General features: G+C 39.5%; 7 protein-coding genes and 2 long non-coding RNA genes across 12 annotated transcripts; 4 read left to right on the top strand and 5 right to left on the bottom strand.

The window, feature by feature from the left end:
- Nucleotides 1-7,437: 7,437 nt before the first annotated feature.
- On the bottom strand, nt 7,438-9,628 carry LOC141281073 (uncharacterized). The gene is made up of 3 exons (XR_012335495.1): nt 8,528-9,628; nt 8,395-8,433; nt 7,438-8,213 (listed from the first exon to the last, which is right to left on the bottom strand). It is a non-coding gene; the product is annotated as an uncharacterized lncRNA (long non-coding RNA).
- A 5,353-nt stretch (nt 9,629-14,981) lies between these two features.
- psmd3 (proteasome 26S subunit, non-ATPase 3) lies at nt 14,982-21,964 on the bottom strand. The gene is made up of 12 exons (XM_065294862.2): nt 21,670-21,964; nt 20,851-21,041; nt 20,360-20,497; nt 19,213-19,349; nt 18,939-19,129; nt 18,752-18,855; nt 18,557-18,671; nt 18,357-18,476; nt 17,875-17,978; nt 15,711-15,866; nt 15,549-15,599; nt 14,982-15,465 (listed from the first exon to the last, which is right to left on the bottom strand). Exons 1-12 carry the CDS (start codon nt 21,803-21,805, stop codon nt 15,388-15,390), a joined length of 1,521 nt encoding a protein of 506 aa, XP_065150934.2. The 5' UTR covers nt 21,806-21,964; the 3' UTR covers nt 14,982-15,387.
- Nucleotides 21,965-22,632: 668 nt separating this feature from the next.
- LOC135780009 (SH3 and cysteine-rich domain-containing protein 2-like) lies at nt 22,633-39,186 on the top strand. Its single transcript, XM_065290959.2, has 11 exons — nt 22,633-22,911; nt 24,092-24,356; nt 27,955-28,049; nt 29,759-29,831; nt 29,926-30,038; nt 31,704-31,779; nt 33,645-33,694; nt 33,793-33,872; nt 34,024-34,075; nt 34,276-34,413; nt 36,774-39,186. Exons 1-11 carry the CDS (start codon nt 22,846-22,848, stop codon nt 36,870-36,872), a joined length of 1,107 nt encoding a protein of 368 aa, XP_065147031.1. The 5' UTR covers nt 22,633-22,845; the 3' UTR covers nt 36,873-39,186.
- Nucleotides 39,187-41,282: 2,096 nt separating this feature from the next.
- 42sp43 (P43 5S RNA-binding protein) lies at nt 41,283-44,182 on the bottom strand. Its single transcript, XM_065291018.2, has 9 exons — nt 43,941-44,182; nt 43,652-43,752; nt 43,247-43,340; nt 43,082-43,167; nt 42,930-43,003; nt 42,365-42,445; nt 42,060-42,289; nt 41,895-41,948; nt 41,283-41,781 (listed from the first exon to the last, which is right to left on the bottom strand). The coding sequence occupies exons 1-9, from the start codon at nt 44,076-44,078 to the stop codon at nt 41,533-41,535; spliced, it is 1,107 nt and encodes a 368-aa protein (XP_065147090.1). The 5' UTR covers nt 44,079-44,182; the 3' UTR covers nt 41,283-41,532.
- A 2,582-nt stretch (nt 44,183-46,764) lies between these two features.
- LOC135780012 (cytosolic 5'-nucleotidase 3-like) lies at nt 46,765-56,719 on the top strand. Of its 2 annotated transcripts, none has more exons than XM_065290963.2 (9): nt 46,765-46,866; nt 47,325-47,423; nt 48,419-48,488; nt 48,728-48,774; nt 51,627-51,712; nt 52,206-52,295; nt 53,827-53,989; nt 56,089-56,289; nt 56,368-56,719. In XM_065290963.2, exons 1-9 carry the CDS (start codon nt 46,864-46,866, stop codon nt 56,476-56,478), a joined length of 870 nt encoding a protein of 289 aa, XP_065147035.1. In that variant the 5' UTR covers nt 46,765-46,863; the 3' UTR covers nt 56,479-56,719. The 2 variants fall into 2 exon arrangements, with proteins under 2 accessions (XP_065147035.1, XP_065147034.1); XM_065290962.2 differs by lacking the exon at nt 46,765-46,866 and adding an exon at nt 46,959-47,099.
- LOC135785401 (cytosolic 5'-nucleotidase 3-like) lies at nt 56,565-102,458 on the top strand. Of its 3 annotated transcripts, none has more exons than XM_073812662.1 (10): nt 56,565-56,657; nt 56,948-56,984; nt 68,019-68,117; nt 70,077-70,146; nt 70,688-70,734; nt 70,905-70,984; nt 82,144-82,233; nt 98,017-98,179; nt 101,900-102,100; nt 102,179-102,458. In XM_073812662.1, the coding sequence occupies exons 2-10, from the start codon at nt 56,952-56,954 to the stop codon at nt 102,287-102,289; spliced, it is 894 nt and encodes a 297-aa protein (XP_073668763.1). In that variant the 5' UTR covers nt 56,565-56,657; nt 56,948-56,951; the 3' UTR covers nt 102,290-102,458. The 3 variants fall into 3 exon arrangements, with proteins under 3 accessions (XP_073668763.1, XP_073668762.1, XP_073668764.1); XM_073812661.1 differs by having other exon boundaries at nt 70,899-70,984; XM_073812663.1 differs by lacking the exons at nt 56,565-56,657; nt 56,948-56,984 and adding an exon at nt 57,079-58,074 and having other exon boundaries at nt 70,899-70,984.
- Nucleotides 58,684-67,557, bottom strand: LOC135780010 (uncharacterized). The gene is made up of 7 exons (XR_010544929.1): nt 67,437-67,557; nt 66,809-66,851; nt 65,591-65,708; nt 64,959-65,038; nt 63,995-64,052; nt 62,514-62,626; nt 58,684-61,640 (listed from the first exon to the last, which is right to left on the bottom strand). It is a non-coding gene; the product is annotated as an uncharacterized lncRNA (long non-coding RNA).
- Nucleotides 102,459-102,581: 123 nt separating the features above from the next.
- On the bottom strand, nt 102,582-115,904 carry fkbp10a (FKBP prolyl isomerase 10a). Its single transcript, XM_065290960.2, has 10 exons — nt 115,505-115,904; nt 114,954-115,102; nt 112,010-112,199; nt 111,688-111,833; nt 110,183-110,372; nt 109,947-110,092; nt 109,205-109,394; nt 103,585-103,727; nt 103,123-103,286; nt 102,582-103,023 (listed from the first exon to the last, which is right to left on the bottom strand). The coding sequence occupies exons 1-10, from the start codon at nt 115,687-115,689 to the stop codon at nt 102,844-102,846; spliced, it is 1,683 nt and encodes a 560-aa protein (XP_065147032.1). The 5' UTR covers nt 115,690-115,904; the 3' UTR covers nt 102,582-102,843.
- Nucleotides 115,905-116,244: 340 nt separating this feature from the next.
- Nucleotides 116,245-122,091, top strand: p3h4 (prolyl 3-hydroxylase family member 4 (inactive)). The gene is made up of 7 exons (XM_065290965.2): nt 116,245-116,878; nt 118,530-118,679; nt 118,749-118,920; nt 119,055-119,183; nt 120,466-120,611; nt 120,775-120,858; nt 121,040-122,091. The coding sequence occupies exons 1-7, from the start codon at nt 116,405-116,407 to the stop codon at nt 121,187-121,189; spliced, it is 1,305 nt and encodes a 434-aa protein (XP_065147037.1). The 5' UTR covers nt 116,245-116,404; the 3' UTR covers nt 121,190-122,091.
- Nucleotides 122,092-124,518: the final 2,427 nt, after the last annotated feature.

The following is a 124,518-nucleotide window of genomic DNA, read 5'->3' as shown; positions in this document are numbered from 1 at the left end:
TAGGAAAACATTCCAGGAGTTTTCTAATTTTAATGGACTTTAATGGACCCCAACACTTTTATTGCAGTTATAAAATTGCAGTTTCAACAGAGTTTCAAAGGACTCTACACAATCTCAGATGAGGCAAAAGGGTCTTTTCTAGCGAAACGATTGTCATTTTTGACTAGAAAAAAAATATATATGCACTTTTAAACCATAACTTCTCGTCTATCTCTGGTCCTGTGAAGCGCCAGCGCGACCTCACGCAATTGTGTAATGCCGTGGAAAGGTCACGTGTTAGATATATGAAATGCACATTTGCGGATAATTTTAAATAATAAACTGACACAAAGACATTAATTAGTATCATTCCACATACAACAACATCGGAACTGTCCTCTTTCTCCACACTTGTAAGCACTGAGGCGTAGTTTCGATACATCATCCGTGGACGTGATGACGTATTACGTGAGGTCGTGCTGGCGCATCACAGGACCGGAGATAGACGAATAGTTATGGTTTAAAAGTGCATATTTTATTTTTCTTGCCAAAAATGACAATCGTTTCGCTAGATAAGACGCTTATGCCTCGTTTGGAGTCCTTTGAAACTGCAATTTTAAACTGCATTAAAGGTGACATAGAATGATTGAACAGGGTATTTATCCTTGTTCTGTGATGTAACATGTAGACAAAAATGTTTTTGTTTGGGTCTCTTAGAAGCTTCCTAAAAACCTCTCTCAGATAGCTCTATTAGGGTGGGGGATTTTAAACAAGTGGTTTTGCACCTATTTGGCTCCCCCTACTGGCTTAACTTGCAATCTCATTACTGATTGGCTGACTTTGCTGCCACTCAAAAAATGTAGCCAATTATTTTAAAGTGGAGGGGCAGTGAGATGCCTGTGATGTCATAAGCATCAGTTTTTCAGATTGAGCCATTTTCTAGCTGACATTTCTAAAAGAGGAATTTCTATGAGACTGAGATGTTTAACATGTTAAGCACTTTTAGTATGTTTGTGAATGTGGGTAGACTAAAAATGGTTTTTCATTCTCTGTCCCCTTTAAAACTGTTAAGTGTTGGGGTCCATTAAAGTTCATTCAAATGAGAAAATCCTGGAATGTTTTTCTCAAAAAACATAATTTCTTCTCGACTGAACAAAGACATAAAGATTTTGGATGACATGGTGGTGAGTAAATTATCTGGATTTTATCTGGACTAATCCTTTAAGTTTAAAAAAAAAATATTTAGGTAAGCACGCACACAAAGAGTTTTGTTACAAAACTAGATAACTTTTGCAAAAATCTGTTTTTTTATTGTGCAATCCAATTAATATCAATCAAACTGCAGTTGGTTTGTTTTGATTTCATAACTAAAAATAATAGTTATTTTTAACAGATTTTATTTGTGTTGCTGTTGTTTTTATTACATATAGCTGACTATGACCTTGTTAATATGTTACTGCAAACATATTTTTCCTTTATCTTTGCAAAAAATAATTACATTTTCATTTTTAATTTCAGTTTCATCAAATGTTTTAAAAGCGACCAGACAGTACAACTTGAAGTGTTGCAAATATTTTTTTAACAGTATAAACACGAAAATTTAAATGAAATGAAATGTGAATAATAAAAATGCTCAAAATAATGCAACAGTATTAGCAGCGGGACAAAAATAATAAGTGTTACTTTCGTCCCAATAGAAACTTGGTTTACTTTAATACTGAAAAACTCTGAGAAAGCAAACTTTAGGATGTGTTACAGCACTAAATATTAATAACCTGTAGACTGATCAGTAATGAAACGAGAAACACAATTTGTAAAAATGAAAGTCAATACACTCTTAAGAAAAATGGTTCTATATAGTACCAAATAAGGGTTCTTCAGCTTGTAACAATAGCAGAACCCTTTTTTAGATGGTTCTATATAGAACCTTGCCTTAAAAAGTGCTAGAACTACAGTGGTGCTACAAAGAACCCTTTCATTTATCAGCTGTCAGGAGGATTATTTTTGTTTATATATAGCACTTTATAAGGTTTAACAGTTTTAAAACAGAACTGCAAGACATCAGAAAAAATACTTTTATTTTCACTTTTTCATTACATGAGATATCATACAATAATAAATATGTGTATTCAAATCACAATCAAAATAAATATATGAATTATTATGCAAATATAACAAATCACTACTACATATGAGATATGGATGTTAAATAGCTGCTTTAAAATTAAATAAATTAACAATAAAATTTGGCAAAGACAATAACTCTAAATAGACAACAATTACATGAAATCATTAAAATCATGACATATGCCACATCAAAACATGCAAATGATCAATACTGAATATTAACATATTATGACATTACATTCAGTTGTAAACACTTTAGCACAAACAGATAGATGGCTTAGAATACAAATGAGTGGGATGTTAATAATACATTACTAACTGTAAAAAGATCTAACGAAAAAGTCCATATTTTGTTTGCTGGATGTTTGTACAGTACATGCTCCATCCAATGTTATGTGGCAATAAAGTTGAACATGTAAGATAAGAGATGGTCTGCTGTTGTCATGTTGATCTTGAGAGGCAGGCTGTGATTCCCATCACTTTGCAGTGGTCATCATTTGGTGGACTGTACAAGGTTGAGCATCAGGCCAAACAAGATTTGGGTCTGTCGGTCATGGGTAAAAGGATAAGACATAAAGACAAAACAAGTTAATATTAGCCTGGAGTTTGCTTACATACTGTATGTAAAACATGATTTGACAGAAGTTTTAATATGATTCTGCTCAAGGTACCTGTTTTGTTAGTAAATACGTGAATGGTTGGTGAAAGATTTATTCATAAACCACTGTTATCAAGCCAATGGCCAACCTGCAGCTATCCAACTTTTTAGAGCTATGTGTCATGACTGCTGAGTGATCGATGCTGTGTGATCTGTGTGTGTGTGTGTGTTGTTTACCTGTGGTGCCGGTTCCTCGTGTGTTCACTAACTCCGCCCCCTTGTTTCGGTAATTGTTCACCGGTGGTGTCTCGTTTACCTTTCCCTTTATATTGCACGTAGTCCTGTCCTTTGTTGCGCGCTCATTGTTTTATCACAGTCCTGCTGCCCTGCCTTGTCTTGTCAGTCGTTTTCTGTCTCTTCCTCTTGTTACCCCAGGGTTGGTTTTCGGCGTTCGGGGACTCGTTTTCGCCCGGACCGCTCGCTTGAGGATTCTGGATATCTTTGACTTTGATTGTCTCTCGGTACAGCTGGTTCGCTTTGTTTTTAGGCGGTATACCAGCTGTCTCTGTTTTCTCTCCGGCTTGCATCGGCACCCGTGAGTGGAGTACACCTTTTACACTTTCGTTCGAGGCTCTAGAGGAAGAGATGTTAAGATTGTTTGACCGCTCACTCAGGGGAGACATGGCAGCGGCTGAGTTGGTGAGATTACGGCAACGTAATGACTCTGTCACTGATTTTGCTATACGTTTTAAGACGCTCGCCATTTGCTGCAACTGGAACGACGCGGCATTAAGAGCACAATTCCTCGAGGGTCTTACACCGGGCATTCAGGACAAGATTGCACTGAGGGAGCCACCCACGTCCCTGGAAGCTGTCATCGATCTGGCTCTGAGGGTTGAGTCTCGCCATCGGCAGAGAGATCTGCGTCGCTCATTTCATCAGCGGATGTCGGAACCAGGGGAGATCGCTTCAGAAACGCCCTCCGAGGAGCCTTTGCAGCTGGGCAAGTTTCGTATATCTGCTGGGGAGAGAAATCGTCGGCTGTCTCATGGTCTCTGCTTATACTGTGGCAAGCCGGGGCATCTGGCAGCTACATGTCCGGTAAAAAGCTCACGCCCGCCGATGAACCTGGGAGTCTCGGTGGGCGCATCGTCATTTAAACCTCCCGTTAACAGCACTACTCTACCTGTCATTATTAACTCTTTCCCGTCACAGGCGTTGCTGGATTCCGGTGCGGAGGCGTGTCTTTTGGATGCTGGGTTGGCCAAATCCTGGGGTATTCCACTCATCCCTCTCTCCTCTCCTTTGTCTGCCTGGACATTGAAGGGCCAGCATATGGCTGTGATCACGCACCGCACACCCCCTGTGAGTTTGTTTGTTTCTGGCAATCATCGTGAGGAGATTGAATTTTACATCTTAGAGGATTCACAATCGCCAGTCATTTTAGGTCATGACTGGCTATCCAAACATAATCCTCACGTTGATTGGCAGAACAATGTTGTGTTATCTTGGAAGTCTTCGTGTTATGTTTCTTGTCTCGGTCCTGCTCCTTCTCTTGTTTCTTGTTCTGTCTCGCAGGTTCCAGCTATCGATCTCTCAGGAGTCTCGGCGGAGTACTCGGATCTGTATCAGGTTTTCAGTAAGTCCCGGGCCACTTCTCTGCCTCCTCATCGGTCGTATGATTGCGAGATCAAACTACTTCCCAACACTTCTCCGCCTAAGGGTCGTATATTTTCCCTAGCTAAACCAGAAAGAGAGGCTATGGATAAATACATTAATGACGCTCTTAAGGCCGGTCTCATTCGCCGCTCCTCGTCTCCAGCTGGTGCTGGATTTTTCTTTGTAAAAAAGAAAGACGGGTCTCTTCGTCCGTGCATTGATTATCGAGGGCTGAATGACATTACTGTTAAGAATAAGTACCCCTTGCCATTAATGTCTTCAGCATTCAAATTATTACAGGGAGCGCGCGTATTTACCAAGCTAGATCTGCGCAACGCTTATCACTTGGTACGTATTAGAGAGGGCGATGAGTGGAAGACAGCCTTTAACACACCCTCAGGACACTGGGAATATTCCGTTCTGCCGTTCGGTCTTTGTAACGCTCCAGCTGTCTTCCAGACCATGGTCAATGAAGTGCTGGGTGACATGATTAACAGATTTGTCTTTGTGTATCTCGATGACATTCTCATCTTTTCTCCCTCCATGCAGATACACACTCAGCACGTTCGCATGGTTTTACAACGGCTTTTAGAGAATCAGCTATTCGTTAAGGCGGAGAAGTGCGAGTTCCACAGGAAGTCGGTTTCGTTTCTGGGTTTTGTTATTGCCGAGGGGAAAATTCGTCCCGATCCCGCTAAGGTTAAGACGGTTGCCGATTGGCCAGTACCCGACACTCGGAAGGAGCTTCAGCGATTTCTGGGGTTCGCCAATTTTTATCGGCGTTTCATCAGAAATTTTGGTCAGATCGCTAAGCCTCTCACCGCTCTCACTTCACCTAATGTATGTTTCCGTTGGAGTAGAGAGGCTCAGGAGGCCTTTGATGTGTTAAAGTCCCGGTTCATCTCTGCGCCTGTCCTCTCTATTCCCGATCCGGCTAAACAATTTATAGTGGAAGTGGATGCATCTGATGTCGGGGTAGGCGCCGTTTTATCTCAGCGATCGTCTATTGATGGGAAAGTACATCCGTGTGCTTTTTTCTCTCACCGGTTAAACCCAGCAGAACGTAATTACGACATAGGGAATCGGGAGCTGTTGGCGGTTAGACTCGCTTTGGGTGAATGGCGTCACTGGTTGGAGGGAACCTCGGAGCCCTTTCTGGTCTGGACAGATCATAAGAATCTTGAATATATCCGTTCGGCCAGAAGACTAACATCTAGGCAGGCTCGTTGGGCACTCTTCTTTGATCGTTTTAACTTCACCCTCTCGTACCGGCCTGGCTCGAAAAATACCAAACCTGATGCTCTCTCCCGTCTGTTCGAGAAGTCCGATTCGGAGAGGGCGGAGACCATTCTCCCGGAGGGGGGGTGGTCGGCGCCCTCGTATGGGGAATCGAACAGCGGGTGAGAGAGGCCGGCCGGGAGGGGGAAGTTCCGGAGGGGTGTCCAGCGGGTCGCCTATGGGTTCCTGAGCGGTTACATTCCGATGTCATCCGGTGGGGTCACGAGTCCAAGTTTGTCGGCCATCCAGGTATTCGGAGAACGTTGGCTGCCGTCCGTCAGCGTTTTTGGTGGCCTTCTATGTCCACTGACGTCAGACAGTTTGTACTAGCCTGTTCGGTTTGTGCTCGTAATAAAGCATCTAATTTACCACCCGCTGGTCTGCTTAAGTCTTTGCCCGTGCCCTCCCGCCCCTGGTCTCATATAGCCCTTGATTTTGTCACTGGCTTACCGGCATCTAATGGTAACACTGTTGTTCTAACTGTGGTGGATCGTTTTTCGAAGGCGGTTCATTTCATTCCCCTGCCCAAGCTACCTTCTGCTAAAGAGATGGCTCAGGTTTTGATTAATCACGTCTTTCGGTTACATGGTATTCCGACTGACGTAGTGTCAGATAGGGGTCCTCAGTTCATCTCTCGTTTTTGGCAGGAGTTTTGTAGACAAATTGGCGCCACGGCCAGCTTGTCTTCTGGTTATCACCCCCAGACCAATGGGCAATGCGAACGGGCTAATCAGGATCTCAGTAGAACGCTCCGCTGTCTGTCGTCACAATATCCGAATTCCTGGTGCGATCAGCTCCCGTGGGTTGAGTATTCTCATAATTCTCTTCCCGTTACGTCTACCAATTTATCCCCGTTTGAACTTTCCATCGGTTATCAACCTCCCCTGTTTCCATCACAGGAGCCCGAGGCAGCGGTTCCGTCTGTGTTAGCTTTCGTACGCAGGTGCAGACGCACCTGGAGGAGAGCTAAGACCCTGTTATTATCTAATTCCAGACGAACCAAAGCTGCAGCTGATCGTCATCGGCGACCTCCACCCCGTTATGTTTGTGGTCAAAAGGTATGGCTTTCTACCAAGGATCTGTCTCTCCGTGAGCCTTCTCGTAAGCTGGCTCTGAGATTCATTGGGCCATACAGTATTTCTAAGGTCATTAATCCGGTGACGATAAAGCTTAAGTTACCCCTTTCTCTTGGTCGGGTTCACCCTGTTTTTCATGTATCCAAGGTTAAACCTGTGATGTTTGCTCGCTATAACCCTCCTGTCTCTGCCCCTAATCCCCCCGCCCCTCGTCTAGTGGATGGTGCCCCTGTCTACACTGTTAAGAGGTTACTAGACTCCCGCCGCAGGGGCAGAGGATTTCAGTATTTAGTGGATTGGGAAGGATACGGTCCTGATGAGAGGAGCTGGGTTCCGGGTCGGGATTTGCTGGATCCTGGGCTGATCGAGGACCTCCGTCGGCGACAGGGTGAGTCTCCCGGTCCGTCTGGTGCCGGTCGTGGAGGGGGGGCTACTGTCATGACTGCTGAGTGATCGATGCTGTGTGATCTGTGTGTGTGTGTGTGTTGTTTACCTGTGGTGCCGGTTCCTCGTGTGTTCACTAACTCCGCCCCCTTGTTTCGGTAATTGTTCACCGGTGATGTCTCGTTTACCTTTCCCTTTATATTGCACGTAGTCCTGTCCTTTGTTGCGCGCTCATTGTTTTATCACAGTCCTGCTGCCCTGCCTTGTCTTGTCAGTCGTTTTCTGTCTCTTCCTCTTGTTACCCCAGGGTTGGTTTTCGGCGTTCGGGGACTCGTTTTCGCCCGGACCGCTTGCTTGAGGATTCTGGATATCTTTGACTTTGATTGTCTCTCGGTACAGCTGGTTCGCTTTGTTTTTAGGCGGTATACCAGCTGTCTCTGTTTTCTCTCCGGCTTGCATCGGCACCCGTGAGTGGAGTACACCTTTTACCATTGTGGATTACATTAACCCTTACGACTGTTGTTTCTCGGGACCGCTGGTTCGCTTCGTTTTTAGGCGGTGACCAGTGGTTTCCGGGTGGCTCTTCTTCTTCAGGATTTCACAGTGGATTACCATCTGAGAACTTGGATTACCATCTCCCTTCTCCGCCTGTCATCCACCTTCAGGGCGGCGCGTATCATCCCTCTGTTGCGTGTGGTGACAGTGCTGGTGTTCTCAACGGAGTGCGTGGGTGGCTCTCTCTTTCCCTTCGGATCTGTACTGGATTATTGTGCGCCGTGTGTGGATCTACCAGTGACTTTGCTATCCATTTCTCTATATAACCTTTTCTAAATAAATTGTTAACTTGCACTTGACTCCTGAGTTCTTTTCCTGACACTATGATCCACCTACAACATAATAATACAAGTAATTCTGCTATTAAAAGTAAATGTGCCACAAGAACACACACACAATCTCCAAAATGTTTAAACAGTAAATAACTATTATTATTTTAATGTCAGCATTGAAAGAAACATGCATACGTCACCTTTAAAAACAGGATGTGTCTCTCACATCAAGCAGTCATATGCACTGCCTTCACTCCCAGCAAGATTACCTCACATGTAAAAACTCTGAAATATCAATAAAAAAAGCCTATACACATGTTGTACCACATTCTTTTCATAATTAGTTTAATAAACTTAATGTAAAATATACATGTATATGCTTTTTAACACTTTAACAAATCATTATCCTTAGTCATTGTTAAAGCAGAGTCCTCTAAATATATCATTAGAAAAAGTATGAAGTTACCTGTTATAAAGGGAATGAAGCTTACAGTATAAAGTTCACCTGTTATAAAATAAATAAATTACAATAAGAACACACAAAACTTCAATTTTCAAAATGTTTTTAACCGTAAATGATGAATATTTTACTCTCTTACCTTTTTGTGGCGTTAGTCTGCAGGCGGTTCAGCAGGACTGATGATTCAGGGCTTTTACAGGTGAAAATAATCAGGAGGAAGCTTGAAAATAACTGACTATATTTAAAATAAAAAAGGAGGGAATTAAAGAACCCTTTTGCCAAGACAAAGAACCATTTCGGCAAAAAAGGGGTTCTTCAGTAAGCTATGGTTCTATATAGAACTTTTACCATCGTTTCAGAACCTTTGAAGAATTATTTTTCTTAGGAATGTAGGATTGTGTCAATATTGGTCACAGGCTGTGATTACCACAGATTCCCATCACCTGGCTGTGTCAGGATGAATCAGAGTTGGCTTTCGTGGGTGAAAGGATAAGAAATGAAAACAAAACGTAAAAGTCAAAGTAAATATTAGTCTAGAGTTTGCTTACACATGTGCTGATTTGACAAGTTTGAGCATGATTCTGGTCCATCTACCTGTTTTGTCAGTTAATGCTTGATGAAAGATTAATTCATAAATTTTTATAACCATGAAAGTGTCTCTGAATTCACATGAACTATGTTAGCTGTTATAAACCACCTGACTACATTTGAACTTTAAGCTAAGACAGCAAGTAACTTGATAGGGCTGCCAAAAAAATTCTCTAGTTAGGTTGTTTAACAAAATCAAATGACGTGAACAATTTGGTTCAAGTTATTTATAAACAGATTGGTAAAATCAACACAGTAGGCGAAGCAAATAGTTTGTCCCAATTCATAGTATTAAAAAACAATAGGCGGACCACCTAATACTTCCAGCTAGATTTTAAAGTGTGCATTTGATGGATGTTCCTGGGAGAGGAGTCACCCAACGAAGAAGAAACTTGTCATAAATTCAAAAATGTCGGACAGCGGTAACACAGCTCTATTCAAATGTAAAAACATACAAAAAACTGTTGATCCTTGTGGTTAAATTGCACTTGTTTAACAGCATCCAGGTTAATGGCTCACCTGTTATGACAACATGGCGAATACGAGCAAATTTTATTAACACTGCTCATATTTATACTATAGAGCGTAGGGTCGATGTCTAATCATTAAGTACTTACATTGTATGCGATTTCAAACACAATGATGGTTTAGATTAGATCCAATATATCGGCCAATAATCTGTGATGGTTGATAAAAAGCAATTTTTAGCTGAGCATCCGATAGTTTAAAAACAGCCAATAGTCATGGCCGATATATCCTGTCAATCAAAAGAGAACTGTGAATTTTAACTCTGTGTATAGAAAATGTAAAGAAACATCACTCGTTTAATGTTCAATATTAATAATAATTATGAATAACATTTAGAAATTATTAAAAAAATTTAATAAATGCAAGTTAATATAACAACCAAACTATCATTATCGGCAGACATCAGTCTCAATAATTGTCTATCGTGGAAATATTTAATGTCGTTGCATCTCAAGATCAATAGACCATTTAGCAAGACATTAACAACACTGTGGCAGAATTACTTCCTGTTTCAGTTTAAGTTATTGTTTTATATTTAACACAAGGAAGTCTGACTATAATAATGCTCTTTCATGCATTCTGATTTAGTAACACAGTTTAAGAGTTGTTTCCTCATGCTAAACAAAGGCAAAGTGTCAACAAAGCAATGGGACGCGTGACAGAGTATTTTTGTGCCAGATGCACTTCACCAGGGTTCATACAAGTTTGGGAAGTTTTTTTCAACATGGGTACGTCTTACGTAACATGGGTAGACCTTACATATCCTTTCTTTTATGTGCACTTCCCACAGAAACGCACCGGAGAGCAAGAACCGAGGACGCTAGAAGTCACAGGCATCACTTCGAGCTTTGTTTTATATCAAGACTCTAAAATGGCACGAATGAAGAAGTGTGTTTTGGATGTAAGGAAGTAAGCCAACCTTATGGAAACAATGGATATAGTTTGTTTATCCAGGGTAGCGGCGGAGTGTTGGTTTAACGCTGGATTTCAGAAAAGTAGTGAATCATAAATTATCCAGTGTTGCTTGCTCGTGACTCGCTCCTCTGGCGGTACGCCCCAAGGTGGTTGGGTTTTCCGGAAACAATCGCTATAGAGCTTATCTGTCTTTTATAAATCTGATAAAACTAAAGACTTGAAGATATGAAGGACGTAATAGTACTCCAGATTAACATCAGATACACAGAAACAGCTTTAAAGATTCTCAACCTTTCTTACTTCCAGGCCCCCCTACTGCGCACAATATTTGAAGCCACTCACTTTCAATTTCTACCAAACTAAATATACTAGAGCTTCGCATAACTTGACAGATTGTTACAAAAATAACCAAACACTAAGAAATATTTTCATTCTTAAACATTTTAACTTATTTGAATGCTTATTTTGAATAATTTAAATAATCTTGAGTCCCCTATAGTCCCGGTCCCTTGGTTGAGAACCACTGGTCTCAGGGAAAACATAAAGTGAAACATTTTGGTTTTGTTTGCTAAATTTTTTTATTTTATTTCGTTTTCTTTTAAAAATCTCATTATGTTGTCGCTAATGTACATTTTGAAGTACAATCATACAATTGGGTAGTGAGTGATATTTGGCTTTCTCATGGGTCAGAACATTCAGCAGGTGTTTCTTGTTTGAAAAAATAATTTTGGGGTGAAGTTCTGCATTCAGGTTGATATAAAGATTGACATTTTCGGTTTTCAATTGTAAATTCAATAATGACCAGTTATTATTTCATTTGGAGAAAAGACTATACTCAGGCTGCATCTGAAACCGCATACTGTATAGTAGGTACTGAATAAAATGAAGTACCTACTTACTTGGCGTTAAAACAGTAGGTACTGTATAGTATGAATCCTGGTAGTATGAATGAGATTCGGACGTACTACATCTGCCATGTTGCTACATCACGTGACATACGTCGTCATCACGTCATGCATTTCAGCGCGAAAACAGCCGCGAGCCTCTTCTTCTTCGTTGGATAACTCCTCTCTCGGGGCATCATGGGAAAGTGAAGTGACCATCGTATGCACACTGCAAAATCTAACCGGAAGTAGTAGGTCATCCGGGTACTTTTCGCATACTGTTTTTCGAATACTATGCATTCGGACATACTACTCGCCTCGCCTACTGCATTTCGCGTACTATATTTTTATTTTATTTTACCTTTATTTAACCAGGTGAATCGGTTGAGAACAAGTTCTCATTTGCAACCGCGACCTGGCCAAGACAGGCACAAAGTACAAGGCGACATAAAACTACACATGACATACCGACATTCAAGAACAAAATCATATAAAACACACAGATACAATTAAATGATAATGCAATAAAATAAAATAATATCAACATGTACATCGGTCCGTCAGTAAATTTGAAAGCAAAACTTTAAAAGTGCTGATCGAAACCAAGGATTCTAATTTAAGAGACTTTTGTAAATTGTTCCAATCATTGACAGCAGAAAATTTGAAAGAAAAACGGCCAAAGGAAGTACGTACTTTTGTAGGGACCAAAAAGATGTATTTACTCGAGCGCAAGTTAATTCCCGGCACTGATATGGTTATTAAAGTACTTAGATAAGATGGTGTTTTGTTAAGTATGGATTTATAAATTAACTGATACCAGTGAGTTAGGCGTCGATTATATAACGAAGGCCATCCAACTAATGAGTAAAGAGTATAGTATGTAAAGAGTATAGTATATAGTATGAAGTAGGCGGTTTCGGACGCACCAAAAGTTTCTGGACTCCATTTAGCCCTTTCACAGACCCATGGCCATCCAAAGCACTTTACAAGTTGCCTCACATTCACCTGCCATTGAAAGTTACTAAGGGGATTATTTTGCGCTGCTGCGTAATATTATTGCGCCTGCTACACCCATGTTAGAGTGGCAAAGTCCTTGATTATTACGCCGGTTTGAGAGTATAGATCCTACACTCTCGGAAATAAAGGTACAAAACTGTACCTTTTCTGTCACTGGGGCTGTACCCTTTCAAAAAGTAGCTTTGCACCTAAGGATTTAATTTTAGTACCTTAGAGGTACACACTGGGACCTAAGGGGTTGTGTACACCAAAACTTTTAAACGCGGCTGAAAACGCCTTGAGGACGCCAAATGCCAGCTGTTTTTCAGCTGAGTGCCAGCTTTCTTCAGCTGAGCGCTTTGGTAGCTGTGATACTTCAGCTGCGAGCCGGTTGGTTGCTGTGGTAATGTCCCCCCCCTCCTCCACTGTGATTGGGCGGCCGTGTGAGAACTGACATTGACGAGCGGAGCTTTTCTCCCAAAGTTGAATCTCTTTCAACTTTCGACGCTCAGCTCCGAGCGCAGAAAAACCGCCGAGCGCCGGTTTTCAGCGCGGAAAAAACCCGCTTGCGGCTGGCTTATTTGAAAAATGCCGAGCTTCCATTGGAAACAATTGAAAACATGCGCCGGCCGCGGGCGTAAAAGTTTTGGTGTACACAACCCCTAAGAGAGCATATTAGTATACCTCAAAAATACATATTAGTATCTCAAAGGTTCATATTGGTACTAAATGTTTACATATCTGTACCTAATGGTCCGTACAATTACCTTCTTAAAGGGTGCTGCCCCACTGACAGCTAGGGTACATATTTTGACTTTTTTTTTAACAATGTAGGTCCTTAAGGTACGGTAATCTACCCAAAATTGTATTCTGTTTTGTAGTCCTGTAAAGGTATTAAACGGAAACTTAGGGTACAGCCCCAGTGACAGAAAAGGTAGAGTTTTATACCTTTATTTCTGACAATGTAGCCATATCTGCCTAAAAATTTTTAGCGTGATGCTAATGGTCCAATCAGATTCAATGGATTATGCTAAGCTATGCTAAAAGTGCTAGCACCAGACCCACAGATCAGCTGAATGGATTCCAAAATGATAAAAATCAAATGTTCAACTCTAGGGGGCTGGAAAATGAGCATATTTTCAAAAAAGTGGAGTGTCTCTTTAATACTCTTAAGAATAAGATTTAAGAATTTTGTTCAGGTTAATATTATGACAAGACTGACTCATCACATGGCTATTTCAATCAAACTTAACATCTCCCCAAATGCATATTGCAACAAGCATCACTCTTAATAGTATTTTTATATACAGGTACAATGTTTCCATTGTCCATCCAGCCAACACTTCTGGTAAAATTTGTTTTTTAATATAGAAAATAATAATAAAGCTAACGCGCTCTTCTTTTTTTAAAAGGAAATATGTAATATGGAGAGTACGGACAAAAAAGCTATGAAACTGTGCTTACATTTTGTGCTATAGAAGATCTTTCTCTAATTTAGTGCTTGTCACTTTTTGGATTGTACAAGTGTATATGCATATTAAATACCCTTGATCTGTTCTGTATTTGTTCTTTGTGCAATTTAAAAAATGGTGTGAGAGCTCCTCCAAAAAATCAGCAATTTATTTTTCATGAATTAATCTTTTGATCTGTAAAGATGCTTTTAACTTTTGCTTTAGATGGTTTTGTGGTTTTCATTAGAGCAAATAAATGGGCAATCTTTATAAGTGTAGAAATAATCATACAGAAATAATATATAAATAGTACATATCAATGATTTAATAAATATATAATTGTAGCGATTATAGTGTATATGTGAGGTTTAAGTTTTTTTTTCTTACAGCTAGAATACACTTACTTAGTACTAAAGTTTTTGTAAAAACATTGGTTCACACATTTCCCAGATCTGTAGGATCACACATTTAGGACATTGTTGAATGAATCCATCAAATGTTTCTCACAATCTTTACAGTTTATAATTTATTTAAAAAAAATTTTTTGCTGTAAAGCTGCTTTGCAACATGGCAAAATTGTGTTAAGTGCACACATTGGGTCTCATTCACGAAGCATGCGTATGCACAAATTTCTTCGTAAAATGTGCGTAAGGACGTTTTAACATACAAGTCATGATTCAACAAAAACTTTCGTACTAAAATTTATTTTAAATGTATGCAAAAACCTGTGAACAACTTTGATAACACATGCGCACTGATCATGAAAAAGAAACATATGATATATATCTGTGTTATATATTTTAACATGATTATTGCATACGCGTGGTCCAAGTTGTTCTTACGTTTTTGCATACAATTAAAATCAATTTTAGTATGAAAGTTTAAACGTCCATATGCACATTTTACAAACAAATTTGTGCGTGCGCATGCTTAGTTAATGAGACCCAATGTAAAAAAGACAGCAGGTAACTGTGTGACCCCATCTGTAAAATGATGATTTTAATGCAATAAAAATAAATCAAAAAAAGACTTTAGCTGGGTTTTCACAGGCATTAATAAACCAATCTGCAATATCTAGACATGTAAATGTAATGATTCTTGTCGATGTTGTTTTTAATGTCTGATGCTTCAAAAAGAGATGCAGGCTGTGGTTTTGCCCTGCTTCTCTTTCTGACGTTTCCCTGTTCACTATTTCAGCATCGTGTGCAATGCTGAAACCACACAAGTGAACTGAAGATTTGATCAGTTTTAATAGAAGAAACAATACAAGGGATCAAATGTAATTCGGTACCACAGACATTCCCAGAATATCCCACTGCATATCATCATAACCACGATCCAAACTCCTTCACATCAGAAACCAGCACATTGGATCTGTCTTCGATAAACTACAATTTATTATTTCGCAAACAAAACCAACCATTCAACACCATTGTTGTTATGAATGCACCTTTATAAAACATTGATGCATATACATGTTGTGGAAAGGACTGAAAAACCTCAGCTTCACAGCAAGGTCATTGATTTTGACTGAGCACAGCAGAGACTTACGTGTGAAACAGATGAGCTATTTGTTTTGTTGTGAGATAAAGAAAGAAACATATACATGAATAAAAGAGATATGAGGCACAGCACACTTAAGGAAAACTGTCATCATCGTCCTCTGCCATCTCTTTAGCGAACTCCAGGTCCTGCTGTTCCCTTTCTCTTCTCTCCTGTGGCCACACATGAACATCAGTTTCATCTCAAGTCACCAAACACTTCAATTCTGAGACACACACCACACTGAGACTCTTACCTCAGCAGACTCCAGGTCTTTGTTATAAGCTTTTGGTGGAAATCTCATCGCCTGCACAGACAAATAAGTGTTTCATCAGCAATACAGACCATAACATTTTAACGTATAGCAAATTTAAATGCCGCTGGACTCTGACATCAAAACAACCCATCAGCACATTACCTTGACAGACATGTTGTGGATGTCCAGACAGAAGGAGATGCGCTGATGAAAAGCGAGCTGAGGCTCACGGGTGCTGTAGATGTCCATGGTCTCTTTAGACTGAACGTAGCCTTTCTCATGGTTAATACTGGCCTCAATCACACCATCACGAATCGCCTGATGAGATGCGCAAGATTCATTTTAAATCAAGGATGTTCAAACAATTCTGTATCACAGCAATCTAATGGGGCGTACACACCAAATGAAGATTTAACAATTTAGGAAGTAGATTACATACAAAGTCAATGCAAAGATGCAAACTTGCGCAGGGTGATGCAAATGATGTAAATTCGACAGGGAAAACACATGCTATTCATATCAAATTCATCTTCACGCAAGTTAAAAATATTCAACTCAAGCGGGAAAATGTGCAAAAAAAACCAAACAAACACGTTAAATCCCGCAAGTAACCTAGAGCGAGCAATGTGATGCTTCATGTTTGGTGTTACGCAGCATAATTAGATGTACACACTAAACACAAATGTAACATTTTATGTGAGTAGATTACATACAAAGTCAATGCAATGACACAAATAGACGCGAACATACGCAGGGCGAAGCGAATAATGCAAATTGGGCAGCGGGACTGCAGTGAAAACACACTTGACACAAAAAATTATACTTTGCATGACACAAAGTCCTGCGAGTAATCTAGAGAAGAGATCACGATGTTTTGGGTTTCGTGTGAATGCAACATAACACCATGATTTCACTGTCAATACTCATAACTGATAGTAGAAAAAAAATACTATGGAAGTGAATGGTGCCCCATAATTTACATTTTTTTGTGAACTGTCCCTTTAATGTTGATTGAAGTTTGACTTGGGTCTGTGTTTAAATCCACTATACATCACTATTAAAAGGTACCTCTGTTATAAACCTACCCTATCTCATGGCAAGTTGTGTTATAGTCACAACATTTTTGATTATTTTATTTGTGCTATTGACATGACATGTTCACGGTTTCTTTCTGCATCGTGTCATTTTATATTTTTTCTCATTGTTTACCTATTTTTAAATCATTGTCGCTTGGGGTTAGTGTTAGATTCAGGGTTTGCGTTAGGATGTAATTTTATGTATTGGTTTCTACATGTTTTTCGTCCGCTTTTAAAACTCTTCTTGTTGGGGTTTGGGTTAGGATGCCCCAGAATCTAACCCCAACTGACAAGGTTTTTTCCTATTGTTTTTCCCATTGAGAAAACAAAATATTAAATTACAGAAAGTCATGCCACAGGCCCGAAGAAATTTCGAACAGTTTCTAGAAATTTGTGCTGTGTGCCACAAAAAAGAAATTCGTGCTCCACGAAAAACAGCAGAAAATCATGTTAATAGCACATATAAATGAATCAAAAATTTTGTGACTATAACACGAATTTCTGTGAGATTGGGTTGTTATAAACACATGTATGATTTAATAGATTAACACTGGGATTGGCTATATGAATGTGAAAAAAAAACAGTACAAATGTCAGTTTAAAAAAACTTGGAGGCTGCCATTTCGTTTTTCATCACTATACATGACGTCAAATGGTTTGATTAACACTACAGCGAGGTAAACGTGATAACCAAGTCTATAATCAGTAGATTATAAAAAAAAGATGAGATTTATAAACACACACAGACAGCAGGTGGCGAGATTTGATCCGAATTTCATTAAAAATACAGCATCAGGTCTTCTGTTCAGCCCTTTCACAGAGAGTAACATACATGCAAGATTATGTAAAAAAAAAAAAAAAACGAAGGAATAAAAGAAGATCACAATAAAGGCGATCTGATAGGTAAGAATGTGTGAGTGGGAAATAAAAATTTTTTACATGAAAAACTACAGAAGATACCATAGCATTTACTATAGTAATTTCACATTAACCATGGCATTAGTTTCAAAAGGCGAAACATAATGGCGGCCTCTAATGGTTAAAATGAGCATTACAAGTAGGGTTTTTGAAGTAATGAAAATATTTAATGTGTTTCTACCAATGAATTTCAGTATTTGAATGCAAATATAAAGTATTAAAGCATAGTCGGGGTACCTTTCACTCTGTTGATGTTGGATTATGTTCGTGGACATTTAGTAAGATCTTTGACAATAACAGATAAAGCCATCACATGTGTGCGTGATACTGACCTTGGCCACAATAAACTCGGCATCTTCAGGACTGTCCAGCTGAAGTTTTTGTGCAATGTCAGCCAAAGAAATGCGTGAATATGACAGACTGATCATTCTCACACCTACAGAGAAAACAAACACCAGTGTTAAAATCTTAAAGGCGGGGTGCACGATTTTTGAAAAACGCTTTGTAAAAGGGAGTCAGGCCAAGTACCAAAACACACTTGCAGCCAATCAACAGTAAGGGGCGTGTCTACTAACAGAAATCGTTGCCTGGGTTACGTATGTGTGGGGCGAGTCTATCAAAAGAAGGTCCAGATTCTATTGGGGTAGGGGCGTGCTTGTTCAGACGATTTCAAATGTCAACATTGGCTTTCAGAGATCGTGCACCCCGCCTTTAATCACAGATTCATCATTGCAATATCACCACCTACAAACATGTACTAAAAACCTGCAATATTATAAAAATATGCTCACGTCGGCAGATATAAGATACGCACCTGTTTTAATGACATTGTGTCGGAGGCGGATGATCAGTGTGTATGTGCCATCTGTCTGAAATTTCTCTCCGAACTGATCCAAGGCTTGATTAAATTTGGCAAGGTTTCCAGTTCTTACAGCTGATCAGGGCAAAAAAACACACATCAGAAATTGTTCAATCTACCGGCATATGAATTTGTGCATTTTGTAAAAGAGTTACCTTGAGTGAGCAGAAAGTACGGCATGAGAGATCTCTTGAGAGACGGCTGACGAAACTGCAGACGGTCGGGTATCTCACCCAGCAAAAGCTCAACTACGATCAACAGCTTGTGAACCTGACAGACACAAAGTCAACAGTCACACCACGACCACAACACGCACATGTGTAGTCTGTAGGTCACAGTGAAACACTTACGGTCTGTTTAAAGCCGACGGCAGTGTGCTGAGGTGCCTTCCTCAGGGCGTTGGTTAAAGTCCTCCTCGCTTCTGAATACTCCAGCTGAATGGCCTTTATCCGCCCTGAACCAGTCAACGATTGTCATTGTAAGAAAATCCTCATACACAATGTGCAAAAAACAAAACACTATTCAGTTTGCACTCACCGGTGTAGTAGAGATAGCGAGCCCATTCGTTGTTATTGGCCAGCTCGGGGAAAATGGACTTGGAGACGAGTTTCTCGGCCTGGTCGTATAAATTATACTGCAAGTAGTTTCGCAGCAGAAGGTTGAGAAGCGTGGCCTGACCGTCAGCGTCGTGACGCAGCGTAGCCGTCCTCAAACGCGTGTGCAGGAAACTGAGATCATTCGACAATAGATGTAAGCACAATACTTTATGTCCTATGTAAATAAATGGATCTAAAAAATGATTGATGTTAACCTGCGTAATGTGTCCAGCTGGTTTAAGAACTCGTACACTCGGGAATGGTAGTAGTAACACTTAGCGGCCACTAAATCCAAAGCGCGGCGGTTTTGAGAGCTGATCTTCTGTAGCAGGTCATCTGACACTTTCTGAGCCTGTGCAACATAAAAATTAGGAATCACTGAGTGTTACGTAAGGGATAATGTAGAGGCAGCCGGTAGTTATCAGGAAATAAGCCCCGACAGTGTGATCAGGACCCGACGCGAATAGCACGTAATCTATAGCACGTCAATGACCAACTAGGCCTAATTTAGGACAGAGGTCTAAAAAATTAACATTAGAAATGAAGTGTTAAAGGTGCAGTGTGTACTTTATAAAGGAACTCTTGACAGAAATGCAATATAATATATAATATACATAACTATGGTATCAGTGGTGTAAAAAGACTTTACATAACAAACTGCATTTACACCACGGGTCTCCTTACATGGAAGTCGCTGTCATGTTTCTACAGTAGCCCTAAATGGACAAACTGATCTACGAAGTGCATTTCATCACTATGGTGTATCAGACGAAGACGGGTTTGTCCTGTGCCGCCTACCGTAGCTTCTCTATGCGTTTTGAAAGGGAGGGTTGAGCCACTAGATGTCACTAACATCTACACAGTGGATCTTTTACAGACAAATAATAGTTTTCCACTAGGGCTGTGATGATTAATCATGCAAATGCGTGTTTTTTTTCAATGAATGAATTACGGTGAAATTGCGCCACATCCAAAAGCCAGAGGGCGCTCTTGTGTAGAAACGCCATTTGTGCCACTGAAGCAGTAGCATTACAAACGCTATTCCAGGAAATGTCTAAGGGATATTTATATCGCTGTTCTTCAAATTGTTTCAGGTATTTTCATGATAATAAAGAATATTTTGATTGATTGTGTTTGACGAGCGTTGCTTTTTTAAATTCACATTATAAACGACTCAAACTCATAGTGATTTTAGATTGATAAGGACTTCCTACTGATCACAGAGCCGTAGTACACGCACAAGCTGTGCATGAAACAGAATCGGAGCCTTGCGATTCAGAATCGATCGGGAACGCGATGTATCGTCACAGCCCTAGTCTCCACTGTGCATTTTTGCAATATTGAGCAAGTTTAACAGCTGACCTCGGTGTAGCGCTTCAGGTTGATGAGGTAGACCACCATCAGCAGCTGTAGATACGCCTCCACCTCAGGAATGAGTGGAGCAGCGGCCGCTTTCCCTGTGCGAGGTCTGAACTGCACATCTCCATCCTTATCCACCGGCTGAGGGACACAAACACACACAAACACCGTCAATGCTCCAGCCGACAGGAACACATTTGCTATCTATCACACTATTTAGAGAACACACAAACTGTTAAGTATTAGGCATGTATTTTAATGAAACAAATAATAAGTACTGTATTTTAGACTACTGTACTGTTTAGACATTTTTGCATTTGGCAGATGCTGTGCATTACAACTTACATTACAAAGTATACATTTTTAATCAGTATGTGTGTTCCCTGGGTTTGAACCCATGACCTTTTGTGGTTCCAAAACAATTTTCTACCACTGAGATATGTGAGAGCGTTACAACTGTACAGATGTGAATCTGAAGGTTATGTTTTGCATACCTGCTCGAGGAAGCCGAGCAGAAACTCTTTGCCAGCGGCGTTTGACGTGAAGAATCCGATCACGGCTTTGTAGAGAACGTTGGGATTGAGTCGACGGCTGGTGGAGGGAAGAGCGCGGAGGGCACGGAGAACAAAACGAGGCTCCTTCCCCTGCACGGCTTTCTCTATCTGCTTCACGTGCTCCTTAATGTCTGAAACAAAACAAGATCTGTATGAGAACTGCACTCAACCAATGATATTCAACACTTTTGATTGAAATACTGTTGCTTTTACAGTGGTGATGTAATTGCCATCATGAGTGACACTTGGGTGACATTATATCTCCTAATGCAAGGGTGCATTATAAAAGGGGCAGGCACGTGATTATGAATCATTATTGTGTTTTGACCCATATGCATTTGCAGACACTAACCAATACAGTTTATTATGACTGATCTTACTAGTTACAGAGATGGACCCCCGTCTCATCTCAATGATGCTCTATGTCATTGCGATCTGTGAGGGTCCATTACGTTTAAGATGAGCTTTATGACATGACGTTATAGGATGTGTCAGTCGTGCATTGATTAAATCACAAATCAGACATTAGCATAAGAGAAACAAACCTATTCTTATAGAAGTAAACCGGATATTTACATCACAACTACAGATATCACATGTTTATTTGGTATCATTACAGTGCATGACGTTTTTTTCTGTGGGCAGCGCCATGATGACAAGCTAAACGATTGCATTATCTTCTATCACATAAATCACACACATTGTTTAAAGCAACCGTTTCTGCCTGTAATATTAAAGAGGTGTGAGTGATGTTCAGACCTTCTAGTGTGAGCTGATCTTGTTCTTTAGGTGTTTTCTGCTCGTCCTCGCGCATCTCAACATCCTGCGGCTCAGCACTCGTTTTCTCTTTATCCGCGCGCGCTTTCTCGCGCTTTTTTGCCGTTGATTCTTTCATGTTGCCACTCAAAGTTCAAACGCGATATCTACAGGCGAAATCGCGACCCCCAACGCATAAATAAGACACCGGTGACCGATTAAACTACGCGAAGAACAACACCAGAAGATGACTGGCAAATCTCATGAACCGCGGTGCATTCTGGGACACGCTGTTATTCTCTTGCTTCGACACGAGCGATTGGACGCGCGCTACTGCCCTCTAACGACAACACAAAAAAAATAAAGTTACACGTTATTTTCTCAAGTATTAGTTATTTATAACTCAATTCTGTTTACAAAATTACAATTTAAAAATACAAATGTTTATTTTAATATGTGGGGAAACCAAATAAGGCTATTGTTAAAAAGATGTTTGTGAAAAGTATCACAGTGGTGTAGTCCAAATGTAGTTACAAATAACAAATTAATTCAATCAGTGATTTATACATACAAACAATATAAACTCATTGTTCCTGTTAACTTATTTCTTTCAAAAAATTTACGCAATACCAATAAATGAACGTGGCTAATCCACCTGCTATATAACCTGACCAACCCTAACCCTCATCACTAACAGTACACATTCTCATTCAAAAAGTAAAAAAAAAATGTTTTGCAATTCACGTGTAATAAAATTACAATTTAATGACATGAACATTGTAATTTTAATACAGAACAATTATCGTGCTACAGTTAAAGTGTAACATTAGAAGTTACATCAGTAAAGGTTCGACGTTATAATGGGAAACGAGGATATTAGAAGCGCTACAGACACCTAAAACTTGGTTAGGGCATTGGAAATGGCATCATCCCACTTACGTCTGTCATTTATGGTAGAGAAAGTAGAGCTATAGCCTATATAGTCATTCGGGCTTGGCCAAATATCAGGGACAGAGTCATCAAGATTTAGGCCACATGTCTTCGGGAGGAGTGGTCAAACTGGATCATCTCCTTTACATTTTAACAGTGTCACTGCACTGGCAACACACACCCGTGTGACTGTAAGGAGAAAATCCGTTTTTTTTCTCACTTTGTTGAAGTGTTTACTGTGGATCGTGGATGAATATCAGTAACGGCACAGCCGCAGCGCACGAGCGCACAGCAGACTCCAGCGGGACCCAGAAGGTAAACATACGCATGATGCTCATACAATAAACAACATCTCTGGGATCATTTGATTTTAACATTATTATTATTATTATTATTATTATTAATACCTTATACGACGGGCATGAAACATCGTTCAAATGAACATTCGTAGTTTTATAGTGCGTAGGCTTAAGGTAAAATATAAATGTGCTTGAAAAGTATTTAAACTAAACTTCTTACTTTACAAAGGAGATATTACTACCATCTAGCATTCTCCTGTGTGATGATCGTGTATTAACATTTATAATATGCACGATTTTCGCTTCAATGCAGAGAATACTGCAGAGATGTAGAGTATAATGACAGAATTGATTCTTTATAAAATATAGCTTTTAACTGTATTAAAGGACGTTATGTCAAAAGATTTTTAGGTAATTTCTACATTATATGAAAAAATATCAGAAATTGTTGGGAAATGCTACTATCTTTAATATTTTGTCATCTTATTAAATTATATGAATTCAGTAAAACTGTATAACTTAAAATTACCATAGGCAGTTTGGGCCATTTATGATTTTGTCTGAGCTGTGAATGAAAAAAATCTCATTTTTTTATCTTATTATTTTAGTAGGTATACTGAGTAACAAAAGGCTAAAATATTTCATTTAAACCATTTTTGAAAACAAGGAAGCCCCACTCCCTCACTAATTTTAAAGTATTGCAGTTCCCCTGTCTGCCCAAACGTGAAACACCGCCTATGAACATTACTTAAAGGGACACTTCACCCATTTGCATTAAGCTTTGTATAGTTAGAACCCCAGTCATGTTTTTGAATGGTCGTGCATCATTTCCTCTGTTGCCGCTGAGACAGGAGAAATACAGATTTCAATGTTGCACTTCCTTCTTTCAATGATGTCTAATATCTTTGTTGAGGGGGTGAGACTACAAACACCCCTTTTCTCTGTCAAATAGGCACCAAATTCTAAATGTATGTTACATTTTGACTACAAATATGACACACTTTCAATAAAGATTAACGTTTCTACGGGTGAAATGCTGCTTTAATGCTGCTTTCTTGCTCTGAAAAAGTTCCAAATATTAATCTCAATTAATGCATCATAGTTTTCTAATTATTTTGTTGTATTATACATAAACTGCATTTAAAAGTGAAAAATCCTTGCAAAATGTTTGTTCGTTCTCTCTTCTGAACTTGTAGCTTCTGCGTCTAAAGCGTTCGCTCACATTCATGCGGAGTAAGAGTGTGGAAAATTTCTTCCAGCGTTCTCAGAATGATGCTCATCTACCAGCAGAAATCTTAAATAATCCCAATGACATCGCTGCTATGCCTGCCCTCAGCTCCAACCCCACAGCAAGCCCCGCCTCCTCTATGATACAGCCACGCCCACTACTCAAACACTTGTTCCTGGAACATGTGTTTCGTCGACCAACCAGCTGCCATGTGTGCAAAAACATTATTGTTGGTAAGCATGGAATACAGGGGTTACTCATTATTAGCATGGTTTAGTTTTTTCTTTGTCTCTTACCAGATGCCATGGTAAAGTAGGAGAGTACATGAGAGAAAATATGGGTTGAAAAGGAAAGGGCCTGAAGTGAAATTTACAAAACACAGGTGCTTACTTTCTGGAAGTAAAATAAATAAAAATATTTTGATACAAAAAATGTGTCACTAATTGAAAATAAACAAACATATTAACAAGAGGTTGTTTCTAATGTTACAAATGCAGAAAATTTAATTGCGCATTCTTATTTTATTTTATGCATACACAAGCATACGTGCACAGTCGAACGCACAGCCTTGCAAAGCAAAGTTCATTTGACTCATACACGTGCGCTGATGTTCCACGCATACGCTTTGCGACAATTAGCAATACCTCTTATGGCCTACATACTACTTACTCATGTATGCGCATGTGTTAAAACGTTATTTTATGTCATAATAAGCTGCAGGCCGCTAGAGGGCACATTTCCATAAAACATTACTTTATATCGTAATAAGCTGGGGGCCGCTAGAGCGTGCTTTTCCTAAAACGTTACTTTATATCGTAATAAGCTGGGGGCCGCTAGAGCGAGCTTTTCCCTAAAACGTTACTTTATGTCGTAATAAGCCGGGGGCCGCTAGAGCTAGCTTTTCCCTAAAACGTTACTTTATGTCGTAATAAACTGGGGGCCGCTAGAGGGCGTTTTTCCCTAAATCTTTATTTTATGTCGTAATAAGCTGGGGGGCGCTAAAGGGCGCTTTTCTCTAAAACGTAATTTTATGTCGTAATAAGCTGGGGGCCGCTAGAGGGCGCTTTTCCCTAAAACTTAATTTTATGTCATAATAAGCCGGGGGCCACTAGAGGGCATTTTTCCCTAAATCTTTATTTTATGTTGTAATAAGCTGGGGGGCGCTAGAGGGTGCTTTTCCCTAAAACTTAATTTTATGTCATAATAAGCTGGGGGCCGCTAGAGGGCGCTTTTCCCTAAAACTTTATTTTATGTCTTAATAAGCTGGGGGCCGCTAGAGGGCGCTTTTCCCTAAAACTTAATTTTATGTCATAATAAGCCGGGGGCCGCTAGAGGGCGTTTTTCCCTAAATCTTTATTTTATGTTGTAATAAGCTGGGGGGCGCTAGAGGGTGCTTTTCCCTAAAACTTAATTTTATGTCATAATAAGCTGGGGGCCGCTAGAGGGCGCTTTTCCCTAAAACTTTATTTTATGTCTTAATAAGCTGGGGGCCGCTAGAGGGCGCTTTTCCATAAAACTTAATCTTAGTTCGTAATAAGCTGGGGGCCGCTAGAGCGCGCTTTTCCCTAAAACGTTACTTTATGTCGTAATAAGCCGGGGGCCGTTAGAGCGAGCTTTTCCCTAAAACGTTACTTTATGTCGTAATAAGTCGGGGGCCGGTAGAGCGCGCTTTTCCCTAAAACGTTACTTTATGTCGTAATAAGCTGGGGGCCGCTAGAGCGCGCTTTTCCCTAAAATGTCATTTTATGTCAGAATAAGCTGGGGGCCGCTAGAGGGCGCTTTTCCCTAAAACGTAATTTTATGTCGTAATAAGCTGGGGGCCGCTAGAGGGCGTTTTTCCCTAAAACTTTATTTTATGTTGTAATAAGCTGGGGGCTGCTAGAGGGCATTTTTCCCTAAAACTTTATTTTATGTCGTAATAAGCTGGGGGCCGCTAGAGGGCGCTTTTCTCTAAAACGTCATTTTATGTCGTAATAAGCTGGGGGCCGCTTGTCCCTAAAACGTCATTTTATGTCGTAATAAACTGGGGGCCGCTAGAGGGTTCTTTTCCCTAAAACTTTATTTTATGTTGTAATAAGCTGGGGGCCGCTAGAGGGCATTTTTCCCTAAAAATTTATTTTATGTTGTAATAAGCTGGGGGCCGCTAGAGGGCGCTTTTCCCTAAAACTTCATTTTATGTCATAATAAGCTGGGGCCCGCTAGAGGGCGCTTTTCCCTAAAACTTTATTTTATGTCTTAATAAGCTGGGGGCTGCTAGAGGGCGCTTTTCCCTAAAACGTAATTTTATGTCGTAATAAGCTTGGGGCCGCTAGAGGGCGCTTTTCCCTATAAAATTATATTATGTCATAATAAGCTGAAGGACAGTCTCATCCTACCCTACTTCTTGTACACAAATGACTCTCACAAATTCTTGGAAGTCCACATATTTAATGATCCGCTTACACATTAGCAATCACCAAGAAACACAGCAACAGGTTTACATCACAGGGATTCCCAAAGTGTGGTACGCGAGCTGCCACCAGGGGGTGCGCGAGAGAAAAAATGTAATGGCGGTCGGTTTCTTTAAGTGGGATTTTTCCATACAATAAATAAATAAAAAAATGAACAGTAAACATTTCCTTTGTAATCGCTTTTATTTTAAATAAAAAACTATAATTTATTAGTTTTTGATAGAAACGTAGAAGACAGCTGCTGTCTTTTTCTACGCACTGCTCTTCTGTTATGCACTGCAGCCGCTATATGCGTGCCAACTCGTTTCATTCATTCCATACATATTATAAATATGCTTAACTGACTGAAATCAGGGAAACTGTCATGTGGGACGTCTTATGATAAAGTTGTTAGTCACGAAGGAGGAGAGGGACCAAGAGAGAGAGACTTTTTTATGGCAAAAATAGAAATAATGAAATGTGACGAGACATGGGCACAGGATACGCGAGCAATGTGTTTTCATGCATGGTAAAGAGACCGCCAATGAATTATATAATAAAATACATAAATACTTACTGTAGAGAACTTATTAAAAGCTTTCATTTAATTTTGTTTGAAACTTGAGCTGTTATAATGAATCTGCAAACTATTATACACCTTTTGTGCGAACAGTAAAGGCTTTCGTTAATGTGTTTGATGGGTCTGCACGTGACGCACTGGTAAACATGAGGAAACCTGTCATATGTCATCTATTAGCTGACGGCAGTAAGTGTACGTTTTTTACCATAGTAAACTCGAATGGCGTCTAAATATCACAGTGGTTAAACGCATACACGGGGGCGCGCATCATCTACGCTGAGCGTACTTTCAGATGGTGCAATAGGCGTAAATATTTTTCACAATGTTGGACGTAGCTAAGCCCGACGTAGGACTATTACACCCAACTTCTTAACGTCCGGCTAGTGCAACCGGCCCTTGGTTATTTGCGCATGATTAAACATGAGTATTTATGGTGAGAAAACAAAGCTTTTTTGGATTTTTTTTAAAATGGGGATTGGGGGTGCGCCAACCCGGTTGGGACATAGAAGGGGGTGTGCAGGAAAAAAAGTTTGGGAACCCCTGGCCTAGAGTGTAAGCTGCTTGTGGCCTTTTATTGCTTCAATATCGAAAGCACTTTCTCTGTCTTTTATTGTCCTTTTATTGCTGTTTTTAGTAAATGCGGTCACTTGGTCACTTTATTCAGAGTATCAGGGACAATTTTATTATTTGGTCACTTTCCTCAACTATGGTCACAAGAGAGAGACACAGGAAATATTAAAGATGTTTAAAAAATATGCGTCATCTCATTTTAGTTATAAAATTACAATTGTTATATTAATTAATTTCCATATTGTCCTTTAGGCAATCCTAAACAGGGATTGCGCTGTGCAACATGTAAGACAGGAGTTCATCTTTGGTGTGTCTCCGAACTCTCACAGCAACCATGCCAAGGCAAGGTATGTTTGATGTTTGCTGATGCTGTATGATTTCCTCCTGTTGTCTGTTTCAAATGCTCTGTTTGAACAGTATAGGTTATTTCTATATTTAGAATTGAACCCCATGATGTTGGCACAGCATCATGTATTTTTATTTCACTTGGGAATTCTGTAGTCAGATCTCCCACCCTATTACTGTGTATCATCCGTTTGCCAGGTATGCAATGCTTTCAAATGATTACAACTGTTTATTAATTTATTTACATATTTGAATTGATTTTTAAATTATGATTTTCTTAAATTTTTAATGAATTATGGATTTATTCTGATTTACTTTGAATTATTGACTACAATTAAATTTGATATAGGCATATCGTCTGCCTTTTGGTTCATTTATTTATATGGTCTAACAAACCACTTAATTTTAACTACAGGTATTGGCGCATCGAAGTCTTTCCCCCGACAACTTTTTTAAAGTTGCCAACCAGGGGCAGCATTTTTTATAGTTTTCACAAAAGTTTAATGCCTTCCAGAAAAAAATCTTCTTCAAATATAAAAATCCAATGAAAGAACAGACCGTCTGCTTTAAAAAAAAAAGTATCATCCTATCGTCATTTGTTCTCTTTTTATAACCTTTCATATATGGGTAGGTTTCTTTAAAAATAAAAAATTTCAAGCATAATAATAGATAATTGCATTTTTGTAAAGGACTTTTGTTAAAGAACAGATAATCAAAACATGCACAGAGTTTTAGAGTTTTTTGGATCAGTGAATGCTTTAATGTTTTATACTGTAAGTTGGGTAAGAACGCCACCTATTGTATAATAGCGGAAACATGGATTGCCATAAAAACTCGTCATTGGCAGGGAAGCGTTTTCTCTTAATTGACAAGATAACTTGTCAATGGTGGAGAAAGTTAATTATTTGGTCTGACGAACCAGTTACCAGGGTTGAGTATTGGCTTATTGACTGCCTTTAATTATTTGGTCTGACAAACCTTTTAACGCTTAACTAGTTGCATGGTTGTGACTGAGAGCCGGTGCAAGAACTCTAACCAATCTAACAAGTCAATATAATAATGAGTAAAAAAAAATCAAACATTTATCTAAATTCCACGATTATCGAATATAACTATTTATTCGATTTGTATTATAAACAGCGATATTTTATTGTTTTTGGAGTCAGATAAAATTACCTAAATAAAGTAATGTTAAAAACGTTACCAGTTAGCGCTGGAAAAGACAGAATGCGCTACGAAACCGTGTTGATTGGACTCCGCCATTGGGTCAACGGTATGTTTTTACCTTACACAGTGGATATAATATAATTTATTTGATATAGAAATCAAATGAGTGTTTGCAGGGACTCTACTGAGGAAAACATTATGTGATGAGCATTCAGTCGACTGACATTCTACTCCTGTGCGTTAAATTGCAATAGAAATAAAATGACTTTATGTACAAATATCATGAGTAACACCTATGTGTAGCCTTACATATGGCTAACTATCATAGTTAATTTGCTATACTCTGTGCAGATTTCTTACAAACAGCTTGGCTGTCTATTCAGTGAGCAGACCATCTGCGTATAGCCTGATATTATTGGTCGCATTAATAACTCTATAAGATGTTTTTGTTTAAAGAATAAGCAACCTGTTAAGGGTCAGGGTTACCCTCTGCTTAACCTTTTTGACCCTGCGTCTGTTTTGTGTTTTTCTTATCTTTTTTAAGTCTGGGATGTTCAAGAGGAATTTGAGTACACCGTCACTGATCACCAATCGATTAAGTGCTATGAAGTCACAGGGTATGTTCACCTCTGGATGGGAGACACATATATCTGTCAGGTTTGACTGTAGGTACAGTGCTGTTTTTTATTACCTGTGTGTTTGTGATAATAGAGTCAATGGCTCAGGTGGACCCCATCTATACTACACTACGGTTTGGGACTTCTCTGGCCTACACCGGTCAATTGAGTTTTGGCAGTTTATCCGAGTCTCCTACCCAAAGCCTGGTGTGTATATATATATATATATATCATGGGTGTGTTTGTGTGTGTGTACAGGTATATGTATTAGCGGTGCACGAGTCAGGGTTTTTAACAACCCGCAGGTCCTGCTTTTATGAAATTTTTGGCTGCCCCGCACCACTTTATCTATTTTTACAACCAGCCCCACACCCACGACCATTAAAAAGACATACTATGCATTGTTATGTAAAGAAAAATACATTGAATGGGTAAGTCCAAGGAGGCTTCCATGTCGTTCCGCCGTATTGATAAACTATAATAGCAGAGAGGGACAAAAAGCACTAGCATACCAACACGTTTCCACAACGCGTTTTCATTCAAAACACGTGAACCAACTGAAACGGACAAGGAGATCAGTAAGTACATAACGGCTACCGTAGTTGCAACACTCATTTGGAAAGGCGAGGCGCTAGAGAGCACTGTTCATTTGAATGCAAAATACAATTTCACCACTAGATGGGGGTAAATTCTACTTACTGTCCCTTTAATGACCCGCCCCGCAAATAATGAGACCCATGCAAAAAACGACCCCATGCATCAAGTATGTTTTTAAATGATTTGTGTGTGTATGGTATATGTAATTAGGCTATAGACACACATTTATGGGTGGGCTGAACTTCGGAAATGGCACAGATGTCTTGTTTACCATTATATTACTATTATTATTTGCAGTATTACTGCAACCTAGCAAAAGGCAAAATATATATATACAGTCAAATGTATACAATATATACAGTTTGTAGTCAAATGTATTCTGTTTGTATATTGTTATCCATAAATATAGTATATTATATATTTAGCATTAGAAATACTACCGTGACTAAAAAACTAAACTGCTGGATTAACATGACATAAACGTAAACAAATGATTTTAGTAATCACCAGCACTGTTAGTTTAGGGCAGCTGTGGGACAAACCTCAGGGCGCACTCACATTATCCAAACCAAACCATGCCCCAGCGCGATTGTCACCCCTCCCTACTACCCCAGATGCACGCACTCACACTGTACTTTTTATCGATCCGAGTCCGGGCGCGCTTTCGTCATTAAGATGCGATTGTTTTGAAAAAAGCAGGAAGTAAAGCTCTCTCTTAACCCTGGAACCCACCGTAATGATAAGTCTGTGTTTTTTATTCGAAGTCGTTTGGTGCGCTATTACAGACAGGCCTCTCACATGTCATCATATTGCTTAGTTGATCTGTCACGTGTGCAGCTCGGACATTCACGTAACCCTGCTGCTCGCATCAAAAGGTTTTTACGGAGGCAGATGAACGTGAGTCGTCGCGCAACTGACGTCTTCACCTTTTGAATCGCGCTCAGGCGCGATTGCGCTCACACCACAGCCTTCCGCACCTGAGCCCAAGTGAACCGCGCTCCGGCCCACCTCTGCAACCCGGCCGCGGCACGATTAACCAATCCGCGCCCGGGCACGGAACAGAGCGATCACACTAGTCAAACAAACCAGGCTTTGGGGGTCAAACGTGCCCGAGCGCGGTTTGGTTTGGATAGTGTGAGTGCGCCCTTACATTGGCAGTGATTTGTTAAGCACTTTAATTATAGTTTAATTCTTTGTTTATGTTATTGTTGTCATTTTGATATTGTACAATATTGTTTAAATATTTAAACATTAAACTTGGATTTCGTGTGTAAGGATGAAGATGAGATGGAGCAAACAAATAAATGTTTGTCTTCTGAAGGGGAGATCGTAACCGAACACACAGAGAAAGGTAAGAGTATCCAAACCATCCTGGACTTCTATGTTTAGTGTTATAGATTATTTACTGTGATAAAGTAGAAATGTTACTTGCTGTAGAGAATCTAAATGAAATTGAATTAAAGTCTTGTTTTGTCTGTACAAAGCAAGTGCTAAATTAAACTAAAACTGCATATATATCAGAAAAGCCACTTATTTAATGTATAACTTGAAGTTGCAAAGCTGCCTGAAATACACTATCAAGAGAAAATCGTCAGTAAATGTTCACTAGATGTCACTTGGGCAGTACGCTTTCAACAAGCACAGCCCGGAGTCACCCGGAGCTATACGACACAAGTTCTTATTTCTATAGAGACAGGAATAAAAAGGCCCTCGCTTGGAAGAGTGTCAGTAAGGACATGCGGCAACCTGGTAAGATGTAAATACACATTTCACTTTTGAGTCACGTGACGTTTATCAACTCGCGCCATTTATTTTCCCCCTACAGTAAGGTGACTAAATACAAACCGGTAACTCTCTCAATAAATGCACAATCAACATCAGCCATCCTGCATAGCACTTGCCCCTCCCACTTCTGACGCGCGTCAAATGCTTGCTTTTTCCACACGTCTACTTCGCTCTAGATGCGCGAATGCATTCAAACTGTTCAAGCGAACTAGGTGCAATTTTGATGCCTGAAACGCGGTTGGTGTAAACAAAGCATTACAAAGAGTCTGCAGCAGGCACGTATTTTGACATGACGAGCGGAACACATATTTTGACATATGACGAGCAACACACATGACGATGTTTTGAAGAGTTTCGCATTTGTGTCTCCTCGGTAAAGAAGTCATGAGATGCCACTAGTTGCGTTTCCATTATCCTTAAAAATGCGCAAATTGACATTGCAAATTGAAAATACGGCCAATTTCGCAAAAACTCCCAATATATCGCAAAAGGTTTTTATGATGGTTTTTCAGGCAATTCGGAAAAGCTGTATTTCGAAAAAAAGACAATAGAAATCTGATGTCAGTCAGTCGCATAATTATTATTTGAAAATGACGCAATATGTACTAAAACCTCCCAGAAACACCTTAATTCGTGTCTGCTCCCCAAGTATAAGAGGCATTCCATGCCAATAATGTTTGGATAACACTTCTACAAATCTTTTGATTTAAAATAATTTTTATTAAATAATATTACCTCTAAGGGCCGATTCACACTGGATGCGTGGCGTGTCTGTTGCGTGTCTTTCGCATGGCAGCTGCGTGGCGTTTTCTATGCCCTTGCTTACCAAAAGCGTTTCTGACGCGGTGCTGCTGCTGCTAGCCTATTCTGTATACATGTATGTTTCCTATTGATAAACTGACCTGACGCTTCCAAGACGCTTGCGTGTGGCGTGAAAAATAGGCGTTGGTCCTATTCCTAGCATGCACGCGTTTTCAGCGCGGTTTGAGCCGTGAGACGTGCGTGTCATGCAGGCGGTGTGCACGGTCAAACCTGCTAACATGGGAGCCTAAATAAAAACGGACATGCCACGCAGCTGAGACGCTCACGCCATGCATCCGGTTTGAATCGGCTCTAAGAAACACCTGTATGTTACCGTTTCTAAGTATAAAGGATTTTCCTTGGCCTAATGTTTGGATAATACTCTTACGTCTGCCTCGGTTAAAAGTAATGCCTAATGCGGTGGATGTGATATTAGTAAACCTTCCAACATCAGTTGACGGGATGTTTGGAATGACTTATCGCGAGAGGACGCATATCATTGGTTAATGGAAACGGCGCCATTTTGCATCAGTCCTTTGTCGACCTTTAGAAAATAATGCTAAAGTTTTGTGCAAATTTGTAATGAAAACGCAGCTTCTGATTTTTCCTACTTTTCTCTTTCATTGACAGATTTATCCCTGCCTGAAAATGATACAAATGAGTTGAAGGAGATATCAAAGGTACAGTGTTGTCACAAATCACTAAAGTTATGAAGTTATATTTTGCTTATAATGTGTGCTTTGAAATATTAAAATAATTCCCTGTGTTTCCTTTTGAGGTTCCTAAAATTCACTCTCTTCACACTTATGTGGTGTTGTACAAGTTTATGCCTCAGGAGCACAATGACCTGGAATTACAGTGAGTCCTGTGTGTGTGTATGAGGCATTGGCATCCTGGATGGGTTGCCAGTCCTGAGAAGCAATAGTTAATCTCTCTCTCTCTCTCTCTCTCTCTCTCTCTCTCTCTCTCTCTCTCTCTCTCTCTCTCTCTCTCTCTCTCTCTGTTGCAGTCCTGGTGAGAGAGTTCAGGTGATTGATGACTCTAATGATGAATGGTGGAAGGTGAGTTGAATCAGGGGAAGAAGTTTCCTTATGGTGGTTAAACAAAAACTTTCATGCAAATCATTGGAGTATATGATAAATTGGGAAGGAGATGCGTAAGGAAATGCGTATTCAAATGCATTTTTGATGGAGGTGGTCATCTGAACTCCTCTTGTGTTTGTGTTAGGTGAATAACGGTCTGTATGTGTTTTTACGTGCAGGGTAAATGTGGTGAAAGGGTCGGCTTCTTCCCAGCTAATTTTGTGCAGCGTGTACGTCCAGGTGAAAGAGTCTGGAAGGTAACGCAAGACGTCCATGGCAACAAAGATCTGGGCTACATGCCTGTTAAAGAGTCTCAGGTAATATCATGCATACATACTGTACATAAATCTGTAGAGCTGTCTTTGCGGGGAGGGTGGGTTTGTATGACTTTAATGCTTTCAGGCTAAAGTTAGTTAAAGTTGCTGGAATTCATATGTTCTGCAAATCCTAAGCAAGCTGCTGCAGTGATGAAACGTGTCCTGCTTTAACTTCACAAACATAGTTATGATGGTTTCTGGGTCAATGCCTACACCTGCACTAGATGTACCATAACACTAGAGAATCAGTTCTCAAAGGTGAAGATGTGTTTGGTAATGAAGCAAAACGGTAAAAACTTAAAAAAGTGAAATGACAGAACTAAACAGAACATTGAAATAAGTAACTTTACAACCCAGTCAGTTCATTTTAGTTCAAACATTTTCTTCACCTCTTCTGCTTTGTTCCTTTCAGTTACATTGTATTGAATGGCAGTGAATCTTCTTTGAAGACAACTAAGCCAAATCATGACACAAATGATGAAATATATCAGAATAAATGGTCAAATACCCCATCTGTTACTGGGGCAATACCCTTTAAAAAGTTTCTAATATGTATCATTATGTACACATACACTCACCTAAAGGATTATTAGGAACACCATACTAATACTGTGCTTGACCCTCTTTCACCTTCAGAACTGCCTTAATTCTATGTGGCATTGATTCAACAAGGTGCTGACAGCATTCTTTAGAAATGTTGGCCCATATTGATAGGATAGCATCTTGCAGTTGATGGAGATTTGTGGGATGCACATCCAGGGCACAAAGCTCCCATTCCACCACATCCCAAAGATGCTCTATTGGGTTGAGATCTGGAGACTGTGGGGGCCATTTTGGTACAGTGAACTCATTGTCATGTTCAAGAAACCAATTTGAAATGATTTGAGCTTTGTGACATGGTGCATTATCCTGCTGGAAGTAGCCATCAGAGGATGGGTACATGGTGGTCATAAAGGGATGGACATGGTCAGAAACAATGCTCAGGTAGGCCGTGGCATTTAAACAATGCCCATTTGGCACTAAGGGGCCTAAATTGTGCCAAGAAAACATCCCCACACCATTACACCACCACCAGCAGCCTGCACAGTGCTAACAAGGCATGATGGATCCATGTTCTCATTCTGTTTACACCAAATTCTGACTCTACCATCTGAATGTCTCAACAGAATCGAGACTCTCAGACCAGGCAACATTTTTCCAGTCTTCAACGGTCCAATTTTTGTAAGCTTGTGCAAATTGTAGCCTCTTTTTCCTCTTTGTAGTGGAGATGAGTGGTACCCGGTGGAGTCTTTTGCTGTTGTAGCCCATCCGCTTCACAAATGCTTTGCTGCATACCTCAGTTGTAACGAGTGGTTATTTCAGTCAAAGTTGCTCTTCTATCAGCTTGAATCAGTCGGCCCATTCTCCTCTGACCTCTAGCATCAACAAGGCTTTTTTCGCCCACATGACTGCCGCATACTGGATGTTTTTCCCTTTTCACACCATTCTTTGTAAACCCTAGAAATGGTTATGCGTGAAAATCCCAGTAACTGAGCAGATTGTGAAATACTCAGACAGGCCCGTCTGGCACCAACAACCATGCCACGCTCAAAATTGCTTAAATCACCTTTCTGTCCCATTCTGACGTTCAGTTTGAAGTTCAGGAGATTATCTTGACCAGGACCACACCCCTAAATGCATTGAAACAACTGCCATGTGATTGGTTGATTATATAATTGCATTAATGAGAAATTGAACAGGTGGTCCTAATAATCCTTTAGGTGAGTGTATGTACAGGGGTGCACATAACTTTTTTTTTGTCCTGGTTCTCAAAGGAGCACCTGGAGATGTTGCTTGGTACTCTGTACTCTGTTGCTTGGCATTTTTTAGTGTGTACTGTCACTAAGTGCACTGATCTAATATATTACGCATTTTATTTCTCAACTGCTTATATTAATATAATGTGTAAAAGACTGTGTACCACTATAATCATGCCATTTTCAGATCATTTTGTGTAAAAATGCAAGAACACATGAACTCAGTTGGCATTTGTGCGTCGTCTTTACTATTTGCTTGTAGTGGCGTGCTGTCTGAAGCTTTGAGATGTGGCCAGGCTCGCGTGGAAACAAAATTGATCAAACAACACGTGATTAAAGTATTAAGTTCTGTTTTACGTCTTTTTGTGCCTAAGTATTTAAATTAGCCAATAAGGCCAGTGATTGTTTAATTGCTGCTAACAACACATACATTTTAACTTGTTTGAAATAATTATCTTATAATTAATAATTATCTTTAATTGCGCATGTGCACCTGCGTACCATTTATGTGCCCCTTTGGATATGTATACACTATATACTGTTTCTTTCTGTTACTCCTGACAGATTTGTGTTGGAAAAAGTGAAGACTCTGAAGGTTTTCTGAAGCTGAGCAGCGGTAAGAAGAGAGGTCTGGTGCCGGCCGACTCACTGGAAGAGATATAAAGATACATGAAGCAGTCTGACAGCTACATTACTCAATGTTGCTTAACATTACAATCTATTCATGACTTATGTTAACTGTATATTCATTTGATCACATGTTATTTAGTTGACTTGCTCCTGATTATTAAGTTTTATTTTTTTATGTTAAAAATGTATTTATTGTTTTGTTCAGTACATCGTCTTCAATACAGTTCTCCCTCAAAATATTTAGGGACAAAGATGTATTCCTATATTGTAGAAAAGTGAGATGCTTTTGCAGGCCCAGCTGCAGAATGAAATGAGGGGGCATTTAAATTTTTTTAAGAGGGCTTAACTTTAAACCAAAAAACACTTGCTTTTGCCATGCAGTGTTGAATGCAATGTTCTCTCTAAAATGTATACTGCACAGCTCACAGACTATAAAATTTTAAATTTTAATTAAAAAAATCATAATATCATACATTTTTAGAAGAGCGTAATCTTCTTGATTTGGCTTTGAATTTCGTAATTAGCGTACATTGTAGCCCCAACTTATAACATAATGCATATCATAATTCATAGCACGCAAAATAGTGTGGATAAATGTTGGATTAAACCCATACTGATATAAATTTTACAGGTTATGTGCTGTTCAAAACGGCACATTTTTGCACACACCTACAAAGTGGCAATTTTAACATGTTATAATAAATTATTTATGTGGTATTTTGAGCTAAACCTTCACATATGTGCTCTGGGGACACCAAAGATTTATTTGACATCTTAAAAAAGTCTTGTGCCATGGCCCCTTTAAGTTTTAAAAATATAACTACCCTGCTTTAAAATCAGTGAAGTTATTTTAAAACTTTTGTTACAAACACCAATAAATGCATTGATACTTACATGAATACATAAATATAACATTATGAAGTATATTGAGAAGGAGAATTTAGTGTTGTTTTTGCTTTGCATTAAATCAGCAGTCCTAAAACTGTAGTTGTTTGACTGATTCAAAACCAATTGTTCTTTAACTAGTAACTTAACTAGTAAAAATCCACTCATTTAGGTTTATTAGCATTAAGCTTCAGTCTCATTTTATTTCAGACCTTGTGTACTAGAGTTTCATCATGACCCTTTAGGATGTTTAGTTGATTTGCTATTAACATATGCACCTTTCAAAAAGTACATTTTACATAGAAGTTTCATTGTTTTTAATATTTTGTAAATATTATACAATTCGGTCTTTTCTGATCATGCACACTTGCAGTAATGTTGTCTTTTAGCCATGATTGAAAACAGAGCCACATGTAGAAGGTTACTGACAAACAAACAAGTGCCTTTACATAAGACCTGGATCACAAACCCCCCAAAGGGACAGGGGATTGTGGGATGAAAGGAAAAATATATTTCAAAGCTTTTGTGTTTACTTGAACACTTGAAATGGTCAATCAAAGAATGTTAAGCAGAAATATAAAGAGACAACCTGAACATTTTTAGGTTAAAGTATTTAATAAAAAAAAAACATCCAACCCAAGTAAGTGTTTCTTTAAAAAGGTAATATGTTTTTGTCATAAGGGTCTCTATAGATGCTACACTCTGGGTTATTTTTAACCCATAATTGGGTCAAATCCAACCATTGGGTTATACATTAATATATGATGTGTTGTTTTAACTCATATTTGGATCAAATATATTATATACACAATTTTATGCAAATGGTAAAATAGCGCAGGAAGTCTAGAAAAAAATTCAGACAGAAATTATACATTATTTAAGATTCAAGGATAGGTGGATATCACTGTGCTTGTACGTTTAGTATCTCTTTAACTTATGAGCAGATAACTTCTAAAAGTTTCAATTTCCTGAAGGTTTCACTGCATAGATTGGGCTGATGTCATATAACTTACAACTTATTAAAATAAACAAGATGATAGCTATGCATTGACCAAATGTAAATCATTCCACTTCTTTCTAACATAAAAACACGGAGCAATCCTTTTTAACATCGAAGGGGATTTTTCATGGCCTATTTTTCTTACATTATATCATTTCTGTTGTTCTGAGGTGGATTTATAGTTCAACCTATTTTACTGTACAGTACCTGGTATCTTTCTGTCTGGCCTCATTTTATGAATGTATTTAGTAATCAGGACACTAAACTAGGACAGAAGATGAATGTGCTCATGACTACATGAAATCTACTATTAGAGATTCACTGTTATCTGCTTCACTGTATTCTCATTTCATCAGATTTACAGTAGTGTTTCTCCCAGCATACATCAGCCCATCATTTGGCTTTACTTTGGTGAAACACGTGCTTTTCTCTTCAGTCTCCAAAACACAAACATTTTTGTAACATTTATACTTTTAAATTTTAATTCAACATGTTTTTTTACATACTTATGTTTAAAACATCCTGAATAAACAATTTAGTATTGCTGTGAAATGAAATGAAGCTTTTCTTTTTCTAAACAGGCTCATCTTTTGATCTTGAGGCTCATTGTACAAATTCAAGAAATGCCTGTTTACATGATGTACACAAATCAAACATGTACTTTCTGACTTCTTGCATTTTACACAAATGGTGGCTTATTTTGTTGTCATGTTTTGTGGGGCACAGCTGGCATCACCTCTGGATTTTCTGTGGGTCTGAATTAATCTGCTTTACATAGTATATACATTGAAAATAGAAATGATAGTTCACATTTACTTTTCTGTGTCTGAGGAAGTCTTCATCAGTACTGAAAATAGTGAGGAAAAGCTCACTTTTCCCTTTCCAGGGTAGTAAAACACCAACATATACGCAATAAATGTATTTAATTTGTGTCTATATAGTTGCCTTGGAACAAACAAATATGGATCAAATTGACTTTCGAACATCAAAATCGTAACAAAAATCATTATTTGTGCTAAAAAAAACATTCAAAACACATCAGTGTATCCTAACTTTGCATGCATGTTCATGGACCTAAATGAGAAAGTGACAAAATTTCCGGAAGAAAATGGTAACTTAAGTAATATTTCATATACATTGTAAATAGAAATTATAGCTCACTTTTACCATCTGTGTCTGTAAAAGTCTTTTTCAGTACTCAAAAGATGAAGGAGAAGCATTTTTACTCCCATTTCAGGATAGTAAAACACCAATATAACAACAAACACTTAAAATATATATTTCATTTAGGTCTATACAGTTGCTTTAAAAACAAAACAAAATGCGGGTCAAATTGACCTACGAACCTCAAAATCGTTACAAAATGATTTTGGTACACTTCAAAACATATCAGCGTGTCCAAACTTTGCATGCATGTTCACTGCCATAAATGAGAAAGTGTCACAGAATTTCAAGAATAAAATCACAGGTTAACTGGGTTATCCGACAGCTTAAATATCAAAACAACTAATTAAGTTACTCAGTCTACCTATTCAAGTAGTGAAATTAGACACATAAAATATCAAATCTCATTTCAGTAATAGCTCAGACAAAATCATAATCTGCTCTGGTCTGGGGGGCAGTGCCACCCCTGCCCCCTCCAAACTCCACCTATGTGAGGCAACCAGCAAATCACAAGTAGATTTTGGTAAAAGGGACATTTCGTAAACTAAAATCAAAACAAAAAATAAAAACTGAGAAACTTAAACTAAATAGAATGAGAAATAACTAACCAATATGTTAAAGGAACAGTATGTAAGAAATCAATTAATCATAAAATGGCCCAGATATGTCACTAGATATTAAGAAATCATTTTCATTTCAAATACGTATATCACTGACAACAGTGGTCTGGCCAGGATATTATCATTTAAAAAGTGGAGTTGCAGCCCTCAACTGATGTTTATGTTGTCATTTTGTGTATTGGCCAGCAGTTGGGTGACTGCAGTACCAGTTTTAGCCACAAGTTTTGTTATTGCAATACCAGTTTTGGCCACAATCCTACATACTGTTCCTTTAAACACAAGTTAATAAAAAACCTAAACAACAGGCACTGACAAAAATAAAGTGTCTTTAATATGCCTTCGTTCAATTGCAAAGGTTTTGTAATACAACACTTGTGATTTCTGTATTTGCATCTTTATAAAAAACAATCCTACCTGCCAAGGCTGCAAGGATACATCGCCACGTGTATAGAATAAGTTGTGTAGACCGACATGAACATCATTTCCAGTCAGGCTAGACATTAGCTTGATAGTTACTTTAACTGCAACAGCTACATACTACATTTACCAAAACTCAGATACAAGAAAATGGATTTAATTAATAGTTGATTGACAATAGATTAAAACCCACAGCTTGTTAATACTTATTTTTGGGAATAACCATGCTTGAACGCCTTCAACCAACAACTTGCCAACTAGCAAAGCTTACAAAAAAGTTTTTAAAAAAATAGTTTGGTACCAACAACATGGCACAGAAACCCCTCAGTCAACAAAATGCAGATGGAAATTTAACAAACAAAATGTTTTTATTAGCATTTAGCCATAATGCATGTCAATCAAGAAAACAACAAAACGTCACTTCTGTTTTAACTGAAAAACTGTACTTGTCCTCAAGTACCCTTGCATTGTACAAAACTGTAAAATATGAACATTTAACAAAAAGTCTTCAGCCACTACAATGTTTCACTCTTACAAAAAAAATCTACTTCATGCACTACCAAAATATCGAAAACCTTTACAAATGAAAGTCTGATATTTGCAGTCATTATTTTCTATCAGCCTGTTTCGTCTGAGGTGGCCTGATGCTAAAGAGGTCCCGCAGGTTGACTTCAGGATCAACGCGGTGAGGGATCTTGCGTTCATTGAAGAGACCCGTCAGATTCGCTTCACGTTTCACTTTGTGAGCGATGTTCATGCGAAGCGAGAAGAGCTGACGGAGATCTTCAACCAGCGGACGTCGGTTTTGCGCTTCCAGACGTTTCTGCCAGCTCTTGCTGCTGCGCTTGTGTCGCTGCTAAAAGACAAAGCAAATAAAACCAATATTGTATGTGTATCAGACCTTAAATGGCTGTTAGAGGATCGTTTAGAAAAAGCAATATTCAGCTTGAGATACTAAACTCCTCTCACCTTGAATTTGGCCATTTCAGGGTCATGATGCAACATGTGCCGGACAAGGCTTTCCTGAGAGAACATGACCGGTAAGCCAAAGGTTAATAGCGTTATTTTAACTAAGTGAAAACAGCACTGCAAGGCATATTTAAGCACTTTAGTCTTCAACCATGCACTACTTACGCGCATGGCAAAGGCCTTGTCGCAACCAGGGAAGGCGCAGCGGTGTGAGAGCAGCTGCAGATGGACCTTTCGAATGTGATGTTGCAAATTAAAGGTGGTGGAGAAATAAGCCTGACAACCCTGACTGGGACACAGCAGGACCGGCTTCTGCAGCGCATGAGTGCGCTTGTGTTTTCTCAAAGCATCTCTCTTCCTGAAGCTCTTCTTGCACACCATACAAGAGTATGACACTGTTGACAAAATTACTAGACTTCAGTTGAGGAGCAGGACGTATTCAAAAGCACAAACATGCTCCAACATCTTACCTGGATGACTTGACATGTGCTTCAGGAGGTTTCCCCAGGTTTTTGCACTGGTAGGACAGTCAGCATGAGGACAGTGATACCCTGGACACACGGACAATGGATGGATTTGAAATGGTGTCAAAGGAAGCTGGGGGCAATTAAAGAGTAACTAAACCCCAAACCAACTTTTTTTAGTTAATGATCTGTAAGAATGACGCTTTATTAGTGCTGTTCATTGATTTTAGTAAGTTTTTTGACATTTGGATATAAAGTGTTTCAATACTACAATATATGGTGTAAAAACGTCTGAGTGCTGCCCTCTTGAGGTTGAACGGTGGCTACTGCAGTTGAATTTTCCTATTGGATGTTGGGTCCAAGAAATGACTCGTGACGTAAGCAGGTTCAAGCTCACCACGCCCTTGTTACGATCTCACCACACACTTGATACGAGCTTAGTTCGTCCCCTCTATCTCCGTTGGGATCTGCCCACTTTTCTTGCATTTTTCAAATATTGCAGTGGGTGGAGTCAGCCTCTGACCAGGGGTTTAGTTACGCTTTAAGGGACAAATTCAATTGCATTCCTGACCTGCATGTCTTTTCTTGTGAGCTTTGAGGGCAGTGTGAGACTCGAACTTCATAGCACAGCGACCCTTTAAGCATCTGAGGCAGTAAACGGTTACGAACAACAGTCACACTGATTGGCAAAGGCACAAATTAAAAAAATTGTCTCGAACGCACCTGAAGCTGGACGCGCCGTGCGTCACCTGGTGGAGTTTCAACGCACGTCGCTTACGAAACGTTTCCGCACATTGTGGAAAGTTGCACTGAGGAAGAAAGTTGTGTTATGTTAGTTATGTTAACAAATTAAACTATTTGGGTCAAAAACACAAAGTGAAGTGAAACCTTGAAGTAGTCACGTGTGTCGTGTTTATAACACGTGTGTCTCTTAAGTTTATCAGCTGTTAGGAAGCTTTTGCTGCAACCAGTCGCAGTGCACCTGTTCACAGATTAAACTACAGTCAACATTTACATTAAACTCAACTTAAAGATTTACATTGCAGATTAAGGAGCGGTATCTTTTTTAAAGATTCCCTTTTGATATTACAAGGAGAGCCAAATTTCAATGACCTATTTTTTCACGTGCTTGCAGAGAATGGTTTAACAAAACTAAATTACTGGTTTGTTGGTTCACATTTTGTAGGTTGATAGAAGCAATGGGGACCCAATTATAGCACATGAAAAAAAGACTTTCATAATATGTCCGCTTTAATTTTAATATTACACAACAATGGCATTCTATTTGCGTACCTGAACGTTTTGTCGCCGTTGTGTAATAGCGCGTGCCGCCTCAGGTGTGATCGACGCGAGAAACTCCGTCCACATTCCTCAACTGGACACTTGTGAGGTCGCTGAGGGTAAGTTAAGGAATTTAGTTTTTAATGAGAATTAATAAATTCACCTGAACATACAATGAGCGCAGAAAAAAGTAGAATCAACATGAACACGTGTGAGAGGATGGACAGAATTAAATCCGCACTTCCAAACGTTTAGTTATAATTAGCCCTACATTAAATTACTCTTAAACAGATGGACTCACCGCGCCGCTGTGCGCGTTTTTGTGCTCTTCAAGACGCCACTGGCGCGTGAAGGTCGCGCCGCAGTCAGCAAACGCGCAATTAAATAACTGCAGGCGCGGCACCGCGTTCTCCTTCTTCACAGTTTGCTCGTTCATCATGTTTACAAATTGTTTCTTGTTGTTGTCACCTATTGCATTGCGTTAAAGTAACGCAGCGCTGCATGAATGTGCTCAGCTTTATAAGCTCATTGAGGCCCGGAAACACCTGCAGTCAATCATCATAAGTGATGTAATGAATGATCAGCATTGATCAATGACAAAACAAGCTCATAATTAGATATGTATCTTCGGTAATAAAGAAAGTCAAGATATTTGCCATTTATTTTTCTCATGCAATGTTTAAACACCTTTCTGGAAAGATTTGAGTTCTTATTGTTTTTCTCAAATGAATGTGAATTGTAATTGACACATGGATGTGGTTAGTTTTATTGAAAATCAAAACAAATCTATTAAATCAGCTGTTAACTTTCTTATCCTTTATGGCAAAATTATATTTTCACAAACAAAGATTTCTTAAAAAAATATCTATTTTTATAGAGTTCTTATGTGAAGTAAAGGATATATTGTTAATACATTTTATGTTATATATGCTAACTTGTATTTCATATATGACATTTCTGAATAAAAATAAACAAATAAATAAAAAACAAGCTCATAATAAAATATTTTAAAACATATATGAAATTCATAATTTTGAGTGAGGAATAATGTGTTTAAAACCTTCTTATTAAACAACATTTTTAGTATACATTTTAATTTTTTTTCATAATATTTTCATGTCCCCATTCAAATAAGTCATTGCCAGATAAGTTGTAATGTGTCATCCTTGTGTCATGCTATTAGTTTGTTTATTTGATAGTGGTTTTAAATGTATAATTCTGAAAATAGTTTAAAAGTGTAAAATAATTTTACCAAAACTAACATTTAAGACAATAATTAAAATAAAACCCAATAACAATTAGCCTACAACTAAATTTATACTTCATTAAAATTGTTTAGTTTAATGTTTTTATTCCTTAGGGGCATTCACAGCAGTTTAAGCCAAAATATGCAATATTAAACTCTGTCACAGCATACAAAATAATTAATAATTTGTATAAGAGTTATTGGAATAGAAAATGTCACTTAAATTATACTCATTGATGCACCAAAGCAATTTAGATTTTATAATGTATACACTATAAAGAACTAGGACTTTAACAGATATGCTAATTGAATATAAACCTAACAGATTACTCAGATCATTTAGGTCAGTTAGAAATACCAAGGCTTCACTTAAAACAAGGTCGTCAGCATTTAGCTTATTATGCCACCTGTAGTCAGCTTCCAGAAGAGATCAGATGTGCTTCAACAGTAGACTATTAAATATACTAAATATAGATTAAAATGTGCTATACAAATAAACTTGCCTTTTCTTTATGGTATTGGGAAAGAAATAGTGAACAGATTGTCTTTCTAAAAGTCCCAGACAATCTTCTTCACAAAAATCAAAACTTTTGTGGATTCTCCAATGTGTTCATCTATAAATAAGGGTCAGAAAAAGATAATTGAAAAACATACAGCCGTGGAAAAAATTAAGGGACCATTATACAGTTTTAACTTTAATTATCCTTTCTAGATGTATTGTGACCATTTCAGTCCAGTGTCTGTTAAATAAAAAAAGCAAACCTCAAATGTAAAAGACCCATGAAATATAATAGCAGGGTGGAACAGATACTGTTTAACAACTTATTTCCCAATTCTTGATAAGTTTACAGGTTAATAAATTCTTACAGATTACAATGCTTCTATGAAACTATCAAATGAAAACCTATGAGAAATATACCACTCGTATTAGGAGCTAACAACTCGACACATACAGTAGCTTCACAGCTTCTTTTAATGAAATAAATCATGTGTAAAATAAGCGCTTCAGACAGCTAATGATAAAAAATGCTAATGATAAAATCTTTTTATTTAAGTATTTGTTTTTAAACCTTAAACGTTTCTCAAAAGGGGGTTTTGATAAAACATTAGGGGCTAAAGACCCCCTCGCAATGCCACTGAGTCAGATATTGTAGTTCAGCTAATTGTCAGAGCAGTGTTGACTCAAGAGAGGATTCTGGGGAGATTCTCCAGAGCTTGCATAAGGTACAACATTAGGGGACATTTTGTTTGGATTCACCACGTGATGAAGCAGATGAAGAGAATGAGGAGAAAGACAGGTTAACTAAGTATGGGAAGTGAAGCAGTAAATATGGAGATAACCAATCAGAGCTCAAACTATTGGTTAACGAACAAAATATTCAAGAGGGTTTAGCTGCATCACTTTCAGTACTTAATATAACCACTGACGGGAAAATACATTTATTCAAGTTAGAAACTAATATGCCACACATGACGTGATAAAATAGTGACTTTTATAAGTCATAAGACTTTTATAGGACTACGTGAATGAATGGTGTGCTGCAAAGCAAATCTGTAAAATCAGTGGCCGGTTGCATAAACATAGCCTTGATGTTAAGACTAAAAAAATAAAATAAAATAAAATAAATAAACGTTAAGACTGCGTCTTAAGAATTATTCTGACTAACTAGCAATTACTAAGGGCTAATTAGTCTTATTATTTGGATTTTAACAAGACCAATCTATCTTTCTATGTAACATACTTAAAACAGTTATGATCAGTCTTAAAGAAAAAATTCATGACTAACTTTTAAAGTTTTATGCAACCGAACCGGCCAGCAGATGGCGCTAATGCGATACTTTAGTTTGCAAACCACTGTTAAAACGATAGAAGAAGAAGACGAAACACGGAATTGATTTGTTCAATATTTTTAACAAGTGTTTTTTTTTAAATAAATATATTTTTTTTAAAATCATTGTAATCCGAATATCTTTTAAAATGGTAAGTTATCACAGAATCTCTGATTATTGAAAGTGCGAGTGACGTAAACGGATATGGATACATTCTCTTAAAACAGACAGCTTAACGAGCTAACTAACGTTATTCAATACTTGTCTTTACTTTTATTAACTTCCAGATCGTGTCTTTCAGTTGTGGTGTTTTGATAGAAATTGTCTATATATTGTATAACCTGATAGTGTTGCAGATGTGATGTAGTTGATATGATCTGTACTGTATGTAACGTTATTTTAAATTTAGACAAATTTACATTCATGCATTTGACAGAAACTTTTAACCAAAGTGACTTGCACATAACCTATCAATTGTTTTTTTTATCAGTATGTGTGTTTTCTGGGCTCGAACACATAACCATTGTGTTGTTAACCCAGTCATTCATAATGTAACGTGGACACTTTATCGGTTTCTTGATCATGACTTTCATATTTATAATTTGACAGATTCCAGAGTTATCAAACAGTTCAGTGTATATGAAAGATCCTGAGAGAGTTGAACAGATATTGACCTCCATGAAAAATGCTGGACCGAACAAGCTGCAGGTATTTATGGCTCAATAACAGATGCATTAATCTCCTAGGAGGGGCGGGGGGGGGTATGTGGGTTCGGGTGGTTCAAACGAACCTCCCCTCACTGCCAAAGCTTCAGAATGTAAGTCAGTTTCCTTTTAAATTATGATGTCAAATAGCCTCGTTCAGACCACCAGCGAACCTCTACCTGCGTGTCGCCGATCTCTTTCGATGAAGCATTTCTAAACCTACCTGTTGTCCATAGATATATACACTAGATGTCGCCTTGGGGCTCTGAGCATGCGTCAAAACCGCCGCCATCTTAGAACAGGGGTCTTGTCATTGGAAGGATCTAGGTAAAGCAGCTATCTCCGCCTGTACTTCGAATTCATGAACGATGCCGGACTTTTGTGCTGCGCATGGATGAAAGGGCTACTAGCACTATGCATTACAGTTAAAAAAAGTAAATTTTCATAAAATTAAAACTTTTATTTTTTCCTGGACTAAACGCTAAATACATGTCTGACTGTTGAAACGAACCAAAAGAAAACAAAGAAAATCGCGTTGATGACGATTTATGGTGATTTTATTTCTGTTACACCATTGCCTACAATGACGCTGATGCGGGATTCCCCTGTTTCAAGATGGCGGCTCTGTTTGACGCATTCGGTCCAATGAACTGCTGTAGCCAAGGCGACATCTAGTGTACATATCTATGCCTGTTGTCAAGTAACGTTCACTTCAGCAACTGACGAGTGACGTGAACTTTGGTAGTTGCTCCCGAAAATCGCTCATCATTGGCATGAAGTTAATTTATACAGTTAATATTTACTTTTAATTACTTTCTATTCAATTTTAGTACTATTCGATCAATTTGAAAAAAAAAATCAGTTTTATTTCATTTGTATGCTAAAATGCAATTGAATTAAACAATATTAACAGTTTATTGTTAGTTGAAATGAAAGAATTGTGAAATATTATTAGAAAGACTAATAACATTTGTGTTGTGTGATGTTTTTGTGTTGTAGGTGATCTCAGATTTTGATATGACTCTCACCAGATTCTCCTATAATGGGAAACGCTGTCCTACCTGCCACAGTAAGTAAATTATAAGTGCTTATATACAGTATTAAACCTGGTGGTATTATGTAATACATTTAGTGCAGGTAATGCATTTTACAAGATCACAAGTGGTCAACAGAAACACAACAACAGGAGATTATGAACTGGGACAACATAAAATAACAATACAACAAGACACCAAACCAGATATAGTAACTAAAATGTAGGTTTTGCATATTTCATAAAGATGAACAATAACTAATATGCTTTTCCAGATATCTTGGATAATAGCAAACTGATGAGTGAAGACTGCAAAGCCAAGGTAAGAAACAATGTTCATAATTATAATTTTAAGAAACTTTTTTTTTATTTGTCTCTATTTACTGACCAAATGCTTATAGTAACAATTTATTAATACTTGTGCTTCTAAAACAGCCTCAGTGCTCTTTCTGTCATTCACTAGACCAGTGTGTACGTTCACCCCGCCGCCGACTTGAGCTTCCAAAATTACCGGAAGTCATTCATTTACAATGGAAGCTGGCTTCTCTCAGCTGCAAGGAGCGTCAAATCCATCGGTGTCGCGTTTTTAGGGACCAGAGCGTCAATCAGAAAGTTGAAAGAAGCTCAACTTTATGGTAACGGGCTGACGCTGTTCGCCAGCAACCAAACGGAACATACCCTAGATGTTATTCGCTGGCTGATTCTGGAAAAACATACAATGTAAACTTTCGTTCCTACCAAAACTTTAGTTCTGAGAAAACAGACTTCAGAACGGCCAAAGCATCAACAAGCTTCTCCGTACTCTTTGACAAGCATTCTTGACCAGGCAGCCTTAGCTTCTTTGGAAGCTCACATCGGCAGCGGTGTGAACGCACAGTTAGTCATTACGTGGCTCAGCAAGCTTTGATTTGTGGCTCGCATGGCTGTAAATAAGACAGTAATCTGACTATACTTTTTCTGTCTTTTCTGCTCCAAACGCTAACTTTGTTAGAAAACCATACCCATTATATCAAGAGACGCACGTCGATAAACATGTTCAGTCGTGTATCTTTGTGGCTGTAGACCCAAAAGATGCATACTTTCATGTATCTATCCCCCACCGATACAGACCAATCCTTCAGTTCGCCATTAAAGGTAGGGTTTCACATTTTGAAAAATGCTAACGGTAGCCGCCTAGCAAAGAAATCACGACCCCACCCTCCAGTCAAATCGCCATCCCAAGTCACGCCTCTTTCAATACACATGAACACGGATAGATCAGACGGTCACATCTCATGTCTCATTCACCAGTGAGAAAACTTTGCAGTACAAAGTGAATAACACTTCCAAAATAACCAACATAAACAACTGGTTTACATCAGAATTAGTTAAAGCACACTTTCGGTTGTGTAGACGTAGTAACTATATTGTAACGCTAATCCGTAAACGAACACAAATTTCATAAGCAACACAACGTTTCATCAAAGTAGAATATCTGAATCCATCTCAATACAAACATATCGCGTACCTACCTTACCAAAATAAACAGTGCAACAGTTCAGACCCTTTGACTCCTGCAGCTGTTTGCATCTCGTAGTAAAGCAATAAAGTTACCGATGTTAATTTGGGTTTTTGCTCTTGGTGATCCAGGCAGTTTTTGCTGTTGTTGTTATAAAAGATGCATTTAGTTATGTGGCTCCTGTGCAGGTTGTCAATTCAGCAGAAAAGTTTGCCATTCTCCCTGTTTACAGACAGGAGGTGAGCGCACGTGAACGCGCCAATAACGTATGGTGTCTGCGTGGACTCGCTGCGCGGTGGGCATTTAAATTACGCTTACGTATGAGGGACAAAAATGGAAACGTCCGTTCGGACCGAAATCTATGATTGGTTAAACATTTTTTGGTCCTACGCCTTTCACAGATGACATAAATTTCTACAAATACATTTAAACAACTTAACACAGTGATTGCTATCAGGATGTGAGGAGACTTTTAACCAGCATAACTAAAAATGTTTCAGGATCAATCTGTTACCCTACCTTTAAGGGGAGGCTATTCAGTCCAAGGTCCTTTATTTCGGTCTGTCAGCACAGGGCATGCAGATTCTCAACTATCTCAACGACTGGCTCATGTTGGCTCACTTAACTGTTGTGTTCACAGCACAGAGACCATTTTGGACTTTCGCGGGGCTCGCAAGATTTCAAAATCCCTGGTACTCTTCAGTTTTTGGTAGCCCGAAATGAATGCAAGTAGCATGAATAAATAATACATTACTTTTAATGTAGAATATTGAGACAAAACATCTATCAAAACACAACTAACACATACAATTACAATCATCAGTATTGAAGTGAAAAATCTATAAACTTCAGATTCTGAATCTAAAATATTAACTGAAGTCACAGATAAGAAAATGCCACTTGACTTTGTGGGCATAGCACAGGGTTCCTCAATAAGTTTTATCACAGGCCAAATTTTGCCAATACAAAGCCAATAGGGCCTCTAACCACAATGTTTAATCTGCTATTCTCGTTGTTGATTCTGCACAGAGTCACATATACTGTAGCATTTTACGTAATTCTCTTCATTTTTCGTAATTCTCTACCCGATGTCTGATCTGTGAGAAAATGCATAAGGATTTAAATATATTTTTCCTCCCTATAAGTCAAGATTGCATTTTGATCGGGCTAGCGATTTTCCAAGCTTTGCTTTGGGTCAACAAAGAAAAGAGCAAGCTCCCCCATGTGCAGAGCATCTCTTTTTGGTATTCAAATGGACTCAATCTTAGTGACGAGTGTGACCAATCACTGAAGACCTGTCTGAGGCAGTTTAGACAAAGGACAGTTGACCCATTAAAACTCCTAGATTGTTACCTGGGGCGTATCGTGTTGATAGTTACCCCACCCCGGGTGTGGCACAGTAGCTCTCAATGGATTGTCTGTCATGTCACCTGAGTGTCGACGCACCTTCATCCCTTGGTTATACCTAATGTTCCTCAGGTCAGGCAGGTCTTGAGACGGGTTGTGGTTGCTCTGATTGATAGGTGGCAATAGCGGCCACAAACACTTTGAGGGTAGAAAGGGAGAGATTAAAACCTTGAAGAAAGGACAGCACGGCCCAGATTGTCCTGCATCTTGTTTATGTAATTTATGTTTGGTATTATTAATGATATTCTTGTAAATTGTTTCTTCTGTAGCTGCAGAATCTTTTGGAAACTTACTACCCCATTGAGATTGACTGCACACGCTCAGTAGAAGAGAAGTTACCTCTCATGGTGGAATGGTGAGACACTTCACCTCTTACATTCATTTCAGTATCTCTGTGGTCTTTTAACATATACTGGGGTTTAACAGTCTCAGTGAAAATCCTTAACTTTAAGAATGTGTAGAAGGATGTTAGGTACATGCGGAGAGTGTGAAAATAAAGGTACCTCATATTTATATTTCATATGTGGCATCAGTGCATTACATCATTAGAGATTTGATTGATGCATCGATACATATCGAGACCTCTACTATAAACGCAGTTCATGTATGCATTGTGTAAAACCAAACTTAGCAGTTATGTGTCTGAAACTGCAGAACGTAGCATCTATTTAAATATATATCAATGTTTTGTGAAAATAGAGGTGGGGACTAATTTGCATATTCATAGAACTATGTATACTAAATGAGGCAAGGATGTAGAGTTATATTCAAACTTTTACATATGCTGTTATGATGTTTAAAGATGAGTTTTAAGTGATAAAATTCTTGACTGTGTGCTGTGTGTGCAGGTGGACTAAAGCTCACGATCTGCTGGTGGAGCAGAAGATCAGGAAGGATGATTTGACTTGTGTGGTCAGAGAGTCTGAGGCACGGCTAAGGTAACACATTAAACAGCAAATCTCGCAAAGTGTAATACAGAAATAAAGTTACATAACAGCGGTTACAGAAAATGAGACTGTAGCGTATGGAGTGAAACTGCTAACAAAACATACAACAAATGAACACATTCAACAGTTATGCTAGATTGGCAGACATTAGAATGCAGAAAAAATGATCACTAACAATACAATTCACAACTTACGAAAAAATAATTGCATGCCAGTCTCATTAAAGGGATAGTTCACCCAAAAATGAAAATTCTGTCATCATTTACTCACTCTCAGGTTGTTACAAATCCGCATAAACTTCTTTGTTCTGATGAACAGAAAGGAAGATATTTTGAGAAATGTTTGTAACCAAACCATTTGGGGACCCCATTCGCTTCCATAGCAGGAAAAAAGAATACTATGAAAGTAGGGCTGGGTATCGATTCAGATTTTCCAGATCGATTCGATTTCAATTTACAAGCTACCAAATCGATTCGATTTCGATTCTCGATTCAATTTTCGATTCTGGTTCTCGAACCGGTTTTTATACTCTATTCAACTCAATGAATATAGATTTAATAAAAATCCTATATTAATAAAAAGAACAGTGAACAGCAGGTTACAAGTGGGTAATTAATAAAATCGACGAAGCACCTGAAATCGCCATTTTAAGCACTGAATGAATGAATGACAGGCTTGCCTCTTGCTCCTTGGTAACATGCTCTAGGCAAAAAAGAGGGTGACATCTAGTGAAGAAGACTAGTAATTCGATTAATGTTAATCTTTCGTTCAATGTTTGCAAAAATAAATATGAAAGAAAAAAATCGATTCTGCTCTTGGAGAATCGATTCTGAATCGACCAAGTTTTAAAGAACGATTAATCGAAAAATCGATTTTTTTGCCCAGCCCTATATGAAAGTAAATGGGGTCCACGAACGGTTTGGTTATAAACATTCCTCAAAATATCTTCCTTTCTGTTCATCAGAACAAAGAAATGTGTATAGGTTTGTAACAGTAAATGATGACAGAATTTTCATTTTTGGGTGAACTATCTCTTTAATATGCAGATCAGCATTCATGAGGTGATTTGCATTGACTATCTATGGTTAGAAATGGGCGTGTACAGGGTGGGATATGAGGCTGATTCACCTATGCACAGTTGCAGGTGATCTGTTATTTATAATAGAAATATCAAATCTGAAAATATTTGGGCATATGCCATTTTTGGCTTTTGTGCGCACGTATACATTTAGAAAGGATCCTTTTATGAATGAGACCCCTGAACATGTACTTTCTAAATATTTTTTTTTAATTCAATTACAACTTAAAATTTAAAATAAATAATAATATTATCATCGTTATGCACAGTTCCTTTATATTGAACTCTATTATCATTCATATATTGCTTAATTATGAACACATGACTCTTGTATATAAGACATGTTTTAAGAATGAGTGATATATGAGTCTCTTTAGATGACATTTCACAGCTAATCTAATAATAAATATCAGTAGTAATATTGATATTGTGTGTGTTTGTAAGGGATGAATACCAGCAGTTTTTTCATCTTCTGAATGAGATGTGTGTTCCTCTGCTCATCTTCTCTGCTGGGATTGGAGATGTGCTGGAAGAAGTGATCAGACAAGCCGGAGTTTTCCATCCTAATGTTAAAGTGTTCTCCAACTATATGGATTTTGATGAGTCTGTAAGTCTCTCTACAAACATTTGCGTTATAAATTGTTAAAATGCTTTGCTAAATAATTTTGCTTACATTCTTGTTTAACATTACCATCATATAAGATGACAAAAGAAAAGTCTAAATACCCGATGATTTTTCCCAGTATCACCTGATCCATGGTGAAATGTAGTGCAGGGGTAATGAATACTTGGAGTAAATCAGGAGGGGCTAATGTGGAATGAGATGAGGAGGGTGTGATGTCATAAGGACGTGATGTGAAATGAGATCAGGAGGGTGTGTTGTCATAAGGGTGTGATGTGGAGTGAGATCATGAGGGTTGTGATGTCATAAGGGTGTGATGTGGGTGAGATCAGGAGGGTGTGTTGTCATAAGGGTGTGATGTGGAGTGAGATCAGGAGAATTGTGATGTGGAGTGAGATCATGAGGATTGTAATGTGGAGTGAGATCATGAGGATTGTAATGTGGAGTGGGATCATGAGGATTGTGATGTGGAGTGAGATCAGGAGTATTATGATGTGGAGTGAAATCATGAGGATTGTAATGTGGAGTGAGATCATGAGGATTGTGATGTGGAGTGAGATCAGGAGTATTGTGATGTGGAGTAAGATCATGAGGATTGTAATGTGGAGTGAGATCATGAAGATTGTGATGTGGAGTGAGATCAGGAGGATTGTGATGTGGAGTGGGATCATGAGGGTGTGATGTCATAACAGTGTGATGTGGAGGGAGATCAGGAGGATTGTGATGTGGAGTGGGATCATGAGGGTGTGATGTCATAACAGTGTGATGTGGAGTGAGATCAGGAGGATTGTGATGTGGAGTGGGATCATGAGGGTGTGATGTCATAACAGTGTGATGTGGAGGGAGATCAGGAGGATTGTGATGTGGAGTGAGATCAGGAGGATTGTGATGTGGAGTGAGATCAGGAGGATTGTGATGTGGAGTGAGATCAGGAGGATTGTGATGTGGAGTGAGATCATGAGGGTGTGATGTCATAACAGTGTGATGTGGAGTGAGATCATGAGGGTGTGATGTCATAACAGTGTGATTTTGGGCTTTACCTAGCTTCCTCTTCTATACGTTGCTTTAGTAATACGTGCAATTATAATATTGAGTCATAGCCGCAGCAAATTTAACTGCTCATGCTATCATGTATTCTGTTGTGCTATCTGTCGTTTTCTGTGCTTTTCACTGCTTCTATTTATGTAAAGCTGCTTTGAAACAATTGACTTTTGTGAAAAGCGCTATATAAATAAAATTGAATTGAATTGAATTGATGTGGTGTGAGATCAGGAGGATTGTGATGTGGTGTGAGATCAGGAGGATTGTGATGTGGAGTGTGATCATGAGGGTGTGATGTCATAACAGTGTGATGTGGAGTGAGATCAGGAGGATTGTTATGTGGAGTGAGATCAGGAGGATTGTGATGTGGAGTGAGATCAGGAGGATTGTGATGTGGAGTGAGATCAGGAGGATTGTGATGTGGGGTGAGATCAGGAGGATTGTGATGTGGAGTGAGATCAGGAGTGTGTGATGTGGAGTGAGATCAAGAGGATTGTGATGTGGAGTGAGATCAGGAGGATTGTGATGTGGAGTGAGATCAGGAGGATTGTGATGTGGAGTGAGATCAGGAGGATTGTGATGTGGAGTGAGATCAGGAGGATTGTGATGTGGAGTGAGATCAGGAGGATTGTGATGTGGAGTGAGATCAGGAGGATTGTGATGTGGAGTGAGATCAGGAGGATTGTGATGTGGAGTGAGATCATGAGGGTGTGATGTCATAACAGTGTGATCTGGTGTGAGATCAGGAGGATTGTGATGTGGTGTGAGATCAGGAGGGATGTGGTGTGAGATCAGGAGGGGGTGATGTGGAGTGAGATCAGGAGGATTGTAATGTGGAGTGAGATCAGGAGGATTGTAATGTGGAGTGAGATCAGGAGGATTGAAATGTGGAGTGAGATCATGAGGGTGTGATGTCATAACAGTGTGATGTGGAGTGAGATCAGGAGGATTGTGACAGAGTGAGACATATAATGTGGGCTCTTGATCAAAGACAAACTCTTCACTACTCTTTTGCTAATAGTGTGACACTTTGGGCTGTGCAGGGTGTGTTGCGAGCATTTAAAGGGGAACTGATTCACATCTACAACAAACGCGAGGGAGCGATGCTTAATAGCGGCCACTTCCAAGAGCTTCACAGTCGCAGTAACGTCCTGCTGCTCGGAGATTCACTCGGAGATCTCAACATGGCCGACGGAGTCACAGACATGCAGAACATCATGAAGATCGGATACCTCAATGACAAGGTATAAACAAGACAACAACACAATTACAAAGAGACAAACACTCAGTCCTGGTGAATTTGTTTGATGTGTGTTTTTCAGGTGGATGAGAGAAGACCGTCATATTTAGACGCCTATGACATCGTCCTGGAAAAAGATGAAACGATGCATGTGCCCAATGCAATCCTGCGACACATCACTGGACAGCCATGACCTTTTATCAAACTACTCAATCAACTCATTTACATTAGAACAGATCAGTGATGTGGATCTCTGATCCAGTTAAATAAAATCTTGTTGTTGCAGTTGTTTTGCTACCTCATCAACTTCTGCACCTTTATTGTTTTCATCTATCCAGAGTTACAAAAGTTCAGCTGGTTTACACGACAGCAGTTGAGTCTCATTTTTCTGTTCATGATTCTTTCCCTCACACAAATAAACAACTTATTTTCGAGTTGGTCGGTTATGCAGTTATTTTGTGTGTGTGCGCATGTACATGTCAATAAACTCACATTTGATTATTAGTAAACCATCTGCTTCATATCTGATAACACTTTGTAATCAAACCATTCGTGGACTCCATTCACTTCCATAGTATTCTTTTTCCTACTATGAAAGTGAATGGGGCTCATGAACGGTTTGATTACAAACATTCCTTAAAATATCGCTTTGTGTTCATCAGGAGAATGAAATGTACACAGGTTTGTGACAACATGAGGGTAAGTAAATGATGACAGAAGTTTCATTTTTGGGTGAAATATACCCTTAAGCAGAATCAAATTTCCCTCTGATCTATGTTGATTCCAGGAGGCTGCATCCCTTGGAGGTCGCATTTCTAGACTTCATACGTCATCAAGACTGTCTTATTACAGAATATTAACAATTAGAAACTTTACTTTTATAATTAGCTAATCATAAATTGTAATAATATGCTTATTACTTGCGAATGTAATGTTCAGTCAACTGAAATAAACCAGGCTTGATGACGTATGCAGCCTGCATATGTGACCTCTGGAGGATGCAGCTTTCTGTTTGAAACGGCCACTGTCTCCTGATATCAGCATAAATTTGAGTTTGTGGAAAACCCTTTTACTGTGCATGCATTATATTCAGTTTTTTACTGCGTGTGCGTCTTTGGTTGGTTTTCGTTTAGGTACTTCTGTAAAATGTAAGAAGAAGATATTTAAGAATGTAAATATAAAATAAGATATTTTGATAAATGATGGTAAGCACACAGCTGATTGTAACCATTGACTTCCATAGTAGGAAACCAATATTATGGAAGTATTGTAATAAATACAATACAAATAAATACAGTAAACATAGAGTTGAATTCCGTATTTGTTTTTCCTACTATGGATGTCAATGGTTACAATAAGAACTATTGGTTAAACAACAAAGTATTCAAGAGGGTCTAGTTGGGGCACTTTCAGTACTTAACCACTGATGGGAAAATACATTTATTCAAGTTGGCATAAAGGAGAAACTAATATGCCACACATGACGTGTTAAAACAGTGCCTTTTATAATATCACAAAAAACATAGGGAGGACTACGTGAAAGAATACTGTGGTGCCAGCAAATCTGTAAAACTATGTCGTAATTTACCATAGACCTAAGTAATTTACACCTGAACGGTTATTGATCCAGACTTAGCAGCAGATGGCGCTAATGCGATACTTTAGTTTATAAACCACTGTTAACACGATAGAAGAAGACGACGAAACCTGGAAACAAATTGATTAATATTTTTAACAATAAATTTTTATATTTAAAAAAATCATTATAATCCTAATAGCTTTTAAAATGGTAAGTTATCACAGAATCTCTGATTATTGAGAGTGGACGAGCTAACTATTCAACATTTATCTTTATCTTTATTGACTTTTAGATTGTCTTTCAGGTGTTTTGGGAGACTTTATATATTGAATAACCTAAAAGTCTGTTGCAGATGTGATGTAGTTCTATTAGTTGATATGATCTGTACAAAACTGTATGTTTTTTAACTTTCATTCATGCATTTGGCAAACACTTTTAAGTGATTTGCAGTGCACACAACCGAGACGGTTTCATCGGACGCACGTGCGTGCCCTGACCCGATCCGCGTCTGGATCCGAACTTTACTTCCGGTTTCGTTTTGTTTTTAATGGTCTGACTAGTTGCTAAACTGATCTCTTGAACAAATGCCTCGTCGAAAATAACAAATGTTTTGGTTTCCTAGGTAATCTGTGTTGTTTTTTGCTTGTTATATAAATAAACTCCGTTTAAAGAACTTTGTTGCGGAGTTTACCGGAAGTTACATTCGGACCACGACAATCGCTTGTTTATGTTGTTACTGCTGAAACAATCTTATTTTTTTTGTATCAGTATATCTGTTTTCTGGGCTTGAACACATTCCCACCCAGCAAAATCTGGTTGAAAAGACGTCGAAACGACGACTTCTCCAGACGTCTTAATGACGTGAAATTCTGGTTGAAAAGTGAAAGGTGAAAAGACGTCTTTTCATGGTCGTTGAAAAGACGTCTATAAATCGACGTCTAGAAAAAGGCTAAATTTGGTTGAAAAGTGAAAGGCTAAAAGACGTCTTTTCATGGTCGTTGAAAAGACGTCTATAAATCGACGTCTAGAAAAAGGCTAAATTTGGTTGAAAAGTGAAAGGCTAAAAGACGTCTTTTCATGGTCGTTGAAAAGACGTCTATAAATGGGCTAAATTTCGATATTATTTCCTATGTCTTTCCAAGGGTTTAACCTCGTTTCAAGAATGTATTATATAATATTAATTATACTATTATTATTATTAGGCTAATAATTATCTCAAAATAGGACAGCTAACAAAAAGGTAATACGAATTTATATGTCAAACACACATATGACATGAATATTTTATTAATTGGTTTATTGTTTTTTCAGCCATAATATATCCCTCACCTGGCATGGTTAAGATTCTTACCTTCATGATCTATTTATACCAGAAACTGCCTTTCACATGCATATGATCTGAGATAGCCATACATACATGGAATTGTTTTAAAATTCAAATTACTATCACAAATTCAGATATCACAAATACAAAATAATGTGTGGAAAAATTTATTTAAATACAAATACGTGGGAAAAATGTGGGCATACTGCGGGAAAATTGTGGGACACCACTGGGCATTCTATGGGCAAACTGTGAGCACATATCTGTGTCTTAAAACCCATAAAAGCTGTTCATTTCTTAAAGTACAAAATAAGCTTGGCTGAATAATTAGTCTTGTTAAAAGTAGCAGTAACAAAAAAAGACAAACTAAAAATGTTTAACATACATTTCTTTTACCCCTGGGTAGGGATGTGACCGAAGCCGAATACGTTATTCGGAAGGGCACGGATAATAGCTTCAAAACGAACAACGAATTCATCCGAATAACAGAAAATATTCGGCCAGACATAATCACGTTTACTGGAACAGCTCTAAATTATAAACCCCTTAAAGCAAGAATAATATGTGTGTGAAGTGAATGAGTGCAATCTATAAAATGACATTTTCGGCGCAACCCTTATTTAGAAACGCGAGCTGTTTTGGAATTAGTTTAAAATCTTAAAAACGCTGCTAATATCAAACTTCTTTTAACCCAACTTATAAAAAAAAAAATTCCGTTTTATTTAATTAGGACAGAAAACCTTGATAAAATGCTGCACTCTGATAATAAAATATTCGTTAATAACTCTGTATCTCTGTGGCACCGGTAGATGATATTTTAATTACTTCTAGTCGAAGCAAGCTTTATTGTCAATCTAGGTGAATATAAAATAAATAAGTAAATAGATAAAAATATGAAAATGTAACATTTTAAAAGCAAAATTTAAACTGAAGAATACTATGACATGAATTGCAATTAACATAAAAATAAAGTAAGCAAATAACTGAAACATTTGAATTAAATATTTCTAATTACATTATTGTTTTAAATCATGTTGCTGGTTTTGAACTAAGTCAAAACTGATTTTTAATAGAGCATACTGTTATTTAAAAATTTAAACAACTATCTGATTATATATTTATTTAGATGAAGATTAATAAGAAAGTTTTTTTTTAAACAATTCGTTATATTCGCGCAAACGCTATATGGACATAGATAAAAATGAGCTCAGCAAGTTTGTTCTAATGCTTATTATGCTTTCGTAAATTCTTATCAAAACAGATGTTTTTGAACTATTCTGTGCATATACTGCGCCACTTGCGTGTCCCTGCGTTGCATTTCGGATCTGTCAGTCAGCGCGAGTTTGTCGATCTTAATAACTTTTTAACATAAATCAGTTCCCGAACTTTATCTCCCTTAATAACTCTTTAAGCATCAAGCAAGTCCTGCATTTTATTTTCAAATTCCTGCATGTTTTTAAACTGAAACCAAGATGTCAGACATGGATATGAGTAGTAGGTTATATTTCACTCTTTTAGAAAACTTACAAATAACGATAATTTTAGATGTTTAATTACTATATTTAAATCGCTAGACTAGGGATTAATGTAGGCTACTTATTTTTTTCTGAAAACATCGCACTCATTTAGAAAGAATGGGTCTCATGGAACTGTGCTGACAGGCACAATAAACATTTAAAGGTGATCTAGCCTACAGTTTTGTCAACGTGCTTTCAAGTTTGTTATTTTAATGCTACAATACAATGATGCATAGCACAAGCTGTATGAGGCTTTAAAAATGAGTTGTTTGCTTTCCATGAGTATTACTAACGAGAATCAAGTTATTTGTCTTTTTGATTAAAATTTTGTATTATTATTTTGAATAAATATTTACAGTTATTTAAGGTATAATTATAATAAAAAGCAAAAATGCATTTAAAATGCCATTTTAATGTAATATGAGTTGTCAACCCACCCACTTCCGGTTTAATCCGAATACAAATACAGATACAAATCATTTTGAGACTGTTACAGATACAAATACAGACTCCGCTGCACACCCCTACCCCTGTGTATAAAAATGTTAAAGGGGTACTTCACCCAAAAATGAAAATTATGTCATTTACACACTCTCATGTTGTTACAAACCCGCATACATTTCTTTGTTCTGATAAACAGGAAGGCAGATATTGTGAGAAATGTTTGTAACCAAACTGTTTGTGTAAATGACAGAATTTTCCTTTTTGGGTCAACTACCCTTTTAAGAAAATGTAGGAAATTTAGCTTGTGGATTGAATATTAAATTACTTTTATGTAACCACATAAAACCACTTATTACTAAACAGAAAAAGCAGGTCCAAGAACAATATGTCTCCTCATGGGCACCAGTTGATATTTTCTCGTCCGATTCTTTCTTCATCCTGCTCTCGGTCACTCCAGGTGTGTTGTCCTGGTTGCTTTATGGTTACAGCATCTAAGTGAGAACATAAAAAAAATTAAATGTTAACATTAAAAACAGGGGTTGTCTTAACAAAAAGTAAAGCATGATCAATCCAATTAGGTACACTAATATTAAAAGGAATTTATATTTTATTTTACCTTTGTTATTTAGTCCCAATTATGTATTGCTATACTCCATTTAAATATTTAAAGCAATGCTTCAGACAGATTTTAAAATTACCCCGTGATGTACTCACACTCAGTAACTCGACATACACATGTTCAGACCAACACATTGAGTTATTTTAGTAAATGTCCTTGCTTTTCCGAGCTTAATATGGGAAAAAACATGGATCAGGGTACATTTTCCCAAAGAAGTGCAGCCTTTAAAGAAGTAATCCACACTGCTCCAAGGGGTTAATAAAGTTCTTCTGTGGGTAATCGATGCTATATTGTAAGAAAAGATAATGTTTTAAACTTTATAAACTATAATAACTAGTTTGCGGTAAACATTTGAATATGGATTACCTCTGTGAAGGATGAATGCACTTTATTGAGGTTTGAAGTCAGAAGTTGTTCCCTAATTTATATTTTCTACCATTATAAAGCTTGGAAGCGCAAGTAAAAAAGGGGCTATTTTCACTTGGTATTAAGATGTGCTGTTGTCGATGGGATCACAAGTGGACGATGCTAAAGACATGTGTAAATGATGTTCAAAACATCTTGAGGTTGTCCACTTTTGACCACATTCAGAGGTAGTTGAAAACACTTTTAATCGGATTGCTTATGTAGTGTAAGCGTGCATGTGGTAGAATGTGTTCCAACACCCACAAGAGAATATCAAAGAAATATCAAAGAAAGCTTTTACATATAAATGTACAAAACACTGTGCCGCATGTTTACTTACAAGCAGCGGACTCTGGCATAATATTAGCTTCGTCCATTTAAATCCCGTCATTACTCCTGCTCATGTTTAAATGACAGCAGAAGGAATCGCCCACAGTCTCCACAGACCATCCCCTAAAAGTATTCAGAACAGAAGAGGTTGAAAGGGGACAAAACTGACGGATTTAAATACCAGGTGTAACAGAATGTGTCCTTCTCATCCGCTTATGATCCGATCGACAAAAAAAACACACACATCTTAAAGACACACTATGCAGTTATTTTACCTTAATGTAACAACTTCAAAGTTATTTCGGTGGTAAACAAAGTCATAGTAGGGCGAATCATCCTCCTGTTGAAGCTCGGGGAGGACGGCGCTACCAAAACCAGCAATGCAAGCTTGAGAGAACCGCCCCTGACAAATCTCGCGAGATCACGACTTGCTTTACGGCAACGACGTCACACACGTTAGGCTTGTTCGACGTTGTGTGGCGCTACAAGAACCGACCGCTGGATGACGTCAAAGTACCGCGAGAATGATCCAAGACGGCACTTTGACGTCATCCGGCTGTTGGTTCTTGCAGCGCCGCATAAAGTTGATAAAGCCTATGACAACAACTGCACGCGCGAATTTGAGACGTGAGGCTAAACAATTTAAAAGTTAAGAAAGCGCGTTCGGAAGAGAGTTGGAAAAGGAAAAGAGAATCTGACCGCGTTAGTAACCGGACAAGAGTCCCACTCGGTCAGGTTTTTACTCGTTGGCGTGAGCTAAAAGACAGCACTGGATGGGTTGCTGATTTGGCGATCTTGTTGATGGACTAGTAAGTAAATCTCTTATTTGTAAACTTGTTTGCGGTCTATGTTGTATGTTGTTGCGCTTGCTTGTAGTATGTCATGCGATTATCATGACAACAGTTGTCAATATCTCACATAATTATCAGGACATAAATAAGCCTAGAGGTTGTAAATAGTGTGAACATGCACAATTTGCAAACTATTATGATAGATAGCAATAATCATGTATAGTGACATTATAGCGAACAATGTTATGAAATAATGCAACGTACACAATTAACTTTGTCATGACATTTTGTAATGTTTACTTGTGATTTAGCTGCAATCATGTAAAACGTTACAAGCTAGCAAACGCGGTACTTTATTATTATATGCACTCTACACTTGGAATAAACTTCTTATTATCCTATTACCATCATCTGTAGTTTAGTAGACTATGCAGTAGCCTAATATTTGTATGAAATTGTGAAACATTACCTGGTCATTACCTTTGGAGTACTAGAGTGGAAAATTACGACAGTTGCAAGTATTCTCCAGCGACTCTAGGGGTCGCTGTTTGACAAAAACGCTGAAATGCATAGAGCGGCTTTAATACCAAGTTTAAACAGCCCCAAAAACACAATCACTTCACCAAAGTGTGTCATTCTGCTTATAAAAGAAATGTGCATGCAGTGAGCAAAGACGTTTCTCATGATGATGACGACTCACCTTTATGGATTCAGTCTTGCATAAGCCATTTGACACGGAACAGGAATTTGCAGAAATACTGATAGGAAAGGAAAGAAACTGAAGTTAGTTTTAAGTTTGACTACTGTTCCCATATTTATCAAGCTTCTGAAAGTGCCATTTTTGTCTTAAGTACTAAGAATTCATGAAATATACTCCTCCTTTCAATCTTAAGTATAAAAGCAAGTTGTCAAATTTCTTAAAGCTAAGAATCACTCTTAGTGGCCAATCACACCAAACGCATTTATGGCAGTTGCAGGCGCCTTTTTTAATTATATTCTATGGGCAGGGAGTATTTGCGCACTGTTTATGCGCGCCGAACGCCTTGCGTTTTTTGTCACCAGCCGCAGCACACGCTTTTGAAGGAGCGCTGAGAGCGGAAAACCAGCCGACGTCATTCGCATCTTTCTATTGTCCAATCGAATGGGGGGAGAGGCGGGCCTTACGGTGTGGTGAGGGAAGTTTACAGTTGCTTTGAAGAACCGGACTCCACTCGCTCACTCTCCTACGTGTTTGTGCACCTCTCACCCTCAAACAAGGTCAGAGCAAGCGTCCTCTTTATAAAGTTTCTGCTAATATGACAGTTTATAGCAAAATAATATCACGCTTCAATATTTGATTGACAAGACAGCTGACTCGTTGGTTGCTAGCAATATGAAAAGTCGCGTCACACTGCTCTTTTTTAAAAAGCGTTTGGTGTGATTATTTGAGAAAAATAAAACTGAATTCGGGACAAAAATGTAATGGATTTCATAGGGTCCTGCTAGATGCCGCTCCTCCATGACTTTAAAGAATGATTCTACAGCCCTAGAAATATGACATCAAACATGGAACAGGAAAGGAGATTCCTGTGGCAGACACCCTCTCCAGAAAGACCATAGCAACAAAACATGACAATCTCATCAAAGATATGGACATGTAGATTCACTTAATTATAAAAACTTACCAGTCAGTGACACAAAGCTCCAACAGATCCGTACCGAGGCAGTTTTCAGCAGCTCAGATAGATGATCTTGGATGGATGGCCTGCAAAGAGGAGACAATTTCCCACATACATTATTGACTTTTAAGACAAACTTTTATTGACCAGTGAAGATAAGAAAATAGTCATAATATCTGACCTGAGATATGCGCACACGCTGAGAAGTCTAAGCTAAGAGCACGAAATGTTATTCTGGCTAGAAATGTGTAAGCAGATAGAACACATGATCGAAAGATGGAGTACTTGCCTGGTTCAACATAATTCAAATACCAAGGAACCCATGATTCCTAATGAAATACCAATCAGACAGTGGCAGGTATTAGCTTCAGACCTCTTCACCTCGAACAATGAATAAATGGTTAATGTAGATTACTATAACCATTTCTTCCAATTAGACAAACTCAACACTACTATGGCTGCCACTGTCATCAGCAAGCTTAGTCACTTTCGCGAGACATGGCATACCAGTGAAATTAAAAGGTCCACAATATCAACACAAAGAGTTTGAAGACTTTGCAAAAACATTAAGTTTCACACACATTGGCCCACATGACTAATCCCTATCTCATTTTGGTAGAGAGAGTACAGGAACACACCTGTTAACAACCTCTTCATGTCTCCAGCCCAGCTCCTCATGAGTCGCAGACTGTGATCCATACTGCCAACCACAAACCAGCAGCTCCTACCTGAGATTGTCAGTTTCACAGAGACATGCTACAATGGAGTAAACAGCAGCATCAGAAAAAGTATTATTATCGTAGTTATACGCGCAAGTTTGGTGGTACAAAATAAAACGTAGCGCTTTTCTAAGCAGATTTAAAAGAGGAACTATATTTTATGGCGGAATAGCACTTTTGGGAGTACTTTGACTCGGCGCAGTAACACCCTCCCTCTCCCATTATGAGAGAGAGAAGGGGAGCAGATTTTTCAGGCGAGTCCAAGTACTCCCAAAAGTGCTATTCCGCCATAAAATATAGTTCCTCTTTTAAATACGCTTAGAAAATCGCTACGTTTTATTTTGTGCCACCAAACTGGCTCGTATAACTACTCGTCTTAAATAGGAAAACCGTTGATGTGTTTGGTCACTTCTAACTTTATCTCTGTTTGGTACCATTGAATGAATGGGGCTAAGCTAAATGCCATAGAAGTGTCGCAGCGCGCCCCAGCGATTACGTGCACGCACTAAGATGATACAGGGATGTATCAACTCTTCTTAGTTAAGGTAATAACATAGTTTAATATGGAAAATGGATAGACTATTCCTTTAAGTATTCATACCACTTTCATTCAAAGTGTCTGTTATTTCTTTCAAACGAATGGCGATGTAATATTCACGTCAGTACTAAAAGCTCAATTTGTACTTACTCTAAGTCTCCTTATTTGCACTACAAAAAATGAAGAACAAGACAGAAGCAATAATAAGAGAAGTGCTTAGGATACCATAGTTCATATCTACACTGTACTAGTTTTTCTTACCCCATAACAAGTATGTTTACTGCTGTAACTGTAGATGTTTTACTGGCTCCTAAAGGATTATCTTATAGTTGTCTTTGCTTTATATATCTCTATGCTTTTATTGCTATAAAAAAGAAAGCAAACATATAGCCAGTGTCACTGTTTGATTTGTATGAATGAGCTGTGTTTTGACCTCGAGCAAACTGTACATAAAGGCAAAGTGAGATATGACTATTTAATTAGTTATAACTATTTTATTTATCATTGCATTGAAGAGACCAACATGCTATTTCACTTTTGAGCACTTGACTTGAGTCTGATTCTGGTGGCTGTAAAAATATGAACAAAGTAATACTTACTCTTTAGCCAATAGAAAACATCAAGACACACCAAGAAAAGGATCTGAAAGAAGTAACAATAAATATACAACAGTTATTTATTCAGAATGGCCTTTAACATTTAAAGTAGAGTAGTTAATGTAATTTTGATAGGGTGCTGAACAAAGCACACATATATTGCAATACATGGAGTCAACTTGCGATATAATTTGTTTAATACACTTAAGAAAAAACGTTTCAAAACACGTTTTTATAAAAGATATAAAACAAATATCCACTAACGTTAACGTTAACTGTTAGCTCACAGCTGTGCCACGGGCTCAATCAGGCTAGCCGTAAACTGAAAAAAGCCCACACTACATAACGTTACTGGAGTAAACTTATTATAATTAACTAAACAATTTAAAATACATTTAAAAACAAGCATAACACGATTATATAGAAGATATAAAGACAAATAAAAGATGTCCATTAGCTCACACCTGCGCGACGAGCTCAGTCAAGCTGACAGCGCTCGAGCTAACATTACTAACAAACGATAAACATTCAAATTGATCATTTATTAGTCGTATCGACATATACTGACAACTGAATTAACATCCCTGTGAACTAATTTCAATAAAGTAACAACGAATTTAAGGAAACTTACCCCAGAATCGACCACAAAACAGAAACACTGGTCTGAGGAGAAAATCCCTAACGCGCGTCTCCGGTTGAATAATCACGTGACCACAAAGCATGAGATGGTCGCGCGCCTCTGCGAATAATATCATATTAAAAGAAAATAAAGATATTTGTTAAAAGATGAAAATGAAGTGCTTCTATCAGTGCTGTAGTGGACCAAAATGACCTGTTTAGAGCACATTTAACATATTTATTTAATTAAAATAAACAGAAATATTAATAGACTTTAAACAAAGCATTTCATTATCGTTCAATGTGCTCAGTATTTATTTTTTCTGCGTATACATTCATGCATATTTTGTCTGGATTATTATTGAATGGAGACACGTTGAAAAGTGGTCCGAAAAAGACGTCTAATTTTAGGCTAAATTTGGACTGAATTAGACGGACCAAACAAAGACCAGTTTTCAACGTCTTTTTTTGGACTAAATGAAGGTCATGACGGGCCGACGTGATTTAGCCCAAAAAACAACGTCTAAATGACGTCTTGTGCTGGGTGGGTTACCTTTCCATTGCTAACAGGTTTCTTAAATGTATAATTTGACAGATTCCAGAGTTATCTAACAGTTCAGTTTATATGAAACATCCTGAGAGAGTTGAACAGATATTGACCTCCATGAAAAAAGCTGGACCGATCAAGCTGCAGGTAATAGCTCAATAACAGATGCATTCATCTCTGTGATCTGTTACTGTGCGTTCACACTGCTACTGGTGAGAGTCTCAAAAAACACTTGGTCCAGGATGCTAGATAAAGAGTAGTGGACGCTTTGACACTCAAATGCATTATCTGGAATCCTCTTAAGCGGAAGAATTGTATGGGTTTCCAGCTTCCGATCGGTTGTCGCCGAACCACGTCATAGCTCATTACCATAAATTTGAGCTGATTTCAACTCTCCTCGACGCTTACTGTGCGTTCACACCGCTACTGGCGAGAGCGTCAAAGTGGCCGGAAGTCATTTTCAATAAGAGCCGGCGGTGAGCTCCGGCGTGGCGCATCTTGGACAGTGTGAGGGTCAAGAGTTGAAATCAGCTCAACTTTAATGAGCTATCAGAATATTTGAGAGAGCGGTCACTTGCCCAATCAGGCCAGTGCGTGACCGTCATAGCTTTTCATTTCATTTAAAACCATGCCAAATTAAATAAAGAGCAAAGACGTGAAAGAGATTTCAATATGCTACTCACACGTTGTTTGAGAAGTTTTGGGTGTTCTCACCACATCCCAAAAGTATGTGTACACAAAGCCGCATCTCAATGATTCAAACCACCTTTCCACTCCACACAACATTCGAACGCGACTGTCGGAGTATGCACCCTAGGGGCAGTTGTCATGAAATTTCAGTTTAATCTGTGCCAACATGGGAGAGAAGCTGATTCCATCTACTTTAATCTACTATTTACTATAGTGGAATAAATAAATGAATACAAATAAATGAAACAATAAATGCATATATGACAAAGACCGCCAATATTTTGGAGAGAACATATTGAGACAAGATTGAAAATAATCATGTGTAAATATTAAATAATTTATTATTTTTATTTTTTTTATGCTATCTGTCGATTTTCTGTGCTTTTCACTACATCTATTATGTAAAGCTGCTTTGATACAATTACCAAATTGTGAAAAGCGCTATATAAATAAAATTGAATTGAATTGAATTGAATTATTATCAGTAATAAACAGTTTGTAGTGCTCATCTAAACAAACCAAAAACAGAAAGTGATAACAAGATAAAACCTCCAAAATCACACAACTTAATAGGTGAGAGTTTTTTTTTGTCCAGACCAAAAGAACCAAACTACAATTGTGAACACACCTTCATATTATATTAGTCTATATGGGACAGGCCTAGATCTGGGCGCAGGTTGATGAAATCCAACCTACATCTAGGATTAACAATTTCTAAATAATTATATTTAAATTAAGAAAGATTAGCAAAACAACTGAAGCCGAATCAAAAAGTAAATTAGTGCTGGGCAAAGATTAATCGCGATTAGTCGCATACAAAATAAAAGTGATTTTTGGCATAATATATGAGTATGTGCTGTGTGTAATTATTATGTATAAATAAATACACACACATTCAAGTATGTATTTAAGAAACATTTACATGTTTATATATATTTATTTATATTTTTATATATTATATATTAAAAATAAATTTAAAAAAATTATATATAAGTAAAACAATTCTGAAATGAATATATGAATGTGTGTGTGGTTAAATATACACAATAATTAGACACAGACACGCACATATATTATGCAAAAAATCTTTTTTATTTTGTATGCGATTAATCTTTGCTCAGCACTAAAGTAAATATTCATCAAGTTCATATAAGTGGCTTAAATGTTTGTTTAGAACTGTTGTCTTAAATTCATCTTTTCCTCTAGAAATGAAATTGACCAGTTTGACTCTTAATTTTCATCACAGAGTTTTACGACTGCACTGTTACCGCTTCATCACAACTATGAAACGCATGTTAATGAGCTAAAATGCAGTTTAAGAAACAATATTAAGAGTTTACTGTTAGTTGAGATGAAAGATCTGTGAAATATTATTAGAAAGACTAATAATATTTGTTTTTTTATATGATGTTACAGGTGATCTCAGATTTTGATATGACTCTCACCAGATTCTCCTACAATGGGAAACGCTGTCCTACCTGCCACGGTAAGTAAATTAAAAGTGCTTTATGATTTACTTAAACCTGTTATTTAGGAAAGTAAAGTGTGACTCGTGGTGGTGTGCAAGTCACAAATTATGGAAAGTATAAAGTACAATCTCGCCCAACGAGATGACTTCAAGTTTGTCTTAACGCAAACGGCCAGCAGACTCAGAGTTAGTGGCTATTTGCAAGGATAGGCAAGTAATATCAGTGATGTTATGGGGTTAGGCGCTGGTTAGGGGCAGAACAATGAGGCAAGATATTCTCTCTTGGTTAAGGTTGTAAAAAGTATCTGCACTAACAGTACACCATCAGAACGTGATGGGAACCATCAGAACGCAAATGGAAACATTATAATCCCCATAAGCTTCCTCAATTGAACCGTGTGTTGTTTCACAGATGGAAGTGCTACAATAAACACGCACCTAGGCACCGATCTCGTGGGTGCTCCAAGGCTCGGCTTGAGCACCCACCGAAATGGCCAAGCATATACGCTTAATTCATTTTACGCTCAATATACACTCAATAACTGATATGCTTTTCCAGATATCTTGGATAATAGCAAACTGATAGGTGACGACTGCAAAGCCAAGGTAAAAAAAACTATTTCCATAATTAAAATTTTAAGTAACTTGTGTATTGTTTAGTGAAAATTAATTTTAATCTTTCTCCATTTACTGATCGAGTGCTTTAGGAACAATTGATTAATGCTTTTGCTTTCAGAACAGCCTCAGTGCCCTTTCTGTTTCCTATGTAGCTGCAGAATCTTTTGGAAACTTACTACCCCATTGAGATTGACTGCACACGCTCAGAAGAAGAGAAGTTACCTCTCATGGTGGAATGGTGAGACACTTCACCTCTTACATTCATTTCAGTATCTCTGCTGTACTCTGTGGTGAAACATTAAATTTAAGAATGAAATTTGCCACATTGTGGATGTTACATGAACATGTGGAGTGTGTCAAATTAAAGATACCTCATTTTAATTTTTCATGCGTTGCATCAATGCATTGTTCATTTTTACTCATTACAGTTTCACAGATAATTACTATATGTCCCACTGTGGGGAAAATCAGGTTTTTATTGTTGCTTATAGACGGTTTCATCGTGGTTACACGTCTGGATGGAACTTAACATCCGGTATCTGTTTGTTTAATGGTCTGGCTAGTGGCTAAACCAACTCTGGAACAAATACCTCATCGAAAATAACATATCAAGTCAAGTCAGTTTTATTTATATAGGGCTTTTTTACCATTGATTTAAAGAAGCGGTGAATCAAATACTCAATTTTAACTTGATAATTTGTTACATAAGAGGTCATCATACTTAAATGAACATCAACAACAAGTTTCAGAACTGAAAACGTCCGTGCTACTGAAATATAACAGTTTTTGGCACCAAGCCAGTATAACGACTCGGAGAAATATGGCATCAGAGTAGAATTGAAGCACTTCCCCAAACCCAAATACAAGGACCACTTTTGTAGCCCTAATGCCCGCTTACTGTGTTGTATACGGTAATTTAGGCAAGTTGCGTTTAAAAGGTCAAACACTCAACAAAGCTTTTTTATCATATAACTGTGGTATGTAACGTTACGTGTATCTAAGAGCAACCTCACAAGCACAATAGAAATATACAAAGTTATTGATAAGGATTTATCAGCCGCAGTTTAGATTCTGATGCGCGCTTACTGTGTTGTATACAGTAATTTAGTCACATCGAGTTTAAAGTTTTGTTTATACTTTACTATACGTATTGTCATTTATGTGTATCATCTTTAGCACCCTGAATCTTTTGTGGGTCATTTGCTATTTTTACACATTAATGGTTTTTAAACATTTCCCCACATGTAATGATGGGGAATTAAAAAAAAAATGACGGGGAATGAAGCTGTCCAATCATAGCAGTGAGTGTTTACGTCCAGGTCTTCAATGCGGCCCGCCCCTTCCAACGAACCATTTCTTCAGAGAGCCACTAATCAAAACAGCCTATTACTTTTTGTACTTATTGCTTTTGATGTTTTTGAATAAAACCACGCGAAAATCATAAGTAGACATCAGACAACAGTATAAAACAATAAAATCACAATTTAATTGTGTCAAAGCAGCTTTACATCGGTGGACAACAAAAGTTGCAGAGTACAGCAGCTAAGATTAAACTGTACTAGCGACCGAGCATAGTAATAATTAGGGATGCACCGATAACACTTTTTTGGAATACGAGTACGAGTACTTGCATTTCAGTACTTGCCGATACCGAGTAGTTAATAAAAAACATGATTTAAATTTACAGGTAACAGCTTTAGTCATATAATTTAACAAAAAAAAAACAAGGTATTAGTTTTCCAGTTTGTTGTAAACTCTGCCTCTTTGGACAACACAAGAGGCATTAACCCCTTACACGCTGCTCAAACATAGACATTTCTCAGACCATGGTATCGATTCCAGGTATCGGGGGACTTTTAACGAGTACGAGTACTTTAGAAAATGTGGTATCGAGGCCGATACCCGATACCAGTATCGGTATCGGTGCATCCCTTGTAATAATGTAAGTATAGAAGAGAGTTCAAAGTTAAGCCAATGTCAGCTGACTCCCTAGAGGCTGATAAAAGAATGAAATACATCCCCAAAAAGGTTAATGTTATATCAGTAGTTCAATAATAATATTATGAAGCGACGAGAACACATTTGTGCACAAAGAAAACAACTAACAATTTTATTCAACAATTTGTTCTCCTCTTTGGTCCTTTAGTGTGTGTTCACGAGCAGACTACTGCCAGCGTACAGACACAGAATACGCTGGCAAGTAATTTGTGCATTTATAAGGGCTGTTTTAGTATCGTTTACATTGTTTGCATAATGGTTTAAAGGGGCGGTGAATTTGTCGATTTTATTGTTTTATACTGTTGTCTGAGGTCTACTTATGATGTTCGCGTGGTTTTTACATTCAAAAACATCAAAAACAATAAGTAATAGGCTATTTTGTAACATGGATTAGTGGCTCTCTGGAGAAAAGCTCCGTTTGAAGGGGCGGGCCGCATTGAAGACCTGAACGTAAACACCCACTGCTATGATTGGACGGCTTCATTCCCCGTCATTACATGTGGGGAAATGTTATAAAAACATTAATGTGTGAAAATAGCAGCCGAACACAAATATGTTTGAGCCACAAAAGATTCTGGGTGCCAAAGATGATACACATAAATGACAATACGTATAGTAAAGTAGAAACAAAACTTTAAACTCGACGTGACTAAAGTACCGTATACAACACAGTAAGTGTGCATCAGAATCTAAACTGCGGCTGATAAATCCTTATCAATAACTTTGTATATTTCTATTGTGCTTGTGAGGTTGCTCTTATAGACACGTAACGTTACATACCACAGTCATATGATAAAAAAGCTTTGTTGAGTGTTTGACCTTTTAAACGCAACTTGCCTAAATTACCGTATACAACACAGTAAGCGGGCATCAGAATCTAAATTGTGGAGGATAAGTCCTTCCTTTGCATATTTCTACCGTTAAATTACAATCGTATTGTTAAGTGTTGTACCTTTATTAATCGTATAATGTTTTTACTAAATTAAAACAGTCAAACATACATGTTTAGACACGGATGTTACAACAGGACATATCAAGCGATCTCTTCTAACAAAGCAATAGTGAAACGCAGTAACTTAAATAAAGTAAAATGTTTTACTTACTGTGTATACTGATGTGTCATTTTTGTCAGATCCAATATAAGTGGTGCTTTTAATCACAGTCTCTCTGCAAATCGAGCATCGACTTGTGGCTTCTTTACAAGTGAATCCTCACAGTACACAAGGTAATCAAACACTCCACACGCGAGCTGGAACTCTTCAAAAACAACCTTTATCCACGCATTTCTAATGTTATGTTCCGAGTCTCCGAATTAAAGTATTTAGCTTCTGTGTTGTTCCCACGCGGTTCTTCCACAACCCAAGACTCCGTGTCCATGGAAACTATCATAACAGATCACCGCGTCAAAATAAAAGTCTATCAGAAATTTTTTTTTTAAAGTCATTTTGGTTACATTTGTCAATCTTTAAAGACATGTTTACTGATTGAGACACACGTGTGTCACGCGAAGCTGTGGGCGGGACTTCAAAAGTTCAAGTTCAAGTTCAAGTTCAAGTTTACTTTATTGTCAATCGAAACCATGCAACAGTACATTACACAGCAGACTGAAATTGCGTTTCTCCCATACTCCAATGTGCAGTATTAAAAAGGATTCCACACTCACTAGACAAACTAAACATAAGATTAGACATAGGACACCACTAGAAAAGTACAAATAAATATTTAACAGATGGACAACAGTTATGAAGTTTACAGTTATTAAACTTATTGCAACGCCCCAAAAGTGTAGTCAGGATGAGGTAATTTTGTAATAAGTGCAACATAAGGTGCAACATGGCAAAGTGCAAAGTGCAAAAGCAGCATGAGATAATAAAACGTATTGTTTAACTTATATTATAGGAGCCTTTTGCAGACATGATTTCCACAAATCTTAGTCAGTATGAGTTATTAGGGTGGGGATTTATAGTCCAGTTTTCATGAATGAATTAAGCAATCTGATGGCTTGTGGGAAAAAACTGTTGCTGAATCTTGTAGTCTTGCAACGCATACTCCTGTATCGCTTGCCAGATGGTAGGAGGGTGAACAGTTTGTGTGTGGGGTGGGTGGGGTCTTTGATGATGTTGATGGCTCTTTTGTGGCAGCGAGATGAGTATATGTCTTGGATTGATGGTTGAGCTGATCTGGTGATCTTCTCAGCTGACCTCACAACCCTCTGTAGAGCTTTCCTGTCAGCAGCAGAACAACTGCCATACCAGACTGAGAGACTGCTGGTAAGGATGCTCTCAATGGCACCGCTATAGAAGTTGGTGAGTGCCTGTGGGGGGAGGTTGGCTCTTCTCATCCTACGTAGAAAATGAAGGCGTTGCTGAGCTGTCTTCACAAGAGAAGTGGTGTTGGTGGACCATGACAGGTCATCAGTGATATGCACCCCCAGGAACTTGGTGCTTTTCACTGATTCCACAATGCTACCGTTGATGGTAAGGGGTGTGTGTGGTTTGTGATTTCTCCTGAAGTCCACAGTTATTTCCTTTGTTTTAGTAACATTGAGATGTAAGTTGTTGTTATCACACCAGTTAATGAGTTGGAGTACCTCATCTCTGTAGTTTGACTCGTCGTCGTTATTGATGAGGCCCACCACTGTTGTGTCGTCTGCAAACTTGATGATATGGTTTGAGTTGTGTCTGGTACAACAGTCGTGAGTCATCAGTGTAAACAACAGGGGACTCAACACGCACCCTTGAGGGACCCCAGTGTTCATGATGGTGGTCTTAGAAGAGTTTTTGCCAACTCTTACTGTCTGTGGTCGGTTGGTAAGAAAGTCTAATAGCCAGTTGCAGAGTGGGGTACTGATGCCTACAGTACTAAGTTTTTTCACCAGATGTTGTGGAATGACTGTATTAAAGGCAGAGCTGAAGTCGATAAACAGCATGCGCACACAACTGTTTTTGTTCTCCAGATGGGCCAAACTGAGGTGAAGTGCTGTTGCTATGGCATCATCAGTGGAACGCTTGGGACGGTATGCAAACTGGAAGGGGTCAAATGTGGCAGGTAGGCTGGTTGTTATGTGGGCCTTAACCAGTCTTTCAAAGCACTTCATTATAATGGGCGTGAGTGCTATAGGCCGGTAATCGTTCAGTGTTGTGACTGATGATTTCTTTGGTATCGGTATGATAGTGGTGGCTTTAAGACATTGTGGTATAATGGCTTTGCTCAGAGAGATGTTGAAGATATCTGTAAGAACATCTGTAAGTGAATTAGCACAGTCTCTAAGCAAACGCCCAGGTATATTATCAGGACCAGGCGCCTTCCTGGGGTTCACCTTTTGAAGAGTCCTCCGCACATCACCAGGGTCAAGTTGAAGTGTTGCATTGTCCAAACAGGGTAGAGCTTTTGTTGAAGTGATGTTATTGCTTTCCTCAAAACGGCTGAAGAATGAATTGAGTAGGTTTAGAAAGTCTATGCTTTCCTCGCACAGTGGGGGTGTAGGCCTGTAGTCCGTCACTGACTGGATGCCTTGCCAAAGGCGTCTGGGGTCTTTTGTGTCAGTAAAATGTGACTGGATTTTCTGTCCATAAGCACGCTTTGCTGTTCTCAGGCCCCGGTTCAAGTTTGCCCTAGCAGTTCTAAGGGCCTCTTTGTCTCCAGACCTGAAAGCCGCATTCCGTGCTTTTAAGAGCTCACATACCTCCCTGGTGAACCATGGCTTGTTGTTTGCCCTTGTGGTGATGTGTTTTATGACGGTCACATCTTCCATGCATTTGGAAATGTATCCTGTCACAGACTCAGTGTATTCCATTATATTGACATACTGTTTGGAAGTGGCAGCCTCTCTAAAAACAGACCAATCTGTGCATTCAAAACAGTCTTGGAGCGCTGGAGTAGCCCCATCTGGCCAAGTTCTGATCTGCTTCACAGATCGTTTGTTCCTCACAAGCAGTGGTCTATAAGATGGTATTAACATAACAGAAAGATGGTCCGAGTTTCCTAGATGGGGGTGTGGAAAGGCTCTGTATGCCTGTTTGATGTTTGAGTAGGCTTGGTCCAGAATATTTTCTCCCCTGGTCGCAAAGTCCACATATTTATAAAAGTGTGGGAGCACTGTCTTCAATTTGGCCTGGTTGAAATCGCCCGCAATTATACAGGCAGAGTTCGGGTTTAAGTCCTGCATAGAGCTCACAGATTGATACAGTGTTGAAAGTGCTTCCTTGGTGTTTGCATTAGGCGGAATGTACACAGCTGTAATAGTCACGGCTGAAAATTCCCTCGGTAAGTATACTGGGCGGCATTTAACTGTTAGAAATTCTATGTCTTCTGAACAGTAACTTAAGATGACTTTAACATTAGTACACCAGTTGTTATTGATGAAAATTGCCACTCCACCACCTCGTAGCTTACCGGTGAGTGCGTGACTTCTGTCCGCCCTGAATGTTGTTAGACCGTCCATCTGAATAGCGCTGTCCGGAACAGTGTTGTTAAGCCATGTCTCTGTAATGATGATAACATTGCAATCCTTCACCTTTGTTTGTGTAATTAAATCCAATCTGAGGTAGTCCATTTTGTTTTCTAGCGAACGAACGTTGGAAAGCAGAATCGAAGGAAGTGCAGGTCTGTACGGTTTGGTTTTTAGCCTTGCGCTGATACCCGCTCGACTGCCTCGCTTGCTAGGTCTAGCACAGCGCTTGCGGCGCCTCCAGCGTCGGCCGGTGTCGGGAGGGGAGTCCGCTGCATTGTAGGCCTCTGGGTCTTGCTGATGTAGGATGCCTAGCTCTTCAAGTACTTTGTGTTCCAAAACAAACATAACTCCGGAAAGATTGTTTGAAAGGTTCAAATTCCGTAATTCAAGTAGTTCGTTTCTGTTGTAGACTTTTCTCGTACAAGACTGGGACGATTCAGACGACACATTTAACATAAAACGCACATCATTACCGGGAGCTGGAGTAGCCGCTGCCGTACAGGGCGCCGCCATTGAGGATTTTGTGCAAGCATGACACACCTGTCCAAGTGGACACAAGTGGTCCTTGTATTTGGCTATGGGGAGGTGCTTCAATTCTACTTTGACGTCATAGATTTCCGAATTCCACACTGGAGTGTTTAGCTGGCTTGGTGCCAAAAACTGTTATATTTCAGTAGCACGGACGTTTTCAGTTCTGAAACTTGCAGGATGTTCATTTAAGTATGATGACCTCTTATATAACAAATTATCAAGTTAAAATTGAGTTTTTGATTCACCGCTTCTTTAAATAAGGGCAAATATTTTTGGCAACTATGTCAGCCACGTCACACAAGTGTTCTCGTCACTTCATAATATTATTATTGAACTACTGATGGCACATGGACCTTTTTGGCAATGTCTGTATCAAGTGAATTTAAAGTTGATAAAATTCTTGACTACAGGGAGACTTTAATAATTCTATGATTTCTTTTTTCTTTATGTCTATGCTGTTTATGTCTCTTCTGTTTGTTCCACGCTGTATTCGCAAAAATGGTGAAAATGTCAAAGAAATAAGTTTTCAATGGACCCTAAACCAGGCATGAAAATCCCTCACCTTTCGGCGAAATTCGCCGTATTGAAGCCAAAAAAGGTGACCCACGTGAATCGTTTAGATTCGATTAGAAAACATTTTGTGCGGGGGAGGGGGGGTATGCGCGCGTTGTTTGTAGACGCGTCCTTCGCCGTCATCCAACATGTATACCAGACATTAGGTTTGTTGGAGTTCGTGCTGCGCTGCAAAAACTGACAGGCAGGCAGCTGACATCAAAGTATCACGAGAGTGAATCGAGAAGTCATAAGGAAGTCTGCTTTCGAACAGCTCTCGCGCTACTGTGATGTCATCCGCATTTTTGTGTTCTTCGTCATACAAGCTTGTTGAAGAAGCGTAGAGCGACTGCCTTCGGGACGTAAAGTCAACACAAAACGCTGTAAAACTTTCATTGTAGAATACTAAGGAATCAATCAATTAAAACAACATATCTACACAGACTGACATTTCAAAGTGACCTAAAAGATTTTTTGTTGGAATGGATTGGAACGAATTATGGACGTAGTCCTCGCTTGTCACATTGGTCTACGGCTGTAAGTACTTAAATGTAAATATGGTGAAACTGCAAAATATTGCATGAAATGCTGTAATAAGAACATACTGTTACTAATACAGTTAATAAGAAAGTTTACCGTTTACAGTAACATTTAAGCGATTTTAGACTATTTGAGCGACAAAGATGCTAAAGTGAACTGTTTTCAGTGCGCATACGCGCACAAACTCAAAAGCCCAAGCGCGTTTCAAAAATCACGCAAACGCATAATTTTTTGGGCTTGACAGGAGATATACGCACAAACTATATTGTAATACCACAGTCTCTGCAAGTATTCTCATAAAAACAGTCGTTTATTATAAGTGAGAAGTTGATCATGTGTCAGTCAGTGTATAGATCGCTTCTCCGTTGTTAACCCTTGTGCCTTGTTCCAATTCACTACCCTTTCGTGTTGTTAGCAGCCAAAAAAGGCCACTAAATTAAACGGCTGTAAAAATGTATCAGATTAATATTTTTATCAATTTTTTTTGCATAAATCTGTTAATCAACCTCAGAACTGATCAAAACTACCAAATGTTTCCAAAAATTTCATGATTTTAACTCTTTAATTGCCAAGCTCATAAGTGATGCCACTGATTTGAGAAAAAAAACACACAAAATCACTGATTTTCAATATAAAAAGTGATTGTGGACTGAATTTTTTTTCACCCTTTTCACAGTCTTGGGCATGCCAAAAATTGGTAAAAACATTGGCTTTGGTGCATTTTTAGTTTTTGTGCAGCAACAGATTTAATTTTTTTCTCCCTCATTTATTGTTTGTGGCCATTTTTTCCCCATTGACTTCCATTATAACAACATTTTTTGATTGCAGAGCCATGACACCTTATTACCATGCATTTTTGATTCTTTGTGGTTTTACCTTTTGCAAAGAGGTAAAATTTCTCATTTTTACTGTTGATCACCATGTGGCACCATTAACCCTTTAGTAGCCTGTGCAAAAAAAGAGCTTGAATTCTGGATTGTACATTGAGTTATATGGACTATAACAGCATATTAGAGAGAGAGAGAGAGAGAGAGAGAGAGAGAGAGAGAGAGAGAGAGAGAGAGAGAGAGAGAGAGAGTGTTTGTCTGCGTGCGTGCGTGCTTGCATGTGTGTGCGTCTGTGTGGAAAATCTGTAAAAAATCTTCTCTGCATCAGATTTATGAACAACATTTATTATGAACCAAAATGCAAAAACAACTTCAAATAAACTGAACAATGAAGCAAGAGTAGAGGATGGATGGAGAACTAAACAATCAAACTAATTTTTTTGTGTGTATATGTGTTCGTGTGTGTGTTCAGTCTTTTCAGCAGGACTTGCAGCATATTACTTGGTGCTCTCTGCAAGTGTGTCTACCACAATGGATACAAGTGCTGACTGTTCTTTTTTTGGTTCTGTACACCACTTGCATGTTCCCCTCTTCACTCCTGAGCTGCTGGTGTCTGTGGATTTGTGTCTAGAGGGACAGCTACAGGAGACTAAATCCCTCTCACCAGTGCAGCACTAACTGGTGCGCGAGGGAGGTGCTCTCTCCTCAATACTAACACTAACCCTACACACACACACACACACACACACACACACACACACACACATACTCGTACACACACACACTCGTACACACACACTCGTACACACACAATGGTTTTATAGTCCATATAACTCAATGTACAAACCAGAATTTATGCTCTGTTTTTTTGCACAGGCTACTAAAGGGTTAATGGTGCCACATGGTGATCAACAGTAAAAATGACAAATCTTACCTCTTTGCAAAAGGAAAAGGCACAAAGAATCAAGAATGCATGGTAATAAGGTGTCATGGCTCAGCAATCAAAAAATGTTGTTATAATGGAAGTCAATGGGGAAAAAATGGCCACAAACAATAAATGAGGGAGAAAAAAATTTAATCTGATGCTGCACAAAAACTAAAAATGCATCAAAGCCAATGTTTTTACCAATCTTTGGCATGCCCAAGACTGTAAAAAAGGTAAAAGAAAATCCAGTCCACAGTCACGTTTTATATTGAAAATCTGTCATTTTGTGTTTTTTTTTCCCCCAAATCAGTGACACTACTTATAAACTTGGCAATGAAAGAGTTAAAATCATGGAATTTTTGCAAACATTTGGTAGTTTTGATCAGTACTGAGGTTGATTAACAGATTTATGCAAAAAAAATGTGAAAAAAATGTCATCCGATTAATTTTTATAGCAGTTTAATTTAGTGGCCTTTTTTGGCCGCTAACAACACGTAAGGGTAGTAAATTTGCCCACGGTATATTGTTACGTTTTTGAAAAATTTCAAAGCATTTTCTTAAAATATGTGTAAATATAAGATTTGTCACCAAAAATCATTCCATTTGCTGAAACACAGAGAAAGTTGTGGCCAAATTAAGACAAAAAAATTGCAAAAATGGCCCCAACAACACATAAGCGTTAAAGGGACAGCTCGTCTTATAAGCAATGCTTATGTCTGAGTCATTATGTTAATCAAACTACAAAAGACAAAAGGAAAATCACTTTTATAGCTTTAAAAAGATAAATTATAATTAATTTATATAGAATGAAAACAGTGTTATATTAATTTGATATTGTTTCTCTACCTAATCAATACTGTTAGATCTTACTTTATTTGTAACTTTGTTCTTTTCTATTGTAATGTCTTGATTTGTTCTTATTTTATTTTCCCACATCACTTTTTATTCAACCCATGACTCAAAAACCATAATGTAATCGATTTAACCAGTACTATATTGTAAAATTAATTCATTTTAAATTAGATGTAGGCCTTCAGGTCCACCCTATTGCAAGGCCAACTTAAAATTGTATGGCCTTGCGACTGATGGTCAGATTATGGCAAAATAAAATTATTGCAGATGTAAATAAGGGAATGTTACTTGTTACAGCTTTCCACATTTATCAACCCATTTATTTAAACATGGTTTCTGTTACTAGTCAAATGTTTACATTTTAAATTTGAAATCTAAATTGTCCATCCGAATTAAATAATTGAAATAATGGTCATGTATGTTATGGTGTGCATTTTGTTTCTGCGCACGTGGAGGGATGTTGAGTTCCTTCTTTTTTGTCCTTGGCCAATCACATGCCTGAAGAATAAATAAGTTAAGTTACAGCATGTTCCCTAATGAGGCCATAATATTTATTCTGGGGGGGTCCTCCCACTTCGCGGCCCCATCAGAGACCACATCACCCCTCGAGCGCCCTTCTCACCTTTTTCACCCCTGACCCGTTTTCATGCCTGCTAAACATAAGTGTATAGTCTTTGTATGTAATGCTATTGTTTGTGTGTGTGTGCTTGGTCGCACAGGTCGACTAAAGCTCACAATCTACTCTTGGAGCAGAAGATCAGGAAGGATGATTTGGCGCCAATCGTCAGAGAGTCTGAGGCCAGTCTAAGGTAACACTTTAAACAATACACAGGTGCAAGGGCTGTGATCTAACTGAACTTGCAAGGCAGAGTTATACAGATGTCAACTCACTTTAATTTGTAAAGTTTTACAAAATGCATAGTACAGACATAGAATACATCGGTTACAGAAAATGATACTATAGGACAGTGGTTCTCAAACTTTTTTGGCTGAAGTACCCCTTTTTAAGATTTTTTCAAGCCAAGTACCCCTTAACCAGTCAACAACATTTGATTTTGAGATACAGCGAAATGAGAGTGAGACAGTTATTATATCTGATGCCCCAGAGCAGGTTTATTGCTTATTAGTATTCATCACGAAACTGGTGGTATTTTTGAGGCTCTGGTTTGTTTTTTCTTTTTAGCATCCTCTTTTAAGAAGCCACCTCTCATAACTTTTATTATTTCGCGGAGACCCTGCTCCTGATTTTGGATTCAGGTCTCAATAAATACTGTTAATGATCTCAGTACTGAACATATATCAGGGGTATCCAACCTTTTTTTATTGGAGAGCTACTTTCTAAAAAATAAAAGTGGTCGATAGGTACTTGTGTCACCTTATACCTAAATTAGTGAGTTCATAGACACCTGTCTATTAACTCACTGTGATTTGAACTCTTTCCCCGCCAGCATTTTAAAAAAAAAGTTGCCAGCCAGTGCCAGCATTTTTTTTATTTTTCACAAAATTGTAATACCTTCCAGAAAATGATTTTCTTTAAACATAAACATACAATACATAAAATGAAAGAACAGATCCTTTTAAACAACAAAAAAACTTTCATGTTGTCTTTATTTATACTTTTTTATCACCTCTTATATGGGTAGGATTCGTCCAAAAACACCACATTTTGAATAAAAAAATAAATTATTAAAGATCAGATTTAGAAAGATGATCCAAACATAGAGTATTTACTGCTTTTGGATTCATAATAGGGATGTGCATGTATGTCACGTATGGCTCTCTGGTATCTCTTGACATTTGATGTTTAAATATGAGATGATATTGAACTTGTGACGACTGTATTTTCGTTTTATCAAAAATGAATCCGAAAATGACGGCATCCATTTTAACCATAGTGCCTCGACTCGAGATGTGCGCGGATCGTCCGGTTGCCGCGGCCCGGGCTTCACAGCGTTGCGCGGATCGTCCGGTTGCCGCGCCGCGGTAATTAAATTACTGATTTCATATGATACACCGGTCTACACAGCTCAACGCGACGTCAAACACGTACCCAGTCTTTACCACAGGCGCTTGTAACCAGACCTCCATTCCAAATGCGCCATAACCACAGAAAATAAATAAACCTACGAGCGAGCTACCTGTAGGAATTTGTGTGGAATACAGCTGCTTCCCCAAAATTATTATGGAAGATTTAATGAGGTACATTTAAATAAAACTCAAACATATTTACAACACTGACAGATGTCACTTACTTGAATATATATATATATACGCACAGCAACACCACAAAAGAAAGTAAACTTTAAGAATGAAATGATAACAGGAGCAGACTCCGTGTATCTCCGTTGCTGAAGCTGGTGAACTGAAACTTGTGCATGCGCCAGACAAGGTCAACAGGTTGAACTCGCACATGCATTTTGTACAATGTGCTTTAAATTTATGATTTTTTAAATGCATCTTTGTGTAGTCCTAATGTCATATAAAATACTATCATCATGAATTACTGATTTTATTAATTTATTCCTAAATGTCAGTTTCCACTTTCTCTCACGTACCCCCTGCAGTACCCCTAGGGGTACGCGTACCCCCATTTGAGAACCACTGCTATAGGATACTATAGCGTATGGAGTGGAACCGCTATCAAAACATACCACAAATGAACACAACAGATCCACAGTCGCAATAGATTGGCAGACATTAGAATGCAAAAAAGATCCCTAACAATACAATTCACAACTTACGAAAGAATGATTGCATGCCAGTCTCATTAATATGTTGATTAGCATTCACAAAGTGATTTGCTTTGACTATCTATGGTTAGAAATGGGTGTGTACCGGGCGGTATATGAAGCTGATTCAAATACACACAGTTGCAGGTGATCTGTGATTTATAAAAGGAACATTGCACATTTTTTTTTAGTCTGAATATTTTTCGGCGTACATTTATAGATTGACCATTATTTTTCTATCGATACATATATTTTCTAATTTGTTGGGGCTTTTAAGATGTTTTAAGATGGAACCTCTTGTAGAAGATAGGCACCTGAACATGTACTTTCTAAATACATTTTTGACTAATTCAATTACAACTCTAAAAGTTTTCGTATTATCGTTCATATTATTATACACAGTTCCTTTATATTGAACTCTATTATTAATCATATATTGCTTAATTATTAACACATGACTCTTGTATGTAATGCCTAGCGTACACCAAAGGATTTTCACAGTCCCAGACTAAAGACCGGCAGTCTTTAGGAATCTAACTGGAGTCTCGGCGCGCTCCCGTGGTCTCGATCGTTAACTGTGAGGTGATAATCTGCAGTCGGCGACCCGATTTATGCCAGTCTTTCTTTAGTCTTTCATATCAAACATGTTTGATATTATCGCAAGTCCCAGCGTAGTCTCATGACGTAAAACAATCAACAACCAATAAACTCGTTCTCCGGAAACAGGAAGCCATCAGTCACAACAAAGAAACATAGGTGCGTTTCATTCGACAGGGTCCCTACGGAGTGTTCACTGCTCCCTACTCCTTGAGCACGGTATATCAGTTGAAGTGGACTTCACGCACAATAACCGCTCATTTGGAACGGCCTGCAAACGTCATCAAAGAAAGTCAACGACAGGGTCGCGCAGATTAATATAACATAAATATTCAGAACTACATTCATATTTTAATTTTAATTTACTATCACATTTAAAATATGTACACTATACAATAAAAAAACATTGAGTACTAAATTGAAAAACGTATGTTTATTATACACTTTAATTGATTATTGCTGCTATTACTTGACTATTAACAGAATTGAAGCCCTGCTGTAACTGTCATGCAAATATGAAAGTAAACTTTTATTTGGTTAACTATGTGTATATGTGTGTGTTTTTAAACGATTGTCATATAATTGAATAGCGGTCTGACCGTTCTGACTGGTGATCACGTGATGCGCGCAATGACAGTTGGGTGATTATCGCTCTCCACTTCCTGTGAAGTGATGTATCGAAGTTCCCCGATTCCCTATGCCGTGCGAAGTGCCCTTCGAACTGAATATGTTCGCTCCCTTCGGATTGGAATCTCACTTAAGATGGCGGAATACCCTGTGAAGTCCACTTCGCAGTCCACTTACGGTCGAATGGAACGCACCTCATGTCTACGGACGTGGAAACACAACGAGCGCGAAGTAGGCGAAAATGGACCGTGGATAAAGAGGAGCGCATTGATGAGCGGTGGGAAGAGCAGCCGTGTCTTTTTGATGTAAACTGCCATTCATACCACGACAGAGTGGAAAAAGAAAAAAAGTGGAGCGATATTGCCTGTATGTGTTAATGTCACCCCCAGGGGCTGGCTATGTTTGACTAAAGCCACGCCCCTTCTCAACACCACCTCGAGGAGGTCCCCAAAGCCAACCCAATGACCAGACAAACACGAGAACAGGTAAGTAAAATATAAAACAATCTTTATTGAATTTAAATATTTAAAAGGACTGGGGAAATGGGAAAGGGGGAAATTAAAACTAATGAGTCTCCGGCTCCTCCCTCCAGGGAGACTGCAGCCACGGGCAGGCAGGGACAAAGGGCAACGGGGGTGCAGACCACCGTAAGCCGGGGGGAGGGGAAACGTCAGGCTCCGGCCTGGTCCCTGCTATCCGTGGCGCCCTCCTTCTTCCTTCCTGGAGGCAGAGTACAAACAGTGTGACTGGTAAGTGGACTTTCCGCTATCTGCGTACCTTTTCTGTTCGGCAGGGGGTCTTCGCCCCGCGTGCCTTCCGTTTCTCCGTCGTACGTTCACTCTCTGGCTCCTTGTTCTCCACAGGTGGCCGCTTGGACACAAAAGCACTGTTAACTTGGACTTGGAGTATTTCTCACCGGCTCTGCTGTTTACAGCTCTCTTGGTAGGTATCACTTTCCACAGTCTGTTTTCCTAAGGTTCACTCTCGTTCTCCTTTTTCTCCACAGGTGGCCGCTGGGACACAAAAGCACTGTTAACTTGGACTTTGAGTATTTCTCACCAGCTCTGCTGTTTACAGCTCTCTTGGTAGGTATCACTTTCCACAGTCTGTTCTCCTAATGTTCACTCTCGTTCTCCTTTTTCTCCACAGGTGGCCGCTGGGACACAAAAGCACTGTTAACTTGGACTTTGAGTATTTCTCACCGGCTCTGCTGCTTACAGCTCTCTTGGTAGGTATCACTTTCCACAGTCTGTTCTCCTAATGTTCACTCTCGTTCTCCTTTTTCTCCACAGGTGGCCGCTGGGACACAAAGCACTGTTACTTAGATTTTGGATGCTTCTCACCTGGTCTGCTGTTTACAGCTCTTGGTAGGTATAGCTTTCCACAGTCTGTTCTCCTAATGTTCACTCTCGTTCTCCTTTTGCCCCACAGGTGACCGCTGGGACACAAAGCACTGTTACTTGGATTTTGGATGCTTCTCACCTGGTCTGCTGTTTACAGCTCTTGGTAGGTATAGCTTTCCACAGTCTGTTCTCCTAAGGTTCACTCTCGTTCTCCTTTTTCTCCACAGGTGACCGCTGGGACACAAAGCACTGTTACTTGGATTTTGGATACTTCTCGTCTGGTCTGCTGTTTACAGCTCTTGGTAGGTATAGCTTTCTCCGCAGGTCCAGCAGAGGGGCGAAGATGACACACCGCCTCACCGGGTCGAGCGCTGCCCTATCCTCACTACCCGTAGGGCGATCGAATCCTGGACAGGGGCGCCCCTTTGTAGGGACCACTGGGCGGCGGAACTCTTTCGCCTCTGACTCTGCGACAAGGGCAGGCACAGTTAAGTTTTCAATACAACCAATCCAATGTTGTACTCACACTCGCTGACAGCACTTAAATCTGCGTCACTTCACACTCCAGACAGCACACTGCGTATAGTAGTTGGTAATTCCTAGGGTCGTTAGCCTCTCCGTCCTCTGCCCAGTGAAAAATGGATGATGCGGGGTTTCGTCTGACAAGACACACAGCAACCCACAGCAAATACACAGCACCACTTCAACGTGAACAATTTACTAATTTCAAAGACTCACTCACCACACTATCAGTGTACACAACAAAGGACGCCCTGCGTCCTCCACTTCGCTTGGGCTGGATGAGGGCGATAGACATACGACCGGAGTGGTAATTCGTTGCTGTGGCTGTTTGGATGGACGCTTCTACAGCTCACCCACCACGCTGTTTCAGGGGTAGGGCCGCCCTCCTTCTCCTGGAGGTATCCAACAATTGCACAGTTTAGTATTTACAAGTTTGTTCAACACCAGAGTTGATACTCACAGCGGTTTGCCTTTGTTTGCGTTGCAACACAAAGTCGGTTTCCCTTCCTGCTTTACTCCTTTAATTGTGTCACTTAGACCAATGTTTCTTCTACCCATAGGATTTTCCTTTAACTCCAGCGTTTCCACCGCAGACTACAACGAGAGAGAGAGAGAGAGAGAAAAATATAGATAGCCACCGACGTCTATCAACGAGCACAGCTCCGTTCCTCAGCACACACTAACTTTTTCAACTGTGATTTAACTGCTCTTTAAATACTCCTCCGTGTACTCCAGTTGTCCAATCACCCGGCGATCTCCTTAACTACACACAGCTGTGCCTAATCGACTGATTACAGCCCTTCGCGATGCTGCTGGATGTCCGGTGTTTCCTTTCCCCAGTCTGGGTGGAAACATCCGGGCGGAACCAAACTTTCCCAACTTTTGGTTCCGCCCAAAAAGATCGTCACCTTGTGACATCCTCCCCCGCCAATGCATTCTAGTCCCTGGAATGCCTTCGAGCCGTCCACTCACCGTAACGGGCAGGGGGTCGGCCTCGGTTCTCCCGTTGGGAGCGCCTCATGGGGGAATCAGGTTCAGCTGGCTCGAGTGCTACCTCTGGTTGCCTTTGGGCGGCCGGGGGTTCCGCTGGCTCGGGTGCTAACTCTGGTTGTCTCTGGGCGGCCGGGGGTTCGGCTGGCTCGGGCGTCAACGCTCGCTCTCCTGGGGCAGCCGGGGGTGGTGTCGCCACGGGTTTGCCTGGTACCACAGCCCATCCTCCCATCCAGGGGGCCGCCGGTACCGGCTCCATAACTACCTCTTTCGCGGCCTCGGGATAGTTTGGGCAAGGGCGAATCATGTTTCGGTGTACCACACGTTCGGGGCCGGCCTTTCCTTCCGGCCGGATGGTATACACCGGCTGTCCCGGTCTCTGTTGCCTGCAGACTACATACGGGATGGTCTCCCAGCGGTCACTTAATTTTCCCTTGCCTTGCCGCCGATTGTCTCGTACCAAGACTCTCTCTCCTGGTAACAAGGGGGCGTCCCGGGCAGTCCGGTCGTACAAACGCTTGTTCCTCTCCCCTGTGGCCCGTATCCTCTGTGATACCTGCTCATAGGCAAAGTGTAGCCGTTGGTGATGGCGCCCCACCCACTCTGTCACACTCCCTTCCTCCTGGCCAGCTGCCACTCCCAAGACCAGGTCCGTGGGCATCCGCACGTGTCTGCCGAACATCAGATAAGTGGGCGCATACCCCGTCGTACTGTGGATGCTGTTATTATAGGCTTGTAAAAGGTTCGGTAGGGCACTCACCCAATCGCTCTGCTTCCGTTGATCCAAGGTCCCTAGGAGCCCCAACAGGGTCTGATTAAACCTCTCACAGCTGCCGTTCCCCTGTGGGTGATACGACGTTGTATGGGTTTTGGTGCACCCATACAGCTGGCATAATTCTCGGATCACCTTCGACTCGAAATTGGCCCCTTGATCTGAGTGCAGGAACTCCGGACATCCGAACGTTTGGAAGACGTGCCGCCATAGAACAGTTGCTGTGGTGTTTGCCGTCTGGTCAAGAGTGGGAACTGCCCATGCGTATTTAGTGAACAGGTCAGTGATCACTAAGATGTTCGGATAGCGGTCCTGCGGCCGGCCCAGTGTCAGGAAATCCATTGCCATAATGTGGAGGGGGGCTTTGGCATGGATGGGCACCATCGGCGCTCGAGCCTCTCGTCGGGACTTGAACAACATACACCTGGGACAAGCTTGGACCAAGCTACGTACTGAGGCTTCCAGCCCCGGCCAGTAGAAAAATCTGCGCAGCAGAGATACAGTTCTTTCTTGTCCCTGGTGCCCCAACTGATCATGGTAGGCTGACACCAAGGCTGTTGCTTGATCGGCGGGCACCACGATCTGGCGTACCTCCTCGCCCAGCTTCGAGTCACTAACCTTTCGGCAGAGCACCCCTTCCTGTAGTTCCAGCTTGTCCCACTGTCCCAGTAGTCTTCTCCCCGTCTCTGTCTGGGTCAGTCTCTCTGACGACGTTGGCCGTCGGCCCTGCTCCACCCACATCTTCACCTGGCACACATCCTGATCCTGGGCCTGCCTCGCTATCCACCGACAGGGGTCCCAGCCCCAGTTCCCCGGCACAGCCTCCTGCTGGCCTCCTGGTGCTTCCACGGCCCCTATCAAATAGCCTTCCCTCTGGCTATCTTCTTCTTGGCCCCCCCGGCACCCGGGGTTGTCCACCTCTGGTAGTCGGGACAAGACATCCGCGTTCGTGTGCTCTCGCCCAGGCCGATACTGCAGCTGGTAATCGAAGTTTGCGAGCTGTGCCACCCATCGCTGCTCCACGGCTCCCAACTTTGCTGTCTGTAAATGCACCAAAGGATTATTGTCCGTAATCACCGTTACCTTAGCACCCCAGAGGTAGTCTTTAAACTTCTCACTCAGGGCCCATTTCAGGGCCAGCAGTTCCAGTTTGAATGAGCTGTAGTTTGCATCGTTCCTCTCAGCTGGGTGGAGGCTTCGGCTTGCGTAGGCAATCACCCGTTCTGCTCCTTCCTGTCGTTGGGCCAAGACCGCCCCCAACCCCAGGTTGCTAGCGTCTGTATACAAGACAAATGGTTGAGTAAAGTCTGCATAGGCCAAGATGGGAGCCTGCAACAGTTCCTGCTTTAATCTCTGAAATGCCGCATCACAGGACTCATCCCAGTTAATAGGGGGTGACCCACGTCCCCGGTTTCGCCCTGTACCGACCAGCAGCTGGTTAAGCGGTTTAGCAATCTTTGAAAAATCTTTTATAAACCGCCTGTATTATCCCACAAACCCTAGAAATGATCGCACTTGCCTCACAGTCTTGGGTGCACTCCAGTCTCTTACCGCAGAGACTTTCCCAGGATCTACGGCCACCCCGGCAGCGCTGACCACGTGACCCAGGAAATGGACTTCTCGCCTCAACAGATGGCACTTATCGGGTTGCAGCTTCAGCCCATATTTCTCCATAGCCTGGAAAACCTCTTCGAGGTGTCGGAGGTGGGAATCGAAATCTGGGGAGTACACAATTACGTCATCTAAGTATACCAAGACTGACTCCATTAACTGACCTCCAAGGAAGCGCTGCATCAGACATTGGAACGTGGCTGGAGCGTTACAGAGCCCGAAGGGCATCCGTTCCCACTCGAATAATCCGAACGGGGTCGTAAAGGCGGTCTTCTCTCTATCGGCCTCGGCCACCTGCACCTGCCAATACCCGCTTGCCAGATCCATAGTGGAGTACCAAGCGGACCGCGTGAGACCGGCAAGGGAGTCTTCGATCCGTGGTAGGGGAAAAGCGTCTTTTTTGGTCACCAGGTTGAGCTTACGATAGTCCACACAAAATCTCCAAGCCCCCGACTTCTTCTGTACAAGCACGATGGGGGCCGCCCATGGGCTACTGCTTTCCCGGACGATGCCCCGCCCCAGCATGCCCTGCAACAGTGAGCGTACCTCTGTATACAAGGTGGGTGGGATCGGCCGGTACCTCTCCCTACTTGGTCCTGCATCTCCAGTCGGGATATGGTGTTCCACCACCTTGGTGCATCCGTAATCCTCCTCGTGTTTTGCAAACACATGTTGCCATTTCTGAAGGAGTGCTTGGAGCTTTTGTGTCTGTGCCCATTCCAAATTTTCCCCTTGTAGGGACTCACCTGCCAGATGCCTCGGCACGTCCCTCTCCCTGTTGTTCGAAGGGACCTCCATCTGCGTCAGGGCCACCTCAATGACAGTGGGGCACACCTGACGGAAACTAACGTCTCTCTCTTCTCTCACCTGATGGGGTGCGACCCCCGTTAATCGGGCCAGCCGCTGGTGTCGGTGTAAGTGCACTGGATATGGATGGTCATTTCGTACTTTTACAGGGACCCTCCCCCGGTGGACCGCCGCTAGGCCTCGTGCTACTTCCACTTGAGGGCAATCAGCACGAGGTTCAACCAATACCCACTCCTCGGGGTTAACTCCTCGGGGGGGCACTCTCGCCCACACAATGGCCTCACTCCTAGGAGGGATAGACAAAGCAAAACGACACATCACTCGTCCTACCTCTTCCCGGTCTCTGCGGACCTGGGTCATCTGGACCCGACGACAGTCAGCGACTACTCGCTCCCATTTGGGCCTCTCGACAGGTGAGATCCTAGGGCCGGGCCTAGCCTGAAATAACTCCTCCCAACATTCGGAGAGAACGTTCATGCCCAATAGGATTCGATGGGCACCCAAACACCTGTCTTCCACAATGATCACCCCTTTCTGGGGAACTAACACTCCGTGAACTTCTAAATCCGTCAACCGGTAGCCAATGTAAGGGATCTCTAGGCCGTTTGCGCCCCGCAACGTCAGCCAGGGGGCCTCTGTTCCTTGTGCTCCCTGCTTACCGAATACTTCCTGCGAGAGGCTTTCTGCAAACAACGTTACCTGAGAGCCCGTATCTACCAGGCACTGTACTGTCTTGCCACACACCTTTATCTCTGCCATTGGGCTATGCCCAACCGTCTGGTATCTAGAATTATCACTTCTTCCCGGGTCTTCTCGAGGGGTCCCGGCCACACGACCCACTGTGGCCGGTCGTCCTAAAAACCCCCTTCAGATGCCCTGCGAGGCACACACTGACGGCTATAATGCCCTGGTTCTCCGCAACGATTGCAGATTGGCCGCCCCTGGTCATCCCATTCGAAGCGGGGGCCGATTAAAACGGTTCGGGCGTCCCGGTGGCTCTCGGCCCCTCTCCGAGTAGACTCGCTCTCGGGGTGCCGGCCTCGGGTCCTCTCGCGCCCTACCTTGGCGAAGTTCTCCCAGGAGGGTCTTGGATAGTTCGGACATCTGTTCTCGGACGTCCTGCAACAACTCTGCTTTCAGGGCTTGCTTCCAATCCGCACGTTCAGGCTGCGCTGTTGCGGTTCCACTTACGGCTGCACATACAGGGGCTTCACTCACTTCGACCTCGTCACCCTCCAAGGCCAGCGCCTCTTTCTTTAGATCGTCAAAGGTGAGCCCGGGGTCCCTCCGGAACTGGACCCTCAGACTCTGTCTCACGGGGCCCTCTTTCATCCCCAGGAGGAACTGGTCACGTAACAAGGTCTCCCCGTCTCCTAGCCCATGGTCACGTCGGGCCTGCAGCCGAGTGAACTGCTCTCGCAGCCTGAGGGCAAAAGCTCTGATGGGTTGTCGGGGGCCTTGCTTACAATTAAAAAATTGTGAACGGAGGACAGCTACGGGGGTATGGTCACCATATTGCTCAGTAAGAAACTGGAACACGGTCTGGGCGGTGGCTCTAATTGCTTCGGGGGCGGCTTGTACCTCTCGCCGTGCTTCCCCCTCTAGGGAGTTTAACACAAACTGGAGCCGCTGGGCGGCACTAAGGCCCTGTAAGTCGGCTAAGTACTCCAATTGGGCCTTCCATTCGGCCAGTCGTACCTCCGACTCTGCTCCTCCATATTTCTGGATCCATGGGCTTCCCATGATGATGGACGTGGCACGGGGTGGGGCTGCGGGCCCCGCGTTGTCAGTCATTGGGTGACCTTGGTTACTCAACTCGAGGTGGAATCCTGCCGACTACGCCAAAATCTGTCACCCCCAGGGGCTGGCTATGTTTGACTAAAGCCACGCCCCTTCTCAACTTCCACCTCGAGGAGGTCCCCAAAGCCAACCCAATGACCAGACAAACACGAGAACAGGTAAGTAAAATATAAAACAATCTTTATTGAATTTAAATATTTAAAAGGACTGTGGAAATGGGAAAGGGGGAAATTAAAACTAATGAGTCTCCGGCTCCTCCCTCCAGGGAGACTGCAGCCACGGGCAGGCAGGGACAAAGGGCAACGGGGGTGCAGACCACCGTAAGCCGGGGGGAGGGGAAACGTCAGGCTCCGGCCTGGTCCCTGCTATCCGTGGCGCCCTCCTTCTTCCTTCCTGGAGGCAGAGTACAAACAGTGTGACTGGTAAGTGGACTTTCCGCTATCTGCGTACCTTTTCTGTTCGGCAGGGGGTCTTCGCCCCGCGTGCCTTCCGTTTCTCCGTCGTACGTTCACTCTCTGGCTCCTTGTTCTCCACAGGTGGCCGCTTGGACACAAAAGCACTGTTAACTTGGACTTGGAGTATTTCTCACCGGCTCTGCTGTTTACAGCTCTCTTGGTAGGTATCACTTTCCACAGTCTGTTTTCCTAAGGTTCACTCTCGTTCTCCTTTTTCTCCACAGGTGGCCGCTGGGACACAAAAGCACTGTTAACTTGGACTTTGAGTATTTCTCACCAGCTCTGCTGTTTACAGCTCTCTTGGTAGGTATCACTTTCCACAGTCTGTTCTCCTAATGTTCACTCTCGTTCTCCTTTTTCTCCACAGGTGGCCGCTGGGACACAAAAGCACTGTTAACTTGGACTTTGAGTATTTCTCACCGGCTCTGCTGCTTACAGCTCTCTTGGTAGGTATCACTTTCCACAGTCTGTTCTCCTAATGTTCACTCTCGTTCTCCTTTTTCTCCACAGGTGGCCGCTGGGACACAAAGCACTGTTACTTAGATTTTGGATGCTTCTCACCTGGTCTGCTGTTTACAGCTCTTGGTAGGTATAGCTTTCCACAGTCTGTTCTCCTAATGTTCACTCTCGTTCTCCTTTTGCCCCACAGGTGACCGCTGGGACACAAAGCACTGTTACTTGGATTTTGGATGCTTCTCACCTGGTCTGCTGTTTACAGCTCTTGGTAGGTATAGCTTTCCACAGTCTGTTCTCCTAAGGTTCACTCTCGTTCTCCTTTTTCTCCACAGGTGACCGCTGGGACACAAAGCACTGTTACTTGGATTTTGGATACTTCTCGTCTGGTCTGCTGTTTACAGCTCTTGGTAGGTATAGCTTTCTCCGCAGGTCCAGCAGAGGGGCGAAGATGACACACCGCCTCACCGGGTCGAGCGCTGCCCTATCCTCACTACCCGTAGGGCGATCGAATCCTGGACAGGGGCGCCCCTTTGTAGGGACCACTGGGCGGCGGAACTCTTTCGCCTCTGACTCTGCGACAAGGGCAGGCACAGGTAAGTTTTCAATACAACCAATCCAATGTTGTACTCACACTCGCTGACAGCACTTAAATCTGCGTCACTTCACACTCCAGACAGCACACTGCGTATAGTAGTTGGTAATTCCTAGGGTCGTTAGCCTCTCCGTCCTCTGCCCAGTGAAAAATGGATGATGCGGGGTTTCGTCTGACAAGACACACAGCAACCCACAGCAAATACACAGCACCACTTCAACGTGAACAATTTACTAATTTCAAAGACTCACTCACCACACTATCAGTGTACACAACAAAGGACGCCCTGCGTCCTCCACTTCGCTTGGGCTGGATGAGGGCGATAGACATACGACCGGAGTGGTAATTCGTTGCTGTGGCTGTTTGGATGGACGCTTCTACAGCTCACCCACCACGATGTTTCAGGGGTAGGGCCGCCCTCCTTCTCCTGGAGGTATCCAACAATTGCACAGTTTAGTATTTACAAGTTTGTTCAACACCAGAGTTGATACTCACAGCGGTTTGCCTTTGTTTGCGTTGCAACACAAAGTCGGTTTCCCTTCCTGCTTTACTCCTTTAATTGTGTCACTTAGACCAATGTTTCTTCTACCCATAGGATTTTCCTTTAACTCCAGCGTTTCCACCGCAGACTACAACGAGAGAGAGAGAGAGAGAAAAATATAGATAGCCACCGACGTCTATCAACGAGCACAGCTCCGTTCCTCAGCACACACTAACTTTTTCAACTGTGATTTAACTGCTCTTTAAATACTCCTCCGTGTACTCCAGTTGTCCAATCACCCGGCGATCTCCTTAACTACACACAGCTGTGCCTAATCGACTGATTACAGCCCTTTGCGATGCTGCCGGATGTCCGGTGTTTCCTTTCCCCAGTCTGGGTGGAAACATCCGGGCGGAACCAAACTTTCCCAACTTTTGGTTCCGCCCAAAAAGATCGTCACCTTGTGACATCAACATGCTAACTCTACCACTCTATTGAATGGCATAAGGTGCTAATGTTTTCTGGTATGTGCTTACATTCTTCACACCGCAAGCGTGAGCAACGCGTAAGCGGCGCGTGTTTTTTTCGGCGCGCATGTTAACAAGTTAAAGCACAAGCACGTACACCGCACGCGTGCGGTCATACATGTGACGCCATAAATGTCATAAATGCGTGTTTCAAAAAGTCATGACTTTGAGCAATGTAAAAGAAAGCAATGAAATATTTAAAAACATCAGAAGACTGCGCTGTCATTCACTCTCTGCCCAGCAAATGAGTCCTCATATAGCTTAATACTGTTCAGAGAAACAGATAACGTACATCTCTAAATCTTATGCTTCAACTGTTGACGGGAAACACGATCGTCTGCTTCATGCTGTCAATCAATGAGTGATTTTTTTATTTTATCTTAAAACGTAAGAGAAACAGATTTAATAATGTGCCAAGGGCTTTTTATGTCTATAATTGTGTATTGTGTCTATATCTGTCATTACACGAATCAGAACAGCACGAAAACAATGTGGGTTAAACAAATCACAGCTATATAAATTACACTGACCGTCAAAAACCGTCTTGAAGAGGTTTTGCTCATTAATGCATATAAAATAAAGTAATGTGAACTTGAGATTTTTATACTGTTATTACAGTTTTTCTCAGTCGCTTTGATACATTTCTCCAATCATACTCACAATTTGCAAAACAGTAAGTGCATTTCTCAAAACAATTCGGACAAGTAGCAAAACACCATGGATAACCTGCAAAAGCCACTCTCTTACACAAAATTCATCTCTCAAATATCTGTGTCAATGAACATGTCATTGCCATCAGAATGACAAGTCAATGTGTCATTGTGCATGGATAAGACTGTCAAATTGTTTAGTCACGTTGTCAATATAACAGTTTACTCTGAAGTAATTTCCTGATGTGAACTATCGCTAAAGTTTTGACGACAAGTATTGTAAATTGTAATTTACACCTTAGTGTAAGTTATGAGGGAGTTTGATTGCCAGAGACTAAACAAAATGTACATTTACGCTTTTACTGTTTGTACTGTAATTCATTGACAAACCATGTCATTGCCATACAGAAAGGAAAAGCACTGCATAGCCCAAAGAAAAAAGTAGAAATGTGAACATTGAACAATATCTTTAGGGAAAACTGTACATGCAGTGCTGTCTTACACTGAAGTCCTTCCTATACCTCCTGACCCAGCAAGCATGTTTGGCTAACAAGGCTAAATTTGGGCTGCCAGTGAAAGTCTAATAGACATCTAACCATAGCCAAAAAATAGACAATACAAATACTTTTAGATCATGTAAAAGAATTGAAAGCAAACACCTTGAACACCTGTTGGAATATCATACATCTTCAAGTTATTTGGGCAAAAATGGCATGTAACCAAATTCAAGGTTATTTATGGTAGAAGTGGGTTACTCATAGCTGGACTATATTGGGTCTATAATTAGCCGTCATTTCAACATCTCAGTTTTTGCTTGCTGGGGACGTTTCTGTCTGTTAGAGAAAGTCAAGATTCACCTGGAAGCAATTTACCAAGTCAGGACAGATTCAGAAAAAACTTCTAATAGAAATTTATAAAAAAAATATGTTTGACCGGCACATTTATGAGAACTGTATTATGAGAACTTGTTCAATAATTTTGCATGTTAAGACTTGTACTATGAACTGATGCCTAAATGTTGTGGGGGGTAAGACTATTCAACAGAGACCCATTATAATACATTTTGATCAACATGACATAAGCAATCGATAATGTAGGAAAAAGCAGAGAATTGTACATAATCATTTGCATGGATGTACCAAAGCATTTGCAACTTGTTCAAAGAAATAAGAAACTGCTTTTTTGATGTGCACAAGTGACACAATGATGTGAGAAATGAACAAGTACTTTTGAGAATTTCAATTCTGATCTGAGAATTGTACCAAAGCGATTGAGAAAAACTCAGCTGGTGTGAAAGCACAATGGACACGCGCATACATTTTTGTTAAATCACTGCTGAGCATGATGATAAAAAGCTAAAATAATCTTGTTGTAGTCTTGTAAATAGTGTCACTACAAGATTCAGTGTTTGTAAAATCTTTAGTCTGAGACTAAAAACTGTGAACCCAAGTCTTTAGATGTGAGCTGATAATCTTATAAAGTCTTTTCTAAATCTTTTCAAAGTCTTTAGGTGTACACAAAGCATAAGACATGTTTTAAGAATGAGTGATATATGAGTCTCTTTAGATGACATTTCACAGCTAATCTAATAATAAATATCAGTAGTAATATTGATATTGTGTGTGTTTGTAAGGGATGAATACCAGCAGTTTTTTCATCTTCTGAATGAGATGTGTGTTCCTCTGCTCATCTTCTCTGCTGGGATTGGAGATGTGCTGGAAGAAGTGATCAGACAAGCCGGAGTTTTCCATCCTAATGTTAAAGTGTTCTCCAACTATATGGATTTTGATGAGTCTGTAAGTCTCTCTACAAACATTTGGGTTATGAATATTTTTTCATTCATTCTAACATGTGAGATCAGGAGGATGCAATGTGGAGTAAGATCATAAAGGGCTTGATGTGGAGTAAGATCATAAAGTACGGCTGCAACGGATCACAAAACTCACGGTTCGGATCACATTACTGTTTTTAAGGCACGGATCGGATCATTTTTCAGATCAGCAAAAAAAAGTATGGGAAAAATCTAATGATAAAGAAATTACAAACATTTATAAAAAAGAACAAAGTTGCACATTAAATAAGGTCTAAAGTCATTAGGTACAGAAATCAAATGAATAATAACACTGCATTTATTATATTAATTAAATGTAATTATTATTTTTTTAAGTTTCAGATGTGATTTTCTCTTTGTCTTGGGTTGTTTGATAACCATTAATGACACAGACTTAAGTAGGTCATTTCAGGTTACTGTCTCTTTAAGACCAAATATGCACAGACTGCATATCTCTCCGTGTGTGCACTACTGAGTCCCCTTAAACACGCACACACACAGACAGAGGGCAGATTACAAACGGCGCACATAAAAATGTTACGTTGTTTTTCATTGCTCTATTAGCCAAATGTATTTTAATACACTACGGCAGTGGTTCCCAAACTTTTTCAGTGTGCGGCCCACCTTGTGTACAGTGCATTTTTTCGCGGCCCTGGAAAGAAAATTTAATACAAAAACTGTTTTAAAATGTAATATTTTAATTAAACAAAACATATAAAATTATACCTAGTAGTGCTGTTGGTTAGTTGTCTTATTATTTTTTAGGTATAATTACACAGAATTCATGATAAATGAATGTATTTTATAAAATGTCATAAAACTGGGGCTCCCCTGGCACCATCTCGCGGCCCCCAGTTTGAAAACCACTGCACTACAGTATGAGGGAGAGAAGCGCAACTCTGTTCTGATCTTTGAAGGATGATTACGTCTCTGACTTGAGCTGGACCAGACGCATTCAACTGCATGTTGTTTATGCATAAAGTAAACTGCTCACTTTAGGGCATTTTGGCAGTTAAACTGTTTAAAATCATTTGAATGTTAACATTTGCAAACCTTTGAAAAACCCTTACAAATGATAAACTTTTTCCTATTTAAATTTGCGTATTAATCCGCGAATCACATGCGAGCCGAACCGTGGGTCATGAGGATCCACTGCGATCCGTTACACCACTATCATAAAGGGTGCGATGTGGAGTGAGATCATAAAGGGTGTTATGTCATAAGGGTATGACATGGAGTGAGATCAGGAGTGTGTGATGTGGGGTGAGATCAGGAGAGATGTGGAGTGAGATCAGGAGGGTGTGATGGAATAAAATCAGTAGGGGGTGATGTTGAGTGAGATCAGGAGCGTGTGATGTGGAGTGAGATCAGGAGGGGTGGTGTGGAGTGAGATCAGGAGGGTGTGATGTGGAGTGAGATCAGGAGGGTGGTGTGGAGTAAGATCAGGAGGGAGTGATGTGGAGTGAGATCAGGAGGGAGTGATGTGGAGTAAGATCAGGAGGTGGTAATGTGGAGTGAGATCAGGAGTGTGTGGTGTGGAGTGAGATCAGGAGTGTGTGATGTTGAGTGAGATCAGGAGGGTGTGATGTGAAGTGAGATCAGGAAGGATGTGATGTGGAGTGAGATCAGGAGGGTTTGATGTGAAGTGAGATCAGGAGGGTGTGATGTGGAGTGAGATCAGGAGGGTGTGATGTGGAGTGAGATCAGGAGGGTGTGATGTGGAGTGAGATCAGGAGGGGTGTGATGTGGAGTGAGTTCATAAAGGGTGTGATGTGGAGTGAGATCATAAAGGGTTAGATGTGGAGTGAGATCAGGAGGGATGAGGTGTGAGATCGGGGGGGTGATGTGGAGTGAGATCAGGAGGATGTGATGTGGAGTGAGATCAGGAGGGGTGTGATGTGGAGTGAGATCAGGAGGGTGTGATGTGGAGTGAGATCAGGAGGGGTGATGTGGAGTGAGATCAGGAGGGGGGGATGTGGAGTAAGATCAGGAGGGGGTGATGTGGAGTGAGATCATAAAGAGTGTGAGGTCACAAGGGTGTGGCATGGAGTGTGTGATGTGGAGTGAGATTAGGAGTGTGTGATGTGGAGTGAGATCAGGAGGGTGTGATGTGGAGTGAGATCAGGAGGTGTGTGATGTGGAGTGAGTTCATAAAGGGTGTGATGTGGAGTGAGATCATAAAGGGTTAGATGTGGAGTGAGATCAGGAGGATGTGATGTGGAGTGAGATCAGGAGGGGTGATGTGGAGTGAGATCAGGAGGGGGGGATGTGGAGTAAGATCAGGAGGGGGTGATGTGGAGTGAGATCAGGAGGGGTGATGTGGAGTGAGATCAGGAGGGGGGATGTGGAGTAAGATCAGGAGGGGGTGATGTGGAGTGAGATCATAAAGAGTGTGAGGTCACAAGGGTGTGGCATGGAGTGAGATCAGGAGTGTGTGATGTGGAGTGAGATTAGGAGTGTGTGATGTGGAGTGAGATCAGGAGGGTGTGATGTGGAGTGAGATCAGGAGGTGTGTGATGTGGAGTGAGTTCATAAAGGGTGTGATGTGGAGTGAGATCATAAAGGGTTAGATGTGGAGTGTGATCAGGAGGGATGAGGTGTGAGATCGGGGGGGTGATGTGGAGTGAGATCAGGAGGATGTGATGTGGAGTGAGATCAGGAGGGGTGTGATGTGGAGTGAGATCAGGAGGGGTGATGTGGAGTGAGATCAGGAGGGGGGGATGTGGAGTAAGATCAGGAGGGGGTGATGTGGAGTGAGATCATAAAGAGTGTGAGGTCACAAGGGTGTGGCATGGAGTGAGATCAGGAGTGTGTGATGTGGAGTGAGATTAGGAGTGTGTGATGTGGAGTGAGATCAGGAGGTGTGTGATGTGGAGTGAGTTCATAAAGGGTGTGATGTGGAGTGAGATCATAAAGGGTTAGATGTGGAGTGAGATCAGGAGGATGTGATGTGGAGTGAGATCAGGAGGGGTGATGTGGAGTGAGATCAGGAGGGGGGGATGTGGAGTAAGATCAGGAGGGGGTGATGTGGAGTGAAATCAGGAGGGGTGATGTGGAGTGAGATCAGGAGGGGGGATGTGGAGTAAGATCAGGAGGGGGTGATGTGGAGTGAGATCATAAAGAGTGTGAGGTCATAAGGGTGTGGCATGGAGTGAGATCAGGAGTGTGTGATGTGGAGTGAGATTAGGAGTGTGTGATGTGGAGTGAGATCAGGAGGGGTGTGATGTGGAGTGAGATCAGGAGGGATGTGGTGTGAGATCAGGAGGGGGGGATGTGGTGTGAGATGAGGAGGTATGTAATGTGGTGTGAGATCAGGAGGGGGGGATGTGGTGTGAGATGAGGAGGTATGTAATGTGGAGTGAGATCATAAAGGGTTAGATGTGGAGTGAGTTCAGGAGAGGTGTGATGTGGAGTTAGATCAGGAGGGGGTGATGTGGAGTGAGAACAGGAGAGGTGTGATGTGGAGTGTGATCAGGAGGGATGTGGTGTGAGATCAGGAGGTGGTGATGTGGAGTGAGATCAGGAGGGTGTGATGTGGAGTGAGATCAGGAGGGGTGTAATGTGGAGTGAGATCAGGAGGGGTGTGACAGAGTAAGACGTATAACGTGTTCTTTCAATCAAAGACACAAACTCTTCACATTAAATTACATCATGCTAAAAGTGTGACACATGTTGGGCTGTGCAGGGTGTGTTGCGAGCATTTAAAGGGGAACTGATTCACATCTACAACAAACGTGAGGGAGCGCTGCTCAATAGCGGCCACTTCCAAGAGCTTCACAGTCGCAGTAACGTCCTGCTGCTCGGAGATTCACTCGGAGATCTCAACATGGCCGACGGAGTCACAGACATGCAGAACATCATGAAGATCGGATACCTCAATGACAAGGTATAAACAAAACAACAACACAATTACAAAGAGACAAACACTCAGTCCTGGTGAATGTGTTTGATTTGTGTATTTCAGGTGGATGAGAGAAGACCGTCATATTTAGACGCCTATGACATCGTCCTGGAAAAAGATGAAACGATGCATGTGCCCTATGCAATCCTGCGACACATCACTGGACAGCCATGACCTTTGTTGTTTTGCTACCTCATTGACTTCTGTACCTTTATTCTGTACATGTGTCCAGAGTTACAGAAGATCAGCTGGTTTACATGACAGCAGTCGAGTCTCATATTTCTGTTCAGATTATTTTTGAGTTGGTGGAAGCTATTGTGTGTGTGTGTGTGTGTGTGTGTGTGTGTGTGTGTGTGTGTGTGTTGAATCTACACATGTAAGGATGATTAGTGTGTCTTAAACAAGTAAAGCAACATATAGAATTCATATTTTGAGTTGTGCACAAATCACACTTCAATGACATGAATTGTTTAATTGGATAATATTTAATAGAAAAGGTTATATTAGACTTGACCTGTTTACATAGTCATACATGCAGAATGTGAAAGTAACATCCACATCTCTGGCAAGCCGTTATTGATACTGCAACAAAAACATTGTTTTTACAGTGCAATTATTTCATGGCTGAATGTGACCTGTTGTGTACTAAAAACACTAACAATCACTTTATAATGGGTTTGCATCACAAAGTTCAAATCTCATTCACCGTGACCTATGTGGAGCTATTCTTATAGTTCTTCATGTTTAGATGCTTTCTCCTCTGCGACGTTCAGTTCATCTTCAGTGATTTTGCCATCTGTATTGCGGTCTTGATTTTTGAACATCTCCTTTATGACAACATCAACGTCTGCTCCTGGAAGAATACGACCTCTGCCTTCAGCGACCTGAAGCTTGATGAACGTAATAAACTGCAGAGGAAGAGAAATGAAATCATTTGACAGTCAGCATGAATCGCTATATTTGGGAATATAAATGGGTTAAAACAATCCAGCATAGGGTATGCATACCTCTTCCAGTGGGACCATGTGATCATTGTTGATGTCCATGGCAGGAAAGAGTGGCTCAGGACTGTCCTGCAGCCAGATGAACAGAAAACCATCAGGAACGCCCCGCTGCAACTCCAGTAACTCCAGTTCAAAGAGCAACACGGCACTGCTGGGAACCCCTGAGCCTGAGGAGACAAATTATTTTCTGTCATGAGCTTCATGTATACAGTCACTGAAAAGATAAAGACAAGACGGCTGTGTACACTGAGAACTTGATGCCTTTATCCTTCAGCATGTGGTTTGGCTTCAAGGCAAATGTCTTTTATCAGTCAATAATTTGAATGCCTTTGATTGGATTTCTCTCCTTAACAGGCATTTCTGGCATTGGTTATAATGATCAATGACATTTTTATTTTTATTTAAGCCCACATAAATGAAATAAATAAGATTACTAGGGTAGTGAAAGTGCTGGTGATGACTGACCTCCGTTGGTGCCGTGTGCGAGGTGAGGTGGTACAATGATCTCTCTCCTCTCTAACACACACATGCCCTGTAGACCTTCATCCAGACCAGAGATCAACTTCCCCTGACCAAGCGTCACACGAGGCGGTTCTGGGTAATCATCTCTAAAGATCAAATAAACATACAAAAACAACATAAAATAGCTAACTGATGAAATATATAAAAGCAGTACATTTTAATGCAGAAAGGAATTATAAACTGAACAAAAATTATAATAATTAATTTCAAACCTTTCATTCATCTGGAGTCCTCATTAAATTTTTTCCCTTTAGCATAAATATGTTAATCTTAAAGGAAAAGTTCACCCAAAAATGAAAATTCTGTCATCATTTACTCTCACTTTGTTACATACCTGAATATATTTTTGTTCTTATGAACACAAAGGAAGATATTTTGAGGAATGTTTGTAACCAAATCGATCAGAGGCCCCCATTGACTTTCATAGTATTCTTTATCCTACTATAGAAGTCAAATGAGCCTTAGTTTTTGAATTATCCCTTTAAGGATACAGTATATATACAATTTACCCCTACATTATAAATCAACACTTGAACACTACACTGCAAAAAATGACTTTCTTACTTAGTATTTTTGTCTTGTTTTCAATAGAAATATCTAAAAATTCTTAAATTAAGATGTTTTCTCTTGATGAGCAAAACGACCTAAGTAAATAAGTATAGTTTTAAGACAAATATTATACAATTTAAGTGAAATTGTCCTTAAAACAAGCAAAACAATCTGCCAATGGGGTGAGAAAAAATATTGTGAAATAAGATTTTAAAATTTTCTCACCCCATTGGCAGATATTTTTGCTTGTTTTAAGCATAAATTCACTTAAATTGTATATTTTTTGTCTAAAAACTAGTATTATTTTCTTAGGTCATTTTGCTCATCAAGAAAATACATCTTCATTTAAGAATTTTTAGATATTTCTACTGAAAACAAAACAAAAATACTAAGTTAGAAAGTAATTTTTTGCAGTGTAATACATACTATCAGTCCCTCCAGATAAACACGATTATGGGATCACAATATTTAACGCACAATTAGCCAAAGTTCGCATATTTATGCAGGGGCCACAATTTGGCACCATAAATTGCAGATTTCCGTGTGCAAAATATGCGGGCCTTGCATGATTTCATAATCCCTGCATTTTCTTAGCAAAAAGTAACATATATCTTAGTGGAAAGTTAATTTTTTTTTGCATTTACTTCACACAAACGCAGCCATGTCCCCTGTTGCCATGGGAACGTTGTGAAGTGACATGAACATCATTGAAAAGCTGCAAAAGCTGAAAACAGTTTTTGCAAGTTCCCGCAGTTTTTGCAAGTTCCAGAAATTTCATCGCATAAAATAGCATAAATATCCCGCATTTTCCATCCCATTTTTTAAGAAAAAGATCAAAGATATTTGCCCGCAATTACAAAAAAACTCCTGGAAGGACTGAACAAGTTAATATAGGGAATGGCACATGTGCAGTGTGATATTGCATCAGTGTCACGCTTGAATTTGCACCAAAAACATTCTACACAAAACGATGTATTATAAATTGCTGTGGAGGGGAATTAAAAAGCAAAAAAATAGTTAAAGCTAAATGACACATCACTGTAAGTCACTGCTAGAACTTTTTATTCTGTAACAGTTTATATCTAAATCAGTACTCTATTAGACTTTTATTAAAGAGTAACTAAACCCTAAACCAACTTTTTTTAGTTAATGATCTGTAAGAATGATGCTTTATTAGTGCTGTTCATTGATTTTAGTAAGTTTTTTGACATTTGGATATAAAGTGTTTCAATACTACAATATATGGTGTAAAAACGTCTGAGTGCTGCCCTCTTCAGGTTGAACGGTGGCTACTGCAGTTGAATTTTCCTATTGGATGTTGGGTCCAAAAAATACCTCGTGACGTAAGCAGGTTCAAGATCACCACGCCCTTGTTACGATCTCACCACACCCTAAGTACAAGCTTAGTTTGTCCCCTCTATCTTCGTTGGGATCTGCCCACTTTTCTTGCATTTTTCAAATATTGCCAGTGGGTGTAGTCAGGCTCTGACCAGGGGTTTAGTTAAGCTTTAATCTGTCAAACTCAGAAGCTGTCAAATGCGGCTTTGTTGGACTTATTTTAAAAAGTGGGAGAGTCTTTATGATAGCTCTGCACTGACTTCCTGTTTTAGTAGAAATTACCACATCGAATCATGCTGCACGTTCCAAGGCACTTCAGTGGGCCTTTAAAGCAATCCGTAACTTTTTCAGTTTAAAATAAACAATCTGGTAGTCCGGTCCGTTTTCACGGGAAATGTGAGTTTAAAGTAGGGGTGTAACGATTAACCGTGCAAATGCGCGTTTTCTCAATGAATGAATTTGAATGAATTATGGTGAAATCCAGGCACATCCGAACGCCAGGGGGCGCTCTCGTGTAGAAACTCCATTTGTACCACAGAAGAAGTAGCATTACGAATGCTATTGCAGGAAATGTCTACAGGAATATTTATATCACTGTTCTTCAAATTGTTTCAGGTATTTTCATGATAATAAAGAATATTTTAAATGATTTGGTTTAACGAGTGTTGCTTTTTTTAAATGCACGTTATAAACGACTCCAACTCGTTATGATTTTAGATTGATAAGGACTTCCTACTGACCAAATGCCGTAGTATACGCACAAGCTGTGCATTAAACAAAGAATCGCAGCCTTGCGATTCAGAATCGATTTCAGACAGGCATTTTTAATGGGACACATGGTTGAATCGTTACATCCCTAGTTTAAAGTCATTTGTCTTTGCGTGAATACATCACATCCGCAAACAGAAAGAACTGGACCAGGCTACTATATAGTTTGTGTGTGTGTGCTGCATATGGAGGAACATTTTGGTTTTTTTTACAAATAGCTTGAACATCTAACTTTCCATCTGGGGAATCTCAAGTTAACAAAATAGGGTGACCACCCATCCTGCTTTGCATTGTACTGCATTTTGAACCTTTGTCCTGCATGCCGCATATTAGGGAAATGTCCCATTTTTATCAGTGTTTGTTTTTAATTATCATGTTCAAAATGTTGCATAGTTTCTCCTCTGTTTGACAGCGCTACATAAAAAGCAGCAACCCCACATAAAAGGTGAGCGCCTCTTTTATCATAAACCCTCTGTGCGTGTGCAGAATGCATGTACAGTCGTGGCCAAAAATATTAGCACCCTTGGTAAATATGATCAAATAAGGCTGTGAAAATTCATCTGCATTGTTAATCCTTTTGATTTTTCATTTAAAAAATTCACAAAAATGTATTCTTTTATTGGATAATAAGAATTTAAAATGGAGGGGAAATATGATTATGAAATAAATGTTTTTCTCTAATAAACATTGTCCAAAATTATTAGCACCCTTTAATTCAATACTTTTTAAAACCTCCATTTGCCAGTTTAACAGGTCTAAATATTCTCCTATAATGCCTGATGAGGTAAGAAATCACCTAACAAGAGATCAGAGACCATTCCTTCATCCAGAATCACTCCAGACCTTTATATTCCCAGCTACATGTTGGTGCTTCTCCTCTTCAGTTCACTCCTCTCATTTTCTGTGGGGTTCAGGTCAGAAGAGTGGAATGGCTTTAGCAGAAGCTTGGTTTTGAGCTCAGTGACCCATTTTTGTGTTGTTTTTTAGGTTTGTGTTTTGGTTATTGTACACTTAGAGGATCCAAACATGGCCCATTATAAGAATTCTAACAGAGTCAGTCACTTACGGATTTTTTATCTGTTGGTATTTGATAGAATCCATGATGCCATGTATTTTAACAAGATGTCCAGAACCTCCAGCAGAAATATAGGCCCACAACATCAAAAACACAGCAGTATATTTCATTGTACACATGGGGTACTTTTTTTCTCTGTGTTTACCAAACCCATCTTGAGTGTTTGCTGCAAAAAGCTCATTTTTTAGTTTCATCTGACCATAGAAGCCATTGCCATTTAAAGTTCCAGTCATGACTGATAACTGAATATGCTTTAGTTTGTTTTTGAATGAGCTAGGAGAATTTTTCTTGTAACCCTCCCAAACAACATGTGTTGATGTAGGTTCTGTTTGACAATTTTTTAAAAGGTTTTCTGAACCAGAGGCTCAACAATTTTCTGCAATTCTTCAGCTGTGACCCTAGGAGAGTCTTTAGCTACTCAAACTCTCCTTCTCACCGTATATTAGGATGATATAGGCATAGGTTCTCTTCCAGGCAGTTTTGTAACATTTTCTGATGGTTGGAAATTCTTAATTATTGCCCTGATGATGGAAATGGTCATTTTCACTGCTCTAGCTCTTTTCTTAAAGCCACTTCAACAATTTGTGAAGATCAATTATCTTTTGCTGCACATCAGAAATATATTCTTTGGTTTTTCTCATTGTGATGGATGATTAAGGGAATTTAGGCTTTGTTTCCCCTCCTCTTTATATTTCTGTGAAACAGAAGCCAGAGCTGAATGATTTTGTGTTTACAATCATGCTGGAGTTCTGAAAATTGTGAAAATGAATGGGAATATACTTCAGAGATATTTTACCAATAAGAATTTCTAGGGGTGCTAATAATTGTGTCCAGCGAGTATTTGAGAAAAACATTGATTTCATAATGATATTTCCCCTCCATTTTAAATTCCTATTATCCAATGAAAGGATACATTTTTGTGAATTTTTTAAATAAAAAATCAAAAGGATTAACAATGCAGATTAATTTTTTACAGCCTTATTTGATCATATTTACCAAGGGTGCTAATATTTTTGGCCACGACTGTATTTTGACATGACACACGATGCAGATAGGTTCCCATGACACACCGAACACATATTTTGACATGATGAGCCAAACGCATGACAGTCTGGACACATATTTTAACTTCTGCTAAAAGGCAGAGTACAAATTTTTTATTCCATTATATTATTACGATATACATTATATCACAGTTTTAGGTTATCTTTCAATGGTTCAATTTAAAGTCACACATTGTCTCACACAAACTTACTACTTCTCCCACATTTGGTTTGTCGGGTGGTGGTTACCCTAAGTAAACAAGTTCTCTGATTACATTTGGGGAATCATCTGCTCTTAAAACAAAGAAAGCTAAAGCTGTGGAGAGTCTGCAGTCTAGTGGCAGAAAGTGCCAAATCACAACCCACGTAAAGAAAATGCCTCCGCAGAAAACTGTCATTTAAAGCAGTGGTTTTCAACTCCAGTCCTCGGCCCCCCCTCCCAGAAAATTTGAGATGTCTCCTTATATGAAACACCTGAATCCACTCATCTGGCTCCTGCCAGAATGTTTGAAACGTTCCTTAATTAACACACTAACAAGCTGATGAACTGAATCAGGTGTTTTATATATGGAGACATCGAAAATGTTCTGGGAGGGGGGGCCCGAGGACTGGAGTTGAAAACCACTGATTTAAAGTTTCAAACAGAGATGAAGACAAGCAAAAGTTAAGATTTCATAAAAAAAGTGTCGGGAATGTTTAATCAAGATTTTAAATGTTTAAATAAATATATATGGTGCACGGATTATCCTTGTTAACAACTAATTTAACTTGTCAAGAACAAAACACTTACGAGGAGTAAAGTCTTGTGCCATCCATCATAGAGCAGTTGTACCGGTACAGAATCATGTCATTCACAGCACTTGTCAGGTTGCAGTCTACAGGTTTGTACGTCACTTTGATGTCCAGTCCGTCTTTAGGATTGTGAATGTCAATGATGTGAACGCTAAAGATGAGAACTGCAGATCCAGGAATCAATTCACCTGAAGATTGGACAGAAGAAGGTCAATCCAGAGCCTCAATCTAAATCTACTGCACTACACAAACATATTAAAGTCAGTATACATCAAGAATAAGAACCCATTTTACAACCTTAATGTGACCAGTGGTCTACCAAAAATCATGACCCCAAAACATGAAACTATTAAAAAAACTACACCTGAACAATCTACTGTGAGGTTTTGACACACAAAAACAAAATAAGCCCAAATTCTTTTAAAAATTTACACATCCTTTGGTGTGTAAGTGTGTATTAGTACATGTTAACGATATGCAAAGGTACAAATCCCAAAGTAAACGATGACACAACGTCTTCAACTTAAATCTCTTTTCTTGAACTACAACAAACACACGGATTGTAAGTAACAGTTTGCTTACTTGGCCTGTTGCACCATATGTGGAAAAACAGTTTTTTTTAACCACAAACCATGTGAACACATTGTATTACATTATAAATGCACAAAAAATAGTTTTTAGTAATGTACTAGGGGCTCTTTAAGTACAAATGTTTTTGTCCTCAGTTTTCAACTCATTACCTGTTCCGTTTTCTCCATAGCCCAGATGAGGTGGCACAGTCACACGTCTCCGCTCACCCACACATACACCCTGTAGGGCTTTATCCATGCCATGAATCACATAACCCTTACCAATAAACGTGTTGTAAGTGCTGTTACGAGAGTAACTGGGAAGATGCAAAATTGATGGTTTTTACTAACAGCAGCAATTCAGTAAAAGTTAGTTTTTCACAAGAAGTAAGAGCCAATTGACTAACCTAGAATCAAAGAGAGTCCCATCCTGAAATGTCCCATTATAGTGGTACCGGACGAAATCTCCTACAGCTGCTCTTCTCCTGCACGGCTGAGGAATCTCTTCGACTTCAATCGTCACATCATCCTTCACATTAAACACGTCCACCAGTAACACATCAAAAATTACTGTCGCATGTGGAGGAACCTTTGTACCTGAAGATAAAGGTTCTTCAGACTGCGCTTTGATACAAATCCAGTATATGTAAGAAATAATGGACTCCGGTCCTTTGAATTATTTGAAAATAATGCACAGCTAAGGTGGTAGTGCGGCATAACGCTAAGCAGAGTGTGCACCTTTACACCGCAGGTGTGCATTATTTTCAAATATACCATGGGCCTGTTAAATGCTTCATTCTGATTGGTTGAGAAATGTTTCATGGGTGTTGATTATTTTTAAGTAAAACGCACACCTGATCTGTCAAATGCCTTAAACTAACCACCACACCACACTCCGGTCCTTTGAATTATTTAAAAATTGCCACTTTGGGTGTACATTATTTTCGAATAATTCAATGGCCCGTCATCAATTATTCCGCTTATACCACGGTTACCATAAACATCGCTCTGGTGGTTATTTTAAGACATTTGACAGGTCAGGTGTGCAGTTATTGAAAAAATAATGCATAGCCGTAGAACATTCCTCAACAAATCAGAATAAAACATTTAACAGCCCCGTGGTATAACATAAAATATAACGAACAGTAAAAATGCAGACATTTCATTCATTATTATTATTGTCATTTTTGTTTCATGTATCTGTGGTCAAAATTAAAAATGTTTTGTATCTCTAAACAATACACCTGCACTTTTTTCATTAAAAAACCTTTATTGTCTCTCATCTACAAACAAAGAGTTAAAATAGCTCATTTAACATTTTGTATATAGCCATAAGACAATAAAGGCTTTTTAAATCACCTTTACTGATAGACCATAATGAACCCAAGACCACACCTCCACCTTTAGGATGCACGCTCTCCTCTTAAATAAAAACTTTAAAACGTTGTCTTGTATCTCTATTAGTACTGTGTGGATGTTAAAGTACACTTATTCCTCTTGCAAGCTCTTTTAAGTACAGTATGCAAGAAAAGAGCCATCAGCACTGAAGTAGGGACTTTAAATTACAAGAATTGTAGTATGTCCAATCCTTTGACTGCTTGTGTATATTCATGTATTATACTGGCTAACGGCATTCATTTAGTGCAATGGTTCCCAATCCTGGTCCTCGAGGCCCCCCTGCCAGAAAGTTTTAGATGTCTCCTTATTTAACACAGCTGATTTTACTCATCAGCTCGTTAGGAAGACATGTTTACCATTTTTGAAGTAGGCTGATAAGTTGAATCAGGTGTTTTAAATAAGGAGACATCTAAAACTTTCTGTCAGGGGGGCCTCGAGGACCAGGCTTGGGAAACACTGATTTAGTGTATAGTACATTCACTATTTAAGTGTTATAATAAATCATTGATTATACCATATCCTTTGCTGTCATAAGCCAGAAAAGGTGGGATAATAACTGATCGCCTCTCCCCAATACACATGCCCAGAATGCCTTCCTCCATGCCCTTGATCAGATTGCCCTGTCCAACATACGTGTCATATGTTGATTTTAGATGATGGCTGTGAAAAACATAAAAAATACACAACTTAATAAAAAAAAAAACATGCATGTATACACAGGTCAATTTACCACATACAATATTTTACTATTATAAGACAGTATTAAGTATCTTTCTTATAATTATATATTTTTTTACATTTTTAGGTCAGGTGGTCCGCATTAAGGTCTGGTTTACCTGGAGCCAAACAAGGTTCCCACCAGCAGTGATCCATTGTAATGATATCGGACGAAATCAGTGGAGGTCACTGCTCGCTTGCACTTCTGTGGTCTGTGCAGTACTCGTATTTGAACTGTGTCTGCTTTATTCCACAAATCCAGCAAAAGGACATCAAACACTAGTGTTGTGTCAGGTGGGATAACAGAACCTATAGAGAAACACAGGTGTTGAGTCAAGAAGAGGGATAACCAAATCTACAGAAAAAAAACACTGGTGTTGAGTCCGGAGAGATAACCAAACCTAAAGAGAAACACAGGTGTTGAGTCAAGAAGAGGGATAACCAAATCTACAGAAAAAAAAACACTGGTGTTGAGTCCGGAGAGATAACCAAACCTAAAGAGAAACACAGGTGTTGAGTCAAGAAGAGGGATAACCAAATCTACAGAAAAAAAAACACTGGTGTTGAGTCCGGAGAGATAACCAAACCTAAAGAGAAACACAGGTGTTGAGTCAAGAAGAGGGATAACCAAATCTACAGAAAAAAAACACTGGTGTTGAGTCCGGAGAGATAACCAAACCTAAAGAGAAACACAGGTGTTGAGTCAAGAAGAGGGATAACCAAATCTACAGAAAAAAAAACACTGGTGTTGAGTCCGGAGAGATAACCAAACCTAAAGAGAAACACAGGTGTTGAGTCAAGAAGAGGGATAACCAAATCTACAGAAAAAAAAACACTGGTGTTGAGTCCGGAGAGATAACCAAACCTAAAGAGAAACACAGGTGTTGAGTCAAGAAGAGGGATAACCAAATCTACAGAAAAAAAACACTGGTGTTGAGTCCGGAGAGATAACCAAACCTAAAGAGAAACACTGGTGTTGAGTCAAGAGAGATAACCAAATCTACAGAGAAACACTGGTGTTGAGTCGGGAGAGATAACCAGTCCTTCCAGAAAAACGCTGAGTTTTTTTGTGATTGTTGCGAGCAAAAATCCTTGATCTTGTGGCACGTATTCTTAAAAAAATGTGATGGAATATGCAGCATATTTATGCAATTTTATGCGATGAATTGCGGGAACTTTTGCAGCTTTTCAATGATGTTCGCGTCACATAATCACGTCACTTCATAACGTTCCCATTGCAACAGGGGACATGGCTACGCTTGTGTGAAATAAATGCAACATTTTTCAACTTTCTGCTAAAATATTTGTGATTTTAGCTACGAAAATGCAGGAGTTATGAAATCATGCAAGCAAATCTGCAATTTATGCTGCGAAAGTGCTGCATATTTGAAAAAATGTGGCCCCCGGCCCGCATAAATATGCAGATTTTGGCTGATTATGCGTTGAATCATGCGATCGCATAATTGCGTTTTTCTGGAGGGACTGCAAACCTACAGGGAAACACTGGTGTCGAGTTGGGATAGATAACTGTAACAGGAGAGAAACATAGGTGTCAAGTTGGAAAAGATAACCGATCCTACAGAAAAACACTAATGACGACTCGGGAGAAACAAAAATGAAGCAAATCTTTTCAAATTTTCCAAAAAAGAGAAACAAACATTGCGAATTAGGTGCGTTACCATCAAGTTGTTTGAGTGAATGACAGTGGTATTGGTAACCTAGTAACCAACAGAAAAAAACAACGCACGCTTTAAAAATGAAGACAGGACTGCATTTAGTTACGATTTGGCAAGTTATAATTTTACTAGCTTTGCAGCTTGTAATTTCCATACTGAATGCTATGCACAGAAGAAGATATGCTGAATTTTTGATTGCGATGACGTTGACCACATATATGGGAAAGACAACATCAGCTGATACAACCAGACGATCAGTCACGTGGGTTTAATGTTCGCTACGTCAGATTTTATTTTGCCAATATGTTTCCATTTCCCAAAATTCGCATTAACTCTTTTCGCAAAAGTCAACAACCTCAAGCGAGTTTAAACTTTTTTGCGAATTAAGGGATTTTTATTAAAAATTGAATTGAAATTGGCATTGAACAGCGTAATGGAAACCCAGCTACTGATGTCAAGTCATGAGACACAACTTTCCATCACACTGATTTTATGCGCATTTTAAAGTATCGCATAAGAAACCAGTGATGGAAACGGCAAATTTAGAATAAAAATCGCTTAATTCACACAAAAAATGTTATGCTTGCCTGAGGTGGTTTTTGAGAAAGAGTAAATGTGAATCATGGGAGATGGAAACGCATTTTCAGAATAAATTCTGACATAGAGAACATTTAACCCACGTGACTGATCGTCTACCTGTATCAGCTGATGTTGTTTTACCATATATGGGTCTTGACTTGCTTTTGCTGTTAGTGCCTGCAATAAAAATTCTGCATTCCTTCTTCTGTGCACAGCATTCAGTTTGGTAATTACAAGCTAAGCTGCTAGTATTTATAACTTGCCCAATAGTAACTAAATGCAGTCCTGTCTCCATTTTCTAAGCGTGCCTTATTTATTTACTGTTGGTTACTAGATTAATGGAGACGCACCATTTGATTGTTTTCCTTTTTTTGTGAATTTCGATTAGATTCGTTTCAAGTTTCGAAAGAAACCCAGCTATTGATGTCGTGAGAGACAACCGTCCTACATTGTAAAATATTCCTTGTTGCACTTAAATTTTAAAGTTTAATCAATTAATTCAGTCTTGATTAGTAAGGAGTTTTTATTAATTATAAAATTAAGATGAATTAGATTACAGTTATTTAAATTAATTGTAATTTCAATTTGATTAAACGTAGAAAATTTAAGTGCAACAAGAAATATTTACAGTATACAGAAAAAACACAGGTATCAAGTTGGGGAAAAAATAACCTACAGACTTAGTGTCAAGTTGGGAGAGATTACTTAACCTTAAAATCAGATTCTGTCATATAAAACAGTTTATTTGTACTGAACATTGTATATATTCATTTTTTTTTAATAATGAAATAAGTTTAATAAGGGTAACCTGCTCCCAAAACTCCATAAGCCAGGAGAGACGGCACAGTAATCTTTCTCCGCTCGTTTACACACGTTCCCAGGAGTCCTTTATCCAGGCCAGGAATGACTTTAGAGTCCACACCAACCTGGCCCACAAATGGAAAGCCTTTATCCAGACTAAGAGAGAAGCAAGTTTCAGAACATCTTTATTAAATTTTAACTTTTATACAATAGCAGACTAAAACCTGTAGGAAATTACATTTACATCCTAATGTATGTACAGTGTGCAGTCTACTTCCAGTATGATAATACCAGTCACAAGCCAAAATCTTTTCAAACTGGTTTTATAAACGTGACAATTTGCTTACTGTAACTGGATATTATTTCAATAAATCATCTCTAAGAATGTGCATTTGATACATTTGCAAAACAATATGACGCATTTATCTCAGTATGCATTTTGCAGCAGAATTTGTAGTGAAACAGATAACTTTGTCTAAAGAAAGTTTTGAAAACAAATTTTATCTTAAAAAAAAAAAGAATAAAGAGCTACTTCATGAGTTCAGTTAAGTTACTCACCTCGAGTCAAACTTTCGTCCGTCAGTGAATGTTCCGTTATAGTGATACCGAACAAAATCTCCGATCTGAACCTCTCTCGGACAGTGCCTCGGTATCGAGTATCGATCAATAATCACATCCTCTAACTGAGACCAAACGACATGGACAACCGAGAGGAAGACGAGAGTAAACGAGACCGACTCCATTGACCTAACGTTAACTGTAACCGTTAATGCGTTTCATGAAATAGTTGAAAATATTAAACAGTTCACCTAACAAACAACCATTAAAATGCTTTAAGCTTTAAGTAACTGTCATGTTGCAATAAAAGTTTGTGCAAATGTGCAGAAAGTGCATTTGGACAACTGATGCACACGTATGTGTATCTGTTGCGTGTCAGAATTAACGGAGAGTCACGACTGACGACAGGTCCTAAAGTCCGCCGGAGGTTGCAGCGAATCATAGTTGGGGAGACTACGGGTTATTTTCCTTATTGAAAAATAATTAAAGGATTTTATATAAATCATTATCACTTGTACGATATCCTTTCAAAAACAAAAACAAACAGACAACTATAAAAAAATAAAATAAAAAAGCCACGTAAATTATCAAAGTTTTTAGTTTTAAAATAGAAAGAGAAATGTTTTTGAATTATACTTTTAAGTAAATGGATAGTGTATGATCGCAATATGTTAACCCTTTATATTTATTAGCTCTGTCATGCATGAACACTACGGGCGTTCAGACCCGGTGACCAATCCAGTGACTATGTAAAGTTAACACATCACCGCTGAGATTTTTTTTACGTTACTCCGTAAAAACGGCTTTAATCTCAGCGGGCCACAAAGTTTCCTACGTGCAAACTGACATGAGTTTTCCCCTGCTTGGACTTTTACATTGGGACTGGCGCTGAGGGACTGCATGTCGCTGAGGAACATGGCCCGAGTCGCAGCTGCGCGTTTATCCTTGGCTCTCTTTATTTTTTGTCATATCTATTCAGGAAGGGCTCAGTATGAGAAATACAGCTTCAAAAGCTTTCCCCAAAACGACCTGATGCCGCTGGAGTCTGCGTACGGACACGCGTTAGAAATGTACACGTCTCAGGACTGGAAAGAGAGCGTTAAATATATGGAGCTGAGTCTGCGGCTCCACCGGCTGCTGAAGGACAGCGAGGCTCACTGCACCCAGACCTGCAGCACTGACACCGGGGCGCACGAGAGCAACAGCACCGACCCCAGCCTGTGGATCATGGGACACATCATCGCGCGAGGCGCGTGCCTGAAGAAGTGCAAAACGAACTTTCCCGTGTTCTCCAAATCTTATCCTAAAAGAGAGACACTGGATGCATTTGAACAGAGGGTTCCCTACCGGTACCTACAGTATATCTATTACCAGGTGAGTTTTCTACATCATCATATTAGTGAAGAAAAGAACGGCAGTAGTACACCGCTAGAGCAGAACGCACCCTCTGAAATAAATATGCCCAACTGCGTTTAGACTAATAATATGGGAGCGTAAAGTCGGCACTCGCGTAGTGCTTTAGATTATTTTTCTTCTGAAATACACGTCGCGATTGGTTTAAAAATCGCAAGTGACCAGATCGTCCACACTTAACTTCTCTAAGCTGCTCAATCAGAACTGCTTCGCTTATGATTGATTCGTGCCATAAATCGACACGATCCAGTAACTGCGCATGCGCACACATGCCACGTCTACGCAAGCTTCCCTATGAAGTTAAAAATCTGAACAAACCCTTCATTGTACATGCAGTGTTTGTACGCTATGAGACAGGTCATGGATCTTTAAACAACGAAAGCCCTTTTAAACATTTAACTTTTAATGGAAAATATGAACTTGTAATTATTGTACCCACTTAATACATTTGTCAAAGTTCAACTATAAAACTCACACACTGTTTCTTTTATGACTGGGAGCCTGGGACATTATTTTGATAAAGGGGGACTTGCTACAAATATTTGGAAATTGTGGTACCAGTGCCAGTTAGGAGATTTGGTAAATCCATGAATCATGCTTCATTTCAGAAGCTGCACAATAAGGAGTGCATAATTGCCCGGGGCGAGCAAGAACTATGCGTGGGTCAATCTGTAACTTGCCCAAATGGGGCAGTGTGGCACGTCACCAAATTTTATCATATGTGTTTTAGGCCTTGCCAATTTAAATATTCAACAAAAAAAGACGCAAAACAGATATGTAATATTTTAGATATAAAAATATTTCCCCTTCTGACATCACAAGGGGAGCCACATTTCAATGACGAATTTTTTCACATGCTTACATAGAATGGTTTACCAAAACTAAGTTACTGGGTTGTTATTTTTCACATATTCTAGGTTGATAGAAGCACTGGGAACTCAATTATAGCACTTAAAATTGGAAAAAGTCAGATTTTTATGATATGTCCCCTTTAACTAATCGATATTAGATTGAATCTAAAGCAGATGTAAATCATAAAAAATAACTGTATCGAATTGCCAAATTGGTCGCAGTAAGTGTAATCTATAGTTATGCATAGGCCCTACGCTGTTACTACACCGTTAGCTATGCGTATGCTTTACGTAGCTCTGCGTAGCCTGATGCCACCTCGCCAAAATTTTAACAACGTGTCCATTCTACACAAACCAGAAGCGCTGTGATTGGGCCACGAGAACCCCTCCCATCAGTTAAAAAAAATCTGCATCACATTTCTTGTTAGACATTTCTGCTTGCGATGGTAAACAAAAACGTGCCAAGTTGAGGAGTGTTAGCTCAAACTGCAACAAAAGTCGATGTCTTTTTACCTCCATCTCTGCTAGTCTTCGCAAATCATACACAACAAGCTGCTACTGATTCTTCGTTTGTGGGTTTACTGGCCAAGCTGCTTCTTCTTCGGCTGTTGCACTGCTACTATGGGTTTCACACGTGGATACTGCTTACTAGCGGTCTGCATGTGTAATTGCACGTCGACGCGGACAACGAACAAAACTATTAAGAGCCCTTTACAGTAGTTATAACAGTGTAAAATGTATTTCTGTTTTTGTGACTTTAGATGAATGAGTTGGAGAAAGCGGTTTCAGCAGCACACACGTATCTTCAAAGAAACCCTGATGACCCACTTTTATCTAGGACTCTAAACTACTACAAAACCCTGTTTGATGTGGAGGAGCATCTCATAGACCACGAGGAGAAGCCCTATGAGGTATTCATGCAATTTACATTTCAGTCTTCATGAAATTTTGCTTCAAATTTTTCTTGTTCTTTCTTGTAGGAATTTTTCCTGAAAGCTGTGAAGTTGTATAATTCAGGTGATTTCAGTAGCAGTGCTCGGGAAATGGAGCTGGCGGCTACAGAGTATTTCAAAACATACAGCTTGTGTCTGGCGTCGTGTGAAGGCTCATACGACGTCCACGAGGTCAAAGATTTTTACCCCACACTTGCTGGTGAGTGACAACATAACGCATTTTCAATCACAGGATTCATTCTGAAATGGTCGCATCAACATTAATTATTATACATTTATTTAACATCGGTATAACTTGAAGTATGCTTTTTTCTTTCATTGTCTCTCCCCCAGATTTCTATTTTGAGGTTTTAAAGTGTAAAGTGAAATGTGAGAAGAATTTGATGCCAAATGTTGGTGGTTTCTTTGTGGAAAAATTTGTCGCCACCATGTACCACTACATGCAGTTTGCTTATTATAAATGTGAGTAATACGTACACATCCCTTAGTTACGTACACATTTCTCATTGTTAGATTTGTCTGTCCACAGTAGAAACAACTAATTATAACGTTATGCAGACTGATTTGATGCAAGTATAGTGCATGTTTTGTCACTACGTTGTCTCAGACGATGACATGTTTGTTCTGTGGCGGCTACTGTAGCTTCTCTATTCTTTTTCGATTTCGGTTGCAATCTTACCACTAGATGTCGCTAAAAATCTACACACTGGACCTTTAAAGGCACAATGAATAAAATAATTGCATTAAAGGATTAGTCCATTTTCTTAAAAAAAATCCAGATAATTTACTCGCCACCAAGTCATCCAAAATGGTAATGTCTTTCTTTGTTCAGTCGAGAAGAAGTTTTCAGGATTTTTCTCATTTTAATGGACCCCAACACTTATCAGTTTAAATGCAGTTTAAAATTGAGGTTTCAAAGGACTCTTAAACGATCTCAAACGAGGCATAAGGGTCTTACCTAGCGAAACGATTGTCATTTTTGACAATAAAAATAAAAAATATGCACTTTTAAACCACAACTTCTCATCTATCTCCGGTCCTCTGGCATGCCGGCGCAACCTCAAATAATAAATCATCACGTAATACATCATCACGTCAAGAGGTCGCAGATGACGTATCGAAACCACGCCCCAGTGCTTACAAGTGTGGAGAAAGAGAACCGTTCTGACGTTGTTGTATGTTGAATGATACTACTTAATGTCTTTGTGTCAGTTTATTGTTTAAAATGGTCCGCAAATGTGCGTTTCATATATGTAACACGTGACCTTTCCACGGCATTACGCAATTACATGAGGTCGCGCTGGCGTGTCGCAGAGCCGGAGAAAGAAGAAAAGTTGTGGCTTAAAAGTGCATTTTTTTTCTTGCCAAAAACGAAAAACTTTTCGCTAGATAAGACACTTATTTTGAGATTGTTTCGAGTCCTTTGAAACTGCAATTTTAAACTGCATTAAAACTGTTAAGTGTTGGGGTCCATTAAAGTCCATTAAAATGAGAAAAATCCTGGAATGTTTTCCTCAAAAAAAAAAATTTCTTCTGGACTGAACAAAGAAATACATCAACATTTTGGCATGACATGTTGGTAAGTAAATTATCTGGTTTTTTTTTTAAGAAAATTGACTAATCCTTTAAAACATAGTACAGTGCATGCTAGTATTTTGTGACAACCGCCGTGTCGCACATCTCGAAGTGAAGTATAAGAAATTACGTTTGTATTTATTTGACAGTGTTCATTTTGTTTTGCTAGTAAATGATGTGCGTAATGCAGCACCGTGTGCAGCGAGCTACATGCTGTTTGATGCGGATGATAAGGTCATGCAGCAGAACATAGCCTATTACAAGTTCTACAGGGAACAGTGGGGACTGCAGGATGAACACTTTAACCCACGGCCTGTGAGTACAGACACTCACTCGCTCACGCACACTTCAAAAAATTACTTCAATTGGTAACACCTAAAAATAAACGTTTTTTTCCCAACTTAAAAAAAGCACTACCGAAATAAAATAAACCTGAAACATTCATCTGTTTTAATATTTTGTGTTTGTCTCTGTACAGGAGGCGCTGACATATTACAATCAAACTACCAAACAGAGAGAGCTGTTTGAGTTTGCACAGAATTATCTCCAGACAGATGATGAGGTAGAACACAGCATGTCCTTCAATTCAATTTAAATGCAGCAGGACGGTTTTTGGAATATCCAAAAATTTAAGTGTGTTGCAACTATCATATGGAAAAAATCACAGAAATTAATGTAGAAGATTTATCAATTGTTGAATGTTGTTGATGTGTACCTAAATAATGTTTGTGTGTTGGTAACAGGACACTGTGAGTCCAGAGGACACATCATCAGACCCATCCCATCCTCCCGATGAAGAGTTTGAGGGAGTCGGGGATTATGAAGAGTCCTTTCTGGCTCAATGGTGGCAGGAACCCAAAAGTAAAGGAGATACAGGAGAACCAGCCGAATAAAACTGAATAAAATCTTTAAAAAATAAACTATTTAAATGTGAAGGAGAAACCCCTCCACATTCTCCCTCACTAGAACAGAAATATACTGTACTCATTTTAAATGTACATCTTTTCTGTTTGGGCTTATGTATTATTGATGCAATAAAGTCCCAGCGAGCAATAGCCATCACTTCACCATCTAGGTTAACTATAGACCCGATATAGTCCGGCGATGAGCAAACCACTTTTATAAACATAATTTTGTTGTTGAACATGTTTGGTTACATTGCCAAAATAACTTGTGAGATGTATGATATTCCATCATCATTTAAGCAAAGTCAACAGTTAGTACAAGGTGTCTGGTTTCATTTATTTATTTATTTTAATTGGCTATGGTCAGCCCAAACTTTGTTCTTGTTTTAGTCTTGACGTCTGGGGTGTATTCCAGAAAGCAGGTTTAACTTATCATGAGAGAAACCCTGAACTTTCGCTCGATTAACCCAACCCCAGCTTACCCTGATCATGTTGGTTCCAAAACACCTGATAAGAGTTAGTTCAATTAACCTCCTACTAGTAAGCTAGAGTTAACACATAAAGACATTTTCATGTCACGTCTTTTATCAGACATTACTTTACATAAATTTGATAATAAAAAAGTGCATAATAGAAATATACACTGTTATAGTTTACAATATGTTACAGTGTTAATTTATAGACCAAAGAATTGATATTGGTAGTGGGTTTTCTGTTACATTTCTACTTGCAGATTTTTTTTCAATGAAGATGAGTACGAAGTGGTTTTTTTTGTCTGTTTGTGTGATTTTCAAATACCTTTTTGCGATGATGTAAATTTACCTCAGTTTTTATTTGTTAGGCATTAGAATTTGTTAATAAAGACTTTTATAATCAATTTTATCTTTCAATTTAAAGGTACATCATTGGCATGACTGAGTGTACTTATAATATTGCCAAGGCATTATAAATAAAACAAGAAAAATACAATAATAACAATATGAACATTATAGGTGCCGAAGAATGTAAAACTGTATTTAAGCAGGCATAGATGAATGATAAGAGTTATCGACATATCAGGATCCTCAAACACGATTGTTTCCTCCTTATGTAAACCTCATGCATGCAAAATACAGCAACATAGAAAACAGACCAATCTCAACATAACACCAAATGTGATGTTACAGTCAAGATGGACGCATCTAAAATTAAATTACTCATTTAATTCATTACAATGTTGTTACAATGCTAAAAACAAAGTTGTGACTGCTGTGTTAGCGCTATATGCTAGTTAATGCTATATGCTAATGTTTAAGCTGAAGTTCTACTATCGACGTTACAGTTACGTTTTGCAGGTCCATACTAAAAAAACACAAACTTACCACTCAGAAACGTCCATTAACACGCTCAGAATAATTTATTATTTCTCAAAATCTGTATCTTTGTCTGATACAGACTCAAACATAAGGTCTGTTTGCACACACATAGAGCTACTGAAATGAGCCGCTCTGAGAAACAGCCAATCAGAGTAGAGCTCAACATTATTATCCATGACCCTTTCAAATAAGGTAATAATAGACCATTTCATTCTGGGGACAAATCCTAGGCTTGTAAATGGACATTTCATTCTGTGCATTCTTTGGCACCTTTAAGGTGTAATTAAGCTAAGGTGCTGGGTGATGGATGAAGTACTGCAACTGCAAATAAAATAAAAATTGAATGGAATCAAATAATACTTACAATATAAAATAGACTTTAAAAAATATAAACTTTGGAAATATCCAAATGAAAATTGTAACAGATGCACATGAAAGGTAAAATAAAAGTACTGTAGACTACAAATCAGGGCTGTAGATTTAACAGCAGCTAATGGATGGATGTCTTCCCCCAGTAACATCTTCAATTATGATTTCTTTTTATTATGATTTGGTTTATTGTGATTTGTTTCCATTCAGTAGTGCTGGTCTGGAGTTTCATAGCCAGCTGACAGATGGGACCGGTTTAGGTCTTTTACTGGTTTTATAAACTCAATGGATGAATCCTCAATGACCCCAAAAAATCCAGACATAATACTATACAGCCTCCCATTCTGTTAATAATATATATGCATTGCATTTATATAATCTATAAGATTTTTTATATATATAAAAAAAAATGCAATTTGGTGAAAAAGTTTTCCAAAAATATTCTCCTGACCCCTCCATTAAAATAATTCAATCTGATCCGATTGTTTTTAAATTATTCCATTCAGAAGGATTATTATTACAAACCTGACTCTCTAACCCAGTGGTCTCGAAACATGTTGACCGCACAGAGTCTGTGAGTGGCCCGCCAAAGCACATTCTATTAATAGCCTCAATTTTAATATTGATATATTAAATATTTTAATATTAGCTTGGCTTCTTTTATGTATGTTAACATTTTAAGCATTACTAAACCATATCAAAATGTAAAATAAAATAAAATCAACAAGTAAAATAAAGAAGAATGACTGTGCCCCAAAAGGAAATCTCCCCGTCGGGGAATCGAACCCCGGTCTTCCGCGTGACAGGCGGAGATACTGTCCACTATACTAACGAGGAGTGAAAGACACAGAGGGCTGATTGACTAACAAAATTATGAAAATAAAAAGCCAACGTATATACGAAAAAAGATTGAAAAAAATTACACACGCACATACGTTTTCTAAAACACTTAAAAAGACCAGCATTAACATAATAGTTTTCCCAGTTTTTCCAATAGTTTATCAGTCTTTTATCATACAGCTGAAGTAAACGAATGCAGTCAAACGTAAACCTCGTAGTTAGACTGTAAACTCAAACCACCTTAAATTAAGAATCGATATTACGGTACTGCATAATAAACATCTTAAAGTAGCTAATAAATGTATCCATCAACAGTGTGCTGTTTTGGCTGTGTGTACAGTTGGCTGGTCTGTAATGTTTGTGACATGCGTCGTGTTCCTTTCCCACTGCGTTTTTTAAAACAACTCTTTTACAAATGCACGAAAAAGACACGAACTTTAACCGCGTATAAACAAAGCTCCTTAAGGTCGGCGGCGAAGCGTACAGTACATGTACAGTAAATAGAAAATAGTGTTGCAGCATTCCTCGTTAGTATAGTGGACAGTATCTCCGCCTGTCACGCGGAAGACCGGGGTTCGATTCCCCGACGGGGAGAAACCTTTTTTCGGGGCGGCCGCATCCTATTGGTGAGAGCAGTTGTGGGCATTCCTGGTCACAGTAGCCAAGTTTCCATCCACTTGTCAATCGAATTATCTGAAGTTCGGTAAAAAAACGTATGCGAATAAAGCGGGTGAAAGTGTGTTTCCATCCAAC

The sequence above is a fragment of the Paramisgurnus dabryanus genome, chromosome 19 (genome assembly GCF_030506205.2).
Source record: "Paramisgurnus dabryanus chromosome 19, PD_genome_1.1, whole genome shotgun sequence".
In the NCBI taxonomy this organism is placed as follows: domain Eukaryota; kingdom Metazoa; phylum Chordata; class Actinopteri; order Cypriniformes; family Cobitidae; genus Paramisgurnus; species Paramisgurnus dabryanus.
The sequence above is the reverse complement of the archived record's forward strand: the minus strand, read 5'-3'. Positions and strand labels throughout refer to the sequence as shown.

What these genes read in the sequence shown, in the direction of transcription:
- 42sp43 (XM_065291018.2), bottom strand. Translation starts at nt 44,078, where the DNA reads ATGATGAACGAGCAAACTGTGAAGAAGGAGAACGCGGTGCCGCGCCTG. An exon ending in ACACACGTGACTACTTCAAG is followed by an intron (nt 43,168 to 43,246) that starts GTTTCACTTCAC and finishes TTTCTTCCTCAG; the next exon opens with TGCAACTTTCCACAATGTGC. An exon ending in ACAAGGCCTTTGCCATGCGC is followed by an intron (nt 41,949 to 42,059) that starts GTAAGTAGTGCA and finishes ATGTTCTCTCAG; the next exon opens with GAAAGCCTTGTCCGGCACAT.
- fkbp10a (XM_065290960.2), bottom strand. Translation starts at nt 115,689, where the DNA reads ATGGAGTCGGTCTCGTTTACTCTCGTCTTCCTCTCGGTTGTCCATGTC. An exon ending in TTATGACAGCAAAGGATATG is followed by an intron (nt 110,373 to 111,687) that starts GTATAATCAATG and finishes CTTTATCTTCAG; the next exon opens with GTACAAAGGTTCCTCCACAT. An exon ending in CGCACACGGCACCAACGGAG is followed by an intron (nt 103,287 to 103,584) that starts GTCAGTCATCAC and finishes TTGTCTCCTCAG; the next exon opens with GCTCAGGGGTTCCCAGCAGT.
- psmd3 (XM_065294862.2), bottom strand. Translation starts at nt 21,805, where the DNA reads ATGAAAGAATCAACGGCAAAAAAGCGCGAGAAAGCGCGCGCGGATAAA. An exon ending in ACACAATGTCATTAAAACAG is followed by an intron (nt 17,979 to 18,356) that starts GTGCGTATCTTA and finishes TTTTCTCTGTAG; the next exon opens with GTGTGAGAATGATCAGTCTG. An exon ending in AAGACCTGGAGTCTGCTGAG is followed by an intron (nt 15,466 to 15,548) that starts GTAAGAGTCTCA and finishes GTGTGGCCACAG; the next exon opens with GAGAGAAGAGAAAGGGAACA.
- LOC135780009 (XM_065290959.2), top strand. Translation starts at nt 22,846, where the DNA reads ATGAATATCAGTAACGGCACAGCCGCAGCGCACGAGCGCACAGCAGAC. An exon ending in ACTCCAGCGGGACCCAGAAG is followed by an intron (nt 22,912 to 24,091) that starts GTAAACATACGC and finishes CTGAACTTGTAG; the next exon opens with CTTCTGCGTCTAAAGCGTTC. An exon ending in AGTTGAAGGAGATATCAAAG is followed by an intron (nt 33,695 to 33,792) that starts GTACAGTGTTGT and finishes TTTCCTTTTGAG; the next exon opens with GTTCCTAAAATTCACTCTCT.
- LOC135785401 (XM_073812661.1), top strand. Translation starts at nt 56,952, where the DNA reads ATGAAATGTACACAGGTTTGTGACAACATGAGG. An exon ending in ACGCTGTCCTACCTGCCACG is followed by an intron (nt 70,147 to 70,687) that starts GTAAGTAAATTA and finishes ATGCTTTTCCAG; the next exon opens with ATATCTTGGATAATAGCAAA. An exon ending in GAGTCTGAGGCCAGTCTAAG is followed by an intron (nt 82,234 to 98,016) that starts GTAACACTTTAA and finishes TGTGTTTGTAAG; the next exon opens with GGATGAATACCAGCAGTTTT.
- LOC135780012 (XM_065290962.2), top strand. An exon ending in GAGTCTGAGGCACGGCTAAG is followed by an intron (nt 52,296 to 53,826) that starts GTAACACATTAA and finishes TGTGTTTGTAAG; the next exon opens with GGATGAATACCAGCAGTTTT. An exon ending in TCGGATACCTCAATGACAAG is followed by an intron (nt 56,290 to 56,367) that starts GTATAAACAAGA and finishes TGTGTTTTTCAG; the next exon opens with GTGGATGAGAGAAGACCGTC.
- p3h4 (XM_065290965.2), top strand. Translation starts at nt 116,405, where the DNA reads ATGTCGCTGAGGAACATGGCCCGAGTCGCAGCTGCGCGTTTATCCTTG. An exon ending in TTTTTACCCCACACTTGCTG is followed by an intron (nt 118,921 to 119,054) that starts GTGAGTGACAAC and finishes TCTCTCCCCCAG; the next exon opens with ATTTCTATTTTGAGGTTTTA. An exon ending in ATCTCCAGACAGATGATGAG is followed by an intron (nt 120,859 to 121,039) that starts GTAGAACACAGC and finishes TGTTGGTAACAG; the next exon opens with GACACTGTGAGTCCAGAGGA.